Source organism: Cheilinus undulatus, unplaced genomic scaffold, assembly GCF_018320785.1.
Source record: "Cheilinus undulatus unplaced genomic scaffold, ASM1832078v1 Contig1, whole genome shotgun sequence".
NCBI classification, from domain to species: Eukaryota; Metazoa; Chordata; class Actinopteri; order Labriformes; family Labridae; genus Cheilinus; species Cheilinus undulatus.
In genome coordinates this window covers 27112-171290 of record NW_024571676.1, presented here as the reverse complement: position 1 = coordinate 171290, position 144179 = coordinate 27112, and the positions used below count along the sequence as shown (strand labels likewise).

At 38.8% G+C, this 144179-nt stretch overlaps 4 protein-coding genes and 1 long non-coding RNA gene across 7 annotated transcripts in view; 2 read left to right on the top strand and 3 right to left on the bottom strand.

Annotated features, from left to right (window-relative positions):
* The window catches only part of ndufv3 (NADH:ubiquinone oxidoreductase subunit V3), a 17751-nt gene extending 8479 nt beyond the window's left edge, over nt 1-9272 (bottom strand). The window contains exons 1-3 of one of the 2 annotated variants that reach the window (XM_041782405.1): nt 9202-9272; nt 1211-1325; nt 1-746 (exon numbers count right to left, since the gene is read on the bottom strand). The exon at nt 1-746 is cut by the window's left edge and continues 925 nt beyond it. In XM_041782405.1, coding sequence (XP_041638339.1) covers nt 1-746; nt 1211-1325; nt 9202-9246 — 906 coding nt within the window. In that variant the 5' untranslated portion in view covers nt 9247-9272. The remainder of the gene's footprint in view (nt 747-1210; nt 1326-9201) is intronic. The other variant, XM_041782406.1, reaches the window with a different exon arrangement.
* A 13382-nt stretch (nt 9273-22654) lies between these two features.
* On the top strand, nt 22655-24613 carry cxcr4b (chemokine (C-X-C motif), receptor 4b). The gene is made up of 2 exons (XM_041782403.1): nt 22655-22741; nt 23031-24613. Exons 1-2 carry the CDS (start codon nt 22736-22738, stop codon nt 24150-24152), a joined length of 1128 nt encoding a protein of 375 aa, XP_041638337.1. The 5' UTR covers nt 22655-22735; the 3' UTR covers nt 24153-24613.
* A 26762-nt stretch (nt 24614-51375) lies between these two features.
* Nucleotides 51376-102582, top strand: dars1 (aspartyl-tRNA synthetase 1). The gene is made up of 16 exons (XM_041782401.1): nt 51376-51399; nt 55666-55723; nt 57221-57313; nt 58482-58584; nt 65086-65188; nt 68960-69040; nt 76385-76444; nt 82056-82167; nt 88197-88331; nt 91356-91503; nt 98302-98448; nt 98675-98717; nt 98846-98926; nt 99764-99875; nt 101850-101921; nt 102055-102582. Exons 2-16 carry the CDS (start codon nt 55699-55701, stop codon nt 102144-102146), a joined length of 1407 nt encoding a protein of 468 aa, XP_041638335.1. The 5' UTR covers nt 51376-51399; nt 55666-55698; the 3' UTR covers nt 102147-102582.
* Nucleotides 102583-102954: 372 nt separating this feature from the next.
* On the bottom strand, nt 102955-116669 carry LOC121506601 (protein lifeguard 3-like). Its single transcript, XM_041782409.1, has 11 exons — nt 116393-116669; nt 116222-116289; nt 115977-116041; nt 115818-115871; nt 115615-115665; nt 115437-115476; nt 115191-115228; nt 114987-115074; nt 114734-114829; nt 114590-114643; nt 102955-103121 (listed from the first exon to the last, which is right to left on the bottom strand). Exons 1-11 carry the CDS (start codon nt 116667-116669, stop codon nt 102972-102974), a joined length of 981 nt encoding a protein of 326 aa, XP_041638343.1. The 3' UTR covers nt 102955-102971.
* Nucleotides 116670-142638: 25969 nt separating this feature from the next.
* Nucleotides 142639-143990, bottom strand: LOC121506603. Of its 2 annotated transcripts, none has more exons than XR_005991681.1 (4): nt 143866-143990; nt 143528-143731; nt 143259-143351; nt 142639-142987 (listed from the first exon to the last, which is right to left on the bottom strand). It is a non-coding gene; the product is annotated as an uncharacterized LOC121506603 (long non-coding RNA). The 2 variants fall into 2 exon arrangements; XR_005991682.1 differs by having other exon boundaries at nt 143528-143748; nt 143866-143984.
* Between the last annotated feature and the right edge of the window lie 189 nt (nt 143991-144179).

Sequence of the window (144179 nt, the reverse complement as noted above, 5' to 3'; positions counted from 1 at the left end):
TTCTGACTTCTCATCCTCAGAGTCTGAGTCTGAGTCCGAGTCTGAGTCACTGGATGACGATGAGGATGCATCAGCTGTAACATCACTAGGTTCAGATGAGGCTGCAGTAGTTGGGACTTCATCTTGAGTAGTGCAGGCAGCAGCTGTAGTGTCTTCAGGGACTGAGATTTGAGTGTTTGCATCAGCGAGGGACTCAGCAGCTGCAGGAATGGCGTCAACTACAGGAGGTGCTGCATCAACTACAGGAGGAGCGGCATCAATGACAGGTGGAGCAGTGTCAACTACAGGAGGAGCTGAATCCACTAGCTCAGTAGCTAGAGCCTCTTCGGCAGCCACAGGCTCAACTGCAACTGGTTCACTGACAGCAGCTTCAGGAGCAGTCGCAGCTTCGGGTACTACAGCTTCAGGAGCAGCTGCAGCTTCTGGTGCTACAGACTCAGGAGCAGCTGCAGCTTCAGGTGCTGCAGCTTCAGGAGCAGCTGCAGCTTCGGGTGCCGCAGCTTCAGGAGCAGCTGCAGCTTCAGGAGCAGCTGCAGCTTCGGGTGCCGCAGCTTCAGGAGCAGCTGCAGCTTCAGGTGCTGCAGCTGTTGCAGCTGAGATAGTTTCTGCAGTAGCTTGGCTGGATTCTGTCTCAACTGCAGCCACAGATGGAGCTGTGAAAACAACAGGCTCTGAAAGTCTAACTGGGAAGGCAACTGTGGTCTTGTAGGCTAGCAAAGTCGCTCTCTCATCCGGAGCGTCCGCTGCTGAGGAAGATGATGATGGTAAAAAAAACAAGGGTTAAATCATGAAGTAAAGCAGTAATCCCATATATGCATTTCTGGAATTTTCCATGTTTAACTTTTCCAAAAACTGCTAAATAGAAGAAACAGAATAACCTGAACACAACAGTAAGCATTAAAAGCATTAAAGTACTATACATTAAAGTGCATTAAGACAACTCACCATTACCCATTAAAAAGTATCATTATTAAAAATGAGTTAATCAGCAACACCTATTTCTTATTTTAAGGAAAACTGAAGAATCCTTGGGAGAAAAAGACATTTTAGATGTTTGGCATGTTTCATGCACGGTAAGGAAAAAGTGTGATTTATTAAGAATGGGTGATTCTCCAGTGTGACATCATTATATAAAATAGTGAACATCCATTAAAACATTTAACTGTAAACATAGAGCTTGAGAGAGGCAACAAAACCATAATATCCTTACTCTTTGTTGCTGTCTTGGCTTTTTTGGCTGCTGATTTTCGGGGCTCTTCAGCCTGGGTGCAGAATGGGGCAGCTGTGCGACCCCTCAGCATGCCCCGGCTCTCCAACCGGAGACACTACATGAGAGGGAAAAACATCCGTTATTATGAGCATCCAAACTGACCTCAAAACAGCTGAAATCAGCACTGGTCATGGAAAAGACACAGAGGACACATAAGAGGTAAAAATGATATAAAAAAGGAGGAACCATTAGGTTTGAGCGCTGCTATAGCTATATTTTTGTAGTGGGGGACATAGTGTGGATCATCATCTTCCTTTTTATATTCTATGATATCTAACTGGTCTTCTAAAGACGGTTGAGTCTAGGGGTGAACAATATTATCAGCATGATATCAGTATTAGCAGGTATTAGCTTGTAAAGTTAATCATGGTATTGTCAACAGATTTACTTCAGCTAGTCTTTTTTCTTTGTTCCTCAGAATATTGGACACGAGCAAAAATCCAATTTCTTGCATCCTTAGCTGAGTCATTAGATGTTTGTGACAGCAAAAGTTCAGGAAAATTGATGCAACATTTTAGTGTATTGGTAATTGCTGGATAGAAATAAGGCAGTTCTGCTTTGTGTAAGTATTCATTCAATATATATGATGATTAAGAAATAATAAATAAGTAATAGAATAAAGAAACCATTAAACTCTCCTAGAAAGTACCCTGTATTGTTTTCCATGGCTCAAGGCACGAATGATACAATCATATTAGGATAAAAATTCAGCCAGTGTTTCACACTGTTTCACTTTTTTTCTGTCAAGGCACCCATTAAAATGTGTAAATATCCCAGGTCACCCCATTCAAAAAATACTAAAATTATGACATTTTACATCCCTACGACAGCTAATGGATTAATGCAGTAATAGAATAAATGAGATAAATATCTAAAGAGACAATTAAATACCTTGGATGAAATGCATAGTGGTCTTATGGACCTTAAAACACATTTAATGCATTTCTCACTCAATAAACACCTGTGGAACTGAGAAAAACCGCATGACCCTGCACTGATGGGCTTCAGGAGCATATGAAACAATATTGATTCTTTATTTTGGGATAACCAATGATCTGATTATTCATGGTAATTCTTGGTTAAATAATAAGCACCCTGGCGTGCCTCTGATGATACCAGAGAAAGGCTGCTTAAAGGCGCTGCTGAGAAAGGCTAGTTGATGGGGCTCTTCCATTACATGGAGCAGCTCAGCTCTACTTGGTTGGACTCAGAAGCCCCGTGCTGCAGGGGATTTGCTTTTCCACCACAACCGAGCTAACCATTTGAGGGCGTGTCTAGTGCCGATGATGGTTTTAGTCCTCGTTGATGTCATCCACTGCCTGATATCTACACTGTCTGATCTGATTGACTTTAGTTCATTTTAAAGCAAAAAAATCAAACTGTGGACTGACAGCACCGCACACCGCTCTTTTCCCATTCTCTCCCCCTCTCCCTCTTTCTCTCTGCGATCATTCAACAATAATTCACACTTATCTTCAAAAAGAGAGAATTTTTCTCCAAAGAAGTTAAAGAGCAGTCTGATTGATTTATGGGTCTTTGGGACAGCAGAAAATGAACACAATCATATTTTTGGATTGGGCAATAAGAACTGTATGCTTTACTAGTGCCAGTTAATAGTTCAGTAATTGTTACTCGTAAGTTGTTACATAGGAAAGACTGTCTCTATCATGGGCTAAATGTTTAAAATAGGGGTGCACCGATCCCAATCCTGGTATCAGGTATTAGCCCGATCCAGCCCCTTAAAGCTGGATCAAGTATCGGTGGGAAAGGGCCGATCCGTGGTGCTGATCTAGGCAACCAGCTCTAAGCCTTTTTTACAAGGTTGTTTGCACTGTTTTCTCACAGAATTGTCACTTTTTTTACAGTATGTGGTTAAAAACACTTGTGTAATACAGTTTTGTACTGGAATGTTACCTCTGATGCACTTTCTTTGTTTTTTGCTGCATTACCAGTCTACAGGGTATAAAAGTTTACAATTGAATAGTAATTTCTCTAAGTTCTGAAGCATTGTTTTTACCAAACTGCTGGTAAATATTTTAACACTTTATAGTTTAACTTAAATAAATATCAACCTCAGTAGTCTATATGTACTCATTTTTTGCCTTTTAACCAAAACAATTACCAGTCTTATCTTAAAGTAGGGCATGCAGGTTTTCTTTTAACACTGGTATCGGATCAGTATCGGTCGATACCCAAAGCCCAGGTATCGGAATCGGTATCGGGACCAGAAAAGGTGGATCGGTGCATCCCTAGTTTAAAATATCTCTAGGATTAAAATTTTAAAAAGCTTAGAATCTATTTGTTTTTAAGAAAGGGAAATAGTTCAACTTTTGTAATTAGTAGGCATGGACAAAGTTGTTATCCTGGTGCTGCGCCTGGTCCGTCTTGATTTCACTCGTCAGTGTGAGAACTCAAGCCGCATGCAACCATCAGACCGCAGTATGAGCACATGAATCTGGGGTTTTGGTCTTGTCATACACGTATCAGTCACACAGTGATACTAAGATTAGACCACCACCACTGTGGAGGAGTTGCAGGGCTGTACAGTGCGACATATATGTTGCAAATGCAAAGAAAATATCGCAAAGAAAATTGGTCTGTGCTAAGAGGTTTTCACTCCTCATCGCACAGGTGCAATGACAAAGTGAGAGAGGTGTGTCAATGCCATTCGACTTTAGGTTTTACTTGTTGCTACAAAAAAACCTCATCCCACTTTGATTTGAGATTCATGCCCAGTCGATCTATTTTATATTTCAGGCACATTTTAAGTTCAAGCGGAATGTTATTTCCTCTTGTTATACGTAATCCTGATACAATGGTGAGAAAGTGGCCTGCAGCAGCTCAAATGAGGAAGGCTCAGGGAATACACAGCACAGGTGACAATTTCTAATAATGTTAGAAATATTTTTCTTATCACTGAGTATCAGTAAATATATATGGGGTGTCCAAACTATGGGCCGTGGGCCAACTGTACACTATGTCTTTTTGAATAAGCCTGCAAGAAATCCATTAGGAAGGCCCACATAAGAACTAAAAACATGTACTTTACTCTATTTCTTAGTTTGACTAGAAATGCACAATATTGGGAGTTTATACAATATGGAGATATATAAATTAAATTTAGACCACATTAAAGTTTAAGTAATTAGGATGAACCAGAAAAGATTTCAGCTGTCTGTTGGTCCTGCCTAACGTTAAAAAAATGAATACAAACAAAAGGATTATAGCAGCAAATGGCAGCATAAATGGAGCTCATTTGCTCCTCTGTCTGATCTCAAAATCTGATTTCCAAATCATACTGCTCTAATCACCTACAAGCACCAACACTGCTATAGAATTAGTCAGCCTCCTGCAGTTTGCTCTTGTTTTGTGCCTGAATGTGGAGATGAATCGTCAGCATCTCTCTTCTCTGCTGCACCCCAAAATTCTTAACAATGATTGGCTGTTTGCTTAGCTAGACATTAATTGAGATCTATAATCTAGGCTGTTTTGGTTTTGTATTTTAAGTACATTCATTTACTAAGCATATATTTTGGTTACATGTTGGTTTTAGAGATGTAACAAACATTGAGCTACAGGTTTTGTGTTCTGTGCTACAAGATTGTCAACCTCTGTAGCACCAGCGCTATAGGCAGGAATAAAACATCTCCCAGTGGGATGAAAATGTATCATCACAGGGGGTGATATTAGAAGCACAATGGGGGCGAAATCCTACTGGCAAACAACACCCTGTGAACCACTTTACCATCAGCGTACTTGGAGGTGGGGCTGGCTCGCTTCGGCCCTGCTCTAGAGCAGGACCACCCTCAGCCAGGCTGGGCACAACTCTGTGCTGCCAAACTGGTAATGGAAAAGTAAATCACCGCAGCTTGGTTTGGCTCACAAAATGTCATGGTGGAAAAGCCTCGTAGACATACATTTGTTTTAAGGATGCACAATATTACTGGCTTGATAACAGTATCAGCAGATAGTAGCTCATAAGTCAATTATCTGTATTGGCAGATATTAGATTAGAAAGTTGCATACTGGTATCAGCAGATGTGAAAATCTCTGCTAGTCTTTCCAGCTGATATAATGCTGCTGCTAGTAAAAATCATATATCAGCTAGGGATGCACTACATTTGATTTTTGCAGATATCTGATATGCAGATTTTTTCCTTATCTGCTGGCACTGATATTTCACTTTTTAAGCTAATATCTGTGGATACCTATATCATGCCAATAATATTGTGTATAATTAATAATGGTCTAATATTGGTAAAATATATGACTGTACTATTAGATATAGGTGGTTGCCTACGACACTACACACATTTTGAATAAAGCCTAAAACTTAAACCAACTACCAGACTGTCTGCCTCTCCGCTCCTCTCTCAGCTCTGCTTGACTCAGCTCTCTTTGCTCTGGAGACACTTGATGTTTTAACGCTAAAACAGGTCTATATCAGGGATTCTTGATATTGGCTTTTTGCCAATATTCATTATGCTGTTATTTCCAGTCTCATTTTTACACACCTTTTTCATTGTTAAAAAAACACCAAGTGTAATATGTACAAAGAGAGGCTGAGTCAAGTGGGGCTGAGAGAGCTGCAGGGAAGTAGACAGTCTGGTGGTTATTTTAAGGATGCAGGATATTATCTTTGTGAAATCAGTAGAAGCAGATATTAGCTTAAAAATTAAATTCTTCATACTGGCACTTTCTGCTGACATTTTGGCCATAAAAATCCTGCCAATTTCAACTTTAATTTTTTACAAACCAAGAAGTTTTAAGCCAAACCAACAGACCTATGACAGCTGAAGCCTTTTTCTTTATTTATCATCATTCCTTACACTTTTAAGAGTGCATGAAGAAAAGGGCATTTTTCATTTAGACTTTAGCTAAATTGTGTTTTTAAGGACTGAGGTTTTAGGTCAGACCTAAAATGTCAGTTGACTTTAATTAAATTGAATTAAATTGTAAATATCAACACATCAATTATTGGCAAAAATCAAATAACCTGCATCCCTACATTTTCATTAATTCATTAGTATTTTATACATTATTTATATATTCAATTTTTAACACTCATTAATATTTAATGATTGTCTGTTTTTCAATGAGTTATGTGTGTTTTAGCTTGATAATTCATGTGATAAAGATTTAGTAAAATCAACAAGTAATCTTTTCTAATAGTCCTGATTCCAGCATCAATCACAAATATAGTGACTATGGTTTTTCCTATGATTGAGAACTCCTAAGGTCTGTATATATATATATATATATATTGATAGCAGCTAAAATGATTTTGGGTAAATCTGCATATTGAATATCATCAAAAATCTAATATGGTGCATCCCTGAAACACATCTTATTATTGTAAAGAAAAAGCAGTGTACAATATTATCGGCACAATATGTATTGACCGGTATTAACTTATTAAGTACATTATTGTATTAACAGATATAAGATTTTTTTGTAGACATAGGTTAGATTTTAACTAGGGCTGGACAATTAATTGAATTTTAATCGTGATTAATTTTGTCTTCTCATGATCATAAAAACATTATAATCAAAGAAAAACGATTAATGTGTGCTTCAGAGAGTATTTTTAGGTTGTGTTTTTGGCTGTGTTATTAGTGTTTTTTGCATGTTGCAAATTTTGCCAGTTTTACAGGAGTGCATGTAGATTGGATATTTATTTTTATTTATTGTTTTTTTTATTACTATTATTTAATATATTGTTATATTTTACTTGTTACTAATTTATTTTTGATTGCTCTTTTAAGTTGTGGTTCAATAAATACTGGAATTTTGAAATCAATGAATAATCAGTTTTATTAGGTTAATCGTGATTTCAATATCAATCAAAATAATCGTGATTATTATTTTTGCTATAATCGTCTAGCCCTAATTTCAAATTTGACTATATCAGCGGTAAATATTGGCCATTTGAACAAATAACTTAGTGGAGTTTCAGTCTGGACCAACAGACCATAATCAGCTAGTCTTTTTCTTTGTTTACTGTTGTTCCTTAACACAAATTTTAACTAAATTTGGTCCTTAAAATAGACTTTAATTTGTCCATCCTTAAACTTTAAATGTTGTGTTTTTTAAGGACTACAGTTTAAGGTTAGAGCTGCATTTGAACAATGACATCAGTGTCACTATTGACTGAAATTAGTTGTTAATATCAGATATTGGCAAAAATTCCAATATTGTGAATCCTTTACTTTTTTTTCATCGATTATATATATTTTAACACTCATTAATTTTCATTGATTGTTTTCAGGATGTTAAGGTGTTTAAGTTTCATAACTCATTTGAAACAGATGCAGTCAAATCAACAAGTAATAATCATCCTGATCTCAGTATCAATCAAAATAATTGTGATTATGTTTTTTTGCCATTATCAAGCAGTTGTGTATAAATGTTGGTAGTGGCTAAAATGAGTTTGGGTAAATAGCCATTAATTTTTTTAGTCTGGCATACTGAATATTGGCAAAAATCCAATATCATGTATTCCTAATGCACATCTTTTGTACTGCAAAATACAACAAGTGTCTTTAGTGCAAGAGCTTAGGGGAGGGCGGGGGAGAGGACAGTTGTCTGACATTTGTGTCTTTTTGCAAAATATTTAGGGGTTACAATGAGCCTCGTTGAGCATGTGTGGCCCTAGAAAGCCACTTTTATCTGATGGTACAGTTGTTCATTTTAGGGATGGACAGATGACAATACCAGTAATGCTTATTAGTGCCAACACCAAACCTAAGTTCTCACACTCATAAACCACTGCAGATACTGTACTCGGTATCAGCATGATGATGCTAGCCTTGTTATGCGAGTAGTTTTTGTGGTCAAAGTTGGAGCCATGTCTGCAGTTTAGTGATATTCTAACATAAATGAGGAAAAAATATGAACTGATAAATTCGAGGAGGGATGAAGACCATGGACTTTTAAAATATTTTTGAGAACAGTCATGGAATTTTTGAGTATTTATATTTACTTGGTATCAGCAAATATGAAAATGCAAGTACTTGTACTCGTACTTGCTCTATAGAAAAAGGGGTATCTGTGCAGGACTAGCTTATTTAGCTAATATTTAAAGCTGATATAATTAATGCAGACAATATATATCCGTTGTAAATATCAGCAGAAATGTTCATATCTGCAGATACCAATATTTAAGTTTTTAAGCTATAACTGGCTGATTCAGATATCATGCTGATATTATCCTGTATCACTAGTTTAAATGTACACATTGTGGGTGAGAAAGCACTCGGTTGCTTCGGCTAAATACTGATCTGTAAAACTATTGAGATACATTTAGACTTTTGCCATGTGTCAAATTGTGAATGCCTCTGTTGCCCTAATGATTATAATGGGATTTATAAGCCTAGGTGTGACAACGAAAACTATAGACATATATGGCTGTAAGTCACCAGTTACCACAGTCACCGTTTACACCGTAACACCTTACTTCTTCGTAAGACAAACTACCTCTTCTTAATATCTTGTTTAACACATTCAATAACAATGTTAACAACTTCGTAGAACTCACACAGTAGTATGCAGACTCAAAAAGTCAAAAATCAGATATTTTCATACACAATCTGATCTGTTCATCCGACTTTGAGAGGCGTTCGAGTCAACATTCACGGCATGAAACTAATTTACCAATCACTTCACAGTAGCTGGATTTACTGAAACATTTGTCAATTATTTTAAATCCAGTATATGTTGACGTAGAAGCTCGCAGGTGAGTCTGGTGTAGATAAGGAGAGAGAACGGCTCTATATGTCCTTTTCGGTGGTGCGTTCATTGTCAGCAATGTAAAGTTATGAGCAAAATGTTGACGTTTTTAAATTTCAATTTCCTCTACAAATGCTGGGATAATCTTTAGAAAGTTCTGGTCTCGAAAAATAACCATAACGAAGAATTTAAGGTAATGTTACCTTGAGGGAACAGAGTCGCCCTAACCGCAGCAAGGAGGTCGCCATTTCGTACTCTCGGTTTTATGCTCCGGCGGAAAACTTGAAGCAAAGACAAAGGTTCCACAACATTAACTACAGAATGCAATTGCTGAAGAAATTGTGCTGTGAAAGGGGAAAAGTGAGAGAGCCTGAGATTATTTTGGCAAAAAAGATGTAGGAAAGGCTGTTAGTGATAATGCGTGGCAAGTCATAATATCCAACACTGGTTGGGCTTCAAGAGATATAAGGAGTAAATTTACTCACTATTAAATTATATATAGGTACTATTATACTTCATTAAAGTTATTTAGGATTAGTCTGATACAAGAGAGAAAATGTTGGAAATGTAAGGAGGAACTCGGAACATGTATACACACTATTTGGGAGTGCCTTGTACTTCTTCCCTTTTGGAAGGAGGTGCTGGGAAAACTTGAAATGATAGAAAAGCCTCTACCACTAACCCCTCAACTGTATCTTCTGGGAGATGAATCAGTTCTACCTCTAAGGGTCAAAAGAGTTTGAGTAACTGGTTGCAGCATGAATAGTGTTAAAAATCTGGAAAATTTCAAAAACCCCAGTACTTGCTGAATGGATCAACATAATGACAGAAAATGCCTCCTTTGAAAAGCCATTGGCTAGAATTAATGATAAAAAAGGAAGCTGTAAACATGCCTGTAAATATCTGAAATATAAATGGGTTTTTGTTGGAATTTTTAGGCTTTATATTAAAGTTTCACATTTTGGCAATGCTTGACGAAATGTTGGGGTAACATTTAAAAGATATATTTAAGAATTTTCACAGAAATTATAGGTAATTTGTGTGGATTTTGGAAATTAAAAAATTCGATAAATACAGGACTTGAAGTGGAAATTTTGTTGATGCTTGACCGTACCAAGTCATTGTGGTCCATCATCAACATAACTACCCCATCCCTTTCTGACTGACCCCATTTCTTCCAGACTGAAGACCCCCCAAAAACTGCTCTAAAACTGATCCAGGTCTGTATTTTCTGCAGAAACATGACCTTATGGAGATTCATGGACTTAGATTTGGAAAGTCCTGTTATAACACAATGCTGAGGTTTTAAACCTATGAGATCCTAAAATAAAGATAAAATCGGATTGTTTTAAAGATAAATAAAAGATGGTTTATCAGGTGAAGAAACAAAAAATACAGGGTGGTATAAGCTTATACCTTAAAGAAACACATTGATAACTGTGAGACAATTTCCTCATCAAACTAAACATAAAAACCTGTTGCCGTTTGGGGTGATTTCTGTTTTTAATATTGGTGTTAGTATTCACTTACAGTCTAAACATTTGAACTGTATTAATAATTATATGTAAGTTAATTCGGGGCCTTCTGCTCTCCGTAATTCCGCACTGTTAGATTTATAACCTCCTCATGACTACGCGTGCGACTGTAGAGGTTTAATTCCGTGGTTACATCAATCCTTTGTTGCTGGATCTCAATCCCAACGGTCCACGGACCAGGGCTTCGAACTACGGGCGCTGTCCTCTGCTTTTTGTCCCATATACTCCCTTGTACTGCGGTTGGTACAAATCAATCAGTATTATCGGAGGTAAGTATTGGGTATTAATTTCCACTAGTTTCGATAACAAACACATATTGATGATTTATGTTACTAGAAAGTAAGCCTTGCTTAGCAACCTCTTCCCTAAGATGAGCATATCGTTAATAAAATACACATTTTACCTGTCATTTGTGTTAGCTGAAGTTTTATTGTTACAGTGAGACGGACGCCTCCCTTGTTAAAGACAGAACATCTCGATCGCCCCCTGCTGGCTGGCTCTGATCTAGCTCTGACTTCCACCCAAGAGAAAGTCACTTGTTGCACAGGAAGAAGCTCTGCTTTTTCGCATGTATTTCTGGAAATGAAGTCCAAAATGATCCCAAACTTGGAGTGGACTTTCACAGACATTTTTCTTACCATAAGGCGCCATTTTTATCGGTATTGTCAGTTTTTTACGCACTTAAACACACAATGTTTAATCAAAGATTCAAAAGGACATAAGTCTTTGTAAAAGTAAGGACTTCAGTCCTCACAACATGCCATATACATTTACTTAAAACTGTGATCTTATAGAACAAAACAAAACAAAACAGAGCATGGTTTTTCATTTCACTTGTCTACTGAGTTCCAGTGATTTTACAGCAAGAATGTAATATGACAAGTAATTACCATGACCAGGGTACATCACATTAGGTCATTTTGCAATTAAGTCCTGTGATTTTACAGTGTTGGTGTGGTTAGGTTACTTTTAAATTACAGCTGTGTACTGAATTGAAAGGAAAATTTCCAAGAAATGTAAAACTTTTAGTGTAAATTTCAAAATAAACCCAAATTGGCTCCACCAGACTCTCTCAATAACTGACACCATTTTACTAACTGAAGACTCCCAAAAACCGACACACAGCCAAAACAGATGCACTTAAACTTCAGCAGTACTGTACTTTCTTCAGAAAGGGTTAGGGTTATTTAGGACCTTCAGGAGATTTGTGGACATCATTTTTGTTGAAAATTTCTCCCTGTTCAAAGACAAGCCTGAGCTTCTAAACTTATTAGGTCCTACTGATCCCAAATATGTGGGAGAAACTAAAAATGCATTCAAAGCAAAAGCTCAGGTCTCAGGAGGTTAAAGATGATCCACACATTTAAAAAATTAAACAATGCAAGAGTGTTATATTTGTGTGATCAATTCAATTAAATTCAATAAGCTTTTTTGGCATGGGACAACATCCGTTTCCATTGCCAAAGCAGTTAGAACAAAAATAATAACAGGAAAAAAATGATTGTTAATTATATATGTATTAACAATGGGGTTTAACTTAAAAATTACAGTTAAAAATGTAGAAATTCTGTTAAATATACAGGACTGAAAATTAATACCCATGGATTTCATCTGTGACAGGTAGTGCAGTGACTCCCACTATCCTCCTTGGCAGGCTGAGCTTATCAGTGACACATCCTGTGCTTTACCTGGGCTCAGCTGTTAGTGTTTGTGAACACTGTTACAGGTGATCATTGCAAGGAAGATGTTTTGCAAATAGAGGGGTCAATTTCCCACTAAACTTGTTCTGACTTTATATTAGACAACAAACTTTGTTGGTCAATCTGTGTTTTCTCCTGTTTGTATGAGGAAAGAAATTGTTTAAAATTGCAGGTAGTGTTTATTTGGCTTGATCACGTAATTTCTTAGCATGCCACAGTCAATCTTAATCTTACAAAACATTATTTTCAACAAGAAAATTTTGACTATTAAAAATGCAGAGAGGATAATAACTTTGGATAAATTCAAGCCACAGTAGCTGGTGAGCAAAAAGTTCATGTTAAGCCCTGCATAGACCACTGAATGTGATGAAATATCTTTGAGGCCCTTCACAGTGATCCTTTTTCAGGAACCTACCTCCATTCCAAACTAACTGAATAGCCCTGTCTATCTTTTTTTATAAGGCAGGCAAGCTCCAGTGAGAAATACATAAACTAAGATAGACGGCACAAGATTCACAAGAGGATGAACCAGAACGACTTTATCTGCACTTTATTATCCAACCCAGCCGAAGAGAAAATATGTTCTACAAGAATACACAGATGAAGAAGCAAAGAAAATAAGAAAAAGGTTTTTGTCATTTCTCCTTAAAGCCAAAGAAGTTATTTTCAAAATTCTAAATGACATTTACCCATCTAATCACTTCCTGATGGTAAATAGCTTGATGTTGTTGGGAAAACATTTTATTCACAGATGCAAATACGTTCAGATCAAACCCAATACTGAAGGATGGAAAAAATGAACTTAAACAGTTTGCAAAGTCTCTTCAATGCATTCAGGAGAAGAATGCTCAAAGACTCGCTGGCTTGCTGGACTTATATTTGTTACTGGAATAAGACTCTCACAATGCGTAATGTTTCTGTTTTGTATTTGACTATGTATCAGCACCTGATATTGGCATTTTCAAAAGAATTTTTGCCTTGATGTTTCTACTGAAATATTGTCAATAAAATGTAAAAACAAAACTGTGGTGACGCTAGCCACTCCTCGATTTGTCATATTGTGTGTTTCATGTAGGCAATTCGACAAAAAGTAGCCTATGTAAGACAGTGGATTTGTGCAGTCACCTAACTAAAACCTCTGGTGTCATCTTTCGTTTCATTCTGATCTGATTTATTTCTTGTCATGCACACATTTGACAAAAGCAAACCTATTGACAGTTTATTTCTCATTGTTAGATACTTGACAATCAAAATAGTTTTTTTTTTTTTGTGTACAAATTGTTTGTACTGTGAAATGTTCTGTAAAGCTTGTCCTAAAAATGGTTTTGTTTTGGAAAAACATCGAGAAACTGGCAGAGGGCGCTAGTGGACAGAGTGACATGTTTTACAGCTTTTGGTGAACAGATACATTAATGAGGAAGAGAATCACAGTGCATGTCTCACATGTTATTTGATACCGGTAAAAAATACCTCATCTTTGGCAACGAGGATGGCAAATTCTGCACCTTTACCTGCATCATTTATGCCCTGCCCAGGCAAAATGCCTTTCCTGCTGTGATGAAGATGTTTGAACACATCTTAGCTATTGCGGCTGCAGGGAAGGGAAATATGAGAGAAGGGGCGATGAATAAGTAAGCTTATGAAAGTGTATGTGATTAGAAATATTGAGAAAAAAATGCAAGTGAAATAAATTTTAGCTTGTGAAAAGGTTTGAGAAGTGATAATTCACAAATTAAATCATCATTTTTTATCACTGAAAACATGTTTTCAGGAATTAACTGAGTTTTATCATTTAATGTAATTTTTGTTACTTCCCTGACCATAGTTAGAGCAGCCCATTCTTCATGTTTTTATTGCATCTGGCTGATATCATGACAGACCATGATCCTTTGACTGAGATTTTTTTTCTGTTTAATGTTTTAAAGTACAGTAAATTTGAGTAAGGTTCTGTGTTAATTAAAACAGATATGAAATCCAATTACAAGGATATACACTCTCCTCCGAAAGTATTGGAACAGTGAGGCCAATTGGGTTTGACACTTTAAAAGGTGAATATGAGACAAGAGATCAACATTTTAGCTTTTATTTCCAGGTATTTACATCTGGTTCTGATATACAACTAAGGAGATAACTTTATTTGTAACAGAACACCACAATTCTAGGTGATCAAAAATATTGGAATGGATCGACTCAGATAAGATTACAGTAAATAACACTGAATATTTAGTTGTAAATCCTTTGCTTGCAGTAACTGTATCAAGGCTCTGACCCAGTGATATCACTGATCTTTTACATTCTTCTTTTGTGATACTTTTCCAGGCGTTAACCACAGCCTCTTTTAGTTGTTTGGGGTTTAATCCCTTCAGTCTCCTCTTTAGAAGGTTAAATGGATGCTCTATAGGGTTTAAGCTAAGGGATTGACCAGGCCAGTCTAACACCGTCCACTTTTTGCTCCTGATGAACTCCTTTCTTGTTTTGCCAGTGTGTTTTGGGTCATTATGGGGTCATGAGCAGATCCTTTCTTTCTCCAAATGTTAGCCTTTCCATCACTTTGGTAAAGGTTCATCTTTGTCTATTCAGTCCATAAAACTTTGTCCCAGAGTGTTTGGACTCGTCTCTGTACTTGTTGGCAAATTCCAGCCTGTCCTTCCTGTTCTTCTTAGTAATGAGTGGTTTGCATCTTCTTGGGAAGCCTCTGTACTTTTATTCATAAAGTCTTCTGTAAACAGTAGATGGTGATACCTTCACTCCTGTCCTCTGGAGGTTGTTGCTGATGTCACTAACAGTAGATGGTGTTACCTTCACTCCTGTCCTCTGGAGGTTGTTTCTGATGTCACTAACAGTAGATGGTGATACCTTCACTCCTGTCCTCTGGAGGTTGTTGCTGATGTCACTAACAGTAGATGGTGATACCTTCACTCCTGTCCTCTGGAGGTTGTTGCTGATGTCACTAACAGTAGATGGTGATACCTTCACTCCTGTCCTCTGGAGGTTGTTGCTGATGTCACTAACAGTAGATGGTGATACCTTCACTCCTGTCCTCTGGAGGTTGTTGCTGATGTCACTAACAGTAGATGGTGACAACATCAACATCTGTTACTGAGTACACCAGTGGTTTCTTTCTTCTTCATGACATCCAAATGGTTGTACTGGCTATGTCCAATGTTTGTGCAATGGCTCTGATTAGTTTTCCATCTCCTCTCTGCTTCACAATCGCTTGTTTTCCACCCATAGACAGCTTTCTGGTTTCTAATGCTGGTTACACCTCAAGCTTTAAATGTAGTATGCACAGGCAAAACCCAAATCTGAAACTTAGCGTAGACATTCAGCGCTATTTATTGTTTGAATAATCAATTTAAAAGGACACACCTGGGCAACAAAACACATCTGTCAGTCACATGTTCCAGTACTTTTGCTCACATGAACAATGGCTGGTTTTAAACAAAAGGTGCTATCACCTTACTTGTGTATCAAATCCAGATGTAAACACCTGGAAATAAAACCTGAAATATTGATCTATTGTCTCATATTCATCTTTTGATGTCAAACCCTAATGTTTTCAGTCTACAGCATAAATAAAGGTATTGGCCTCACCGTTCCAATACTTTTAGAGCTGAGTGTAAATAGGGGCACACATTTAGAGACACGTGATCTTGACAGGAATGAGCACCAGTGCTGAGAGCTCTGAGAGCTCACTTGTGATTGGTTTGGACTCATTATAATTCCAGGTTGGAACAAACAAAACAGGGGCTCGTCCATGCACAGTATTCAGGTTTCTTGTTGTCCTGGCATTTTTGTCTATACAGTGAATCATCACAGTAATCCTTACAGATTTAAAGTGTGCTGGGATAGGGAAGTTTAAAAAAAAATTACCTTTGGAGAAATCTACAGCCTCAATCAACTACAAGAAAAGACTGTATCTCACAGAGAGTGACTGTAGGCTAAATAGGGACATTTTTTACATTTTTATCAGTAGGGGTTAAGAGCATAAAAACAATTTTCATTTCATTATACATTATAATAGCAATGATTTTTCACTTTCCCTTTTCTCTTCCCCGCTGAAAGAGCCATTCAAAACCAAACTTTTTAAGTAGTTATTGTGGATATGTGGATGGTGTCATATTTCAAGCAATGAGGCCCCCAAGGGGTGGCGAAGTGTCCACCGCCGAAAGATGCTCCTCCACTGGTGCTACATTCCTGTCTGATAGTGGACACTCTTGCCCACCTTACACAAGACCAAAGGCCGATGTCATTTTTCTAGGTAAAGCTCTAATGATCAATGATCATTCTTCTAGTTAGCTTTGGCAAGCTATTTTGTGTTTTTTATTAGTCTTTAGCCTATGCTCTTGTATTGTCATTTACTTTAAAATGAAAGAATGCTTGAACATTTTGACAGAAAGGTAACACTCTAGTGTTACCATGCTAATTTTACTCAGAATAAGGACAACAAGATGATGAGTAACAAAATAATTGGAGCTTTCTGCTCATGTGTACCAAAGCATTGACTTATTGGATTTCAGATTCAGTCATCAGGCATATCAAACATTTGTGTTTAGTGTGTGAATGAAGCAGGTTTAAGAACAATTTTCATCAAAATATAATGATGGTATGAAAATAAAATCAAGCAATCTTTCTGGACAGATTGAAGGTCCTCCTTCTCTACTGTGGTCCCCTCACTCCTATCATTTGGCCTTTTGTCCCTGTTATCTGAGATGGTCAGGCCTGAGCTGAGCCTCTATTTGTATATTAGTCTCCTTGACCATCTGGATAGGCCAGATGGAGGGCCTTCACCTGCAGAGAAGCTGAAAGAACCCCTCTCTGTGATCATCTGTCATATACAAATGCAGCACAGTGTGTGGAGGGAAGTGTAACTTTTGAGGAATTAAAGCAGAAAATCATTTAAGTTCCTCCTACTCCATAAGGTGCTAGAAAACTACATGTCTGTGTCCCTCGTTTTTGATAGAACCTGAAAAAAGGCCAGGTTGTGCAAACACACCCACACAGACACACACCTACCAACGCACACCTATATACATATGTTCACATTAGGGCCATCAAGTTTAATTGCATTAATCATGATTAAAATAGCTAATATTGATTAGTCCAATATAATAAACTACCATTAGTCCACTATTTTCTTTTAATTCTGCTTGATCACAGGCTTTATTGTTCCTTCCAACACAGTTCAGCATCACTCTGCAGCCATAGTGATGTAAATAAGTCCACCACTGCTCCTTCATCTCTCATTTCACTTCGGAAAAAAAAAAATCAATGACAGCTCAGTGGACAAGTTAGAAATCATCTGCACTTTGCGGTATCAAACAGTTACCTTTTTACTGTTCAGGCATTTCCTTTTAATCCATACCAAATTCCCTTTTCCATTGTTAAGTACATGTAGAAGTCTTTAATCTACCAATAAAATCTGGTCTGTTTCCAAAACTGTAACTTTAATACCCTTAATTTAAGACTGCTGAAAAATACAAAAATGACACAAAACAGTTTTAAATGCAGAAAAATGGAATTTAAGAATGAATTAAAAAATGGTGCAAGAAATTGCAATTTAACAACAGAAATCCTGAGGTTAGTTGCAATTAAAAATTGCAATCTTTTGACAGTCCTAATATTTATGTATATACAGTGGTGAAAAAGTATTTGCCCCCTTTCTTTTTCCTGATTTTTTATTTTTATGTATTTATTTATTTTGCATATTTATCACACTTAAATGTTTCAGATCATCAAACCATTTTTTATATTTCACAAAGACAACCCAAGCAAATACAAAATGCAGCTTCTAAATGATGATTTTATTTATTAAGGGGAAAAAATCCAAACCTATCTGGCCCTGTGTGAAAAAGTAATTGTCCCCTGAACCCAATAACCGGTTGTTCCACCCTTGGCAGCAATAACTAAATTCAAGCATTTTTGATATCTGGTGATGAGTCTTTCACATCGCTGTGGAGGAATCTTGGCCCATTTTTCTTCACAGAATTGTTTTAACTCAGCCATATTGGAGGGTTTCCAGTATGAACTGCCTGTTTAAGGTCACACCACAGCATCTTAATTGGATTTAAGTCCAGACTTTGACTGGGCCACTTCAAAACCTTAATTTTGTTTCTTTGAGCCATTCAAAGGTGAGCTTGCTGGTATGTTTTGGGTCATATATATCTCAAATGTATCATTTAAAGTAATGGTTTGCCTTGTTGAGAGTTTTAGGGGTGCTGGAACTAAATAGCAGTTGTTGACAGAGCATCATTACTCATTCTTGTCTTTATCTCACTGGCATTCCTCTCCCCTATTACAATAGCTATTCTTCACACAAGCACCTCCTTTCTCTAGCCTTTACACTTGTAGGGATTTGAATTCAAAGTAGCTCATAAACCTTTTGTATTCCAGGTCAGTAGCACTCATACATGACAGTGGGGGCTGCAGACTCTCTGACAAAGGCAAAAAGCTCTTTAGAAAAAAAAACTCCAATCACACTCAGACCTTTGGTTGAAGTTCTAAAGCTATCATTTATTTTAGCACAGAAACTCAATTTTGTCAAAAAGTAAATCAAGACAGGTAAATGCAAGGCAGGAAGTACGTACCATAGCCACAAGATGCTCATGTTGCTATAAACTTGTTCAGGAGAATTCTGTAACACATTCATTTATGTAAAATGAGTCTTTTAAATCTCTAAAATGACTACTGAAAATGCAAGAGATTGATAGGAATCTGGAACATAGAAGTGTTTCTGATATCTTTCTTTTCCTATTAAAGAAAACAATTGTGTTGCTTAATGATCAATCATGTTTCACTGGCGTGTTTGTCTTAAAGACTCAGCAACTTAAGATATGCAATCATGGAACAATTTAGCAAACTTCTGAGTTTCAAAGCTTATGACTGCCGAAGAACAATAACACTCCAGTCAAAAACTCAAAGGCTGTGTCAGTGAAACTCTCATCTATAGTCACTCTCTACTCTAACTAATTTAACACAGAGAATAAACCCAGACATCCTGCTTTAAGGAAAAAAAGAGCAACCATATGTGTCTGAAGTTGATAACACTAGCATATAAATACAGTGGGCACTTTTTAGCTGCAAACTGCCCCTGTTTCTCTCTCCAGGGGTCTAACAGGGTTCAAGGATGACAACATGCAGCATAAGTCTACTGTTGCTCTCCAAAGCTCTCATCTCTAGTTTGTTTGTTATAACTTTGCATCATTTAATTCATTGTATTTTTTTTTTTTTTTTTGTTAAAAATGACGTTCTGAATGAACTTTCTGTTAATTCAGTAATTACTGATAAGAGATTGTATTTGAAACCGGAACTTACAGCTTCTTTGGAGTTAAGAATTATAGTAGGGATAACTTTGCAGTTAACTTCTTTGAATCTAGCTGAATGCAAAATCAAAGTGTGTTTTGAAATCTACTGCAGTCATGTGACACTCATGGGTCAAAAGACATGAAAGCCTTGATAAAAACATAGATTCAGGCTGTAACTACTAAAACTTATTGGACAAAGTTTTAATATGGTAATGCAAGAGGAAAATGAGGCTATGATAATTCTCTGGAAGATGAAGATGGACCTCTAACTTCGTTCTAAGGTCAGTTGATAACACTTGGCCAGGGACCACAGCTGTAAATTAGCCTCATAGAAAACTCTGCCTCTGCATTTGGGTTGTTCACAACCCCTGCCAAAAAATGTAACTAAGATATATTTAGCTTATGTTTTATTATTTTCTGAAAATGTTATTCTGTTGGCTAACTGCAGCTTCCAACAACTTTACTGGATGTAGACGACATCAGAGATTTTACTTAGAAGGCAAGGCAAGGCAAGTTTATTTATATAGCACCTTTCAGACACAAGGCAACTCAAAGTGCTTTACAGGTGCACAAGGGCTAAAATAAACACGTATTTACATATGTGCATGAAATAACGATTAAAATGGTGTTTAAAGGGATGATAAAATAATTACATTTAATTAGGAAGTAGGCTAATAGTTACACCTTCATTTAGTCTACTGTTAACTTTCAGGTTTAATGACAGTGGTTTGATTGATTGAATTCTTAGCCTGACAGAGTGTAACTCACAGTATATCTGGTTTGTCTGTTCAGGAGTGTGTTTGATATTAAGCAGTAACCGAGCTATTTATAATCCCTAGACCCCAATAGATTACCTTTCTCTTAGTCCGATTGCATTCAAACCCCCTCTAAAACGTAAGGAACTCTAACTAGCAACAGAGCCATATAATATAACAAGGAATCCATTTCAGTTAGTTCAAACAGGATCCTGGCTTCATTAACCCTTTGGGCTCCCCCTGGAAGAAAGCACACTTAGGACCCTTGGAACCAAAAAAGGTCCCTCCAGAAAAGGTGCTACAAAAGTCATATAAATTAATATTTTCTCCACTTTCAAAGCTTACATCATTTGATCAGCTTCAGTCCTAATTATAACTATAAAGTTTTATTCATGTTTATATATATATTAATATTTTTATGCATTTTTTTCCCCGTAATACCACCACCACCATAGGCGTCAGTTTTGTTTTTTTTTGGGGGGGGGGGTTATCCTCCCCACTTTTTGCCAAGGGTCATTTTGTCCCCACCACACACAAATACGTCATGTGTAAGCCATTGTAACCCCGGTTATTTTCAATAGTGTAGAAAATTCCGACGCTCCTGAACGCACCATCCGCAAGCTACCGACTCAGTAGAACCTTTGCTATTAATTCAATTACCTAATGCCATATCTCAGGCTGTATATATGCCAGTTGTCTATTCCTCAATGTTGGAGTTTGTTGTAAATCTGGCTTTGTTGACAGCCAGCGCACAGCTGCTCTTGTACGAGATATGAGAATAATACTGTGTCTATGCTTGCTGTACAATCCTGCGCTGTCAGCATGTTTTGTTGTTGTTTCAGTACTGATAGTAAAAAAAAAAAACAGTGATATTTCACTTAAAACATGAAATAAGCCTAAGCCGCAGATGCATTTTATATTACCTAAAGTAAAACCAATTATAGTCATCACCCACAGCACTACTCAAAAGTCACTTTTGCTAATAGTTATTGCCCCCCCCCCACACTTTTCAAAACAAACTGACGCCCTTGACCACCACCTATCATAACGAGAAGGACAAAAATATAAAATGTGACTTGCAAAGTGGAATGTTTGAGGTGAAGCTATTAGAGCTTTGTATATGTCACAAGACTGTAACAACGCAGATTTTTTTGCATTGTTATTTTTTGAGCAGTACAGGTGTAAATCAAAAAACACACAGACTTTGGACCCTTGGGACACAGCCGGGTCCCTGCAGACAAAGTGATGTGTTTTTCTCCACTTCCAAAGCTTAAATCTTTTAATTATCTTCAGTCCCAATCAGAACTATAAAATGTGTTTTTATTTTTTATTCTTATTTTACTTTTACAGCATTTTTTCATAATGCCACCCCCTGCCATAACAAGAAAACCACAAAATATCAAATATTTTCCCAAATATGAATTGCAGAGTGGAATATTTGGGGTGAGGTTATTAGAGCCTTGTATATGTCAATAAATTATAACAACACTGATTGTGTTGCTTGATTTTTTTTTTTTTTTTTTGAGCAGTACAAGTTTATATCAAAAACTCACCCAATGGCTTCCTGGAGAAAAAGTGCTCTGAGAATTGTATAAATTAATGTTTTTTTCCACTTCAAAGCTTAAATATTTTGTTAGCTTCAGCCCAGACAGAACTATTACATTAACATCAACTTTTTTGAATAAAGTTACGAATAAACACAACTTACATTTAGACCCTTACGTTAGCTCTACTGCCAACTAGTGGTTAAATATGTAATCTCATTTAAAAAAATGTCCAAAAACTAAATTTTCAACCCAAAGGCTCAGATTGAAAAGTGAGTCACAGGTAGCCTCTTGTGTGACGGCTTAAATAAAAGTACATCCAACAAATGTGGTTTGAATGGCCGTCACTGGGTACCGTTTGGGCCAAGAGTCCTGTGTGAGCTGTGTTCGTGTTTAAACTGTGAAGGTGTGATGAGAAGAGAGGTTGTCAATTTTCACCTTGATCCACACTTTGCTGGTCTTTTGGAAGTAATCAAACCATTAGCGTTAACACAGGCAGAAATAGGGACTATTAAAAAATTAAAAGCGGCGAAAAGGACCCCAGAGGATTAAATAATGCCACAGAGGTCAAACAATTTATCTGAACGTAACCCTCAGATTGACGAGCGTTCACTATTCTCTCATTCATTCAAACTGGACAAAAAAGTGTTATTAGTGCACAAAGCTGTTACAAGTTTGCTGTTGCAATTTGGTATAACTGTTGTTTCACAAGATGACTATCGCAATCCAAGCAGAATAGAGAAGTGCATGCTGCTGCTCCGCCTCGAGGGGAGGAGGGGTGGCGGGGGGAGGGTTATAAGCACAGCCGCATTTAGCATGTTTGCCCTCATATAGAGGCCACTGATCATCCAGCCTCTCACTGGAACACACACTGGCGCGAACGTTAGAGGACCATAAACATGGAGGTAAATATGTTCATTCAGTACTGCTGGGTCTGTTTCGCTGATAGCTTCAGTAAATCAGGGCATGTTCATTATTTTGATCTGAGTTTATAATGTTACAACTCCCCATAGATATTGGTTACAAATATGTGCAGTTAATAATTAAATTTACAGCTGTGTTTAAAGTAGAAAGTGATATAACAGAAAATGGCTGTAAAATGTCATCAGAATGTACTTTTTAAATAATAATTTAAAGTCATCCGTATCAGAGCTGATCTTTTGTTTTAACCTGTTTAATCTCTCTGTCTTGCAGTTTATTTCATTTGATATGTTTGACAACAATACCGACAATACCTCTGAGGAGTCTGGAGACTTTGACATCGACTTCCAGGAGCCATGTGTCGGTGCACAAAGCAACACCTTTAACAGGATCTTCCTGCCCACAGTTTATGGAATTATCTTTATCCTGGGTATCGTTGGAAACGGATTAGTTGTTGTTGTTATTGGCTTCCAGAAAAAGGTGAAAACAATGACAGACAAGTACCGGCTCCATCTCTCTGTTGCTGATCTGATGTTCGTCCTCACGCTTCCTTTCTGGGCTGTTGATGCAGCGAGCGCCTGGTACTTCAGAGGTTTTCTCTGTGTCTTTGTTCACTTGATCTACACAGTCAACCTGTACAGCAGCGTGTTGATTCTGGCCTTTATCAGTCTAGACAGGTACCTGGCAGTTGTTAAAGCCACCAACAGCCAACCCACAAGAAAGCTGCTTGCAAGCAGAGTGATCTATGTGGGTGTCTGGCTGCCTGCAGCTGTGCTGACTGTTCCTGACCTGGTGTTTGCAAGAGTTCGAGACACAGGGTCTTCAAACTTCCTCTTCACAGATGAAAGCATGCAGACCTCAGACTCTAGGATCATTTGCCAACGCATCTACCCACAAGAAAGCAGTCTGATATGGACTGTTGTTTTTCGTTTTCAGCACATTCTAGTTGGCTTCATACTTCCTGGCCTGGTCATCCTCATCTGTTACTGCATCATCATTGCCAAGCTATCGGAGGGAACCAAGGGCCACGCCCTGAAGAAGAAAGCATTAAAGACCACAGTCATCTTGATTTTGTGTTTCTTCTCTTGCTGGCTTCCTTACTGTATCGGCATCTTTTTGGACACCCTCATAATGCTAAACGTGGTCTCTTCTTCATGTGAACTGCAACAAGCTGTGGACAAGTGGATATCTATTACAGAGGCACTGGCATATTTCCATTGCTGCCTAAACCCAATCCTCTATGCTTTCTTGGGAGTAAAGTTCAAGAAGTCAGCAAGGAGTGCACTAACAGTGAGCAGCAGGTCCAGTCAGAGAGTGACTCTCATGACAAAAAAAAGAGGACCAATTTCATCTGTGTCAACTGAGTCTGAGTCCTCAAGTGTTTTGTCAAGTTAGAAAAATACAGAACACATGACTTTGTCCTCTTGGTAAATAAATGTAAAGAAATGCTTTGAAAGAAATTGCATTGATTTTCTTATACAAAAAGAAAAGAAAAATACATAAGAATAGTGTACATTTTTATTTTTGCCCCATACCGTATTTATTTGATAAGTGGGTTTTTGTGTTTTTCTTATGAACGTGTATATTTCATGTTTCCTTTTCATCTTTGGAATCTATATAGCTTTATGAAAGCTCATGCATACAAATTTCCTTTTCTGTTTTCAGGGAAGGTAGCTGCTCTTGGAAACCTTTTAACAGTTTTATCACAATTTTACCTTTGCACTTAAATTGTATAATTATCAGGTTTTTATTTATTTGCATTTTTTGTATTACATTTACACTGGAAGCTTGAAAAAATCTTGCTGCTTTTTTGAAAACCATTTTAATTTCTTCTAATTAATTTCTGTACAAATAAAAAAAATGTTCACAATGACTGTGGTGTGCATTTTTGCGATTACTAGCTCCACTTTCCCTTAGGGTGTGTGTGTGTGTGTGTGTGGGGGGGGGGTGGGGGTGGGGGGGGGGCAGTGGGGTGTCACCCAACAAATGTCTCCTCCTAATCTAGCTAAATGGCAGAAGGACAACTGAAGACGCAGCTCTTGTAATTGCTAGAACATCTGCTCACTTTTACAACTTAAGCTGCCACTCCACAATTCAACAAGACCATACATGGTCCTTAAAGAAACCCTTAAAGAATCCCTCAATTATTTTGATTTTAATTTGTTCTTAGTTGATGCATCTTTCTAAAACTCTGCAACATACATGCCCAAGAGCCCTGCGTGAATATAGCTGATATATTCCAAAGATTCAAATTGTTAAAATATTGAATAAACAATAAGTCCCATAAATATGTTGGAATTACAGTTGCAGACATACAAATAACAGATTTCAAACGAACACAATCCAACCAAACTTTTTCTGGCCAAGAAATACATGAAAATTTATAGTGGGTAAAGTGGTAATGAAGTATTGTTCAAGGTAGAGGCCATTGTGATTACACAACAGATATCCTGGAGACTTAACTGGTCATATGCAATGCAAGGTAGTTGATCGCATGGACTGTAGTTGCTCCATTCAAGACTACAGTGAAGACACATCTCCATATTTTTACATGTGAAACAAAGGTGTGAGGTGACCCCATCTAGCCATGAGAGTGACAGACATTTTAGGGCTTTGGTCTTTTGAGTGAAATAGGATAGAACAAGAGCTGCCTTTCAGTTGGAAATGTTTAATCCTTTTCAGGATTAGCATAAAAGTGATGTTGCACTCAGTAAGTAGAGACTACAGCACCCTGATTTCTTCTTTATCTGCTTTTTAATCTGTAAACAAATATTTGGAGTCCACACCTGATGTCATATCACCATCATAAAAAGAGATTTACAGATGATGTACACATCTGTTCCATAAATTTTACTTACCACTAGACTACCATGGTTGCATTTCATACCATATACTGTGTTTAACCGTTATCAACACAAAAACATATCATGGCATGCAAATTGTTCTCAGTATCAATATGAGTGCATAAAATGTTCTCTTGCCCTCTTGTGAATTAGTCCTTTTGTGTGTCACACACTACAGGACACCAGTAGTCCAACGTTTTTTTTTTTGTTTTTTTTTTGGTTTTGTTGCACAGGGTGCCAAGCAATGGACTCATTTCAACCCTCTTGTATGTATGGGTCAAAATTAAGTACACCACTTTAAGCTGTGGTTAGAGCACAATCTGTTATACCAAAATGCAACAGTAAAATTGGAAGAAAGGAATAAAAACACCACAGGCTTCTTCTGGGCAGCACTACAGCAGTGGTCACACTGAACTGATCTGGTTGAGAAGGTAAGCAGCAGGGACACTGTTTTGCAGCTTCTGTTGCACATAGTCAGAAGCTATACCAACCTATCTATCTATCTATCTATCTATCTATTTGATAAATGTTTAAGAGTCCATCAGATAATTTTAAATGTATTCGTTATGAAATATTTTAATCAAAAATGGAAATCATGTTTTCACCCAAAGGAAAACATCATTTAAAGATACCATTGTTCAAAAATTACATAACATGGTGTCAGGATAAAGGGTAAAAATGCCCTTTCGAAATATTCCAACACATATATTGGTCTATTGTCTGAAATACAAAAATAACAACAACACAAAATATAAATAAGATATCCTCAATTTTAATCAGGGAATCTTAATAATCAGGATATCTTTGTCTTTTCTTTGTTTTTTCTTTTGTTTTCCTCCACAGAGGAACGCAGTCATGGTTTTATTCGAACATCCCTCCTTCCATAATTAAAATAACCTCTGAAGTTTACAGCGTCACGTAATCACGAGGAATGCTGCTCACCATTAAGCCAATAGTATCTCAGCCATATGCTGTCCTGTAAGTATAAGAACAGCCCAATTTCGTCAAACTTACAGTGAAGTGAAAACCTCTAACTTAAACTACTGCCTACCGAAGTGAGCGAGTCGGATCTAGTTGCGAAACTTTGTTTCTAGACGGACGCTTATGGCGTTCTGTGTCTCGTCCAAATAGATCCTTCCTGTGCATGTCCATGCTGTGAACAGCTGATCCGGTCCGTGTCTAGTAGAAAGCGGTGAAAGATTGTTCCTCATTTACCAAGAAAATTGGCCGATATGACTAATGAGACCGTCCAAGGGTAAGAAATGTTTGAAAAATCCAAGTATAACAGAATCGTCCGTGTAGCGCTTTTCTTTTCTACACGGACGGATCAGGGATATCTCCGATAGCTACTCGCTAGCATCATCAGAACATGCGGAAGATTGCATCATCCAACAGTTTTAGAAAGCATTTCTGAAAGATTGCCACCCATTTTCCAAAGAAAAGTTTGACAACGATATAAATTCTTGTAGAATCTTTGCTCACCTGAATATTTATTGCACTCATATCGCAGTTAGACTTTATGAAAACTGTATCCAAAATGGTAAATTTGACGTCATATGCGATTGGCAAAACCAAAAAAGTGGATGATAAGTTTTAAACGTTTTGTTGTCGAAGATTTTGGCTCTATACTATCTATTACGAAAACCCTATAATCCACACCTGCCCACTTTGTCCTAAATGTACCTATGTCCATGGTCATTTATGTTAATCGATGATTCAGATTGTGATTTATAATGACATTCTGAACTTGTGAGTGTCACTACAGGACCACTGATTAAACCCACGTCATTATTGCTAAATCTCGCGAGAGGAATAAGCGACCAGGTCTTTTTAAACAAGCCTAAGAAAAGCGTCGTGATTCATCCAATACAAAGGCTTGAAATTGGTAATCACTAACTAACTACAACGACAATGGCTGTGTGGATTTCAGAGTTATTGCGTTTACCTTTTAATTGCATGCCTTATTTATTTCCTTTCATAACACTTTTGTTAAGCCATTGCAATGACTCCCTACAACCACTGTGATGTATAACAAGTACACCACTGCTCCTTAATGTCTCGTTTTACTCTTAAAAACTCGCAGAAAGCTCAGTTGACAAGGTAATGGTGATCTGCACCTTTGTCATCAGACGTTTTCTTTTTCACTGTCCCCTTAATTCCCTTTCAAACCATAACAAGTTCCCTTTTCTTAAACATTTTCTTAATACTAGGCTACTTGAAGTTCCTTGTTTCTTTCAAAATATAAGCAGGTGCATATCCAAACAGTTTAGTATTAGCATTGTCTTCATTTTTTTATTGCATTACCATCCATCCATTTTATATACCGCTTATCCCGGTGGGGGTCCCGGGGGTTGCTGGAGCCTATCCCAGCTGTCCTAGATACAGTCGGCATAAAGAGGAACACCCACAAAATGTCACATCTGGTTTGCGCCGAGGGGGAAAACAAACCGCTTTCCACAATGCAGAGGAACTGTTGTGTACCCTTTTGCACAAAAAAACAAGTTAAAAAATCCAAATCTGAAGTTTTATATTTTACCAACTCGAAGCACAGAGCCGAGGAGAAGAACGCGGTGGCTTCAAGCGATCCAGCGGTAGTTTGGCTACCTGTGGGATCCAAAATCCAAAGATGTGCACTGTAGTCAGCACTTCATTACAGGTATGAAAACATAATGTTTACCTTATTTAAACAGTGGTAGATTTTTCGTAGTTAACATTAATGTTTAATTACTAGTTTTAAGAGAAACTAACTAAACGTTATGCAGGCTACCTTGCCTCGTTACAAAAACTAATGAGTATACAGTGTAATTAGTGTGTGATGAAGCACATCTCCGACAAAGCCACTTGTAAAAACGTTATGTGTCTCCACGAACAGATAGTTTTTGAGGCTGTTGTGTGTGTAAATCCCTGCATGATATACCGAATCGTCAATAACCAATATACAGCTCATGATGGCTGTTGTGCAACCATTGTGTGGTGCACAAATTCACTAAAATGTGCTAATTTCCTTGTCAGACATTTAAATTATGTGAGGTTTAATTCATCAGTAAATGTGATTTTACTTTTTACTGGGTGATTCAACCAGGTAGCAGAAGATGTCAGAGAATGAAACATCAGCCATTGTCCATTCGTCCACTCTTTAAAAAGATACTGACAAGAATTGTATCCTATTAAAGTAATTTTTTAATGTATCTATCTCCGTCAATTGGCTGTAAGAAATCAATGTATGACATTTTAACGGTTAGCATATATATCAGAATCTAAAATCCGTGGGCTGACAGTGCTGCGGATGAGGAGAAAAGGATTGTTTTCCCCCTTGAAATTACCCGCTCCCATCTATGACGCAACTGAGACGCAACGCCGACTGTATCTGTTGGGTAAGTGGCGGGGTACACCCTGGATGGGAAGCAGGGACCTTCTTGCTATGAGGCAACAGCACTAACCCCTGCACCACCATGCAGCCCTGATGTATTACCACAGTATATTATTTTCATGCAGGACTTCTTGCAAACCCCATGTGCCATGTCCATGTTGTTTGTGCACTGCTCACATTCACAGTGTCTTTTCCCTGGTGTCCTTTCCCTATTGTACTAATGCTGCGTTCCATCTACCTCGGAAGTTGGATGTTGGAACTGGGAATTATGTTACATTCATCTGAAAAAAAAAAACGGATTTCCTAGTTCTTTACATTCCATATGCAGGGGTTTTCCTGCATATCAAATTACGAGGCAGCCACCTCCAGCATGTTTTGTGCCGCCTCCAGCTCTCAAAGCTCTGACATCATGAAAACTGTATTTCTGGACGAGCATTACAGCAGGTAGAGGACATTTTAACTGAAATTATGGTATTACACCAATTGGACGGTGCCGTATCAGCAACACCAGGAGTCGCTCCCAAAACTGTGAAGAAAAAAAAAAAGAACCGCAAGTTTCTAAATTTCCTAGATTTTTTTTACCAACAGCGGAATGCATTGGCTGAATGCAGCGCAGACGAATGCTGCGCCCTTTGTGTGTGTGTGTGTGAGAGAGCTACAGACATACAAACTAGAGGAGACTATTGGCTTTAAGGATAAACACAGGGCTTTATCATCTCTGCATTCCTCCCTCCATTTAATGCTATAGGATAGGTGTATAGCAGCGTGCTGTCCCTATATATGCGTGCACTTCCACTGTTTCTGTCACATGCATAGACTGGTTACCGTACATTTATATGTCAGTAATGTCCTTTAATTTAAATGATTAAACCCCAGTGTGTCATTACTAAGACTGAGCATCAATCAGACGTATCACTGAACAGGAAATACGGATTGGTATTGATAATTACCCGATTGAAAACATGATCAAATTTTGTAGAATTGTAGAATTAAGCTGTGGTATTTTATATTTTACCTGAATAATAACCACTCTTATCAAAGAAACAAATTTTAATTAATTTGTGTAGTAAGTAGCCCTCTTAAAAATGTAAATCCTTTTGTTACACACGGAATTAAAATACGTTAAAATAGCTAAAATTGGTTAATAATGGCAAAAAATGGTGGGAGAGGTGGTGAAATTAGATTTTTAAAGTAGCAGAAATGGGTTACAAATGGCCAAAAAATAACCAAAAATTGGCGAAAATGGGTGTAAGTGGTAACAATGGGAATATTGAGTGGTAAAAAGGGATTCAAAAGTGCCTGAAATGGCATTAAAGTGGCAAAAAAAGGGTAGAAATTTCGTGAAATGGGATGGAAATTGATATAAACTGGCAAAAAACGGTTAGCTGAGGCAGAAAAAGCCAGAAACTGGCAAAAATAGGCTTTTCAGATTGTGAAATGTGGCTTTAAAAGTGGTCAAGGGGTTACTAGTGGCAATAATGTGTCAACAGAGCCAACAGAAGTGGAAAAGAAGTGGTTGAAAGGTTTTAAAATTGACAAAAAATAGGTTTTAAGTTGGAAAAATGTGTTAAAATGGGCAAAATTGGTGAGGGAAAAGTTATAATAATGGGTTAAAATTAGGTAATCCTCTTGAACTCTCTCCCACCGGACATCCGAAACATTGACACATTGAGTATTTTTTAATCTCACCTCAAAACCCACCTGTTCAAACAAGCATACTCACCCTGACTGACACTATGCAGATTTCCCCTCTTTTTAACTGTTACTTGTTTTTAACTTTTTTTTTTCACTGTTTGTTTTTATATTTTTTGTACGGTGTCCTTGGGTGTTTTGAAAGGCGCCTATAAATAAAATGTATTATTATTATTGATTATTAAAATTGGTAAAAAGTGGCAACAGTGTCATTCAAAAATGTTCATAGTTTTTTTAAGGCATCTGGAGACCCCCTCTCAGTGTCTTGTGACCCCAAATGGGGTCCTGACCCCAATGTTGAGAACCCCTGACTTATTGTATTTATTTGTTAGATATTTTACATTTGCACCAGGCAGTAGCGGCAGCTGCAGTAAAAATTTCAGTTCCTTTAATTTTATTTATCAAAAATATATCTTAAGTAAAGAAGAATTAACAGAATATTGATTCTTGTAGAATGTGAACGTAATCCAGAAATTACATTACATATGATTTATATTATTCACATATTATTATAGCTAATTTATTATAATAGATGTTAATAAACTTTAGACTTAAAAACAATCCCAGCATAAAGAAGGGGATGAAGGTAAAATGAAATAAAAGGTCTGACAATTTTATGAGGGAAATTAGTTTCAGTTGAAATTAGAGATGGTCATGCAGGTCACATGACTTCTTTAAGCAGACAAAAGTCAGTCAGTGTTTTATTATGGACATAAAATTGAACATCCATTAAAGAAACACTAAAATAAGCTTATATATATATATATATATATATATATATATATATATATATATATGCGAGTAGGCCTGACATGACTGCCCTTCACCATCAGGCCTGTTTGCACTGGTGTCGGCAACATGTGCACTGGAACCTGAACATGTGGAGGAATGTTATGTTTAGTGATGAGTCCAGATTCTGCCAATGGCAGTTGGATCGTAGGGTCAAGGTGTGTGACCAGGCTGGTGACCAGCATGAGGAGGAGGTACCGGGCTGTTGTGGCTGTGTTTGGTTCTTCCACACTAGGGATAGGCGATATGAGCTAAAAATTTTCTCATGGTATTTTGCTGTATTTATTGCGATAACGATATAAATCATGATAAAAAATAGCACCATTCAACACAACCTTTTTGGCTAGGTAAAATGTACCAAATGGGCTGCTTAACTACACAAGCTACATATGTATATAGACATATAATCATAGACATATAATAAATATATATCTATGTTTATATAAATATCTAAATAGATATCGATTCATGTAGGGGTACTTTAGTAAAAAATGTTTAATGTTTATCTGTCCCTCCACCATACACTTCTGTCTGTCTGTCTGTCTGCTGTCTGTGAGGTGTCTACTATAGACACTTGTGCACCTAAAAGAACCCAAAGCGCTGATAAAAAGAAACATGCATTATGCTATCTATTATATTATGTACATTTTATGTTGTTGTAAATGTAGATGGAAAATCTACATGAGATGAGAGTTTATTACTCATATCTTTCTAAATATTAGACTAAGCGCTCCATCATTTTTTATAGGTGCAACCCCCATACTCAGCTCTGCTGGTCATCCCACAAGTGCATGTTCCTTACACATGTGGCATTATTTAAAAGGGAAATAAACAGGCTTTCCAACGGTATAAGATTTATTGCCAAGAAGCATTGTTACAACAAAGAAAAAATCTACCAAACACAAATTGCCCTTACTGTTTCAGTCCGTACACAGCCCTTAACTGCCTCATTTGTAGGAGGAAGAGAGAATTGGCAGATTCCAATGAACCGTATCAGTTGGATAGTGAGACATACATAAACCAGCCAGCGAACATTTTCATGAATCTCCTTTACAATGTCTGGGTTTAGTGTAGGTTCACAGTAAAACGTGGTAGCAGTGGGACTCCTATAATGTTCTACTTTTTAGTAATAAATGCTGAGGTTATGGTTTTTCAGAGTGGTCATTATGCAGAACCATTTACATAAACTGTATGTCTTAAGTCCTTGTTTCCCACAAATCTAGAATATATCCAAAGTCTATTCATAATAGTAAGCAGAATACTTTGACTTATTGTCAACTACACTTTTACCTGCAGTCCTCAGAATTTTTTTAATCTATGACACTAAGTTCTGTTGAGACAAGTGTAAAGTTCAGACTCACTATAATATTAAACTTAGTACCACCTGTTTTATTGCAGCGTTATCTTATGCAGCCTGTTAGTCTTTAACTTATCATACTGTCTTACCACCTATTTTTCAGCCACAGATTTTGATGTAGGTAAGCATGCATCCCTTCTTTTTCTAAGATAGAACTTTTTGATAATAAATAGGCTATTATTGTCCAAAGTCAGATATTAGATTTGAAATTATGCTTAGTGTAAAACCATCTGAATGTTTGTAAATGTTTAGTCTGCACTGATGGCAGCCTGGCACTTTGCATGTAAGAGGAAATTGGGAATAACTGAGGTCAATGTACGTGGGGAAGGGTTTAAGTTACCTAAGGTAGTTTGAGTGGTCAGAAAACTAAAATAAGTGCTATTTAAATGCAGCAGTTATTGATTTTAAAATGCTATGCTTGCACCATTTAACCGTACATTATCAGCAGGATTTATATGTTACTTTCCTGTTCAGTTCCATGGCCAATATGTGGTATCGTGACCTCATTATTTATCATTTATAATTTCTTATGCGTTGTTGACGGTATAATATATACTTTATTTGTTATAATTTATTGTGTTGGTGATGGTATAATGTAGACTTTATTTGTTATAATTTATTGTGTTGTTGATGGTATAATGTAGACTTTATTTGTTATAATTTATTGTGTTGTTGATGGTATAATGTAGACTTTATTTGTTATAATTTATTGTGTTGTTGATGGTATAATGTAGACTTTATTTGTTCTAATTTATTATGTGTTGTTGATGGTATAATGTAGACTGTATTTGTTCTAATTTATTATGTGTTGTTGATGGTATAATGTAGACTGTATTTATTCTAATTTATTATGTGTTGTTGATGGTATAATGTAGACTGTATTTATTCTAATTTATTATGTGTTGTTGATGGTATAATGTAGACTGTATTTGTTCTAATTTATTATGTGTTGTTGCTGGTATAATGTAGACTTTATTTGTTATTATTTATTATGTGTTAATTATGTGTGGGTCTAATCATTCTGAGGCAAGAGCCAGAGCTTAAACTCTGCATCACTAATTCACCTATAGAGCAAGTAAAGGAAATTAAACTCTTGGGTGTTACCTTAGACAACAAATTATCCTGGTCAAAACATATAGAATCTATTGTCAGTAAAATGGGAAGGTCCTTGGCTGTAGTAAGGAGAAGCAGAAAATTTCTCACTCCTGAATTAACTAAACTTGTACTGAATACTCTTGTTCTCTCACAGCTGGACTATTGTCAACTAATATGGTTGAATGCGACAAAAAAAGAGTATACTGCAGCTGATACAAAACAAGGCAGCACGCCTGGCTCTACAATGTCCATATGACACTAACATCAACAGCATGCACCGAAGTCTGGGCTGGCTAAAGGTGGAGGACAAGATGACTGCTTCATTACTACTGGCAACATGGAAACATTTGCAATTTAAAACACCTATTTATCAGTATAGGAAACTAAAACTGAATTTAGAATCATATAGATACAACACTAGACAGGCGACAAATCAACAGTTTTCACTACCAAAAGGAAACACTAACTTCCTAAAACATAGGGTAGAGTACAGAGCAATGAAGGCATGGAATTCCTTACCTCTATTAACTGACTAAATTAACACAAAAATTTATTTTTAAAAGTCGTATTAAAAAACACCTTGGCACATCATATTTGTAGGACACTAGCCATAGACAGAGTGATTGTAGTTCTCTTAACCTAACTTTGGTATTAATGTTTTGTGGGTGACATTTGTTTTATCTTTGACAGACATTATTGTATAATTTCAATGGACATTTTAAGTTTCTGGATTTCTGTGAACTTCAATTTTAATTCTCTTTCCTATATGTGATGGTTTGCACAGACTGTGCTGCTTTCTTGTAAAGTTAAATGTATATATGATATGCCCGTAAATGTTTGTTTTTAGCCTGGACCCCAGGGAGACTAGCTGTGCTCCAGGGTACAGCTAATGGGGATCCAAATTAAATAAACAAATAAACAAATGTGTTGTTGATGGTATTATGTAGACTTTATTTGTTATAATTTATCATGTGTTGTTGATGGTATTATGTAGACTTTATTTGTTATAATTTATCATGTGTTGTTGATGGTATTATGTAGACTTTATTTGTTATAATTTATTATGTGTTGTTGATGGTATTATGTAGACTTTATTTGTTCTAATTTATTATGTGTTGTTGATGGTATTATGTAGACTTTATTTGTTATAATTTATTATGTGTTGTTGATTGTATAATGTAGACTTTATTTGTAGATATCAGCTCCAGGGTGAAGCTCATCAGTTTTATCAAAGTGTTATGCTTTTTGCTGTGGTGTTAGCAAGTGAAGACACCTTAACTCTGATAGGAGAGTTTTTAAGATATTCCTTTATTAGTCCCACAAGGGGAATTTCCAGATTTTAATTTATAATTGCATATTGTTTTTCTACACAAATTCAATAGGAGAGCATGATCAGATGCTTAGGCTACTGAATTTTTTAAGCTGTCTTGTTTAGCTGGCTAATCTTACTTCCTGGCATCTCCTGTTTTCTGTTCTCCAGGTGACCATCACTCCATTCACAGAGGCCAGCTTTAAACAAATCAGCTGTTAATTTTAAAATGTAATTAAAAAGAATGCAGTTAATTTTGATTCACTACAGAAATTCAGAGATTAATCGCAATTGAAATTTTTAATCTTTTTACATCCCTAAATTTAGGATATGAAAGAAGGGCTTGGTTAGACTTGTACTCTGCTTTGTGGCCATTAACTACTGTATAAACAAACATATTCCAAGTACTGCCTTGAAACCTATATGTTTCAGCTTCAGTCTTCTTCAGAGCATACTTTCACCAGGTGTCTATTTCAGCTCTCAGTCTCAAACATACCTAAATGTTGGATGAACCAAGATGGTGCTATGGATGGCAGCCTAAGTACTTTGCTTTCTACCACTGCCTGTGTATTTGTGTTTTTTCTGCTCCCTCTCTGGCCACATTTACCAGAGACATTGAACATTGAAAAAGCTCTGCGGGAGCTTTTTCTCTGGTTTTGAGCGAACTGAAAAGTTTATCTTAGATTCTTTGCCGGCGGGGCAGCAGCTTCTATGGGATTTGTTGGAGGTGCAGACGGGGCAAGCAAGCAGAAGCAGTTGTGAAGCTGAGGCAGCCGGATGGATGAATTTCTGCTTGTCAACATAAAAAACAGACCTTCACACACACACACACACACCCACACACACACACTGCCTTGTGTTTCACTAAAACCTGGCTCAGTGGACACATCCCGGACAGTGCCCTTTGGCTAACAGGATTCCAGCTCTTCCACATAGACTGTAACACAGAACTCTCAGGGAGGACAAAGGGAGGCAGAACATGCTTCTGTGTGAACGATGGTTGGTGTGCAGATGTCACAGTGTTGAAGAAATTGTGAAGCCCTCACTTAGACATTTTTTTTTCATCAACTGTAAGCCGTTTGAACAGTTTTCCTTGTTTGTTCTGGTCAGTGTTTACATCCCCTTTAGGCGTGCGTAACGGAGGTGCTACAGCACCTGACCAACCAGATAACAGACGTTGAGAAAATACACCAAAACTCCTTGCTTGTCATTCTCGGGGATTTGAACTGAGTAAATCTCACTCAGGAACTACCAAAATGTAGACAGCATGTTTAGTGTCCCACCAGGGACATTAACACACTGAGCCACTGTTCCACTGTTTTAAAGGATCCATACCACTCTGTCTCCTTTGCAGCTTCGGGGGTCTGATCACTGTCTGCTCCATCTCATCCTGACTTATAGGCAGAATTTAAAAAACATCTAAGCCTATAGTGGGCCAAAGCTGGAGCTTTTGACGGCACTGATTAGAGTGTTGAAGCAGCAGTCCCCGGCATGAGTGACCTGACTGACACTGTGTCATCGTACATCAGCTTTTGTGAAGACATTCAGACCAAAGGGAACCCTGGCTTACACAAAAGCTGAGGAAAATGTGTCAGCTAACAAAGGAAATCAGAGTGGCTAAGGGGAGCTACATTGGGAAGTAAATTAAAAAAACAGCTTTGCAGCCAATGACCCTGCATCTGTTTGAAGAAGCCTATTGGTCACCAGCTACAAAAGACCAACCCCCATACTGCAAAAGACCTGAACAGCTTCTTCATCTGGTTAGAAAAGGACTTTTTTAGTTTGGTATGGCACTTTGTGCATTTTTAACGTTTCCATTGAAAGTTGGAAAGGGTCCGGGACTACCATTTGCACCTGGCATGGAGTAGACGCAAGCCTGACACGCTCTGCATAGTTTTTGCCTATTAACTTCAGTAGTTCACAATATTTAATTTTTTTTCTGGTAGGGCTTTGCAGATGGTAAGGAACATTACCGTAATTTAGAGACAATGGCTAATACGGCACAGAAAAAAGTGACCAGAGCTGCAACGCAAAGTCTGACTAGCCCTGCTCTCAAGCAAACGCTAATGGCTAATGCTTGCTTTGCTGTACGCCCAGCGGGCCTGCCATCACCCACACCACGACCCGAAGACATCTCTCTTCTTCAGCTTGTAAAAGACGAGATGGGCACTTAACACTGGCTTTTGAGTGATATAATCAAACAGGAGATGGCTAGTTTTCTTGCTGAAATTAAACAAGATCTAGAGTCTCTCCGTCAAGACACCAAAGCCGACATCGCTTCGCGGAAAACGGAATTTTGAGTTGAGCTAGCATCCCTGAACTCAGCAAATTCGGAGACGGCCACCACTGTTCATGAGATAGAGGGGGCACTCAACTGCCATGACTCCAGCATTACCGCGTTGGAGGACACCATAACAGAGCTAAAGTAGGCTATCGAGAAATTGAAGGACCGGAGTGATGATTTAGAAAACAGGAGCCAACGCCAGAATCTTAGGATTGTTGGGATTCCCGAAGGCTCTGAAAATGGAAAACCTACAGCATTCATGGCTTCCTTCTTCACTGAAATATTGGGGGATGATGTCATGGACTGGCTGGTGCTGGACCGAGCTCATAGGTTCCTGGCTCCTAAGCCAAAACCCAGTGACTGCCCCAGACCCCTGATAGTGCAGTTGCACTACTACTCTGATAAGGAGAAGATCCTGCAAATATCCAGAAATAAAGGAGAGCTGAAATTTCGCCTGTGCCTCACCTGTGATGGTGTTTCACACTCATTCAAGGCACCTGCAGTAGTGGAGGATATCCTCTCCAAACAGAATCGTTCCTCTCCAGAGACGTGAATATTGCAAGGGGCAGCACCGATCTTTCTCAAACATCAATTAGCCATTTATATAAGGACGCATATTGATATGAATCTCAATATTTTTGGGAGCTCTTTCTCTGTTTTTATTTGGACTCAGAGATTGTTTTTCTTTCTATTCTTGGACACAAGTATGTATACAGTATATATATATATATATATATATAAAACAAATGTAATCTTGGCGGGGCTTGTACTGAGAGACAAATAGTCTGTCACCTTCGTGGGGCAGACTTCATCTCCGAGGAGGCGAGGTACCAAATCCATGCATGCATATATTCTTTTTTTCTCTTTTTCATGATGGCGTCGTTGGATCTTCTGTGGGTTTACCATATAATTTATGGTTCTCTCTCTCTTTTATATGCATTTTCTATTAGCCATTGATTAATAGACTATTAGAGGCAGCTATTTAGTATAGCTTTGTTTGTCGTAATGCTTGTTCAAACTGTGACTACTGAAACTTATAGCACTATTAGGAGCAGTTTTTGGTGAGTGGTTTCTTTGTGTATGGCAGCGCGAGGTAAAACTACCAAGAGTGTTCAAGTGTGGTCTGTTGCCACTCAGTTGGGGAGAGGCAACTTGTTGGAGGGGTGGGGCCAGTGTGTTTTTCATGTTTTATCCTATGATTTGGAAATTTTCGTCAGTGTGTGTGTGGTACCACAGGCTATATTATCCTGCTGTTACATTAACATAAGGATGTTCTGATATGGCTACGTCTGACTCACCCATAAATAGGAGAAATGAATGCAACATCAGGGTAAACTTTGTAAGTTGGAACATTAAAGGGGTTAATCACATTATCAAATGTAACAGAGTTCTTTCCCATCTAAGAGCAATGAATATTAATATAGCCTTTCTTAAAGAGACCCACCCGAAGAATTCTAAGCATAATAAACTTAAAACAAGAAGTAAGGAAATTTGTGTTTGGTAGATTATTTCTTTTTTTTTTTAAAGATTTATTTTTGGCCTTTTTGCCTTTATTGGATAGGACAGAGGATAGAGTTGGAAACGGGGAAGAGAGTGGGGAGAGACATGCAGGAAATAGTGCCACGGGCCGGATTCGAACCCGGGTCGCCTGTGTATATGGCATGCGCCTTAACCACTCGACTACCGGCACGCCGGTAGATTATTTTTTTGTTGTAACAATGCTTCTTGACAATAAATCTTTACCATTGGAAAGCCTGTTTATTACCCGTTTAAATAGTGCCACATTTGTGAGGAACATGCATTTGTTGGATGAGTAGCAAAGCTAAGTATGTGGGTTGCACCCATGAAAAATGTGCCAGAGCTTCTCTGCCAATGCCAAACAGCTGATTCTGCCGTTGACTCTTGTTTGTTGTTTGGTGGATTGGATGATTGAAGTTTGAAGAAACAAGACATATTGACAATTTAAAAATGTATTCATTTAACAAACAGGCGCCTCAGTAGTGTGTGGAAGAACCATACACAGCCACAACAGCCTGGCTCCTCCTCCTCATGCTGGCCACCAGCCTGGTCACACACTGCTGTGGGATGGCATCCCATTCTTCAACCAGCATTTGTCGCAAGTCAGCAAACGTGGTAATGTTGGTCACTCTGGCATGAACAGCACGCCCAAGTTAATCCCACAAGTGTTCAGTGGGGTTAAGATCAAGACTGCTGGCAGGCCATTCCATCCTCTCCACTCCCAAATTCTGGAGGTAGTCTCTAATAAACCCCAATCTGTGGGGGCGAGTGTTGTCATCTTGGAGGATAGAGTTCTTGCTGACAGGGTGAGAAAACAGTATTCTTGTGGTGTTGTCTTCCTGGGACGCCCACTTCGCAGCCTGTCTCTGACATCCCCCGTTATCTGGAACTTGGCCTTCAGTTTGGAGATGGTACTAGGGTTCACTCCAAACAATGCCGCAACTTGGTTTTGCGGAACACCAGCTGGAAGTTTCCCAACCGACGGACCCTATCCAGATCAGTCAAATGTGGCATGCCGATTTTTGAAGCAGACATCTACTGAGCACTGCAGCAGGGCCAATGCTCACAGGTGCTGCCAATCAAGTGCTTGATTGGCAGCACCTGGGGGTACCAGAAGCTCAAAACAAGAGTCAATAGCAACAGCAAAATAAGCTGTTTGGCATTGGCACAGAAGATTTGGCACATTTTTCAAGGGCGCCACTCACATACTTAGCTCTGCTGCTCATCCCACAAATGCATGTTCCTCACAAATGTGGCACCATTTACAAGGGAAATAAACAGGATTTCCAACAGTATAAGACTTATTGCCAAGAAGCATTGTTACAACAAAGAAATAATCTACCAAACAAAAATTTCCTTACTTCTTGTTTTAAGTTTATTATGCTCAGAATTCTTCGGGTGGGTCTCTTTAAGAAAGACTATATTAACATTCATTGTTTCATCGAAATAATAACCTATAATTATGTAACATTACGACACATGAAGCAAATACTCGGAACTATTTCTTGAGTGAACCACTGGGCGGAGTGACACAGTGCAGCAGCCTTTGCATTTAACTTTAAAACATTTCCGTCTTGTAATGTTCCATGATTATTTCATAGCGTGGTGAATGTGCATGTCACAACTTGTCCACGAGAGCGTTTTGGAGTTGTTGGATTGTGTATTTGATGAGTTTGATGAGGGAAAGCAAAAATTCCATCTGCTAAAATAGCATTCGCGGGGCAGCTGGTTTAACGGTCCCCCCAGATCTAGAAACAGCTTGCACAGACAACTAAAGGAAACGGACCTATTACTAAGACTAAAGGAATTATGCCAATGGGCGAATTTGCCAGAATGTTGAAGTATCCCTTTCATCATATCAATACAGAAACTGACATTTTCTGGTCTATAAATGATACACCAGATACAAGTAGATCCATTCTCTGGGAATCCCTTAAAGCCATGTTAAGGAGAGAAATTATTTCTTATGCATCTTGGGAGAGCAGGACTAGAAAATCCTGTCTAAAACAGCTTTCTGAACAAATAGCAAAAATAGATTGTAAGTATTCAACTACATTGTCCCCTGAACTTCCTAAAAAAAAAAGGTCAGCTCTGCAGACGGAGTATGACTTGATGACTACAGGTCATATGGAACAGCTACTTTTGCAGTTTTGTTCTAACCTATATGAGCATTCTGACAAAGCATGAAAGGTTTTGGCCCAGCAGATTAGGCAATCTACTACATCCACTTTAACTCATTGAGTGCCATTGACATATATTTACATCATTTAAAAACCAACGCTTGAGTGCCATTTACGTATATATAGGTCAAAGTGTTTTTTCGGCGGCTGGCAAAAGGGGGTGCTCTCATGCTCCCTGTGAGTAATTTTGGGGCTTCTGGGATACGTAGTCAGAACACTACAGTCAGAAGTGACAGTAGATCAGACATCAGAGGTGGAGACCCTGGGGTCAAAGAGCAGAGCGATCGTTACGGAGGTAATCTAGGCTAAAAGTTCTAACTTAGATGCTGGAAGAAACTTTAAACTTTTGCCTGAGAAATTGCTTACTCACTGAAACGACACTGAACTTAACAACAGTGAATCCAGGGATCGGCGCTTTCATTGATCTGCCTCGGCCGGCCAAGAGGCTAAAGAATGCCGCAAGATCTCCCCAGTGCGTCGGAGAAATAAGGCAGCCTCTCGCCAGCTGGATGCATACAGCAACAAGCAGGAGAGGACGTGGGCGTAAAGGAGGATCCTGTGGAGGCCATCCAGTTCCAGAGTGTGAATGGCATGACAGTGACTGGAAGCATTGTTATTTATTTTACAATAAAATAACATTTGTAATACAATTTTCAGATGTCTTTTATGTTATTGAAGGCAAAATTATAACATTCAAATCACTGTTCTGCTTGACAGACTCTCTTTCACAAAAATGCATTCTCCTCAGCTTTCTAGAAAAAAAGTGGTCTTTTTGGTGAAACTAGACTCTATTCAACTTAAGATAAATCAAGAACGAACATGCTACAAACAAACATTTTTTTCCATGATGATATAGAGAGTTTCTTCTTTCATTTGAGCTATTTGGTGTTTTCAGAATCATAGTACAAAATATTCTGTGGGTCTTGAAAGATGACTCAAAATGGCCAAAAGCGCTGGCACAAGCCACTTTCCATTTTATAAAAGGGCTGGCACTCAATGAGTTAATAACAAGTATTTGTACACATGATGGTCAGATCTCGTCTAATGAGCAGGAGATTAATGATGAGTTTAAAAGATTTGGTAACACTTTATTTGAAGTTTTATTCATAAGACTGACATCATGCTGTCATAATCATGACATGACACCTGTCATTAACATGAATAGGGCTTCGTGAATGTTGCCATTAAGTGTCATTCGCTAAATTATGACACCTTTACTGCAAATGTCAAATGATCATGATTATGCCTTCTGAAAATATGTCAATTTTGCAGTAAAGGTGTCATAATTTAGCGAATGACACTTAATGACACTTAATGGCAACATTCATGAAGCCCTATTCATATTAATGACAGGTGTCATGTCATGATTATGACAGCATAAAGTCAGTCTTATGAATAAAACTTCAAATAAAGTGTTACCAAAGATTTTATTCTACTCTTTATACTTCTGAGGTACAGCATAACCCTAAAGGACTTGATTCATTTTTTCAAAGCATAAATTTACCCTGCTTGGGTGAAGCATTTGTAAAACAACTGGAAGAACCACTTTCTTTGGTAGAAATTAGAACAGCCCTCTATTAGGTCATTTCCACCGAGTGGTCCGGCTCAGTTCGGTGCGGTACGGCACGCTTTTTTGGCGTTGCCATAGAGAAAAGGTCCCAAAAAAACGACCCGTACCGTCCCACTTTTTGGCACCCTTCCATAGGGGTGCCAGTCTTACCTAACCGTACCAAAAAGGTGGAGCTACACACACAACATACAACAATAGGGGCTGCACTGACGTCACGTTAGCATGCGACTCAGCTGCTTGCCTCCGGGCTTCAAACACAGAAGTCTGCGATGTGAGAAGCAGGTAAAAATGGAGAAAAATGGACAAATATCTGCCTAAATTGGAAATATTTGGACTTGACAGAGATCCAAACTGTTTCCTAGTCTGTGGATATTGGTATCTGGCCACAAATCAAGTTTCCTGACGTTTATCTGGATGATTTTAAGAACACAAAGCAGAGCCAAAAGGCTCACATCAGCCTGATCCATCAGCAATGGATGAGGAACTAAATTAATGCTTAAGTTTTGTGAATATGAAGCCTTTGAGTAGTTCATTCTCATCTGTAACTAATTATTAATCTACTTCTTATGTTAGGTAACCTGTGAAAACATCGCTCTGTGGTTGTTGAACATGCTCGTAAAACTTCAGGCTGCAGACTATTTTAAAACGAGATCAGCGCACCCAGGATTTCTGACTTAATCTAGCTTGATTTTAACACCAGCTGAACTTTTACTTTATTTTTAATGTGGTGAATTCTCACAGTACAGCTCTAAACTTTCATATTTTGTCGTATAAACTGACTCAAACCGTCTCTGTACACGTATTCCATCAGCAGAGGATCTGTACTGACAGCGGTTAACATCATTAAGATGTAGTTATTTTTTTAAAAAGCACTTGCAGCTGAAATAAAGCAGTTTACTGCTTATTCCCGACTGATTTCTGTCACTCATCCTTTTCTGTAACTCTGCTGCTGGAACAGCTGACTCGCGCTGTCTGTGACTTTACATGCATGCTTTTACAGCCCTGCCCACCAAGTGAGAGCATGGGTGTCTGTGGAAACGAAAACTATTTTGGGGTTTAGCGTACAAACCATAACAAACTGAACTGAATCAAACCGGACCCCCTGATGGAAACACGGCTTAAGATATGCAGAATTCAAAGGCATCAGATCCTGATGGATTTAGTTTAGAATTTTTTAAGAAGTTTGGAGAGAAGTTACTTCCGATTTTACTGTCTGTTTTTGAACATTTTCTTATTCAAGGCCACCTACCACCTTCTTTATGTCAGGCTGCTATATCTGTTATACTTAAGAAGGATAAGGATCCTTTAAATTGTGGATCATACTAGCCTATTACCTTACTTAATGTGGATTGTAAACTATTGGCTAAGGTCCTAGCTCATCGCCTGGAATCCACCTTGCCATCTAATATCTCTCCAGGCCAGACTGGGTTTATTAAAAAATGGCTTTCATTTTTTGATGTCCGGCGACTTTTAAATATTATACATTACCCTGAATCGGATCTAAGAGTACCTGAAGTGGTTATCTCTCTGGACGCTGAAAGGGTGTTCGACAGAGTCGAATAGGACTACCTTTTTCAGAGTCCAGAGAGATTTGGATTCGGCCCCAAATTCATAGCATGGGTACAATTGTTATACAACTCTCTGTTGTCCACTGTTCGTACCAATAACACTAGTTCTCCTTATTTTCCGCTGCAGCGTGGCACAAGACAGGGCTGCCCTATCTGTCCCCTCCTGTTTGCTATAGCAGTGGAGCCTCTTGCAGTTGTATTACAATCTTCACCTGACATACATGGCATAAGAAGAGGTGGGATAGAGCATAAACTTTCATTTGCCTTGTGTTATGATATTGCTTCAGAAATTTAGTAAAATCACGGGCTATAAGATAAATATTTCAAAGAGTAAGCTCTTTCCATTAACTTCACTGCACAGTCTTATCCATTTGACTCTTACCCCTTTAAAGTAACTCAAGCTTGCTTTACTTATTTGGGTGTCGTGATAGCTAGAAGGATTTATGATCTTTTTAAGCTTAATTTTGCTCCTCTTCTGGAACACACCAAAATGGCCTTTGATAGATGGTCATTGCTCCCTCTTTCATTAGCTGGCAGAATAAATTTGATAAAAATAAACATTTACCCAAATTCTTATATCTTTATCAAACTGTACCTATTTTTATTAAAAACTCTTACTTTTCACATCTTTATAAGATTATCTCTGATTTTATTTGGAATAAGAAGCCACCTCGTATTCGTAAGGATTTTTTACAGAGACCTAGAGCACTAGGGGGTATGGCATTACCACATTTCCAACTTTATAAGTATTTGTACATAGCAAATATTTTTGCCTCATTTGACCAGCTTAGAGCAAAATTTAATCTACTAAATTCTCATTTACATACTAAGAGAAAAAATTCAAAGATGGCTGCAGTAGCCTGAACGTCTGTACAAGGTCTCAGTCTGCTTTCATAAATGTGGGCCTCCTATAGCTCATTTTCTCACCTGATTTACACCTATCCTGCTTTTTTTTTTAAAATCATACTTTTTGCACAGATAGTTGATCTTTTCTATCAAGTGCTGTTCTCCGTGTTAAAAATGACTCAGATTCACACAATGGAGCCACACCGAGATCTCCCTCCAAAAAATTTGGGACGCCATTTAAGGGTTTAAAGTTGAACTATTGGCTCAATTCGACACAAAAGTCAGATCCCTTCAAACCAGTCTCAACAATATACAAGGGTCTTTATCAACACTCCCCAACCTCTACATCCAGCTCCAGGGGCCTCATTTATAAAACTGTGCTTAGGAAAGATCACTACAGGTGGCGTACGCCAGAAACACAGGAAATGCATGCGCGCAACAACTTTGAGATTTATAACAGAGTGCGCATGCAAGTCCTACGCCTGTTTCAATTTATAAATCACAATCAACTCTAAAGTTGTCGCATGTGAGGGAACTCTTTGCCCCGCCCATATGGTGCCTATAAAAGGTCAGGTGAACACCCTTGATGAATATTCAATGATATCAGTTTCACGATGGACCAAGACGGAAAACGAGCGAAAAATAAGAAATTCCACTCAATGTGAGGTCGTGATATTAATAGGAGAGGTGGACACACGCAGAGTCTTATTTGGTGGGCACAGTTTGGGCATCACTACTGCCAGAAAGGCAAAAGAGTGGAAGCATGTGGCTGATGTTGTAAATAATGTTGCCTCAGAGGGTTGGACTGTGGCTGAAGTAAAAAAGAAATGGTCCGACATAAAAGTGGAGGTGAAAAGGTGCATCGCTCTCCATAGAAAGAGTGTCTGTGTGACAGGTGGGGGAAAGGGCACACCGGAGCTCATCCCCACAGACGACAAGCTGGCGGGGATCATTGGGAAATCTCTCCTGAGTGGTGTGGTGATGGAGGTGGAGGGGGACACGGATGCACCAAATGCACCATGATCCTGCCATTGATAATGTCATTTTAATTAAAATTATTATAAATGTAAAACTGTATTTGTATGGCACATTTTGGGAGCATGTTTACTGTACGCCTTATTGTTTATGTGAATGGATGTCATAAAAACATGTAGGGTGTGTTTCACAATGACAGAACATGATCGATTCAATAATAAAAGCTATGTGTGTGGGCGCACGCGTGCGTTCACACACTCCCTCGGGCATCAATGTAAATTCTTTTTTTCATTTTTTCAAATATTTCCTTCATATATGTTATGTGTTGTGAAATGTGTAATGTTTGATTATTTCGCACAAATGTATCAATTTCACATTAGTCTTAATTTCATCCTTCTACTGTTGAGGTCAGTTTCCCGTTTATCCAGATTTTGTGCGTACGGCAGGGTCAGAGCTGCCGTGGAGATGTGCACATTTTCCCGTCAAGTTTGTTTTTTTCTAAAGCCCAAACTTACTTACAAGTGACGTACGCTCTCTTTTGTGCGTACGCAGCGTTTATAAATGAGGCCCCTGGTCTGCTCCTTGTCCCATCCTGGTCAAGTTACTTCATTTCCAGGATAAGGTGAAGGTTTTATGCCTGGCCAGAGAGAAAAAGGCACTCCTCTACATGGGAGCTAGGGTTCATGTATATCCTGACTTCAGGATGCTTTCACCCAGAAACGCCACCAGTTCGATGAAGTCAAAAAGAAACTCCGAGCTTCAAATACTCTCTGCTGTACCCCTGTACTTTGAGGGTGATGTTGGAGGGGAAAGCCAAGCTATTTTGGTCTCCTGAAGAAGCCAAAACTTTCCTCCTAGACCTCTCGCTCTCCTCTCCATGACTGCTTCGTGAGTAGTTCATCCTACTAGTTTCACCTGTTTGACTAACTTTGATTTATCTGTCACCAAGTTACCGGAACATTGGTTATATTATGCTAGGCAAACTCTGCTCATGTTCTTTTTTGTTCTTTATAAGATTATTTATCAAACTACTCTTCTGCCTGCCTGCGATGTCACACTGATGCATGACTTTGTTTGCAGTAAACTGCGGGTGACGTCATCTGTTGTAAAGATTCAACGCAGGCATTTGTTGTAAATCATATACCGACATGTTTTCATTTATGAACTAAAAAAGTGGCATATTCTCTTTGTTGTATTTCCTCTTAGTTACTACTGTGAACTTTTTTGCCATATACTTTGTTTGACAACATTGGACTGATCTGATTAATTGATATATTTTCTCTAAACTAATGGTGGTCTTCAGATATCTATTGAATGCCCCTAATAAGGGGGGCCCCGTTACCCTTTATTATTATTAGAACCTATTTTGCAGCATGAGACTATGGCTCTTGTCCTCTCTGGTGATACTGCCACCTTTTTTTTTAAAATTATTTCTATGTGTTTGTGTGTTTGTTTATTTTTTGTTTTGTCAGTTATTGTTGCTCTCCCCTCTTTCTCCCTACCACCCCCCTCAAGTCTCTTATTTTTTCCCAAACCTTTTACTTCTATAAATTACAGTTAACTCAACAAAGGGTCTACAGGTCATACACCTTAATATAAGGAGCCTTGCCCCTAAAATTGATCTCCTCAGAGCCTGGGTTACTCTCCAACCAAACATTATTACTTTCTCTGAAACCAGGTTACATGAAATGATAAAAGATAATAAAATTAACATTGATAATGATGTGCTCTATAGAGTTGAGAGAGGCTCTAGAGGAGGTGGTGTTGCAGCATATGTGGCATCTTATTTTGTTTCAAAACGTATTATTCCAACTGTAGAGCATGTTAATTTTGAATGCCTTTTATCATGAAAACAAACATCTAACTATTGGGAACATATATAGGCCTCCCTCTGCTTCAGCTGACTCTATAAATAGTATTTTATCAACTATTAATTCCCTTGAGAGGCATAATGAACTAATTATTTTGGGTGATTTCAATATTAACTGGTTCAGCCATTTATCCACCAATGTAAAGCACCTATTTAATAGCATTAAACTTACTAAGTTAATAAAAGAACCCACAAGAGTTGATCAGCGCTTTGCCTCACTACTGGACTGGATACTTGTTACGAATCCTGAAAGAATAATCAATTCTGGTGTTTTGTCTGACTGTCTAAGTGATCACTGTGTTGTTTTTTGTGTCTGGAAAATTAAAATTCCCAGATCTCCCCCTAAATATATTAAATTTAGGCAAAACAAAAAGTTAAATTTAGACCATTTTATTCAGGATTTAATTGACATTAACTGGGATCGTTTTCAGCAAATTCCTCATGTGAATGAAGCTTGGGACTTTTTTTTATTCTGAGGTATCTAATGTAATAGACAAACATGCTCCCATGAAAACAATGAGAGTAAAAGGGACACATCTCCCTTGGATCAGTTCTGATCTCATCGGCCTTTTTCAACAGAGACACTGCTTGGTGGTGAGTGTGCTGATAAAGTGGCTGAGTGGTAGAATCCCGGACTTTCAATCATGTGGTCTGAGGTTCGATTCTTGCAATAATCTGAATTTTTTTTTGTTATTGTTACCTGGCCAGGAAACGTATAGGATTTGAAAATTTGCTTCAATGTGTGATCAAAACAACCGGCCTTAAGAAATATTAATTTCAGTCTATTACAGTTCGCACTGAACAGTCATTGTCATATTTTGATTATTTGCTCTGACATCACGCCGATTGTTCCGTCAGTTGCCCTTAAAATAGAAAATCACTCTGCAGTCCCATGTGCAAAGGAATCCCAACAGAAAAACGTAATTGATTGCTAAAGTTCTGCTGTGGCTACCACAAAAACTCTGAAATTAGAGACCTCAGAGTCAGCTGGCTCTGCCCAATGTGGTGCTGATCCTGCATCTGCAGCACAAACGGTGCCAGCATGATGACTCTTTGTCCACTGGTGAAGGCTCCCTCTACCTGTCATCTAAGTACAAATCATGCGCGGTACAAGTGTTGCAGAAGTCACATGAGTATGACAGCTAATTGAGAGGCCGATTCTGAACCAAAATTAACTAAGTCCACAATTACAAATTGGTCTACATATTTGCAGATTAGTGCATGCATTTGTGGATCTTTGTACAAATTAGCAAAACTTTGCACACATTTGCTAATCTTTACATGGATTTGCAGATCTGTACATGCATTTGTGGATTTGTGCACGCATTTGTGGATTTGTGTGCAGATCTTTGTACGCATTTGCAAATACTTTTGCAACAATAATAGCTCCATACTCAGACATTTGAATTATCCCTTCTTCACCATTCCCAGAATTCATAAAGAAATTGGTCGTAGGTCATTTAGTCATAAAGCTCCATCTGACTGGAATAATCTCCCCCCTCTCTCAAGTCCATCACATCTTTCCACAGTTTTAGGTTTAATCTGTTGTCTTATCTAAAACAAGATGCTCCTGTTTCTGAGTTATTTATTTATGTATTAATGGGTGTACAAAATCATATACGTTATCATATGCTTGTGTGTGGAAATCTACATGTACGATTACATGTGTCTGTATGTCTGTGTGTGTGAGTATGTAGATACATTATGTTATGTTTATGTACGTATATGTATGTGTGTATATCTACATGTTTATGTATGAGTGTGTATGCATGTGTGTGTATACACAGTATATGTATATTAACAGTATGTATATCTGTATATATTTGCACATATGTATGTATACGTATGTATGTATGTATCTGGGAGCTGGAGATGGGGGGAAGGGGCTGGGGAAGTGGGAGAGCTGTCTGTATTTGTCGTTTTTTGTTTGTGTTTGTTATGTATTGTAGTTTGTATTGTTCTATGTGTTTGTGTTGGGACCCCCTTGAAAACGAGATGCTGCATCTCAAGAGGCTACCCTTCAATAAATTTAAATTCATTTCCCAAGATATTTGCAGGGTCAGGAATGGGTTCGCAATCATACCAGATCATTTCCAATAATTCCTGAGCAGCAGCCTTTATACACTTTGTTCCCATCTGATCCATCCTCAAGGGGCACCATATCTGTCTTGTTATAATTAAAGCTCTCATCCTATCAAACGGCGCATGCAACGTTTTTTTTTTTAACTTGTTTTTTAATTGTGTCTGTTTATCGATTGATAATTATTGTTATAAAGTTTAGCTTAGTTTTTTAAAAATTATTTTCTAAAGCCCTTTGTGTTAGATGTTTTTGCTGTACTATAAATATTATGAGTATTATTATTTATTTATTTTTCATTTGCTGTTAATCTGTCTGCCTTTTTTGGAGCTGGCAGGGGACTTTAGGATGTGATTAAAGGAAACTTTACTTTTGTAAGGAAAATGTTTTTGTTTTGTAATTATGAAAAGCTATAAATAAAGTTGTGGGGAAAAAAATTGGAAAGGGTCCCTCAAAACTGACCTGTAACGTCTGACTTTTTTTTGGCACCCTTCCACTTACATCTATTTTTAATGAGACAAATTCACAAGGTACAGCTCTCAACTTTTGTCTTTTATTGGATTGCTGGGTGATTATGGAAAAAAATCAAAACCGTGATTAATCAGACTTTACCTTGATTATGATTAATGAATGATGATTCCACCCCCAACTGTCTTTGTTTGTTCTATAAATATTGGTATAAATTTCAAAACAAATAACTGAAAGGAACATATGCAGATTAATAATTTATGGTTATTTATTGAAACAATTGAATTCCAAACACAAATCAGCTGAAATGTAAAATACTACCTTCATGGCTGTTGCAGAAAATATTTTAATTTCCTCTTTTAAAGGTGCAGTGTTGAAATATTTGCAAAATCTAATGAGCAGATTCTAAATAGCAAAGCTCACTTCTGATGGCAACTGTGCTACCAGTGGAATTAAAGAACTCTGTCATTTGGTTCCTCTGTGGTACTGTAGAAACAAACAAGAAAGATAGCTAAGTCCATGGAGGTGATCCTCCCTATAAAAGGCTTATCCCAAGTTAATGAAAATGTAACATTCCTAGACATTAAGGTGGTTAAACATTTTCAAACATGGGACTTCTTAATATTGTGTTTCAATTTTACCTAGTTTGTTACACTATCTTTAAGGCTAAATATTACACAGTGCACCTTTAAAAACTATATATTTTTTTGCCATTTTCTGTTCATATTCAACTGAAAGTACTCCTGTCATTCCATGGCTGTTTTCAAAATGTTTAAACACAATCCTTCTTTTTTCTTTCAGACGGCTGAACAACAAAGCACAGAGGAAAATGTAAGTGTCTCATGTGGGTCACAGTTCTTATCTTCCAGTTCCCTCCCTTCTTTTGTTTTCAGCTGAGTTTCCACAAAGGGGTTTGGTCTGGTTCGCTACAGTCTGCTACTGTTTGGTACTGCAAACCCTGATCTTGCTTATGTTTCCAATGCCACCCATACCCTTACTTTGTGGGCTGCAGTGTAACTGGGTGATAAGTCACCAACCATCATCCTAATCAGGCTTGCTATTGAATTCAGTGAAGAACAGTGCATCACAGTAAACAAAGGGCTGGGGGGTAGAGATCCAGCATTTTATTTTTCCTCTAGGGATGTGGCTATTTGTTACAAAGAAATGACAAGCAGGAAATGCTAATTCTTTGACTAATCAGTGGACTGTAGTCTGCCTGCTGTGTGTAGCTCCACCCTTTTTAGGTTGGATAGGTTCTCCTACAAAAGGGTACCAGAAAAGTAGGACAGTATGGGTCAGTTACTTTGGGACCCTTTCCAACTTTTGATAATGGAAATGCAAATACATGCATGCTGTACCAAACCAAACCAGTTTCCACTGTAGGTGGAAATGCACCATCAAACCCCTTCTCACACATGCACTTCTTTTTAGAAAATTCCTAAAAAAAAAAAACTGAAAATGTCCTTTCACACGTTCCTTTTCACTAGAGCCCTTTTCACACATGTAACCCTTAAGTAGAGTAGACCAGCCCGAAAGTTTCCTGACTGTCTTGTTCACACTTGTCCCTCACAGCAGGAGGTTTTTTTATAGTTCACCTGTCAGGCAAGGGAGGATGGGGAAAGGGAAAATAGTAGGGGGCTAGCAGGGAAAATTCAGGGTAAAGTCTGTGAAAATTTCAGCAGTCTGAGTTTACACATGCAGCTCACCTGGGCAAATTCAGGAAATTTTTAATTTGAGGGATTCCTGATTTTATCAGCATGATAGTAGTATTGGCAGAAATAAGTGCAAAAAAAATAAGTCATTTATATTGGCAGATATGAAAATTAGACCAGACAGGACTAACAGACCGATGTCCCCTGAAGTCTTTTTTCTTCATCCTAGGGGTTGTCCCAATCAGCATTTTTGGCCTCCGATCCCGATCCGATTTTTTTATATATCGAATATCTGCCGATACCGAGTCCCCATCCAATACTCATAATTTCATGGATTAACGTTTCAGTTGTTACTACTAGATATTTCAGACTTATTCCATTTAACACTGTACAGCCAATATTGTTGTAAAAACATAAAATCACATTTCTGCTCAGAATGGTGAAATAGCTCTGTTTCACTTTAATTATCTGTCAAAAAATAAATTTACATATTCACTTAGTGTTCAATCAGACAATCAAAATCCACTTCAAGTGGTCAGCTGATTGAGTAGTCAAAAAAGTGAACTCAAATAACCTCAGTTTCACTTAGAGTTGGTGTAACAGCTGGATTTGTTTACAACGGAGACACTCAGACAACTCTGCAGGGATGGACTTGCTATCTGGCATACCGGGCATTTCCCGGTGTGCCGACGCACTTATGGGCCAGTATGATTTATACATTTATTTAGGCTATTATATCTGCCATGAACTGGCACCACAGCTGTGCTATTGACTGTTGACTGGTCCGATCTCGTCTTGTTTACCCCCCCCCCCATCCCCACGCAGCTCCTGCTTGAAAGTGAAAGTATTCGGAAAAAACGAAACTTACTGAAACGATCGACTGGAACTGTAAATAAACGCCAAATTTAGATAACAGTCAATCAAGATGCTGCAAAACTGTCAAAGACTCTGCAGTCCCTGTAGGGGATTGTCTGATGCATGGTGAATGTACAGCTGCATCATGAGGAGGAGGAGGAGACAGAGCAGCAGAGGCTGGTGTGTGACAGGGGAGCAGAGGTTAGTGAATGAGCTCTGTAGAGTATCATAAGCTGAAAGCATTATTAGACTGTGGGTCTCCTTTATTTAGGAAGAAAAAAATGGTTTTAGATTAAATCCGTAGCTCTTCTATGATCTGAAGAATGAAGAGACGGTTAAGTCCTCTTAGTACACCTTAAAAGTTCTCCACTGAGACTTCTTTTACTTTGTGTGTTCATGAGTTTTGAAAAGAGGCTTCACATGTGTGTTTATTGACATCATTCCAATAAATCAACTGGATTGATGACAGTCATTTCTTACTGTCAGCATTTATTTTACATTTCGACTACATTTTTTAGTTTGAAAGTAAAAATATGATAAATAATAGCAGACATTTTTAAGTAATTACTTGCTTTTTCTCTTGAGCAGGGCAGATGTGTCCATCTTACTCACATCAGAACAGTGAAACACCATTAGCTGTGTCTGTGTCTTACTGCTGAGCTCTCAGCAGAGAATTGACTTCCTATATCCATGTGTGATGATGAGATCTGTTGTTTGGTGTTCAGCTGCTGAGAACAGAGGAGTTAACTTCTATAAGTCTAAAGTTTGAATCTAAATTGTGGTATTATTCAGTAATGTTACATTAAGGTCAGTATCTCCATCTGTTGTGGCTTGTTGGGCTTGAGTTTACCATGATATGCTCTCATATTTTTGGAGCGTTCAGTATCTCTGAGCTCAGACTAGAGAATTTTCTGGACTTTATCTGTTGCTGTTTTGGGTTGTTGACATGAACAAATATTTGCATAAAGAAAGCATTTTTGTCCACTTGTGTTGATAAGGGTATTTAAATCTTGAGAAATAGTACTGTAAGGTACATTTAGAACAGACAAAAAAAGTGTGATTAATTTGTGATTAATCACGAGTTAACCATGGAATTTGTGAGATTAATTGCGATTAAAAATTTTAATCTATTGACAGCCCTAGTCACAACAAAAACTGAACTCAAAAAATGAACTCAAAACATCCTAACTCCTCTTTAAAGTGGTGTGAACAGTTTAACTTGTATAGGATCAAAAACATGAATCATACAGATTCAAAACAACAATCCTTATTAAAATGTAGCAGCTTAATCAGAGACATGAAGCAAAACATGGGGGGTGACATGGGGCAAAGTTAGAGTTAAAAGCAGCTCTGCTGCTACCACCTCGTGAAACTGTCATGTTATAGATGAGGCAAGTGGCCGTTGGACTGTTTTCGCCTTCACGTTTGAAGTATTTCCACACCGCTGACATTTTTAACACATGAAAGCTAATGTTGCTACTGCTGCTTTGTTGTGTTACTGGCGCATTTACAGCCTGTCATAAATTGTGCTTCATTTACGGCAACTGACGTAAATGATTGGCTGGGCTGATAAGATCAAATTGCCGATCGCCAATTAAAAATCAATTAAAAATGCTTAGTATCGGCTCCGATCCGATACATCGGATTGGGATATCCCTGCTTCATCCTCATTCCTTTAATTTTGAAGCAGCGAAGGACTGATGGAAAGAAGTTTTGGATCTGAACTCCATTTACATATAGGCTCAATAGTTGTATTGGCTAAAGTTAATTTGTCAGTATTGCTAAATCTGAATATTTTTATTGTACAGCCCTTGTTCAACTTTTATGAAATCAATATGGCTGCTTTTGAGAACAATGGAAAGTTGATCAGGTTTCCTGCAAATCTTTACAAGGTCTTGAAGTCTGTTATTGGACTTTTAAAACTTAAGGCCATAAAAATCTTAAAAAGTCTTAAAAGGTCTTATTTTCACTTGTGGGAGGTCTTAAATTTTAGATGGCACTTGGCTAAGGTATGCCTTAAGATTTTTTATCATTCTCTTTTGCATTTCTGTTCATCCATGTTACTGCAGTGCTATAAATGCGATAATAAATGTGTACAGCCTACCCTTACTATTGCTTTTATTATTCTTATTTTTGTGACAGGTTTTCCATAACAAAGAGCATTTTTGTCCTTTTAGTGATGAATCTTCATAATCAGCTTAGCACACCTTCTAAAATATGTTATGATGATAAATATTTCTTACATGTGCCAGAAATCATCAAATTTGGGCATTTATGACCAAAAAATGTCTCTGTAGAGTACCATTTGACATTTGATAAATATTGTATTAAATCAGAAAATTCGGACCTTGTACTGATTGTTCCAGTATACCGATAACTAAATCTTATCTGCTGCTCCTTTTTGATTGTTTGCTGCACAAAAAGTGGTATTAATGCTTCTCAGTTCAGGTCTTGAAAAGGTCTTTAAAAAATCTTAAATTTGATTTTTTTTTAAGTGTGTAGGAACCTTGGTTGATGTTCAGGTACCAGATGTTTTATTTAACCAATAAAATAACCGATACTTGATTGCATTTGCCTTTGATTCTTTCAGGACTTTGCTAAGGACCGTTATGGTGTATCAGCAATGGTCCAGTCCCAACAAAAACTGGGTTAGTATGGAAATTACTTCTCTTGCTCTTCACACAGTGGATTGGACTGAAGCTACTGCTGTGAGGACACAGCCTCATTTTACAGGAATACAAGCCACCTGTTAAGCTGTGGTACTCCTGTTTGCTCCCATTTGGTTATCCAGCACAGTTTGAAATAGTTTAGTTTGACAGAGTATTTTCACTCCAACCTCTCACATTGATTGTTTTTAAATGCATGTTTTTAAACATGTTTCAGTAATATGCACAATGTCAGCATAGATAAAGGTATGAAATATTTCAGAATAAGATTTCTCCAGTACACATAATACACCTTTAAAACTTGCACTACCTGGTTTGAACTGGACACGTCTTTATCAGTCCAAGATAACAGTAATCTATGATTTTTTAGGCAGTTTCTTCATTTTCATTTAATGCCCGTGTGGTTTTGTTTCATCACATTTTTTTTTGTGATTTCTTAAGCTGAAATGAGTTTTCCCTGTCAGTTTTTAGTGTTAAGAATGATCGCAAACAAGGCAAGTGTAGGAAAGTTTGGTTCAGGGTTTGGCACTACTACTGACCCTGCACTACTTCCACTAACATGGGTAAAAGAAATTACAATCACTGAAATGTTTGATCTGCATATGCAATATATGGATTTTTTTAAGCAATGCATATATCAGCTAATGTAGGTTGGTTGGTTATTTCATGCAAAATGTTCATTGACGTACTGACCTTTTAACATTTACATGTAGCTGAGGAAACGAAAAACACATCCTTAAACAGAAGTTAACGCAGCTGTGATATGAGATCCCATCACGATTGAGAACCTCTCAGATTATGTTACTCTGACAAAGTTTCACAGCTATTCTATTACTGATAAACAGCATGAAAAGTTCTCTTGAAATATCTTTAGGTGAAGGAGAAGTGAAGAATGCAATGACTAATAGTATGCTATACCTTTCAAACGTACTAGATAACAGAGGGACTTATTGAGGCCATCCATCTTACTAGTTACATTTTTAGCTTGAATGGCAGAAAACAAAGTGGGCCCCCTCACCTGAATGCCAAGTCCCAGTCATTATGACTCTAAAGGTGGAGGGTTGATGGCTTGAAGACTTTCATGTGGGCTGATTTAGAGTTCTCAGTTGAAGGGTGGCTCTGTTTTCTCATGTGTCTGTTTTTTTGCTGCTAATAACGAGAAAGCAGAGCAGGAGTGACACAGGTGAAACTAGAGTCAATTAGTCATATAACCCGCGAGAATGGTTGAGGTAGACAGCTTTTCAGCAGGCCCCTTGTTACCTGTTATTTGTTAGAAACATTTGTAATATGAGCAGTTTTATTGTGTGTGCATCTTCAAACACAAACGTATGCTTACTCACATTTCTGTCTGCCCTTGAGCGCTCAAAGGGGGAGTATACGGGGAGTGAGATGTTTGCCCAGGGGTGGGAAAAGTGATCCATTAAGTCCTTTGAAGTAATCCTTTTTTGTGTGGGTGTGGGTGTGTGTTTTGCAAGCCAGACAGGAAACTGGTACGTGTCCAAGACCTTACTCCTGAGATGGCTGATCAACTAATTTGGATACGGGCCCGAGTACATACCAGCAGAGCAAAAGGTGAGACATTCCCCAGCCCCCTTTACAAGTTCACCCTTTTTTTTTTTGGCAACTTTCTTTTGTGGAAAAAAAGTTGAGATAATAGGATCACTGTTAATGCTTAGTGGATAGAGTCAAAGGATCTAAAGCACCTGCCCTTGGGCCAGTTTTCCTACTCATTCCCATCCCTTGAAGAAAAACAGAAACTCAGGTTGCCTTGACTGGCTTTTTGATTTCCAATGACCTAAAAATAATCAGCTTATTTCTGTGAAACTACTTAAATTTGAAGGTAATAAAAAGAAAATGGTGTTATTGTAAATATGTAAACTGGACTGTACCCCTCTATAAATGGATAATTTGTCAAGGATTTGGCCTCTCATAACCTCTGCATGTTTGCTTCCACCAGCTGGTAGCTAAAAAGTGTGCCATTTTGAATTCATTACCCCTCCTTGGCTCAGCCAGGCTGTGACATTTAAAAAGAAATGCCTATGCCCCTGTGCTTATCCTGGGATAACAATTTATTAATATCCCTGTGATTATTCTCGTAACTTTTTTCTTTAATGAATAATTTCACATTATCCTTTTTACACATAAACCCCACCTTGACATCTTAAAGGTGAATTACACAACAGTGAAATACTGGAGTCCCAGTGTGGGATTTTACAGAGCATAACTGTGATGCAAAACTTTAAAAGGATCACATGTTAATGACAGTACAAGTCTTACATTTACACACATGTTGCTGTTATATCTGGCCAGCTCTGCGACTTCCTCCGATGCTGGGATGTCTGTCATTGCAAAAACATTTGTTCTAGGATGAAATCCTGTGGTGGGGTTTTTGAATTGCTTTTATCCCCATTACCTGCCCCTGTCCCACAGGCAAAGACGTTGAAGTACCCAGGTGGTCCAACTGTCTGCTGCCTTTGTTTTAACTTGCTAGATGTATGTGTGTGTGTGTTTGTGTGAAGGGAAACTCCCAACCTTTCTACCTACCCTGATTTTTTTCAAATTATAGGCTCATTTCACAAATTTCTGAAACATAACCTGACATGTCAAGGAAGATTCTATCGCACTTATGGAAGCCTTCTTTACCCTGAGTTACACATACATTTTTCTTCAGTGTTCTTTTGTTCTGTAAAGGAAATTTCTAAACCTGACTCTGCCTATTGTTGTTGTTTTTGTTTTTAAGGGAAACAGTGCTTCTTGGTCCTGCGTCAACAGCAGTTTAACGTGCAGGCTCTGGTCGCAGTGGGAGGTCATGCCAGCAAGCAGATGGTCAAGTTTGCAGCAAAGTGAGTTTCAATAATGCTCTTCCTGTTAGAGAGGGCAGAAACAATGGTGGGAAAATCCTTGGCCCTTATCGTCTGCAAATCCATTTTCACACATTCTAAGTAAGGTGGGGGCTGGAGGAATCATTCATTTTTCACTTAACAACACAAGCTGGCTGTCAGAGGGGTGGGATACAGCAGTGTTCTAAATGGCCAGTTCCGGTTGTGATGACGGAGGCTTGAAACGGAATACTTAAAGCCAGGCATTGTTGTATCAGATCAAAAGCAAAATTATATAAAAAAACACTTTGGTAGTTTATGAATTAAAGTTTTTGCATAGAAATTAAAGACTGACAATTACAGCAGACATAGATGAGCAACCACATAGATCCATTAAAGGTTACAGTATAGCAGACATAAACATTGAAATGTGAAATAACAACTTAGAACAAACAGAAAAAGAAATACAGTATGATAGCTTAAAAAAAATGCTGCTTAGTGTTCGCAGATTTACGTTGTTCTGTTGCCATTGTTTTACCTTAATATGGACAAAGTTATAATAGTTTTGGATTTTTCAATAGTCTTTATTTTTATTTTGTTTTCAGTTTTTTCAATTTCAGTTTAGTTTTAATCAGTTTTTACTGCTGGTTTGTTTAGTTTTTATTAGTTTTAGTGTTAGTTTGCACAGATAGAGGATGTGTGAATCCTCTTGATCGCTACTTCCCATATTTCTTTTGGTATTCCCTTACCCAACTCCTCTTCCCACCTAGAATTGATGTTAACCAATGAGATTGACTTTAAAGAACAAATTTTTCTGTAAAATATTGTCACAGCACCTTTCAGAGTAGGGAGTGAAGTGAGAAAAATATCAAACTGTGTTTCACTTGGGAGAGCTGGAAATCTGGAGTCCATGCTGCGAACATAGCTCCGAATCTGTAGATATCTAAAAAAGTGATGTCTTGGAAGACTAAATTTTGTTACAAGAGCTTCAAATGTGGCAAATGTTTTATTTATATATAAATCTTTCAATGTTCTTAATCCAAGATCAAACCAAATTTGAAAAGCACTATCATCCATAGATGGTTTAAAGGCTGGATTCAAAGTCACCAAGGCAGAGAAAGGGGTAATCTGAAATCCAAAATGGCGTCTAAACTAATTTAAAATCCTCTATGTTGATATGGTCATACATTTTTAAAAACATTTTCAAACAGGCTACTCTTCACTTTTCATTTTATTTGTTGAGAAATGATGTTTGAATACAACTCCAGGCATGAAAATACCACTGTATGAAGTCTTAACCAATGCTGACGGCTCAAAACTTCCAATTAATTTAGACTCGGATGTCTGCGATATAGTCATTTTATCCATCGTGTGTGGCAAAAGCCGAGATGCATCGAGTGTACTTGATGTATCGCCTACAGTAGTGTATTTTGCTTCACAGAAAAATACACTACTGGCTCATTATGCATGGCCCTTGAGAGTTTACATTGTGGGAAATGACAGAGCACTCAGATACATGGGATCTCTAATTATTCACACAAGGGAGAGAAATAAAATCAGGACCTGCTGTAGCTTTTCCATCACGTTTTTAACTGCAACATCATACAAGTTTCTATTAATCAATGATTAGGGTTCTGTTACTTAATTAAGCAACAAATACGTGTCTGTGTTAGGGCTGTGTTAGGAATATATTCGAACATCACGTTGTCATATTCTAAATTCGTTCGAAGTTGTTTTTTATAAAAAGTGACAGCCCTAGTCTGTGTATATCACGCATTCTGTGTGGTAGAGAGAGAGACAGCAGTGTGTGATGGATAACGTGTTAGTTTGTAAAAAGTGAAGATTGTAGCACCATGCTATCTGTAAACATGCATTGTGGGGAGTTATTTTAGTGAAGAACTAACCATTACTACTTCTATGAATACATTGTAAGCATTAGTTAGGCCCCAGTGTAATTCTAAATTACAGATATACTCAGCAATGTTTGTTTATGCATCTAATTACCAATTTTTTCTTGTTATTCATTCAAACACAGAGACTTCACTTGGGCATGTCCTAAGAGACTTGAGGCTTAAGTTTGACTTGCAAGTAATAACTTGCTTTTTTAAAGCTCCTCTCTGTCCTCTCTTTTAATGCATTTTTAAAATTATTTACCATACATATTTATTGTGAGTGGATGTAAAAGAAGGTAGAAACTCAAACTTTAAATACAATTCACTGAATCAGTGAGAAACAGAGCCTGATGGATTAGAGTCTAACTAAATACTGAGGAGTCAAGGCGAATAAATCTGAATAAAGTTAGTTTCTGTTTATATGATTGGATTTATTCCAGTAATACTAAAAAAAGATAAAATAGATGTGAGAGATGGGAGAGCTCATATTTGCTAGGTTGATGAGGGAAATGGAACATTTGTTTTACCCTTTATCAAACTTAGACTATTTAGCATATAAAATGTAATTTCACCACAAAATTTAGGGCTAGTGGAAATGTTGAGTAGCAAAAAACTGTGCAAAACTGCAAGCCACAGCAGCCAGTGAGGAAATAATCATGCCAAGCCCTGAGCAAGGCCTTAAGCAAGACATGCTACGTGGAATAGTATTAGTTTGAGGTCAATTTTCAAAGCACACCTCAATATTTTTGATAATATGCTCGGTTGTAAGGTTTCTTGTACTGTTTCCAAGTGTAGTTCTCTGATGGTCTTGTTCATGTTGGAGCAAAAGAGGTCTTGTGACTTAAATATCCCTCAGTGAATTGATATCAAATTGAATCATGAATAAAAACTGAACTTGGACCTTTTGAATTTGTCATGAATTGATTCAGGCAATACGTGGTGATACCCAGTCCTAGTATTGACAAGCCTGGGCAATGGGCAAATAAGATTGGATATTTCTACCCAATGCTTCTCTGTTTGTGTTCTTTCAGTTTAATACTGATTTAAAGAAGAGCTTTTTTATTTATGCAGATTATGTCCGTCTGTTCAACAACCCCTCATCTGTTTTTATGGTCAAACATGAAATAAAATGTTGGCACTGTAGTTCTTACACCACAAGTAGTAATGAAAAACACTTCATCAGATAAATTATCTAAAAAATTTCTCAATCGGCACGTCTGTTTTACAGTACTGCTATGGGTATCATTATCATGGCACTTAAATGATACTCCTTAGGTACTGGTGTATAGAGAAAAACCCTTCCATAATTGATATTTGCAAAACAAAAATGGCAGCAATGATGATGGATAATAAGGAACTAAAGCAATTAAGAGATTGTTGCAGCATTTAAAACAATCCTTCTCTTAAGCAACAGTATAATAGTCTCAGAGCCTCAGAAATAACTGTCATTAAGGCTGAAGAAAGAGTGTTTGTGCTGGTTCAGACTCCCAGAGAATTTTATAAAATTCAAGTGAGGCAGATTGACACTCCATACCAAACATCTATGTGCATACGGTAACTAATTCTTTTTCTCAATCACTTGTATACACTGCTGGCACAGTGACTTACCATACAGCTTTACTCTGTTTTAGTGCAGTATGTAGCTTATGAAATGACACTAAACAGCAGAAAAAGTAGGAAAGGACAATGATTTCATATCACATTTTGTATGAACTTCTGTAGATGTGAGATAGTGTGTCTTGTAATGTATTTTACTTCCATTGTCGTTTTTTTTTCTTTTATTTAAATGCAGCATTTTCCAATCGTGTTTTGGTTTGGCAGTTTTACCCCCATGCAGTGCCATCTTTTAACTCTAATATTGTTATGATCCACACAAAACGTTTTTGTGCATTTTTGTAGAGTTGTTGAAAAAACAGTAACTGCAATTACAAAAACATTTAAACCCCCCCCCCAAACCCTTTTACATCTGAGCCTCTGGACTATTTTTCTTATTTTAACCATAAAAGGCGCATAAAATGTCCTGTGAGTGAGTGCTTGTGCCTATTTTCCCACAGTACATAGAACTTTCAGTATCTGGCAATTAACTACATGTTACTGCATGATCAGACAAGTTCATCTTGTTGGATAGATATTTGTATCCCTCGTATGTATATTGAACTTAAAACCTCACTAGATACCTTCATTTTGAGTAATTTGAGTTTATAAACTCACCAGGAGGCCGCCATGTATTGGTCCATGCTGGCGGTGTGATGTCACAGTGCCGCAGTGCTCCCGTCTGAACCGTTTGGGCCCAGTTAGACGAGGGGCAGTGCTTTCAGGCGCGGCAGAGTTGTGACGTAAGCAAGCAGCAACAAGAGACCGGTGCAATTATGGTGGAAGACATTAGCGTGGATGCTGCTAAAGCACCTGTTTTATCAGAAATTGACAACATTTCTTTGTTAAAAGAAGAACAGAGAACAGCAGTGAGTTTTTTTTTTTTTTTTTTTCAAAAACGATTAAAGTCATGTACTAACATGTCTGCAGTCACTATGATTCATGTTATGCAGTTCTACATGGAGTTTATTTCTCGGTAGCTGCACACACACACCTCGGTAGCGGCGACGATGTCACGTGTTTTGTTGCTCTGATTGGCAGTGAGTTGTTTTTTTTTTGTTTTTTTTTTTTTTCAAAAACGATTAAAGTCGTGTACTGACATGTCTGCAGTCACCATGATTCACGTTATGCAGTTATACATAAAGTTTATTTCTCGGTAGCTGCACACACACACCTCCAAAATCCCCTGCCCTTTCCCAAATGCTGTATATCGAAGGTTTTCCAGATGGATATGAGACACACATCCATCTGGCGTGTCAGGTAAACAGACAGTAGGCTGACCTTTACTCTATTAACGCAATGCCGTCACCAAACTCGTCATTAGATGCTCAATCCAGTAAGACTAATTTACACAGAAAGGGTTGTTTTTCCCAAAATACTGCTTAATGGCTCGGCATCTCCGTGCATCAGTAAACATTTGTGGTGATTGGCCTACAGCATAATAAAAGGAGTATTAAAGCTATGCCTCTTGAATTATTGACAATGTTTTAGTGCACACACTTTGTTGTGGAGCTTTAACAAAGCATCACACTGTTTGGCTGCACCGACACATATACAATAGAGGTGGGAATCTTTGGGCAGCTCACGATTCCCTTCGATTATGATTCATAGGGCTACGATTCAATTCTTTATCAATTATTGGTGCATTTTGCTGCATTTGTTTTTTTTTGCTTTTTTTTTTTTTTTTTTGCATTTCTGTTGTTCTCACTGTGTCAGACATGATAAAAACATTACATTTGTATTTAGAAAAATAGAGATAAATTAAATGTCCACTATCCTCTAATGGAAGATGTGTGTAAACTGGATATTTACAATTGCACCAAATCACAGGTAGCAGCATCTGTCCTTGTAACATTTAGTAAATTACAGACATAAAAATGTCCTTTTCACAGATGAACAACTGGTAATCTAATTCTTGCTGTTGCACACTGCGTGTCAGAGTCCCACCTTTTTGTTCCTGCTATTCCACAGTATTAAATATTAAAATTACTAACGACTATCAATTATTAGACATTAATAAATCAATTCAGAATCTTCCACCTCCACATCACGATGCATCTAAGAATCGATTATTTCTCCCACCTCTAATATACAAACACGTTTACGCAGCAATGACAACTACAACTGAAAAATAACAGTAAATAAACCCTAACCCTAACACCAATTTGTGACACATCTCCTGTGTTATTTTGTTTAATCTGAATGTAGAGAAGTGCTTTAAAGAGAGCGAACTTCAATCACGGATCATGGAGTAGGTGTATCATGACATACAGGCATGCCAACACTTTTGCCTTGTGAGCGTGTTTTTTCCTGTCATTTTCTTTTTTAGTTATAAAGAAAAACCAGACTCATGAGCCCCATGTAGTTTCCATCTTTTGGCATGATTTTGAGAGCAAAGGCCATCTCCTCTTTAGCATTGTGACAGAATAAATAATATGCACCATTATGGTGCATTCTGTTTAATCTTGGAACTTGGAAATTCCAAGCTGCCAGTTGGATATATTATGGACAATGCACCCTTAACTCAGAATTCCGATTCAGAAAGTCAGAGCAAACCCCAGTACCCCCAATCACGAACTCCCTAGCAAATGGAAGGCCCTTAACTTTGTTGCAACGTCATTCCTAGCTGCGACATCCGAGGGAAATGGAACACAGCATGAGCATATTTGTTGGACAGGGAGAATGACAGGAGGGCGAGGAGGGGGGCAAACTGAAGCGAAAGGCGCAACAATTTTGGATTTTATAGAAAATCAATTCAAATTGCAAGATCTCAGCAATCCAGTATTTTTTGGCCTTGTCCCCTGTGTACACGGATTTCTACAGATTCACAGACTTTTTTTAAATGATATTGGATCCTGAAGATAATGAAATCTCGAAAGTCTTTGCAATTTTATATGAAAAGCGGCCTTCAAGTTTTTCAATACTTGCATGCACAGTTTTTTCCACAGAGAGACGTCAAAAAGAATTTTGCCCCCACAGGAATTTTTTTTTCTTATATTTTATGTTTTGTAAGATCCATATTCCTTACTGTCTCCACCAGCATTACCAAGGAGAGCATCATAGATGTGGAGGCATCAGTGAGGAGAGTGGAGCAGAAGATTGAGAGCTGTTCCCAGCAGGATGTGGAGCTCCACATTGAGAGGGTGGGTATACTTGTCTTGTAGGGGTGTTGTGATTCTCTATGTACACAAAGAAATTTACAATCTTTAGTTTAAAGTGATAGGTTTGATTTTGAAATTTTTGAGGTTCCTATCAGTATTAAGTGTACAATATATACAACTCAGCTACACAACTTTTTGAAAAAGCTGTGGATAAAGTGTGGATGAAAGTCAGCTTTGTGCCTACTTGAAAAAACTGTCAAGCATACAGTTACAAACACATGCAAGTATATAGTAAATGGAGGATAACTCGGCTGTTCATCTGTTTGAAGAAGCTGACAAACGTAACATCACAGAAACATAGCTATTTACCTCTGTGTATGGGTACGAAAACACTATAGCACATATTGTGCATGTACAGGTGCATCTCAGTATGTGAGAATATCATCAAAAAGTGGATTTATTTCAGTAATTATATTCAAAAAGTGAAACTTATGTATAGATTCATGCACCATATCTGGTTCTTCTTATTGGTCTTCAGGCTCACCACAGGGGTGTGTTCTGTCACCATTAGTTTATATTTTGTACACAAATTTGCAAAAACGAATATGAGAACAGGTGTATTAAAAAGTTTGCTTATGATTTACTTATCATGAGTTTGTCGCACAATGATGAGTCCAGCCATGGTGCCATTGTGGATGAGTTTGTTACCTGGTGTGATGATTCTTACTTGGAGCTTAATATTTCCAAGACAGGAAATGATCATAGATTTCAGAGCCTGTTCTCAAAGTCATGAGCCTACAATGATCAAAAACCAGGCTTTTGAATGTGTGAAGAACTATAAATGTCTTAGAACAATTATTGACTTATAGGTGCATCTAAAAAATGTGAAAATCATGTTAAAGTTCATTTTTTTGCTGTGATTAAATTGAAAAAGTTTAACTTCTATATAGTCTGGATTCATCTCATACAAAGTTAAATATTTAAAGATTTTTTTTGTTTTAATCTTGATGATTATGGGTTACAGCTTACAAAAATCAATCATATACCATCTCAAAATATTAGAATATCCAAAAACACCGATTAAAAAAAAGATTTATGATACAGAAATTTCTGCCTTATGGAAAATTATCTTCATTTTTGACATCAGTAGTTGGTTGATGCTGCTTTAGCTCAAATAACTGCAACAATGTAACACAGCATGGAGGCAGTCAGCCTGCTGAGGAATTCTGATGCCAAGATTGCCCTGGTGGCGGCCTTCAACTCCTCTATATTCTTGAGTCTGGTGTCTCTCATCGTCCTCTTCACAATACCCCATAGATTCTCTATGGGGTTCAGGTCAAGCAAGTGGCTGGCAGTGTGTTCTCACAGTGTGAAAATCTGAATTTCAGTGTTTAAGGTCCTTGCACATTTTTTTGTGCAAATAATTTGCACAAAGTATTTATCTTTTGAACCTATAGAAAGTCAATGCAAGCTTCCACACAGCAACATAATTTGGCAGCACGAAATTGTGACAGATATGTTTATCGAATTTTGGTCAATTTATTTTAATTCATCTTTTTCAGAGTTTCGTTCCAACAAGCGCACATCAAAACACTCAATGGTGCCGAGCAGACAGAGGAACAAAAACATCCTCTCTAACACCACATGATGTTTTTCCTCTCCTCATATCTGTCTGTATCAGTGCCTGTGGTTTTTGCCTCATGTAGCCTGGTAGAGAGGGAGACAGGCAGCAGGCAGCACGACATGTCCATGTGAGCGTAAAAGCGCTACGCGCACAGATGGAGCTGTTTCCAAGCTAACGGGACTTTAGTCCAATGAAATATTTAACAACACAGTCCCCTCTGACCTCAGACACATGACTTATAAATGCTCCGGATCAATCAGCCAACTGGCATTACTCCTCTGACCAGTCTGGAACACAAACAGGTGAGCCAATCAGTGCACTGTGGGGGAAGTTAACTCCTCACACAGGGAAACCTCAGCAGAGCCCTTGTTATTATCATTGATCATATTTAACATAAAATGAATGAAAAATTATGCCCTCCTCTTAGCAAACTTGGCTGGCACAGTGAATGAAACAGTGAAACAACACAGCACTGACTTCCTGGCTCTGCACAAAAGTGCCATGACGTACGGGGTGGAGGAGAGAGGGAGAAACCTCATTTTGTCTTCCGCTCCCATGTACAGTACATCACTGTTTATCAGAGGACAGGAGAAAACACCGCAGACTTTTGCAGGGCAAATGTTTTTTATAATGTGCATAATATATTTGCAAAATCTTGTTGCTCCTGATGTCCATAGAAAGGCGCTGTTTTTTAAATAGCCTACATTTATTTTAGAATCTCATGCCCCCTTGGAGTGCCTTCACATACCCTAAGGGGTACGGATACCCCTATTTAAGAAACCACTGCCTTAGAGTAACAGCTAAAGACTTAAAGGAATCATATGAACAGTGCAGATGAGATCACATTTATTGACCATTTACAGCAGAAAACTAGATAATTTCAAAGGATTCACATACTTTTTCTAGCCACTGTAAACTCGCACTGTGTTCCTTCTGATGGAATCAGCAATCTCTAATGATGTTTGAAGTTACATTAAGCTGACATGACCAGTCCCATGAGTGCAACTTATGGTTCAACAAAAGCTCACAGGGTTAAGCTGTTTTGCTTGTCACAAAGGAAAGGGCAGAGGCTTTGAAAAAATTCTCGAAGGGTGATTGGATAGACATTCTATCTGTTACATCTTTACGGGCCAATCAGAGCAACAAAACACGTAACGTAGCCGCTATCGAGGAATAAATCCATATAGAGCTGCATAACACGAACCATGGTGACTGTAGACATGTCAGTACACAACTTTTGTCATTTTTGAAAAGAAAACAACTCATTCCTGTTCTTTGTTCTTCTTTTAACAAATGTTGTCAAGTTCTGATCAAAGTGGCGCTTTAGCAGCATCTACGCTAATCTCTTCCGCCATATCTGCACCAGCCTCTTGTTGCTGCTTGCTCATGTCACGACTCCGCTGCACCCAAAAGCACTGCCTCTTGATGCTGATTGGTCCTGTCACTTTCTAACCGGGCCCAAACTGTTCAGACGGGAGCTCTGCAAGATGGATTCTTCAGTGAGAAACACGTAAACGGGTGTATCCATCTGCTTTGCAAGGTTAATTAATATCCCTATTGAATTTAAAAATATCAAGAGATTATTTTTGATTCATATCGCCCAGCACCAGTACTAGTCCCACAATAAACACCTGTGAATCTCACAATCCATTTACCTTCACTCATGAACGAGACCTAAAGATCCTTGGACACCTTCACTTGTTGTAAAGACTGACTCCACAAATAACCAGTTTTTGGCAGAAAACTTGGAGGTGCTGGATCTCAAAACTGCCTCAGTGTCTGCTGGAGGTACCAGTTTGGAGAAGACAACAAATCACCAGCATCTGCAAAAAGCAGAGCCTCGATTTTGAGTTTTCCGAAATGGAAACCCTTCTTAACAGGCTGGGCCTTGAGTCCTGTGCATGAAACATCACAAACATTGTTGCAGACAAAGGAGGCAAGCACTCATGGGAACATGTCTGACTTGATGCCCAGGTTGTAGACACAAGTTATACAGGGACCAGATCATAGCATAGCAACAGCCCTGAAACCCAGTTTTCTGTAGCAGTTTCTACATGTGCAGCTTTTTATTCCTTCACTTTTGAAGTCTGTATTTCGACCCCTGGTGCTTTCTGTGTCTAAGCTTTTAATAAAAAAGATCTTCATTATAATTCTCTGAATTATAATGTTTTGTTTCTTTCTGTTCTCAGATTTATGTCATCAGCCAGGCAGAGCCTCGTCTGCCTCTTCAGTTGGAAGATGCAGTCAGGCCTGATGGAGAAGGCGAGGAGGTGAGGACAAACAAGGGGAAGTATCAAAAGGCATACAGAGCATGATACACCCAAGCTACTGAATTATCAGATTCAACAGCGATGTTTTTGGCAATGTTGAATCCATCAGTAATGTCCGTTAGTATTTAAACTGTGATAAACTATTATCACTTTGCTTCTGTTTACCAACACAATGGATTTGGAATAAAACAACCAATGAAGTGTAGACTTTGGGCTTTACTTTAAGGGGTTTCACAGAATATGGAATTTTAATGTGAGCGTCCCTGGATGTCTGTCTCTACATGACCTCTCACCCAATGACAGCTGGAATAGGCTCCAGCCCCCCGCGACCCCCAAAGGGATAAAAAGTATAGAAAATGGATGGATAGATGGAAATCCTTTGTAGTCAGTTACTGCCTGCAGTCTGGAACCCATATCAGTACATTCTAAGTTTCCTTTCTAGAGTTGCTTTTCCAGGCCTTTTCTGCAGCAATCCTCAGTTGCTGCTTGTGTGTGGGTCTTTCTGATTTTAGTTTTGTAACTACAGCTTTCAAATTTCATCAAACAACACAATAGTGGCAGCATGACCTGCTTCAGGTCATGTGACTAACAGTTTCTGCAATATAAGTAGTAAGTAAGTAAAATTTATTTGTATAGCACCTTTCACAGAACGTCACAAAGTGCTTCACAACAGTTAAAATGAAAATACAACAAGTAAACAACAGCAAAGCATCAAAAATATGAAAAACCATGAAACAATTGCATACATCCAAATCAATGTTATAGATGTTCAAAAGCCAATCTGAAAAGATGTGTCTTAAGCTCCTTTTTAACCTCTGCCGAAGCAGATGAGCGCAACTGGAGTGGAAGAGAGTTCCAGAGAGTAGGCGCCACATATTCAAAAGCAGGGTAGCCTTTAGTTTTTAAATGCACTCAGGGAACAACAAGTAAACCCTGGTCAGAAGACCTGAGAGAACAGCTAGGGATGTAGGGATGGAGCAGGTCTAGAATGTAGTTGGGCGCCTGCCCATGAAGGGCTTTATATACAAAAACAAGGATTTTAAAATGAATTCGGGAATTAATTAGGAGCCAATGTAAGGAAAATAAAACTGGAGTGATGTGAGCTGTTCTATTGGACTGAGTCAGTAATCTTGCAGCGGCATTTTGAACCATCTGTAACCGATTAAGGGATGATTTATTCAAGCAGGTGAAAAGGGAGTTACAATAGTCAAGTCGGGAGGATATAAAAGCATGAATCAGCATTTCTAACTCAGCACAACAGATTTCAATTTAGAGATGTTTCTTAAATGAAAGAAACAGGAACGGGTCAGTGACTTGACGTGTTCATCAAAAAGCATTAAATTATCAAGTGTTACCCCGAGATTTTTACACTTTTTTTTTAAGGAGGAGGAAAGAGATCCAAAACATTTCTCAGCTTGAGAAGAGATGCTCTCTGAGGCAATGATGAGAATCTCAGTTTTATCAGTGTTTAGCTGAAGAAAGTTATTACTCATCCAATCCTTAATGGCGGACAGACACTCAGGCAACATATTCATTTTATCAGTGTCAGTGGGTCTGAAAGACATATACAGTTTGATGTCATCAGCGTACAAGTGGTATGACACTCCTTTGAATCTACTGATGATGGTGCTCAGAGGAAACATATAAAGAGTAAACAGAAAAGGCCCCAAGACAGATCCTTGGGGCACACCACAGGACAAATAGGTCGTTTCCACCGAGCGGTCTGGCTCAGTTCGGTGCGGTACGGCATGCTTTTTTGGTGTTTCCATAGAGAAAGGGTCCCAAAAAACCGACCCGTACCGTCCCACTTTTTGGCACCCTTCCATAGGGGTGCCAGTCTTACCTGACTGTACCAAAAAGGTGGAGCTACACACACAACAATAGGGGCTGCACTGATGTCACGTCAGCACGCGACTCAGCTGCTCACTTCGGGCTTCAAACAAGGAAGTCTTCGATGTGAGAAGCGGGCGAAAACGGGAGGAAAACGGACCAATATCTGCCTAAATGGAAAATATTTGGACTCGATGGAGATCCAAACTGTTTCCTAGTCTGTAGATATTGGTATCTGGCCACAAATCAAGTTTCCTGATGTTTATCTGGATGATTTTAAGTACACAAAGCAGAGCCCAAAGGCTCACATCAGCCTGATCCATCCGCGATGGATGAAAAAACTGAATTAATGCAGAAGTTTTGTGAATACGAAGCCTTAGAACAGTTCATTCTCATCTGTAACTAGTTATTAATCAACTTCTTACATTAGATAACCTGTGAAAACATAGCTCTGTGGTTGTTGAATGGGCTCGTAAAACTTCAGGCTGCAGACTGTTTTACAATGAGATCAGCGCACCCCGGATTTCTGACTTAATCTAGCTTGATTTTAACACCAGCTGAACTTTTACTTTATTTTTAATGCGGCGAGTTCTTATAGTATAGCTCTTTACTTTCATATTTTGTCGTATAAACTGTTCTAGACTAGATATATTCACATATTAACGTAGTGTTACGACTCAAACCGTCTCTCTACACGTATTCCATCAGCTGAGGATCTGTACTGACAGCGGTTAACATCATTAAGATGTAGTTATTTTTTTAAAAAGGACTTTCAGCTGAAATAAAGCAGTTTACTGCTTATTTCCTACTGATTTCTGTCACTCATCCTTTCTATAACTCTGCTGCTGCAACAGCTGACTCGCGCTGTCTGTGACTTTACATGCATGCTTTTACAGCCCCGCCCACCCAAGTTAGAGCACGGGTGTCTGTGGAAACGCACACTATACTCAAAGGCAATGAAAACGCAACACTCTAAATTTTGGTTTATTTTTGCTCAGGACCTGAGAAGTCCAATATGAGTTCTTAAGTGACCATTGGGGTCACGATGTGTACCTCGTTACACATGAATGATCATCATGTTACTCAACAGTGTGAGTTGTACTCTCATCAATCCATATTGAGTACAACATATGGGATTAGGAGTTGTGCAAGTGCAAGGGTTGAAATGAAGGAGTGGTTGTCTTCCCTATATAAAGGCATGATAAAAGCCACACAAAAAACATTTTTAAGTTTCATAATGCCACGTCTGTCGACTGAACAACGGAACAGGGCCCTGGGTATGCTAGAGGCGGGAGTAAGAGTCCGGCAAGTGGCTCACCGTTTTGGGTGTAGTCGGTCCAGCATCACCAGACTGATACAGTGGCAGCATGAAACAGGTTCTGTTAATGACCGACCACGTCCAGGACGTGAAAGAGTGACAACTCCTCATTAGGATCGCCATATTGTCCTTCAGCATCTGCGTGATCATTTCAGGACTGCTACTCAAACAGCTGCAGAGACACCAGGCAGACGACAGCCATGTATCAGCAGCAGAACAGTACGGAGAAGACTGATAGATCAGCAGTTGCATGCTTGAAGGCCATACGTGAGGCCAGTGCTGATGGAACATCACCGTGAAAATCGCTTGGCATGGGCCACTCAACACTGTCGTTGGTTGCTGATGCAGTGGAACAGTGTCTTATTCACAGATGAATCCCGATTCGGCCTCCATGCCGCTGATGGCCGTGTTCGTGTATGGCGTCGCCGTGGGGAGCGTCATGCTCCATGCTGCATCAGACAGAATGATCGTTGGGGTGGTGCCAGTATGATGGTGTGGGCTGGGATTACTGCCAATCACAGAACACCTCTGGTCTTCATCAATGGCAACTTAACAGCTCAGCGGTACACTGATGAAGTCTTGGACCCTGTCGTGGTCCCATTCCTGAGGAATCACAATGATGTGACCATCTTCCCGCAGGATAACGCCAGACCCCACACTGCTCTTGTCACAGCTACTTTCCTGGCACAACATGGTGTTAACTGTCTGCCATGGCCTGCGTGCTCACCAGATTTATTGCCCATCGAGCATGTCTGGGACCAAGTGGGACAAGCTCTTTCATCCCCAAGCTTCCCCAAGACAACCTAAGACGCTTAGTCACAGTACAACGTACTGACACATGTCAGTACGTTGTACTGCCTGTGTGGATGTTCGTGGGGGTCACATCCGATACTGACTGTTCTTTTGAGTTCATTTTTAAATGTGTGTTCCGTTCAGTCTTGTTGGGATTTTTCATTTTCAACTCGTGCTCGTTATGTTTAATGCATCTGTTTATTATTGTCCAAATCGGCCCATTGGCACATTTAATTCATCAAAGTCAACCCACCCAACATATTTGAGTTGTTAAAATAAGAAAATAAATTTGAGTCACAAAAATATTTGAATCCAAACTGGTGTTGCATTTTCATTGCCTCTGAGTGTATTTGGGGGTTAAGCGTACTAAACCATACCAGACCGAACTGAATCAAACTGGACCCCCTGATGGAAACACGGCTATAGTAGCACATTTGGAAACATATGGACCAACTGACACAGAAAAAGTCCTATTAAACAGGTAGCTGCAGAACCAGTCAAGGGCACTCCCTGTGACACCAACCCACTGGCTGAGTCTGTCTATTAAAATGCTATGGTTCACAGTATCAAACGCAGCGCTCAGATCAAGGAGAACCAAGACAGAGCATTTACCTGCGTCTAAAGACATACTAATCATTAGAGACTGTGAGAAGAGCCGTCTCAGTTGAATGCTTTGGTCTGAAACCTGACTGGAAAGTGTCCAAAATCCTGTGGGCAGTTAAAACAGACATTAGCTGATTAGCTATGACTTTTTCTAAAATCTTTGAAATAAAAGGCAGCTTTGAAATTGGCCTGTAGTTGTTATGGACAGATGGATCTAGGTTGCTCTTTTTCAGAAGAGGCTCAACAGCAACAGATTTAAAATAAGATGGGACTTGACCTTATTGCAGGGAGCTGTTAATTATGGAGAGTAGACAAGGACCAGTTGTTGGAAGCACAGATTTAAATAAAGATGTTTGGAAGATATCTACCAGTCTAGAGGATGACCTCATACTGTTGACCAGATCATTTAAGTCATGAAGAGTGATGGGGCTGAAACTAGCCAGAATTGATGGCTTATGTGGCAACAGAGTACATGGCGCAAAAGAAGGAGAGATGCTGGATCTTACATTATTTATCTTTTCCACAAAGAAGGATAGGAAGTCATTACAGTCTTTGTTAGAAAAGACAGGGACATCAGGGGGAGCAGGAGTAACAATATTATTAATGGTGTCAAACAAAACCTTAGGGTTTCGCTTACTATTTGCTATCAGGTTTGCAAAATATGATGTCCTAGCATCTTTAACCATGTTATTATATTCAATTAAAAGTTCTTTGTAGTATAAACGGTGGACATCCAGCTTGGTGGACTTCCAGAGTTGTTCCATCCTCCGACATTTGCACCGGAAACAGCGAATGCTTTCATTTAACCAGGGGGTAGAATTAACATAAGGAACAAGACTGGTTTTCAGAGGGGCCACTTTATCTAAAACTGAGGAACAGTGAGAATTAAAATTATTAACAAGACTATCAACATCTGTGTGAGAGGACAAAGCCTGTCCAGTATCAAAAGCTGCAGAGAACTTTTCTGCTGAGAGCGGATTCAAAACTCGAAACTGACAAGCATATTTTGAGGGAGGTGAGTCTAAAGTAAAGGACAGATTAAATAAAACACAGCTGTGATCAGAGACATGCAAATCATCTGAGCAAACAGAGTCAACATTTAAGCCAAGGCAATGTGACCTGTAAAACCAATGTTTGCCTGTAAAACAATAGTGTTCAGCCCTACTCCAGAGTATTCTTGATTTGACAAGATGTTGTAAAGGGGCTTTTCTTCAATAAGGAACAGATTCTGGAATAATCTACGTAAGTTGTTTTCTTTGGTCTTTCAAGCTGTTTGATGTTTCTCAGTCTGCCAGTGAGAACTAAATTGTCTATGTTGTCACTCCTGGAGTCTTTGCACTCTCCTAAAATGATATATTTTGGGGTATTTCAGTCTTTTATCGCCTCCTTCACATGGATACTTCCTTGGACTTTATAATGATGACTTCAGTAGGAATGAGCAGTAGTATGGCAGTAGTGTATCCCAGGGTATTTAAATATATTTACTGTATCGCTTTTATTACAGTCATTAAAATGGTGCTGTGTAATGAGCACATTTTTAAAATAAATGCCTTTAGAAAGTTAGTCTTTTTCTAACAATAGCATCACTGCCTGTGTGTGCAGATGGCGTAAAAATGAAGACAGAACTTCTTCTAATAATGTCTAGGTAATTTGTCAAGCAATGGTCCAGGACTAGCCTAGATAAACTTGTGTGTCACACGCTACGGAACAGTGCTATATGTCCTCTTTAAAAAGAACTGTTTAACGTAAACTGCTAGTTGTAATTTGATCCATGGCGATGCAAGATTAAAAACATGTTAATTCCTCTTTCTGGGGGCAAGACAGTGATGAGAAATAATCAGATGTTCATTGTGTGCTACATGCTGCAGCAGCAACAACAGGTGCAATTAAAACAAACATAGGATAGCCAGTAATTTCCTACTCCTGATGGCCGATAACCAATAAGAACTGATCTGGGGTTTTTTTCAATTGTTGATTTAAAAAAAGAAGTTCATTTGATGTATTTTTTGGGGGTAAGAAAGGGTAAATATATAGAGGGCAAACTGACATCACTCTTGTTTTTTGTGGCAACACAAAAATGGTGCAAATTTTTGACTGGCAGAAGGAGGTAAGTAATGATATCGATGCATGGATGTATTAAGGACCAATGTGTGATTATTCTAGTGAAGTCTGGTGATGATTGAAGTAAACACTAAGAAATAATAACGTATATATGTAACATTACGACACATGAGCAAATACTCTGAACGATTTCTTGAGTGAACCACTGGGCAGAGGGACACAGTGCAGCAGCCATGTCTGGAGTGTAGTTCCAGCTTTGCATTTAAACTTTAAAACATCTCCGTCTCATAATGTTCCATGATTATTTCATGGCGTGGTGAATGTACAGGTCACAACTTGTCCACGAGAGCATTTTGGAGTTGTTGGATTGTGTATTTGATGAGTTTGATGAGGGACAGCAAAAATTCCGTCTGCTAACATAGGGTAAGCAGTGCAGCTGGTTTAATGGCCCCTCCCAGATCTAGAAACAGCTTGCACCAACAACTAAAGGAAACGAACCTATTACTAAGACTAAAGGAATTATGGCGATGGGCGAATTTGCAAAAATGTTGGAAGTATCCTTTTCAGGCCCCCAAAACAGACCTCAAAGAGGTGAAAAACAAGCAAAGCAAATACAACAGGACTCTTGCCCAGCCCTTGGTTGGATGCTCAAGCCCTAAAAAGGATAAGAGCCGCATATTTGAATATTATCAAACTTGCAGGTTCTTTGCTGATGTAATAATGCTTTTGTTTGGTTTCAGGAAGGCAGGGCCACTGTCAACCAGGACACCAAGCTGGACAATAGGGTGATTGATCTCAGGGTAAGTTATTATTATAGCTGAGGAAAACGAAGGGGGAACTTCCTGGATAACACAAACAACACTGGATGGGGTTTAAAGAAGACGGGTGTGCTTGACAGAGAACACTCTTCCTTAAAGACGACAGGTGGAGGGGAGCAGAGTCTGTTTCGTGACAGTAGGGTTACCTCCAGTTTCCGCATACAGCAACTGTGTCGCAGTCCGCCAATGAATTACACTGCGGCGCACATCGCTCTCTCTCTGGCCTATCAGAGCATTTCCGCAGCTGATGCTCCAGTCCAACAGCAGCGCATGCCTGGAGCACCGCTCCGCTTCGTTTGAGATACGCTGCAGGTCTATTTTCAGCACTGGCAGCTGCCAAACCACTTCAGTACCCGTTGACAAGAAAGCTCCAAAAAAGGAGTCACAAGTGTAGAACATCCGGTTCTTTCAAAATACAACACAATGCACGGACTCCCGGTCACAAATCATCACTATTATCAACTATACCCGTCGATAAGAAAGCTCCAAAAAAGGAGTCACAAATGTAGAATATCCGGTTCTTTCAAAATACAACACAATGCACGGACTCCTGGTCGCAAATAATCACTATATCAACATTACGTCTCATACTGCATCAAGAGCAAAGGGTCACAGAGCTACAACGGCACCACTGATGAGGAAAAGTTCATTTTTGAGGACATTTACCCAAAAAATTTGGCAAAAAAACCACACATCCTTTAAACAAACATTAACCTTTTAACTTCCTAATGTGTTACCCAGTGGCAGAAGCAATAATGTCATGGGCTTATACCAGAAAGGATGATAAATTAACCCCACAGGTAAAATCATCCACTGTTGACATACTACTCCTTCATGATTTTGAAGTTTTCCTGTGATCTTTGCCCACTGATCAGGGCTGCTTGGTGCGGTGCGGTGCAGCGCAGCGCTCTGAACACGCTTTCAGTAGGTGAGGTCCCTCGCCATAGGTCGGAGCAAACCTGCCGTGTTTCGGTGCGTGGCGCGGTCGTCCTTTGTGGAAATTACCGGTAAGAGCGAAACTACCATATTAAAGCTACCCATAACACAAAAAACAGCAATGCAACCACACAGAACCTGCAGAAACAAAAGTTTAACCATCACACTGGATTGTTTAAACTTTTTTAAACTTCGGGAGATCCATTTCAAAAACAGACAGCGGCTTATCCCCCAGGCGACATACAGTCTGTATTTTAAAATAAATGATGCTAACAGCATTAGCGCTTCATTGTGCTGATCTGATACTGGTACACTTATGGTGCAGCAGGCAAGTAGGCATTATCACTCATATCACAGTACTAGGTTGAATACCTCAATAGAAGTTTCTGTAACTCTATACTCTCCAAGCATGTGCTCTGAGTCTGTTTGGATTTTAGAGCTCATATAAGATTCCAGACCTGTAGAAATGCCTTAAACAGTTATTTAAAAGTTAATGTGCCTTAACCTCTTTTTGCTTAACTTGTCTCATCAGTGTCTTTTGCTGAACATTTTTTAACCCAAGGGGAGAATGGTGTTGGGTTACCCTTGAACATGATACTACCTTTTGTCTGGCCAGACAAATGCAGAGAAGCTTGACATTTTATACTCAGATTTCTGACTGCAGTTGCATGGGGTAAATGCCGCACAGTGAAGATACAGACACTTAAGACTTTTAAGTGTGTGTGTATTGACTATGTAATTTTGTCTGTTTTTCACCATAAAAAAAGGGGACCTAGTCAGCTTTGTAGTTTTATTATTTCACTGGCAAAACACAGAAGTGAAAGTTTTTTAATTCATGCAGTCTTTTCAGTTTGTAATCAACCTCATCTTTGCAGCTGGAGCAGCTGTCCTCTTCTGTTTGCAGTGGAACTACATCAATACTTTTTTTTTTTAAAATGTGACTTTTAGGCTTTCAAAAGGGAATTGAGCTCTTAGTTTATTTGTATATACAGTTGAAACCAGAAGTTTACATACACTATATAAAAAGGCACATAAACTTTTTTTTCTCAGCATCTGACATTAAATCAGATTAAACTTTTCCTGTTTTTGGTCAATTAGGATTACCAAAATTATTTCTATTTGCTAAATGCCAGAATAATGAGGGAGATAATTTTTTAGACATTTTTTTTTATTATTTTCTTGAGAGTCAGAAGTTTACATACATTAAGATTACTATGCCTTTAAACAATTTGGGAAAGTCCAGATGATGATGTCATGTCTTTGGAAGCCTCTGATAGGTTTATTGACAACATTTGAGTTAATTCGAGGCACACCTGTGGATGTATTTTAAGGCACACCTGAAAAACACTGCTTCTTTGTGTAACATCATGGGAAAATCAAAAGAAATCAGCCAAGATATCAGGAAGAGAATTGTGGACTTGCACAAGTCTGGTTCATCCTTGGGTGCAATTTCCAGATGCCTGAAGGTGCCACGTTCATCTGTTCAAACAATTATACGCAAGTATAAACACCATGGGAATGTCCAGCCATCATACCGCTCAGGAAGGAGACGGGTTCTGTGTCCCAGAGATGAACGTGCTTTGGTCCGAAAAGTGCATCTCAACCCAAGAACAAAAGCAAAAGACCTTGTGAAGATGCTGGCTGAAGCTGGTGAGAGTGTGTCATTATCAACAGTCAAACAAGTCCTGTACCGACATGGGCTGAAAGGCCACTGTCCCAGGAAGAAGCCATTACGCCAAAAGAAACATAAAAAAGCCAGATTACAGTTTGCAAATGCACACAGGGACAAAGACCTTAATTTATGGAGACATGTTCAGTGGTCTGACGAATCTAAAATTGAACTTTTTGGCCATAATGACCATCGTTACATTTGGAGAAAAAAGGGGGAAGCTTGCAAGCCTGAGAACACCATCCCAACTGTGAAACATAGGGGTGGCAGCATCATGTTGTGGGGTTGTTTTGCTGCAGGAGGGACTGGTGCACTTCACAAAATAGATGGCATCATGAGGAAAGAACATTATGTGGAAATACTGAAGCAACATCTCAAGACATCAGCCAGGAAGTTAAAGCTTGGGCGCAAATGGGTTTTCCAAATGGACAATGACCCTAAGCACACTGTCAAACTGGTTACAAAGTGGCTTAAGGATAACAAAGTCAATGTTTTGGAGTGGCCATCACAAAGCCCTGATCTCAATCCCATTGAAAATTTATGGGCAGAGCTGAAAAGGCATGTGCGAGCAAGGCGCCCTACAAACTTGGCTCAGTTACACCAGTTCTGCCAGGAGGAATGGGCCAAAATTCCTGCAAACTATTGTGAGAGGCTTGTGGAAGCATATCCAAAACATTTGCCCCAAGTCATACAATTTAAAGGCATAGCTACCAAATGCTAATGAAATGTATGTAAACTTCTGACTCTCAAGAAAATAATAAAAGAAATGTCTAAAAAATGATCTCTCTCATTAATCTGGCATTTAGCAAATAGAAATAATTTTGGTAATCCTAATTGACCAAAAACAGGAAAAGTTTCATCTGATTTAATGTTAGACGGTGAGAAAAAAAAGTGCATGTGCCTTTTTATATAGTGTATGTAAACTTCTGGTTTCAACTGTAGAACAGTCAGGTAAGATCCAGTAAGAAGTGGACCCTGGAGATGCACGTAGATCCCCAAGTGTAAATTCTTGTGCCCAGACCTGCCCACTTGTTTAGGGATGGGTATCGTTTGGGTTCTTCCTGATACTGGTGCTAAATTGATATTTTTTACGTGGTGCCGGTGCCTAAAATGTGCCTGAATACTTTTGAGAGAAATAAAGTGTGGTGAAAGTCAGTGGGGGAATAACAGCTGCCTGGGTATCATAAATAATCCTGGAAATAACTTCAAAAGATGCCAGTCAAACATGGAATAAGAGGGGTGGCCGGGTATTAAAATGAAGTATTGATGTTGTAATTGGTCCAGTAGGTACTGAATGTGTCTGTATCAGGGTTCGATATTCATCCCTACACTTATGTTATCACCCAAGAGGCATGTTAATGCCAGGTCAGATCAACCATGCTGCTATTTTACGCTGGGAAACTTATATATATATAAGCAGACCAGCTTTGCGATAGCAAAGAAGCATGGCGTGTAAATAATCAGCACAATAATCATGCTCACAGTGCTGTTCCCTCTTGTTTCCTGTTTACATTTTTATGTTTATTTTTTTACCTTTTTACTGTACATATATATAAAAATGTCTCCTTTTGTACAAACTAGTACAGAGGTGAAATAAAAGCTGAATGTTCACACCTGGAACAGGCTGTATAAAAGGAGTTGTCTGCTCACCAGTGACATTGCATACTTAAGATATAAAGTGTTTTGAGGATGAACATTTTTACTTTTAACTCCAGGTTACTTTGTCTGGTGAATCACTGTATTAGAAGTGGATGGACCTGTTTCAGCCACACAGCCCTGAAGCATTAGCTGCACAGTAATTAGCTTATCAATTTTTAGCGTTTTTCTTTTCTATTTAGCTGTTAGTCCGAAAAGTCACTTTCATGCTTTGGCAGCAACTAGTGATGAAAAGAAGGAAATGATTCAGATCTGGAGTTTAAAGTGAGGCAAGCTTGATTATAAGTCTGATTGAATGTATTTTTTTGCTGTTGTTTGGACATGACTGTGTTTTTGATTTTGCTAGTCTGTCCTCTGCTAGCTAATGCATATTAAAGACCTCCATATGGGGCTTTTCCATTACATGGCGCGGCTGGTTTCAGTTTGACTCGACACGGCAGGGGATTTGCTTTTCCACCACACCCGAGTTACCTGTATGAGGGTGCTTCTAGAGGTCATGACACAGTGTTTTGAGCCCTCCTCAATCTCTCTTTCCGTGTCCAATAAACAATTCATGCCTACTCATCATCAAAAGGAGAGAATTTTCCTGCATATAAGTTAAAGAAGAGGCTACTGATTATTGATTTATGGGTCTCTAGAGAGTAGAAAATGAACGCAATCATATTTTTGGATTTGGCAATGGGAACGGCATGCTTTACTAGCGCCAGTTAATAAATTCAAGACTGTCATGGGCTAAATGTTTTGAACATCTCCAGCATTTTTTTTTTTTTAAGTCTAGAATTTATCTGTCTATCAGAAGGGGAAAGGGTCAAACTTTTATTATCAGCAGGTGCAGAAAAGTTTAAATCCTGGATCAATGCCTGGTCTTTCCTGATCTCACTCGTCAGTGTGAGAAGCTATGTGCAACTTTCGGGCTGTAGTAACATAAATGTCAAGTTTTGGTCTTGTGTCATAAATGTTTAAGTCAGACAGTGATTGCTGACATTAGACCACCACTGTAACAGAGTTATAGACAGCTGGAGCAGAGGCAGGGATACAACGTGTCTCCCTGTTTCCCTATGAGGTGAAAAAAATTATCATGGAGGGGGTAAATCCCCCTGACAAATCGAACCCTGCAAACCACTACGACTTCAGCGCAGCACGCTCGGAGGTGGGGCTGGCTCTAATGGCCCCGCTCATGAGTAGGGCCATTTGAGCGCAGCTCAACTTGGTTTGGCTCGGCCCGGCCAAAAGCCGTAGTGGAAAAGCCCTGTATGTTGATCAGAACGTCATGCAAAGAAAATAGCACTCTTCTTTTCACACTGACCAATGTTTTGCTGATGTTTGTTAAAGACTACCACCAGCCAGGCTATCTTTCGCCTGCAGTCTGGAGTGTGCCAGCTCTTCAGAGACACCCTCACCAAAAAGGGCTTTGTGGAGATCCAGACTCCTAAAATCATATCAGGTACAAACACACATCTGCACATATCACGTTGAGCTTTACCCAAGACCGTTTTGATTTACATGTATTGAGTCAGTTGTGGTCACAACCGTATCAAGACTCCCAGGTGTTCAGTGAGTTGTCTTTTGACAGTTGTCTTCCTGTCTCTGTTGCCCCACCCCTTGATTTTTTGAGATCTATCATTTAAAACACATTGTTTGCATTGGTTTGATCAAGGCTTAAAAATCAGTTACAATAAGTAATATAGAGCCATGCACAGCTGTGATGCTCACAACAGACAAAATGTTTGATTATTTTCAACTATATTAAGTCATATACAGCCTTTCTGATCTTTAATGCAGCCTTCCTAAAACTATATCCTTTTAATGCTTACTATATTTCTTTTAAACCACTCTCTAAATTCCTTCTCTTTTTTAAAACAAAAAGCATTGACATAGGTTGGTAATTATAGATTCATAACTGCTGTGCCTTTAATCCTGAAGGCACTTGCACATGAGTGCTGTGGGTTTTTTGCAAAAAAAAAAATATCTTCCTGCCTGCCAACACCCATTGTGCATGCAATGAGCAGTTTTGCTGTGTGAAACCCCACCCTTTTGATGTCAGAATCTATGTATGGCCTTTTTTAAAGGGAAACACAGATGTGTCTATAAATCTTGGCTTTTTTTTGTAGAGGACTGTTTTCTAAGATATACTGGGCAACTCTATACCTTTTTAAATAATGAATATTTGAAATGCATTACTTTCTCTTAGTTTTGTTCAACAATTTGTATGATAAAAGTCTCTGGCACAGTTTTGTTTCTCTTAAGTATTTTCTTGTGGCTGGTGTAACCCCTTAGAAATGTGGGTAAGATTAGTCAAAAATGACTATCCAGTCATATACCCAAAATGAATGGAATACTATGTTTGAACCATTTGGAGTGCCAGCACATAACAAGTTTTTCTTTTGAAAGGTAACACTGTAACTCAACAGGTAACTCCATGTAAATTTAGGTGCTACTGGCATTGAGTAATAGAATAAAGAACAAAATATTTTGGCCCATCCGAATTTTTATTGTGAAACAGAGGCCTGTAGATGATTACAGCCACAGGTTATTTGCTGGAAAACTCAACTGGACCACAGTGTTAAGCCTTACCCAGTTCAGGTTCAAAGATGATGACGATAATAGGAAAGATGATAAGCATTTTACACAGGTTTTTCTGAGGAAAAGTCCGTTCTCAATCTAGAGACTCCAAAAAAGGGACAATAAAAGGTTGCTCTCTTGAATGCTGTTACAACTTGGCTTGTGGGGAAAAAAGGGAATTACAAAACCAGATTGAATTGGTTAAAGTAAAATTTGTTTAATTTCAAAAGAGGTAAAATTGTTTTACAAAACATCAAAGACAAGAGGTAACTGAAAGAATTGGTGGATGCTGATCCTAACCTATAAAGGAGTGTTAAAGGGAGGACTATAACCAAAGTTTAGCAGTGAGCCAACTAGTTTATAAAAAAGTTAAACAAAACCTAACTGTCTACTCTATCTATCCAAACCTAAAAGGAACAGCAGCCTTGATCCCAGTGAGACTAAACAAAAGAGTAAAACTGAGGTGTACGTGTGTGAACTAAAACTAAACTTTATTCCTGGCCCAATCTTAAGTGAATGAGTACCTCTTAAACAATCACCAGTTCTAACTAGAAAAGAACTCGGAGAGCGCAGACCTCCGCCATTAGCCCTATCTCCCAATAGTAAAGGATCCTTTACAAAATTCCTGGATCCAGACTCGGATAACTCCCAAAATCTAATCAGTTTTTCCTCATGTCATTTGTGACATTTCCTAAAAATTTCATCAAAATCCGTCCATAAATTTTTGAGTTATGTTGCTAACAAACAAACTAACAAACCCTACCGATCACATAACTTCTGAGGCTGAGGTAATTATTAACAATTGACTTAGATACCCACCCATAGTCAACAAGACAAACACCCAAGTTCTAGTTAGAACAATTCAAAGTTAACAATAGCAGCTATCTGGAGGAGAGGCATGAGGGCGAGATGATTCTGAACCAAGCTGTTGCAGACTGGTGTTAATGGGAGCTTTTGTTAGGTGCAGGTTGTCTGTGCAGCAGTGAACTCGGCCCTGCATGGTTCAACATACAGGTATCACCTTGGACTCTCTGGAAAGGTGGACACTGAGAGAATCCTCCCATAGTCCAGAATCCCTATCAGTATTACTTGCACAGAAAAAGAGGAATCAATTAAGTAATGTTCATTTTTACAGCACTACGCATAAATATGGTGCTTGGAAAAATAACAAATAATAAAACAAGTGTTAAGGTGGAGTAATAGAATATGTAAATATAATACTACTTATATTTCCTTTACTAGATATATTATTTACAGATTTTACTATTTTCATATCACATACATTACTTTTAAAAAACCAAGGTTTACAATGTGCTTTGACATGTGAAGAAGCAAGAACAAAGCAACAAAACCCACCTGACAGAAGAAATGATTCCCAGCAAAATCAACAGAACCCAAACAGTTCAAGAACCCGAACATAAAACACGGTCAAGATGATAAACTAACAACATCATTAGACACCAGAACCCAAATGTCACAAGATACCAAGCAAACCATGACATCATAGACATCATTAGAATGCAGACATAAGACACCATGCAAACTAAGACATAAAAGACATCAGTAGAGAACAGACATCACATGACATCATAGTTACCATAAAAACAATAATGACAATAGGAACCCAGCTACACAGGTTGAGACCAAGAGGACCAAGATGTAAGAAGAAGTGAGCAGTTAAAAAACATTAAGAGGGAAAAATCAACTAGAGCAATAAAAGGTAAAAGTAGTTAGATACGTAGACAAATGGAACAAGAGTCAGTAAATAATAATAATAATAATAATAATAATAATAATAAATTTTATTTGTAATGCACTTTACATTCGGCAAACAAATCCCAAAGTGCTACAATAAAAAACGTCTAAAAACAGTAAAATATCAATGAAGGGGAGAAATCCATGTCAAATCAAGCTCTACAAATATAAAGGTATTAAAATGACTACATTTAATAGCAAAAGTAGAAAGAAGGACACCAAGAAAAGAGACGCAAGCATTGAAGGGATGAGGGTAAAAAATAAAATTAATAATTCTGTTAAAAGATCAAAACCAAATAAAAAAACAACAAGATCATATAAAAGCAAGTCTCTAAAAAAAGAGTTATAAAAGAAGTGACTGATTCTGCATGCCTCATCTCCTCAGGTAGCTCGTTCCAAAGGCAAGTAGCCCTGAAGGAAAACGCTCGATCACCTTTAGTTGTAAGTCTGGACTTTGAAACGACCAGAAAGTTTCCACCTGAGGATTTAAGGCTGCGGGCTGGCACATAGGGGGTTAGAAGTTCAATTATATAGTTTGGAACCAGACCCTTTAGTGCCTTAAAAGTAAGGAGTCAAATCTTAAAATTGATTCTCAAAATAACAGGAAAACAATGTAAAGATGCTAATATCGGGGTGATGTGATGTACTACTGTCCAAACTTTCTAGATTTTAACTTTCCAATTAGGCTTCACAGAGGTTTGACTCTCTCAAAGAGAGAGAGGAATGTGTCAGTCAATGGGCTAAAATTCACATTCCTCTCAAACAGCATCGGGATACCCCAAGGATCAGTTCTTGGTCCGCTGCTCTTTAGCATGTATATCAATGAGCTACCTGAGATTTGTTTTGCTGTTAATTGCCAAATGTATGCTGATGATACAGTCCTATACACACCAGCTAGATCAGCAAGGAAAGTCACTGAGCAGTTCAATGATTTGTTGCACTCTGAATCACAATGGCTTGAGTCTTCTCATTTAACATGGAATATTAAATAAACTGTCTCAATATGTTTCTCTACATGTAAACAACATGAAAAAGAATCATTCTTGATTTAGATCAATAATGAGCCCACTAATGTGGTCGAAGATGTTAAGTACTTAGGAATCATACTAGACTCAAGCCTGTGGTTTGAAAAACAAGGGAATTATGTTTGTGAAACAGTTGAATCCAACTAAAACAGTTTTAGGATCATCAGCCAGGCTCTACATGCATACTGGGATGTTTTTACATCTGTCATACTGCCTAACTTCTTGGTCCCAAGCCTCACAAACAACTTTAAAACCAATCACATCCGTATATAACCAGACAATAAAATTCATGGACAGAAAACCTGTCCAATGGCACCGCTGTCTTGTATAGGAGAAACACAATATGCTTAGCTTTGAAAGCTTCATCAACTCCTGTAAATCAAAATGTTTTTAAATGTTTACATGGTCTAGTTCCATCTATGTTTGGTGAATTTGTTAGCAGATATCAGGACTCTAATCGAGCCAACACACAGGCCTCTGTAAATGGTAACTGTTGAATTCCAATGCGCAAAATGTCCTTTGGACAATCAGCCTTCTCTGTTACAGGAGCAAAACTCTGGCATAATCTACCTACTGAGCTGAAAATACATCATAACTTTAAAGGTTTAAACAAAGGTATTAAATCATGGCTGAAGGAGCAACAATACTGTTCCCACACAAAATAAATGCTCGTATACCTGTTCATCAGAAGGAACCATCTCCAATACAGCTATTTTTTTATTGCACCTGTATTTTATCTGTCTTGGATATTTTAACTCTGATGTATTTGCTAATGTACGGTGTTTTAGGTATCTATGTTATTTTCTAACGGCTCCCTTAGTTCCAACTTTAATCTCTAAAAGCCTCGCATGGTCAAGTGTTGAAAATCAGCACTCTGCTATAAACACTTACAGAAGTACATCTGGGACCTGTGCATGATTAAATGTCACAGCATCAATGTTACCATGTGCCCATGTCAAATAAATGCTAAATAAATAAAAAGCTGTCTTTGTATCTCTAACTTCCTTTTGATAGCCTTTCATAGCGTCTTCCCAAATATCGTAAAACTTTGCAAACAGGTTCTTCTTTACTTTCTTTCTTTTCTTCTACAGTCTCTTTTAAATTCATTAGTGGAGTCTGTTAGCCATGGCTGTGGAGCTCTGTTTGATTTCTTATCGTTAAAAGGGGCAACAGAGTCCTGGACAGATTTACTAGTCTGATTAACAAGAGAGATCAGCTCTTCTGCGTTAAAATTTGGATTAAAGGCGGTTAAAGACACAGAATAAAAAAATCTCCCTAAACCTGCCAGCAGCTTCCATATTAAAAATCCTTCTGCATACAGGCACAATTTCTTTAACAAAATGCTGAGATAAAAAAAAAAAAACATTTTAAATAAAATCAGTTTATGATCTGACAAACAGATATCCTTATATGAAATTATCAGGACTAAGGCCATTGTATAAAACTAAATCAATGATGTGGCCTGTTGAGTGATGGGCTACTGGATTAAATTAACTGGGTAAAGTTAAAAGACTCCAAATTGTCCATAAATTCAATAGTAAGAGACTGGCAGGGACAACAGATATGTATGTTAAAATTACCTAAAAACAGTGATGTTATTATGTTTAGGAATAAAATGTGATAAAAACTCACGAATAAAAAAACTGCCTGATCCAGGAGGTCTGTAGATGATTAAAATTAAAACAGGATGTTTTGATTAGTAATAAAACTAAAATATTCAAAAGAGGTGAAATCAGTGAGATGATGGAGGTGAGTGAAGTCAGGGGGCGTGGCATCTATAAGTAACACACAGTCCGAGTCCAGATGATTGTGATTTATAAAGTCCTGACAGATAAAAGACTTATCATTCAGTGTTCTAATGTTTAAAAGTCCAGCTCCAAGGGGAGCTTACATGGGGTAGTTGGTAATGAGGTAAAACAGGTGAGGGGATTTGGCTTCGGGGTGTGTGGCAAATGCATACAGTAATTTGCATTTCCAGCAGGCCCTATGATTTAAAGTAAGAGACCAAAGTTTTCTACAAAGTGGTCACTGTATTATGTGTCTGTCAAATATGTAGTGTCTGATTGCTTTACGCTTTGAGACAGTTAAACACCTCATTGATTTTCTGAAAGTAGTCTATGTGCCCTTCCAGCTGCCAGTGAAGGTGGAGCAAATGTCTTCACGGTGTCCTACTTCAAAACCAGCGCCTACCTGGCCCAGTCTCCCCAGCTCTACAAGCAAATGTGCATCTGTGCAGATTTTGACAAGGTTTTCTGTGTTGGCCCAGGTAATTCTGCATCCCACCTGTTCCCTCTTACATTTTCATTTTCTGTTTTAAAACAATTAGATATCAGCAGTGTGTCATGAGAAGTGTACAGCCTATTGGAATATTATTACAGATGCTCTCTGTTGCTTCAATCGTGAACAAAGCTGCTTAAATGCTTAACGTGTAAGTGGAGTTGTTATGACTGATGCTGTACAAGGTTTAGGAGACCAACCAACCAATTTTTTGGGGGCACACTCACAGTGGAAAATCTGTAATCGTACTGTGCTAAAGCCATTTGACTCTCTCCCCAGTCACCTTTTTGGCCTGCACTCACACTGCTCAATGTATCCTGGCCTGAGCATAGATACATCACACACTGATGTCATACACACTATATTGCCAAAAGTATTTGCTCACCTGCCTTGACTCACATATGAACTTAAGTGACATCCCATTCTTAATCCATAGGGTTTAATATAACGTCAGTCCACCCTTTGCAGCTATAACATCTTCAACTCTTTTCACGAGGTTTAGGAGTGTGTTTATGGGAATTTTTGACCATTCTTCCAGAAGCGCATTTGTGAGGTCACACACTGATGTTGGATGAGAAGGTCTGGCTCTCAGTCTCCACTCTAATTCATCTCAAAGGTGTTCTATGGGGTTGAGGTCAGGATTCTGTGCAGGCAAGTCAGTTCATCCACACCAAACTCTCTCATCCATGTCTTTATAGACCTTGCTTTGTGCACTGGTGCACGGTCATGTTGGAACAGGAAGGGGCCATCCTCAAACTGTTCCCATAAAGTTGGGAGCATGGAATTGTCCAAAATCTCTTGGTATGCTGAAGCAGTCAGTTCCTTTCACTGGAAGCTCCTGAAAAACAACCCGCCTCCATAATCCCCCCCTCCACCAAACTTTACACTTGGCTCAACGCAATCAGACAAGCACCGTTCTCCTGGCAACCGCCAAACTCGTCCATCAGATTGCCAGATGGAGAAGCGTGATTCGTCACTCCAGAGAAGGTGTCTCCACTGCTCTAGAGTCCAGTGGCGGCATGCTTTACACCACTGCATCTGACACTTTGCATTGCACTTGGTGATGTATGGCTTGGATGCAGCTGTTACCATGGAAACCCAGCTCTCTACGCACTGTTCATGAGCTAATCTGAAGGTCACATAAAGTTTGGAGGTCTGTAGCAATTGACTCTGTGCACTATGCGCCTCAGCATCTGCTGACCCCGCTCCATCATTTTACGTGGCCTACCACTTGGTGGCTGAGTTGCTGTCGTTACCAGTGGCTTCCACTTTGTTATAATACCACTGACAGTTGACTGTGGAATATTTAGGAGTGAGGAAATTTCACCACTGAACTTGTTGCACAGGTGGCATCCTGTCAGTACCACGCTGGGATTCACTGAGCTCCTGAGAGCAACCCATTCTTTCACAAATGTTTGCAGAAACAGTCTGTATGCCTAGTTGCTTGATTTTATACACCTGTGGCCATGGAAATGATTGGAACACCTGATTTCAATTATTTGGATGGGTGAGTGAATACTTTTGGCAATATAGTGTACATGTACATAATAGCTGTGAAAATTATGTATAATTTTTTTAAAATGGTAAGTCACATTTCTATATTTCCTTTTTTTGTATTTATTCATTGTCCTAATTGCATTTTCTTCTTACTCTATTTATTTTTCTATGTGTCTAATTGCGTGCTCTGTTTACACCAGTGTTGCTGCTATAAATTTTGAATTTCCCCTTGTGGGACTAATAAAGGCTTGGCGATATCCAATTATAAAGCTGAGGAACAAGCTTAACTCATAACTCGCATAACTCTTACAGATTCACCACTGGTCAGTTTTGAATTGTCCTATCAATAAGTTAAATGACATGGCAAATAAATTGTTTTCTTTACAGATTTAAAGTCAGAAGCTAAACTGGATACTGAAGAAATTGACACAGTTCATTCATAGATAAGACATTTGTATGTTGATATGTGGGAACACTCACATGTATACTCATCAGAATATAGACAAGGATTTTCATGGAGTTACAAACTCAACAGCATCCCCAAATACAACATAATCAACCCAACATACAGTATTTTGAGATCAAAGGAATAGTCCCTCTCTACAGGGTGTCAGGTAGTCTTGGTCCAATAATCTCATTAGTTAACATTTCATGATCAGAGAAAAGTCTGAAGGTGTCTTTGTGAAGCTGATTACCATTTGTTTTATGGGTTTTAATGCTTTCTGAGCCCATCTTTGCACCTGGTTTATATTTTGTAAGACAGCTTTATGATGACCAAAGTGTCCTCTTCCTCCCTGTTCCTGGAGGAGTTTGTTTATAAGGCGTGACATTTGTTGAGATGTGTTGTGAAATCCTTTCTCTAATATGACACTGGAATGTCCAAGTGAAAGGGGAGGCCTAGGGGGAAGGTTCGAAGTCAAACAGGAGAGTCTGGGAGGTGATTTTATTGGCTACACTCTTGAGGTTTACAACTGATTGTCGATTTGAAGCCAGTATTTCACCTGTGAATACTGGCCTTTGTCGGCTTGTACACCTGAATCTAATAACTAACTTAAATCACTCGCTGTTAAATGCCTCACCTCATATGCACACTGCATTAATTAATCTATTAACTATAACTTAAATGACTGCTGTAATATGCTTCACTTCTTATGCACTTTTGCACTCATCACCTATCTTTAATTGTACTATCTCCCTTATGTAAATCTGCCAACATTCCTGCATTCTTTATACTTCTGATCATATCCAGCCAGCATTCTTGAACTATTTGCACATCTCAGAACCATACTGTCAATGCACACAGACTTGTATACACTAGAAAATACTAACAAGAGCTTGTAAATCTATCTGTAAATGTGCACAAATTAGATTGTGGAGTTTTAGGCAGGACCCATACATCTATATCATCTGAGGTCATTTCCTTTTTAGATACAGTATGTTTTAAACTTCTGTATATTTCCCTTTCTTCTGTCCATGTTTTTCATACATTGATAACATAACACATATATTCCTACAGTTTTTAGGGCTGAGGACTCCAACACCCATCGTCACTTGACTGAGTTTGTGGGCCTGGATATTGAAATGGCTTTCAACTACCATTATCACGAGGTGATTGACTCAATCACTGACACCATGGTGCAGATCTTCAAAGGCCTGAGAGACAAGTGAGATCTCGATCTTTACCGCAAGTTTCAAATATTATATGCATATTTGTAGTGATGAAACATATAATGTTATGTGTGTGTGAATATGTATGTATGTGCAGTAGCTAGAAAAAGTATGTGAACCCTTTGAGATTTCTTGGATTTCTGCTTAAATTGGTCATCAAATGTGTTCTCATCTTCATCTAATTCACAACAATAGACAAACACAGTCTGCTTAAACTAATACTGCACAAAAATGATATTTTTTCATGATTTATTGAACAAAACATGTAAACATTCACAGTGCAGGGTGGAAAAGGTATGTGAACCCCCAGGCTAATGAGTGGTTGACCCTCCTTTGGCAGCAATAACCTCAACCAAATGTTTCCTGTAGTTGCAGATCAGACCTGCACAACGGTCAGGAGGAATTTTGGACCATTCCTCTTTACAAAACTGTTTCAGTTCAGCAATATTCTTGGGATGTCTGGTGTGCATTGCTTTCTTGAGGTCATGCCACAGCATCTCAATCAAGTTGAGGTCAGGACTCTGACCGGGCCTCTCCAGAAGGAATATTTTCTTTTGTTGAAGCCATTCTGTTGATGATTTACTTCTATGCTTTGGATTGTTGTCCTGTTGCATCACCCATCCTCTGTTGAGCTTCAGTTGGTGGACAGATGGTCTTAAGTTTTCCTGCAAAATGTCTTGATAAAATTGGGAATTCATTTTTCCATCAATGACAGCAATCCGTCCAGACCCTGAGGCAGCAAAGCAGCCCCAAACCATGATGGCCCCTTCACCATATTTCACAGTTGGGATGAGGTTTTAATGTTGGTGTGCTGTGCCTTTTTTTCTCCACACATAGCATTGTGTGTTCCTTCCAAACAACTCAATTTTGGTTTCATCTATGGACAGAATATTTTGCCAGTAGTGCTGTGGAACATCCAGGTGCTCTTTTGTAAACTTCAAATGTGCAGCAATGTGTTTTTTGGACAGCAGTGGCTTCCTCTGTGGTGTCCTCCCATGAACTCCATTCTTGTTTAATGTTTTACTTATTGTAGATTTCTCAACACAAATTTTGGCATGTGCCAGAGATTTCTGTAAGTCTTTAGCTGATACTCTAGGAGTCTTCTTCACCTCATTGAGCATTATGCGCTGTGTTCTTGCAGTCATCTTTACAGGACGACCACGCCTAGGGAGAGTAGCAACAGTGCTGAACTTTCTCCATTTGTAGACAGTCTGTCTTACCGTGGACACATGAACATCAAGGCTTTTAGAGATACTTTTGTAACCCTTTCCAACTTCGTGCAAGTCAACAATTGTTGATCGTAGGTCTTCTGAGAGCTCTTTTGTGCCAGGCATGGTTAACATCAGGCAATGCTTCTTGAGAACAGCAAATTCAACACTGGTGTGTGTTTTTTTATAGAGCAGGGCAGCTTTAACCAACACATCCAATCTCATCACATTGATTGGACTTGAGGTTGGCTGACTCCTGGCTCCAATTAGCTCTTGGAGAAGTCATTAGCCTAGGGGTTCACATACTTTTTCCACCCTGCACTGTGAATGTTTAAATGGTTTGTTCAATAAAAACATGAAAACGTATCATTTTTTGCACAGTATTAGTTTAAGCATTTGTCTATTGTTGTGACTTAGATGAAGATCAGAACACATTTTATGACCAATTTATGCAGAAATCCAAGAAATCTCAAAGGGTTCACATATTTTTTCTAGCATCTGTATATATATGTATATATATATATATATATATATATATACATATATATATATATATATATATATGTATATATACAGTTGAAACCAGAAGTTTACATACACTATATAAAAAGGCACATTAACTGTTTTTTTTTCTCACCCTCTAACATTAAATCAGATGAAACTTTTCCTGTTTTTGGTCAATTAGGATTACCAAAATTATTTCTATTTGCTAAATGCCAGAATAATGAGAAAATGATTTTTTTAGACATTTTTTTATTATTTTCTTGAGAGTCAGAAGTTCACATACACCAAGATTACTATGCCTTCAAACAATTTGGGAAAGCCCAGATGATGATGTCATGTCTTTAGAAGCCTCTGATAGGTTTATTGACAACATTTGAGTTAATTAGAGGCACACCTGTGGATGTATTTTAAGGCACACCTGAAACACACTGCTTCTTTGTGTAACATCATGGGAAAATCAAAAGAAATCAGCCAAGATATCAGGAAGAGAATTGTGGACTTTCACAAGTCTGGTTCATCCTTGGGTGCAATTTCCAGATGCCTGAAGGTGCCACGTTCATCTGTTCAAACAATTATACGCAAGTATAAACACCATGGGAATGTCCAGCCATCATACCGCTCAGGACGGAGACGGGTTCTGTGTCCCAGAGATGAACGTGCTTTGGTCCGAAAAGTGCATCTCAACCCAAGAACAAAAGCAAAAGACCTTGTGAAGATGCTGGCTGAAGCTGGTGAGAGTGTGTCATTATCAACAGTCAAACGAGTCCTGTACCGACATGGGCTGAAAGGCCACTGTCCCAGGAAGGAGCCATTACTCCAAAAGAAACATAAAAACGCCAGATTACAGTTTGCAAATGCACACAGGGACAAAGACCTTAATTTTTGGAGACATGTTCAGTGGTCTGACGAATCTAAAATTGAACTTTTTGGCCATAATGACGATCGTTACATTTGGAGAAAAAAGGGGGAAGCTTGCAAGCCTGAGAACACCATCCCAACTGTGAAACATGGGGGTGGCAGCATCATGTTGTGGGGTTGTTTTGCTGCAGGAGGGACTGGTGCACTTCACAAAATAGATGGCATCATGAGGAAAGAACATTATGTGGAAATACTGAAGCAACATCTCAAGACATCAGCCAGGAAGTTAAAGCTTGGGCGCAAATGGGTTTTCCAAATGGACAATGACCCTAAGTACACCGCCAAACTGGTTACAAAGTGGCTTAAGGATAACAAAGTCAATGTTTTGGAGTGGCCATCACAAAGTCCTCATCTCAATCCCATTGAAAATTTATGGGCAGAGCTGAAAAGGCATGTGCGAGCAAGGCGCCCTACAAACTTGGCTCAGTTACACCAGTTCTGCCAGGAGGACTGGGCCAAAATTCCTGCAAACTATTGTGAGAAGCTTGTGGAAGCATATCCAAAACGTTTGACCCAAGTCATACAGTTTAAAGGCAATGCTACCAAATGCTAATGAAATGTATGTAAACTTCTGACTCTCAACAAAATAACAAAAAATTGTCTAAAAAATGATCTCTCTCATTATTCTGGCATTTAGCAAATATTTAGCAAATAATTTTGGTAATCCTAATTGACCAAAAACAGGAAAAGTTTCATCTGATTTAATGTTAGAGGGTGAGAAAAAACAGTTAATGTGCCTTTTTATATAGTGTATGTAAACTTCTGGTTTCAACTGTATATATATATATATATGTGTGTATATATATATATATATATATATATATATATATTGTATATATGTATATGTCAATATATATGTGTATATACAGTCATGGATGAAAATATTGGCACCCCTGGAATTTTTCCAGAAAATACACTCCCAGAAATTGTTGCAATTACAAATGTTTTTGGTATACACACGTTTATTTCCTTTATGTGCATTGGAAAAACACAAAAAAATCAGAAGAAAAAAGACAAAATCACCACAATTTTACACAAAACTCAAAAAATGGGCCGGACAAAATTATCGGCACCCTTTTAAAACTGTGGGTAAATCACTTTATTTTAAGCATGTGATGCTCATTTAAACTCACCTGTGGCAGTAACAGGTGCTGGCAATCTAGAAATCACACCTGAAGCCAGTTAGAATGTATAAAAGGTGACTCAACCTTTGTGTTGTGTGCCTGTGGGTGTCACACTAAGCATGGAGAAGAGAAAGAAGAGCTGAGAATTGTCTGAGGACTTAAGAAGCAAAATTGTGGAAAAATATGAACAATCTCAAGGTTTCAAGACCATTTCCAGAGATCCTGAAATTCCTTTGTCCACTGTGTGTGAAATAATCAAGAAGTTTATAACCCATGGAACTGTGGATAATCTCCCTGGACGTGGATGGAAGAGAAAAATTGACAAATGAATGCAACATAGTTAGTTGATAAGATAGTTGGAATGGTGAATAAACATCCTCAGTCACCTTCCACACAAATTCAGGCTGTCCTGCAGACTCAGGGTGCAAAAGTGTCAGCTCAGACCATACATCGTAATCTGAATGAGATGAAGTGCTATGGCAGGAGACCAAGGGGAACCCCACTGCTGACAAAGAGACATAAAAAAGCCAGACTGGAGTTTGCAAAAATGTACCTGAGTAAGCCTCAATCCTTCTGGGAGAACATTTTGTGGACAGATGAGACTAAGGTAGAGCTTTTTGGAAAAAAACGTCATTCTACTGTTTACAGAAAACAGAATGAGGCCTACAAAGAAAAGAACACAGTACCTACAGTCAAACATGGTGGAGTTTCAAGGATGTTTTGGGGTTATTTTGCTGCCTCTGGCACTGGGTGCCTTGACTGTGTGCAAGGAATCATGAAATCTGGAGACTATCAAAAAGTTTTGGGCTGCAATGTAGGGCATAATGTCAGAAAGCTGGGTCTGCATCAGAGGTCATGGGTGTTCCAGCAGGACAATGACCTAAAACATACTCAAAAAGCACCAAGAAATGGTTGGAGACAAAGAGCTGGAGAGTTCTGAAGTGGCCAGCAATGAGTCCGGATCTAAATCCCATTGAACACCTATGAAGAGATCTCAAAACTGCTGTTGCAAGAAGCACCCTCCAAATCTGAGAGACCTGGAGCAGTTTGCAAAAGAAGAGTGGTCCAAAATTCCATTTGAGAGGTGTAAGAAGCTTGTTGATGGTTACAGGAAGCGATTGGTTTCAGTTTTTTTTTTCCGAGGTTGTGCAACCAAATATTAAATTGAGGGTGCCAACAATTTTGTCTGGCATATTTTTTGAGTTTTGTGTAAAATTATGTCAATTTTGTATTTTCATTTTCTGTGAGCTCTCCACGTTTTGCCATTTTTAACAGAAATGAGGGATTTCAAACTGAATTCACCCAAATTTGAGCTGGCTCACTGGGCTTCTCTGAGAAGTCAGAAATGAATCAAGCATAACATTCAACCACTAAAATTCATTTTTTCTGTTCATAAGTTCAAGTAAATAACTATAATTTGACATATTAACCAAGAAATTTTAATGTGCTTTACCATTTTTTCAGTTTTTTTGTAAATTTGAAAATTCATGGATAACGATAATAATTATATTTTAGCATTAAAAATTTCATTTCGGTTAAAGAGCTTCTACATATTGGTGTATTAACCATTGCAGAAAGATGAGAAGTGATTTTGGTACTTACCGGTGCTTTTAATTTAGGGAAACTGTAGCATAAACCTTACTTTGGTTAGGGTTACGGTGGTCTAATAAATTTGTTAAGCACTGTATATATAAATCTGCTTGCAAAAATTCATACCCCTTGAACTTTTCTTACATTTCTTCACATTACAACCACAAACAAATATATTTTATTAGGGTTTCATATGATAGATCAGCATATAGTGGTGCATAATTGTGAAGTGAGGGGAAAAGGATACATGGCTTTCAAAATCTTTAACAAATAAAAATCTAAAAAGTGTGGTGTGCAAAAGTTCTCATCCCCCTGGAGTCAATACTTTGTAGAGCCACCTTTAAAATTGCAATTACAGCTGCAAGTCTTTTGGGGTATGTCTCTACCAACCTGCACATCTAGAGACTGATATTGTCCCATTCCTCTTTGCAAAATAGCTCAAGCTCAGTCAAATTTGATGGAGAGCATTTGTGAACAGCAGTTTTCAAGTCTGGCCACAGATTCTCACTGAGATTTAGGTCTGGACTCTGACTGGGCCATTCTAACACATGAATATGCTTCAGTCTAAACCATTCCATTGTAGCTGTGGCTGTGTGTTTAGGGTCATTAGCCTGCTGGAAGGTGAACCTCCGCCCCAGTCTTGAGTCTTTTGCTGATTCTAACAGGTTTCCCTCCAAGATTGCCCTGTATTTGGCTCCATCCATTTTGCCATCAACTGTGACCAGCTTCCCTGTTTCAGCTTTGTTGCTTCTCTGATCAATGCTCTCCTTGCCCGGCCTCTAAGTTTAGGTAGACGACCATTTCTCTGTAGGCTTGAAGTTGTGCCATGCTCTCTCCATTTTGAAATAATTGATTGAACAGAGCTCCGTGAGATGTTCAAAGCTTAGGATGTCTTTTTATAACCTAACCCTGCTTTAAACTTCTCCACAACTTTATCCCTGACCTGTCTGGTGTGTTCCTTGGTCTTCATGGTGCTGTTTGTTCACTGATGATCTCTAACATACATCTGAGGCCTTCACAGAACAGCTGTATTTACACTGAGATCAGATTACACACAAGTGGACTCGATTTACTAATTAGGGGACTTCTGAAGGCGATTGGTTTATTTTATTCATGGGTATCAGACTCCAGGGGGCTAAATACTTTAGCTCACCACACTTTTCAGATTTTCATTTGTAAAAAATTTTAAAGCCATGTATAATTTTCCTTCCACTTCATAATTATGTGCTACTTTGTGTTTGTCGAACATGCAAAATCCCAATAAAATATATATTTATGTTTGTGGTTGTAACGTGAAGAAATGTGGAAAAGTTCAAGGGGTATGAAACCTTTAGCAAGCCAGTGCGTGTGTGTGTATGTGTGTATATATATATAAGTAAATAAATTTATATAGATTCATTTAAGTGCTTGTTTTTTAATGCTGTTTTTTGATGTCTCTACATGCTTTCAGCTTTCAGACAGAGATCCAGACGGTGAACAAGCAATTTCCAAGTGAGTCTTTCAAATTCCTGGAGCCAACTCTAAGGTTAGAGTACACAGAGGCCTTGGCCATGCTTCGTGAGGCAGGGGTAGAGATGGGCGACGAGGACGACCTCAGGTGTGCAAACTTTAACCATTTTTTGAAAAACCTAGCTTTAGCACAGGTAGGGCCTTAAAGGATTATGATCTGGTACATCGCTGTCTCAGTCCCTGTTAGGGGTATGATGCACTGAGCAGAAAGGACAATAACAGCAGGAAAGCTCAAGTATGAGGAAAACGTAATTGTTCGATAGAGCTATTTTTCTTTTTTCATTTTTTTTTTCGTTTGTGTTTTTTTCATTTAGTACACCCAATGAAAAGCTGCTTGGTCGGCTTGTCAAAGAAAAGGTATGTCAACATATTAAGTGAATCAAGCGTTAAGTATGAAGAGATAAAGGAAATATAATTGTTTCTGGTGCACCTAGAAAATCACCATTTATACTGACCATGTTCTTTTTACAATACTTTATTTTTAGTATGACACTGATTTTTATGTGCTGGACAAGTACCCACTGGCTGTAAGACCCTTCTACACAATGCCTGATCCCAACAACCCTGTAAGTCTTTCATTTACTTATATAAACAAACAGTAAACACAGTTTTGGCATAATTGAAACAGTCACCCTTTTACAAATATGTATAAATTTTAAGGAAAGGTTTTATTGTCCTAGGGGTAAGCTTGCATTGAACCCAGTAAAAAACTCTGTTTATTGCAGGATAAAAAAGGCAAATTAAGACCTTATCGAATTTTATGAGGAAGGATTCACACCAAGAAAAACAAAATTACTAGGTTTTTACAGCATCATAAGAAACATGCTCTGCTGATTGTTTTTGTTTTTACTTCTGTTTTTGAAATAATTTATCCTCGAACACTGAAGTGACATTAATATTAGAAAAAAAATTAATTGCAACGGATCAGAAACTTGTAGATTTCTCAGCTGAAGATGGGATTTGCAAAAATAAATGACATGCAATTTTCCTTAGTCTGGTGGATGCATTAACAGCATACAGTTGTCTCATTACTACTATATTTACAGTATATTTGCTCTTGGTGTGTGCCTCAGTAGTGGTCTTGGTCAGATGAGGACAGAGCACAGCCAAGCACCAATTGAACCTTTTTGCTTTTTGGTTTCAACATATGTTAAATTTCTTTTATCTACTACAGATAAAATTGCAGTGTTAGTAGTTATGGTCATTCCAACAGGAAAACAAGTTGATGTGCTTTCTACAACCACTTTTCTGCATTTTGTAGATATGTAATGGCGTAGTCTAGGGCTCACTATTGTTAAAATGGAAACCAGCATTTTTTCTGACTTCCCATTCCATAAGTCTTCATTTACTACCTTGTCATACTCTTAAATCTGAGGTTTTACCTTTGTTTTGATTTGGTTTAGAAATACTCCAACTCATATGACATGTTCATGAGGGGTGAGGAGATCCTTTCTGGAGCTCAGAGAATTCATGACGCTCAGCTGCTGACTGAAAGGGCAATCCATCATCAGATTGGTAAGAGTTTACTTTGTTATTGGTGAATCAACCCTCTGGACCTCATAGCTCCCCAGAAGGGCCTGTTTTTTATTTCACCGTCTTTCTCTTTTATCATATTGAAAATAAACACAAATTCTTGTCAAGTCTTGGTGTGCCGTGGGAATATGTACAACCATAAGTAATTACTACAACTATACAATAACTTAAGTTCAGTTAGGACCACTTTGTCAAGAAACACATATGATGTGTGGTTATTGTTTTTCTTTAGTAGCAGTTATGACACTGATAAAGTCAGAAGCAGAATAAAGGAGGAGCTAGGGGGGAAGAGGGCTGCAAAAACAGGCTTGCAGAGGAAGCAGCGAAGTGTTGCCAGGCCAGAGCAGTTTAAATATAGTAGCATGAGTGTGACTGGCCAATAGCCTGCTTAGAATTGATTAGCTTGCAGTCAGTTGATGAGGGCTTTTGTCACATTAGCTCATCTCAGTTATATGGCAACGCTTGATTCCACTACTGAAACCACTGCTCTAGATTATTGAATTTACATCATCAAGAAGTTGACCATTTACAGAATCATAATTGACGGCAACTGTTGGTGTTGAAATCTCATGATCCATTTATTGACTTTCAAGATAATGATACTTCTGTTCTTAACAATGATAAATAAACAGTAAAAAGCAAGTAGCACTCATTTGCTTTGCTCGAGGTCCGTTTAACAAAGTTTCCAGTTTGAGGGTTGCCATTACTGCATACAAAACCAACACCTTTTTTGGATGTTGTATGTTTTTTTTTTCTCTTCAATGCATCGATTGGCGCTATGATTTTCACAAAAGCAGGTGAAATTAAAGCCAGATATATATGATTTTGAAATAAACAATAAACAATGCCAGTGTCCCTAAAATGAATGAATAACCATAACTGATAACTTTCCCGATAATATTTTTTCCCTTTTTAATGATTAAAAATGGCTCTCCAGCTAAGTGTTCATTTATTAATCAGCTTACGGAGTCGCTAATAGTGTGACAAAGAGGCAGAAATGATGAAGTCATAGTAGCATTTTATTTTTTACTACAGAATATCTGATAAAATGTTGTTTATATTTGTGTCTTAATAATTAATTGTAGGTTGAATTTTGGTCTCACAAATCCTTTGGAATCAAACACAAATAAATTGGTTGGATCAAGTGTTCTTATAAATGGATTTGTTAGTTAATAACGAATGCATTTATTTATTTTTTTTTATTAAAAGTTTGCTTTTAAGGTGGTGTTTTTTTGCACTGATTTTTCCTGTGATTGTTATAACATAAGAGAAGGGGTTCTTAATGAAGCATTCCTAACTGCTGAATTATTTAATAAATTGCATGCTCGTACAAGCTGTGTTAATTTTGACAGCTATTTTTGATTTTGTTATCTGTCGTAATCTTTAGATTAAACCCTTTTTAGTTTTAGTCACATTTTGGTAATTTCTACCCGTTTAAGTCTAGTTTTAGTCCATAAAAAGTCCTCACACTTAAATATTTACTTTTACTCCAATCATTTATTCTCTTGCCTGAATCTGGTACCAAATCATGGTAAATCATATTCTGTGCACTCTGCCAAATTCTGCTTTCTACAGCAGAAGTGATACAGATGCACTGTATTTTGACAGATTTACTCACGGTGGAGAAATATCATGGATTTTGATAGTCTAATGGAAACTAAATTTACATTTTAGTCTAGTTTTAGTCATCTTGACAAAAACTAAACTTACTTTTTGTCAGTTTTGTCATCAAAGATCTATTTTGGTAAGTCTTAATCTAGACTTTCTCATTATTTAGTCATAGTTTTACTCGACGATAAACACTGCGTACAAGTGAGGGATTATTGTAAGCGGCAGCAATAGACAGAATTCTACAGAGTAACCTAGAAGGTGTAAAATGTGATATATTGTCTCCCTCTAGTGGTGACCATGCTAAATTACATCTACTAAGCTGTTTTTTTTTTTCTTGAACTACAGATCTGGAGAAGATCAAGGCATACATTGACTCCTTCAGGTATGGAGCTCCCCCACATGGAGGTGGAGGCATTGGTAAGGAATGGCTGTTTATTGGCTCCCCATGGAGCAAGAAAAGCCATATTTATGTAATCTGGCTCTACATGCCTGAAAGTTTTAATAATCAAAATTCACATTTTGTAAGTGACTGCATTTTCATTCCTCCCAGGCCTGGAGAGAGTTTGCATGCTTTACCTGGGTCTCCACAACGTGCGCCAAACATCCATGTTCCCAAGGGATCCTAAGCGCCTTACACCCTGAACTTTGAAACACATGAACTAACCTTCTACTCATCAGATTAAAAAACAAATGCAGGTGATGGTAAACATACACAATACGATGAATGACAGGGAAAAGGAGCTTTGAATATGATGTTCCACTTGATTTACCATCAAGACTAGGGAATGAGGCAGAATTAGCAGAACAGTTTATTTTGATAATTGGTCTACATGGTTGTCTTACTACAATAAATGATATTTACATGCAGTGATGATTTTCTGTAAAGCTGCAGACATGCTTTAATCAAACGTTTATCAAAGTTCTTTTCTGTTGGGACGTTACATAGCTCAGTCCACCATATTTTCAGCACAGAGAGGGGACTTTAAATAGTGGGCTCCAACTGTACGCCTGTAACAGCATATGTTTTGTAAGTAATCTGAGATCCTAACAGAATAAAGTAACTTCTAAAACCTTAAAATGACATGTTTTTCTTTTAAAATAGTTGCATATTCAGTAATAGTTGCATATTCAAGCAGCTAGCTCACAGACTAATACAGTGGTCAATCATGTTTAATGCCTCTTTAAAAACCTCGTTAATGCTCATTACTACAGCAAGTATACACGATCAACTAAAACAATTAAAAACAAAAACTAAGACTTAATGTTATTATATAGCAACCATAAAGAACAATAGTCTTAGTTTTCACACATTCACAGGAAACAAAGTTAATTCAACATCTTGCTCATTTAAATATGTGCAGTCTGTCATTATGTCAACACTTATATCTGGTAATGAACCCCTCTGTATCAGATATGTACCTGTAGCATCATGTGCAATAACAAACAATATCTTGCAAATTGAAAGCTCTAGCCAGTGACTGCTCCGCTCACTTGTAGAATGAAGAGAAATATATCAACAACATTGATGTACAGAGAGAGAGCTCCATTGATGTATTCCTCTGGGCTGACAGTCAACTCCCGATTTCCAATAAGCAGCTGGGTGTTGTATACTAAGAACTAAGACCGTTAAAGTGACAATGGGACAACAGAGTGATAAAAAGAAAGAAAACATAGGTTAATTTTCTTCCTTAGAATTTTAGAGCACCATGGACATAAACATGACAATTTTTGCAACTGTTATATACAGATGCTTCTCTAAACAAATAAAATATAGAAATTTTCATTTTTTCTTGTAATTAAATTCAAAAAGTAAATCTTCCATAAATTCTAGATTCAACTCATACAAAGAGAAATATTTCTAGACTTTTTTTTTTATCTCGATAACAGCCTATAGCTCATGAAATCAACTAAATGTATAGTTGATGTATAAATGTCACTATATATAGTGACTATAAAGAACCAGAGGCTTTATGTCTACCCATGCTCACTTTCATACTGAAAGTTTTCATATGAAAACAGGACCTTTGACCACTGATCACAGTCCATTTCTTTTTCTCCTTAGCCCAGGTGAGACACTTACGAATGACACTGTCTTTGGTCCAGGAGTGGCTCAACACAAAGAGCACGACACTTGTAGCCCATTTTCTGGACCTGTCTGTGTGGTGACTCCTAATCCACTGACTCCAGCCTCAGTCCACTCCTTGTAAAGCTCTCCTAAGATCTTGAGTCTGTTTTGTTTGGCAGTCTTCTGGAGGCTATGGTCACCCCTGTTGTTTGTGTACATTTTCTTAGCACACTTTTTCCTTCAGTCAACTTTCAGTGAATAAGCTTTGATACAGCCTCACAGAACAGCCTGCCCTTTCAGCAACAACCTTCTTTGGCTACCCTCCTAATTGTCCTCTAGACAACTATCAAGTCAGCAGTTCACCATGATTGTGATCCTATGTGCTGTGCCAGAATATGAGAATAAAGGCTCACAAACTTTTGCAAATGGGGCTTTTCCACAATATTCTGATAATTTGAGATAGTGGATTTTTTATTTGCATAGGGCAAAAGAAGGCTGCACGGTGGCGCAGGAGTTAGTGTTCTTGCCTTAGAGCCTGGTTAGCTTCCTAGTCAAGGCCTTTCTGTGTGGAGTTTACATGTTGTCCCCATGTACGCATTCTCTTCGGGTACTCCGACTTTTTCCCACCACCAAAGACATGCTCGTTAAGTTAACTGGTGACTCTAAATTGGCTTTATGTGTGAGTGTGCCTGGTTGTCTGTCTTTATTACTCAGCCCTGCAGTTTACTGGTGACCAGGCCAGGGTGGACCCTGCTTCTCACCCAATAGCAGCTGGGGTAGGCTCCAGCCCCCGGCGTCCCAAACAGGATAAGCAGTAAACAAATCAGCTGAACCATTTCATGATGTTCAATTTTATGAGATGCACCTGTACTAGTTTCTGATTTTGTCAAAAAATAGATTTTAAAAGCATCAGCCACTTTTAAAGAAAATATATTTTTTAGATATTTGATCAATCAATCAATCTTGTTTGTATAGCGCCAATTCATAACCATAGTTATCTCAAGGCACTCTAAGAAGAGTGGTGACATAAACCTTCCGTTTAACATGCAGGACTGTCGAGCAGACCAGGCTGATATTGATCCCTCTCTGCCAAAGCCGTTCTGGGGTTGGAAAGAGCTACTATAATGTATCTACAAAGAACTATAAGCTTTTGTCTCATTTGGTCTTTGAACTGGGATAGGATATCTCCATAACATTCAATACTGCTGTCTGAATCAAGCCCTATATAATCCTTTGCTTTTTTGATAGACTGTTTTTGACCTGCCTCCACAGATAAAACTACAGTTGAAACCAGAAGTTTACATACACTATATAAAAAGGCACATAAACTTTTTTTTTTCTCACCGTCTTACATTAAATCAGATGAAACTTTTCCTGCTTTTGGTCAATTAGGATTACCAAAATTATTTCTACTTGCTAACTGCCAGAATAATGAGAAAAGGATTTTTTTTAGACAATTTTTATTACGTTCTTTAAAGTCAGAAGTTTACATACACTAAGATTACTATGCCTTCAAACAATTTGGGAAAGCCCAGATGATGATGTCATGTCTTTGGAAGCCTCTGATAGGCTTATTGACAACATTTGAGTTAATTAGAGGCACACCTGTGGATGTATTTTAAGGCACACCTGAAACACACTGCTTCTTTGTGTAACATCATGGGAAAATCAAAAGAAATCAGCCAAGATATCAGGAAGAGAATTGTGGACTTGCACAAGTCTGGTTCATCCTTGGGTGCAATTTCCAGATGCCTGAAGGTGCCACGTTCATCTGTTCAAACAATTATACACAAGTATAAACACCATGGGAATGTCCAGCCATCATACCGCTCAGGACGGAGACGGGTTCTGTGTCCCAGAGATGAACGTGCTTTGGTCCGAAAAGTGCATCTCAACCCAAGAACAAAAGCAAAAGACCTTGTGAAGATGCTGGCTGAAGCTGGTGAGAGTGTGTCATTATCAACAGTCAAACAAGTCCTGTACCGACATGGGCTGAAAGGCCACTGTCCCAGGAAGAAGCCATTACGCCAAAAGAAACATAAAAAAGCCAGATTACAGTTTGCAAATGCACACAGGGACAAAGACCTTAATTTATGGAGACATGTTCAGTGGTCTGACGAATCTAAAATTGAACTTTTTGGCCATAATGACCATCGTTACATTTGGAGAAAAAAGGGGGAAGCTTGCAAGCCTGAGAACACCATCCCAACTGTGAAACATAGGGGTGGCAGCATCATGTTGTGGGGTTGTTTTGCTGCAGGAGGGACTGGTGCACTTCACAAAATAGATGGCATCATGAGGAAAGAACATTATGTGGAAATACTGAAGCAACATCTCAAGACATCAGCCAGGAAGTTAAAGCTTGGGCGCAAATGGGTTTTCCAAATGGACAATGACCCTAAGCACACTGCCAAACTGGTTACAAAGTGGCTTAAGGATAACAAAGTCAATGTTTTGGAGTGGCCATCACAAAGTCCTCATCTCAATCCCATTGAAAATTTATGGGCAGAGCTGAAAAGGCATGTGCGAGCAAGGCGGCCTACAAATTTGGCTCAGTTACACCAGTTCTGCCAGGAGGAATGAGCCAAAATTCCTGTAAACTATTGTGAGAAGCTTGTGGAAGCATATCCAAAACGTTTGACCCAAGTCATACAGTTTAAAGGCATAGCTACCAAATACTAATGAAATGTATGTAAACTTCTGACTCTCAACAAAATAATAAAAATTGTCTAAAAAAATGATCTCTCTCATTAATCTGGCATTTAGCAAATAGAAATAATTTTGGTAATCCTAATTGACCAAAAACAGGAAAGGTTTCATCTGATTTAATGTTAGAGGGTGAGAAAAAACAGTTAATGTGCCTTTTTATATAGTGTATGTAAACTTCTGGTTTCAACTGTATATAGCCCCTTTACACAGCCTGTTCATAGTGGGAAGGCTGTGCCTTTATTATGCCTGTCCTTTCTGTAAAAAAAAGTTTACCAAGGCTACCAAAACGCTTGTATTGAGCTAAAAACACTGGCCATTAGCAATCCATGGCATTATTTTACTAAAATGGTAGTGTTTTACTAAATGAAAAAGGTTAATGGACAAACATGGGGTATAAGAATGTATATTTTACATATGCCATTCCAACTGTTCTCCATTTTCATTTATCCATATGCCTTTCACACATTGCCCTATGCATGGGTATTTTATTTTAAAAAAAAGTGAAATTGAATTGAAAATATAATCTTTACTTCTGTACTTTTTGCTTACAGTTCTCCCTTTACCTTATGTACATTTTAATACCCAAGTGGTTTTATATTTGTTACATTTCTTTTGTTTTTCCTACCCTTGCTGTTTGTGTAATGGAACAGCTTTAACTTAAATTTACCTTGGAATTAATGACGTAAGTTAATCCAATCTAATTTGTGAACTCGAGGGAAAGCACAAAAAACACCTGCAACATATCACAACACCTGGAAATCTCTGCATGCAAGGAGCAAGGCAGAATCTGGTTTGACCTAAAGTAGAAAAGTTATGCTGTGGTCCATCCGTCCGTCCGTCCTTCCTTCCTTCCTTCCTTCCTTCCTTCCTTCTGTAGTGAAAATCCAGGATGATATCAGAGGAATCGCCTTCACAGAGAGGACAGACAGTCCTCTGAGTTATGACACCTTTTGCCCTAGGACTGTCCAGGTTTAAAAACTGTTTGACAGACATTATGGTGCCGAAACTGATACTTTCGAAATCAGGGACACTTCTCCTGCTAAAGGCCTTTCTAACTCCAAAGCACAAGACCAGATGCAGATCATATATCATTCTCTGACAGACTGAACATGTATGGAGTGAAAGTATCATAACTACCTGAAACATCATGTTTTTCAACAGGAAATGTCGATATTCTTCTGTGTCTGTTCATAAGTAACACAATGATGTTTTTCTCGTCTTTCTGTGATTCAGTTTATGGAGGATTAATTGATTGACTTTTACTTATGAGGTCCCTCAGGCTGAAAATCTCACATGGAACCACAGCAACCTCTCCTTGCCATTTTGGTTACTACGGCATCGGCCACAGCCATTGTAGCTGTAAAGAGATCTTCTGGGTGTTTACTCAGTGTTAATAACCAATTAGCTATGTTCCTCATGTTTGTTGTGTGATAGTTTATTGATGTTGTTATTCTAAAAATGTTATAACCGTCTAGGCTATACTTGCTCTGATTAATTTAATAATCTGATGAAGAGTGGATTTGATTCTTGGGAGGGCTTAGCAACCGAGACCCCTCCCCTCTCATTTTAAGAGTGAACATTAGAACTAACGCGGGTCAGAAGAGTTGAGCTGCAGAGAGCAGTCCAGTGCAGGGATGGAGTGGTTTTCAGCCTTTTAATCCACTCCTTTGTCTTAGAACCTGTTGTTCCCGGAGTCTTCCTTATCTAGTAGAAGAGAGTTTTTGTTAAGTTTGAGCCGAGTCATCTTGAGACTTGAAAAAGGGTTTCTCTCCGTGAAACACGTTTTCCTCTTCAAGCTGTGCCGGATCCAATCAGCCAAACTGGATCATGAAACAATTTTTATCCGGCCCAAAATTTCTTTAATCGTTTATAGCCTTTGCGCTAACTTTTTCTGTAAGCAGAGTTTTGTTTCCTTCCTTTGGCGCGTCCATCACTGTGAGCCTACAGTCAATGTGATGTTGAGAATCTGCGGACATTAATTTGAAATCAATTGAACGAATTAATTACTGCTTTGGAACGAGAGACCATCCCAGAGTCCTTGGACAAGAAAACAACTTGCTGTGTTCACCAGGCAGAAAGATCCGCCTGACACGTTACAGACCAAACCAAACCGGATCAGAAAGATTCGGCCCGCTGAGATCGACGGCAGTCCGGGTGCTCTGTTCCAGGCGGTTCCTCTCCTCGCCGACCTTCTTCAACGGCAACATAGTAGGCTCTCTTCAACTCTCTGAACGGGTGTGGCATCTCCAAAAGTTCCAATAAAATTAGTTCAGATCTATTTTTCTTTCCAAATTTACACTCAAAATTTAACGTCGTTAGTTAATTTTTCCGTTATAATTCTCAAATAATCCACTCTTCACCAAAACTAGTTAGCATCCTTTCTTTCTTACCATATTTAGTAATGTTCTGTTTGTTCATTCACATTATATTCATATAACCCCGTGATTTATGCCTGTCATTTTATGATTTGATAAATCTTCAAAATTCAGTTGTTGTTCAGGAAATCAATTTTTTTTTTATTAAGCTGAGAGAAATGGAGTCACTGTTACGAGGACTCATCCCCTTTAGAAATGAGATTGATTTACAGTTAATGGTTTGTTAATTAATTAATTAAAAGCTTCGATTAATTAATAATTACAATATTTTGTTGGTTATTAAATAACCAATCCGCATAAGCGGTGGTGCCCTATTCTTCTACGAGGTCTATTGATAATATTAATTTATCATCACTCTTTAACGCTACACTTCTTTCCTCCTTCCTTTTGTCCCCCCTCCCTCATCTGGGGCTGGGTCATGGTGGCAGCAGGCTAAGCATGTAAGTCCAGACATCCCTCTTCCCAGGAACATTTTCCACCTTTTCCTGGGGGATTCTGAGGCAGTCCCATACCACCCCGTAAATTGAAAGCTTTGCCTTCCGGCTCAGCTTCGCCTTTACCACAATGGCCTGGTACAACATCTGCACTACTGCTGATGCTGCATCAATCCATCTGTCAACTTATGGTCCATTCTACCGTCACTTGTGAATAAGACCCCGAGATCCTGACCACTTCGGATTAAGCTACAAATTGGCCCAATGCCTGCTGGAGGTCACATCACATCATCCGCAAAAAACAGAGATGAAATTCTGAGGTCACCAAACCAGAAACCTTCCTCGCCCTGGCTGCACCTCGATCCTGTCCAAAACATCGCAAACAGAATCAGTGATAAGGGGCAGCCCTGGCAGAGACTAACACACACTGGGGAGATGTCTGACTTGCCTAGGATGTGGACACATATCTTCCCTCTTGGATGACTCATAGCAACAACACCGGTACCCCATATTCCCACTGTACCCTCTCACATGACCCCTGTGGGACAAAGTCATAAGCCTTCTCCAACTCCACAATACACATGTTGAGTGGATGAGCAAACCCCCATGCTCTTTCAAGAAGCCAGGCAAGGGAAAAGAGCTGATCCACCTTTCCTACTAACTTTGGTGAGAATTTACTTAAGTAGAAGTAAAAGTACTAGTCTAAAAATCTACTAATGTAAAAGAAAAGAGAAAATTAAAAGTTTACTCAAAGTACTGTGCACTGAATAGTTTGTACAATGAAATATGATACTGTTTTTTTATAACATGACTTAACCAACAGTAAATTGTCGCACCCTCTTTGGGTTGAAATATGGAATTAATCTGTCTTTCTCTCACTGTTGATTTATTTACTACTTTGGGTAATGAACTTTAACTAGGCATGGGATCAATTTTTCCTCTAGAATTAAATAGGTATACAACAGCACTGTAAAACCATACAAAACATTAACTATATACAGGTCTGCCCCTGCCTATACACAGACTTTGCATAGCCCATAGGGCCTCATCACCCTGGGAGGCCTCACTTTGTGCATATTTTCCTCTCTCTGTCTGCACATAAGTGCAGTTTTGGATGAAGGGGCCTCTTATCAGAGTCTGCTTAGGGCCGCACTTTGGCCAGGGGCGCCCCTGACTATATAAAATTCAAAATCAGTCACAACTTTCTTAGTACTTAGTCATCCAGGTCATGGTTATCCAAGGCTGGATTCAAGAGGCAACTGGACATGGTTAAGTTTCCTAAATACACTCAATGGCCTCTTTATTAGGTACAATTGCTTGTTAACACAAATAGCAAATCAGCCAATCACGTGGCAGCAGCTCAATGCATTTAGGTGTGTAACTGTGGTCAAATGACTTGTTGAAGTTCAAACTGAGCATTAGAATGCTGAAGAAAGGGGATTTAAGTCACTCTGAATGTAGCATGGCTGTTGGTGCTAGATGGGCTGGTCTGAGTATTTCAGAAACTGCTGATCTATACTGGGATTATCACACACAACCATCTCTAAGGTTGACAAAGAATGGTCTGAAAAAGGGAAAATGTCCAGTGAGTGGCAGTTGTGTGGATGAAAATGCCTTGTCAGGCAACAGTAACTCAAATAACTACTCATTACAACCAAGGTATGCAGAATATCATCTCTGAATCCACAACATGTGGAACCTTGAAGCAGATGGGAAACAACAGCAGGAGAACACACCGGGTACCACTCCTGTCAGCTAAGAACAGGAAACTGAAACTACAATTCACTCAGGATCACCAAAATTGGACAACAGAAGATTGGAAGAGCGTTGCCTTGTCTGATAGGTCTCGATTTCAGCTGAGACATTCAGATGGTAGGATCAGAATTTGTTGTAAACAACATGAAAACATAGATCCATCTGCCTTGTATCAGTGGTTCAGGCTGGTAGTCGGGGGTTTGGGGATATTTTCTTGGCACACCTTGGGCCCCTTCATACCAACTGAGCATCGTTGAAATGCCACGGCCTGCCTGAGTATTGTTGCTGACCATGTCCATTCCTTTATAACCACAGTGGACCTATCTCCTGATGGCTACTTCCAGCAGGATAACCCAGCAGGATAAGGTCACAAAGCTCAAATCATCTCAAACTGGTTTAACTTCACCATACTCCAATGGCCTCCACTGTCACCAGAACTCAATCCAGTAGAGCACCTTTGGGATGTGGTGGAACAGGCGCTTTGCATCACGCGGTACTGCATAATGCTATCATATCAATATGGACCAAAATCTCTTAGGAATGTTTTCAACACCTTGTTGAAACTTTGCCATGAAAAATTAAGACAGTTATGAAGGCAAAAGGGGTCGAACCAGGCACTAGCAGGGTGTACCTTATAACGTGTCCGGTGAGTGTATGTTTTGCCTCTTTTTCAAAAGGTTTCTTCAGTTCTAAAGCTATCTTTTAGAAGTGAATAGTCTTTTGGAAAAGAGGGGGAACAGTCTGGTCGGCCCACTGAAATCAAGCTTTGATAGACAAGATTGTCTTTCAAAGGGTTCTGCATCCATTATCTTATGACAGGAGTCCATTCCTGCGAATGTACTAAGTGGGTGTTATCAAATTCCTCAGTTGGGTCTTTAAAATTTTGAATCTATTATGATGTTCACTGAAAACAGAATGGATAATACCATCTCTTGGAAATCTTGAAGGAAGTGTTTTTATTTTGGCAGCTGTGACTGAAGAGTGCTACTCAAGCTCTTTTTTTTTTTTTTTTTTTTAATCTGGCCGCCAGCTTCTGTCTTACAATAAATGCTAGCCACACCTACACAAAAAGATTTAAGGCTTTGGCGGCTATTCACAGATGCTTCATTGATAATTGTTCTTGTTCCCTCATTTCTTGGCAAGTCAAATAAAATATTCAAAAATTAGCATGAAAAGCTAAAAAATGTAGCTCATAACTTACTGTTTGTGAGGTTTCACAACCCACTTCCTTCAAATACATTTTGTGAATATTTACATTATTAAGGTGTTTGAAAGAGAAATCCAGTAATCGCTTCTACTATTTTGCAGTTTCTTTTAGTAAGATTTAATTTTTGGCTGTGATGCCTTGATTAAGATGGGACAATAGATAAACTCAGAATCTAGGGAGGGAGATTGGGTGGAATGACACATGGAAAAGGAGCCACAGGTCAGACTCGAACCTGGGCTGTCCAGGGCCCTCTGTATAATTACAAATGTAATAGTTACCCAACTACTGTTTCTTCAAAAAAATATTTTAAAAAGTGCAGAATATCAATTAGGGCTTGTGTATAGTTATTACACAGATCTGCAAAGTTTAATCAATCAATATCATCGTCACACTTGAGGATTTTGACCACCTACACTAACAAAACACTTTGTGTAAGTCATCTGATTTATCTATAGACATAAATCTAAATTAAAGTTGTTGTTTTACTAATAAAATTCAAATAATAACGCAAAAGCATCAGAACCCTATGGGGAATTAAGCAATTTGTTAAGTTGTGCATAGGCTATGTATCCCTTTGAATTATATATTTTTTATTCCCACTTTATGGCTCTTTGCCTCTATTTATCATCAGGGCTGCAGCTGAAATACTGACAAAAATTCTCTGTCATGCAGAATTCAGAAAGTATTCAGACCCCTTCACTTTTCCAATTTTATTTTTAATGCCTGATCTCACTAATCAACAGTACAGAAATTTCTAAAAACAGAATTTTAGAAATTTTAGCAAACTTAAAAATTAAAAACTAATATCACATTTGCATTCAAACCCTTTGCAGACACTTGAAATTTAGCGTAGGTCCCTCCCATTTCTCTGTATCATTGCCGAGATATTTCCACACCTTGATTTGAGTCCAGGATTATTTCATAGCACAGGGCTATGAAAAAATGTTCTGCTATACTGAAGGTTCCCAAGAGCACAGTGGCCCTCATAATTCTCAAATGGAAGAAGTTTTGCACAGCCAGTACTCCTCTAAGAGCTGATCACTAACCCAAACTGAGCAACTGGGGGAGAAGGACCTTTGTTAAGGAGGTGACCAAGAACCTGATGGTCATTCTGACTGAGCTCCAGAGATCTTGTTTGAGATCAGGTTGATAACCAGCTTCAGTTTTATAACATAAAACTGACTGTAAACTGCTTAAAACTGGTGGTGAAGAACTTAGATCAAGGTATTCAAAAGAATAACAATTACATTTTTGGTCCCCGGTCAATAAGACAAAATAAAAAAAACCAAAGTTGTAAATTGCTCACACTTCACCAACATTATCCAGCATCTTGAGGGATATCATAGTAAAAATGACTGTGAGGAGTGGATTCATTCAGACAAAACTATTTGTCCTGACACAGCCAGGTTTCAGTTTTTAAAAACTAAGTACTTATGTGATGTCTCTTTTTCAGGTTATATGCATATGTGATATGCAAAAGATGGATGGAAAATGGACTTGAGCTTGTGCATTTCTAGTCAACTGACCAGTCAAAGCACTTTTATACCACAGGTCACACCTACCCATTCACACCCTTTAATGATGGCAGAGGTTGCTGTGGAGGGTTGACCATCAGTATTAGCTAATCCCATTCAAATACATCCATACCCATTTAAACGCCACCAACGAAGCAGTGGGAGCAAACTGGGGTGAAGTGCCTTGCCAAAGGACACATGCAGGTGACTGCAACAGCTGGGGATCAAACCCACAACCCTTGGGATTGCAAGACAACCAACTCTACCTACTGAGCAACAGTTGCAGGCTTGACAAGCCTTGGTAGAGTTGGCTATCGTAGGTTATATGATGCAGACACCGTCCCCTTCAAGTGTGTTCATTGAAACCTTGGGTTGATTTATCAGGTTGACAACCAGCTTCAGTTTTACAATAAATAAAATTGAATCTGAACTGTTTAAAACTGGGTGAGAAAAACTTGGAACAAGGCTTTCTAAAGAGTCTTCATTAAATTTTAACACGTGCATATGTGATATGCAGATTTTCTTCAGGGCTTGAACTACTGGACCTCCCAAAGTGACAAATAGAGGTTAAAATAGAAGGCCTTCCAGAAACGACATTTTGACATTTCACTTTAAATTTATATCATTGCATTTTACAGACTCCGTAAATGTTAGTTGCTTTTTAGACATTTTAAACCACCACAAATGTGGACCTCAATAGAAGTTACTGGGCAAGTAATCATTAAAATACAATTTCTGGTAACCTTGGATTTACAAAGCCTGTGTAAATCTACTGTATATACTAGATAGAATGGTACAAGACTTTGCTCTTCTTGAGATGAAGAAAAGCATTAACCCTGGCCAAATGACAGGAAATTGTGAATGTCTGTTTAAATTCCAAGACAATTATTTCAGTAACTTTTGAGATATGCAGTTATTGATTGGGTTGTGGTAAAGGTTGACTACCACACAACATGTCTATTGTTCAACTGTAATTTTTTAATTCATTGCCCAAAGCACTATCCATTCATGTTACAGCGGACTCACCAGAGTGTAAAGAATTGCTCCAAAAGATGCATAAAGCATATGTAGCCAGGGGACCTGGTGAGAGACACAAGTGTTAAGTCCTACTGAGCTACTACCCGTCATGCTAAGAAAGAATATTTTAACAATTTGACCATTGAGTCTCACATATTGAAGGGAGAGGATGATGGCTGAAACAATCCCAATGATTATTAGCAAAACAGCAAGAACACAAAAAAATCCCCTGCATGAGGTGAATTCCACCTGTGATAAAGACAAAATCATTATCACGATAAATGTTTCCAATATTTTAAGAGATTCATTGCCGCCATTGTAATGTGACACAATAGAGTGCTTTTGCAAAGACAACTCCAGTCTAGACACACACCAACAGAGAGATAAAGTTTATATCTCCATCTACCTTGGTTTGAAAGCAGAAGATTGTAACAGAGACACAAATTATTGCTGTTATTCCCATGGCAAGAAACACAGATTTTGTTTCATAATAACTGTAAAAGAGAAATAAAATAATCAAAACAAATAAAAAAAAAATGTCACAGGTTGTGACAAGTACACCATAGGCAAAAAATGTAATGCTTTGCCAAAGTTGTAACCAGAAGTGAACCTTGATAATGTCCCAGACATGAAAGACAAGGCCAAGGTCTGCAAGGAAAAGCATAATAGGAGTAATTCATAAATGGGTTTATGAGTTTCAAGAATGACTTTTTCAGATTATGTTCTTTGTCACTGGCTGATTTTTTTCTTTTTCAGTCTTCAGTTCAGGTTACATTTAATTACTTACAATATGCTCTTTGTCATGCAAAATGTTAATACATTAACATTGACTGTTATTCTATCAAACTGTACTTACAAATATTCCCAGCAGCAGAAGATTTGATGGAAATTGCCTCCTAAACATAAATTGTGTTCAATAATTAAAATGTTGTGATGGTTTTATTATAACTTGTTACATTTATCACAATAAGATATAGAATACGCCTGATCAAAATTATTTTCTAACATTTCTAAGAAGCCAAAACCATTCTTACCTGATTTTTTTGCCGCAGATGAGAATGCAGTAAACCAAAATATACACCACCCTATCGAGAGATAAATTTATATGATTATTCCATGTAACAGTATGTCATGAGAATAACAGAACTGGGACCATAGTACTGGATGCTTCTTACTACTTTTTTTCCTAATTTTATTTTCTATTCACTTGACTGCATTTCAGGAGAGCTTAACTCACAAAGATGCCCAGTAGATGCCAGGGTGTCTGATGACAAACAGCCTTACTGGGTCACTATCAAAGTACAGATAAAGGAATTACAGAGAGACTGTGTCTCACCCGCCATCAGGGGCTTTAAGCAATGCATTGAAACATGAAACCTTGACAAAGAACACTTACACAAATGTGAAGACAGCGACAACTGAACAGGTGATGGCTACTTGTGTTGCTAAAATAAAGTAAACCTGCCCACAAAAATGCAACAAAGCAATCATGTTGAGTGCACTGTAAAGCATTTTTTTTTTTGTTATGGTAAGATAGTTGGCATATGTCATGGTTTGTAAATGTCAGTAACATAGGCACAGGCTTAAAGACTTACTCTGGATGGTATTCCAAACAACAGGTAACATTGTAAAAACACTTACCTTTCTAATGAAGGCATGCCGAATTGAAGTGCTTTCCCCCAGAGTGCTCAGGTAATCCTCCATGTCTCCTGCAAAATTGTAACAAAAAATTATAAATGATATCCTTAAACTTGGAGTCTAATCTGAATATAATGCAAGATATGAATAAAAAAAATCCTGATTCCTCAGAACCTGGGTTGGATGTAAGCATTCCAGCTGACAGAGTTGGTATTGTGTTTGATGCCCTGGATGGAGGTAATCCGAGGACTTCCCACATCCCATCTTGTGGCTGGATCCCCCCATGACCCCAGTAGCAAGGCTGAACAGGACACATGCCAGAACTTGGGCTGTAAGACAGAGGTGGTGGAAGGGCAGAACAGTGTTGTGGCTGGCAGCTTGGGTAGTTTCCATGCTTTGGATGGTGCAGTGCAGCCTCGTAGGATGGAGGATTATCAGTATTAGATGTCATGATCATGAAGGACTACCTTGAAAAGACTATTGAGTGTGAGCGTAGATAAAATTTAATTGTATGCAAATAAAAGGAAAAGGCTGTGACACTGTAACTACATATGTAGTCAGTGTTATAACTAGATATCCAGTTATTTTTACTTTTACAATACATCAGAGACTTATAAATTAAATATTGTTAATCCATTACATCAGTGCAAATAAATCTAATCAAAAATATTTAATTAGAAAATTTAGGAGAAATATAACACAATAAGACAGAATTTTTATCTTAGTCTACTTTAGAAAAAACACACATTAACATAACAAAACAAACTCTCAATAGAATAAAAGAAATAAAGAAGTCGCTTGCCTGTGAATTTAAGCCAAGATGAAAGTGCAGTGCATTTCCATTCTGTTTCACCTTGGAGATTAGCAGGCATACTCTGCATGAGGATCCTTGTAATAGGATATGTCATCTGAAACTAATACTTGTCCATTGTATCTCAGAAGTAGGAGACTTCTTGGGCTCAGGTGACCACCTTCAATGTGTGACCTTTTCTATCTTGCTCTGTTGAGTCTTCATCCTCACTCACATTTCATATAGTGGAAAGGAGGCAGGATGAATGGAGCACTTGGTCTGGTTTATTCTGTAAACATGGGACAGCAGTTTTCTGACATAAAAGCATAATGTTCTCAGGCCAAAACTCCTTTTAGCATTGCAGAACCAAAAATCAAATCAATAGCACCATCTAGTGGTGAAAACATGCCACAGCAAACATGTATCAGAAATGCATTAAACTTTTGTCATTTTAAACAGCAAGTACAGTACAATATGATATAAACAGCTTGAACTAAACATACCTGTAAACATGGGACAGCACACACAACCACAGTTGTGAGAATTAACAGCAAGTTACTCAGACATCTGTTCCTGTTCAGACTACAAAGGAATGTAGAATGTTAAAAGACGTATCGGTCACACTTACTCTTCAGAGCCAGCGTTGGCTAGCTAACATTACTAACTCCAGAGGTGTTAAGTAACTAAGTACAAATAATTTGTTATCTTACTTAAGTAGGAATTTTGGGTATCTATACTTTACTGGAGTAATTATTTTTCAGCCTTCTTTTTACTTCTACTCTGCAATTATCTGTACGTTCTACTCCTTACATTTTAAAAATAGCCTTATTACTCCTATTTCATTTCAGCTTGTTTTCATTCCGGCTTGTCATTGTTCAAAAAAACACAAATAAAAAACCCAGGAACCTATCCAGATAAATCGCACCATCCTGATAGAGTGATATTGATTGTGGTTGGATGAGAAGTATAAACATAATACCATTCTGACACGCGATCCATCGCACCTTTGCATGACACAAATCACGTCACTCTCCAGCAAGGACATAACTGACGTATGTAGCCTGGGACGAAGATGTCCGTGGCAGAGACTCAAGGGAACTCGAGCGAAATGTCCCAACCAAGCACTAGTGAGGAGGTTGGTAGTACACATATATGGTTCTTGAATGTATTTGCATTGTACTAAAATGCATTCATTTTCAATGGGCATAAATGCGGCTGAAACAGGTGCATCCCAAATTTTTCAACATTAACATTTTGATATAACTTTATAGTCATTATGGCCTATAGAAAAATGTTTTTTGGGGAGGTGGGGTAGTGCACTATAGGACCCTGTGGCGCAGCCTAAGCTTTTGTCCTTAATGGCATTTTTCCCCCCTTACATTACTTTTACTTTTATATTTTAAGTAGTTTTGAAACCAGTACTTTTACACTTTTACTTGAGTAAAAAGCTTGAGTTGATACTTCAACTTCTACAGAAGTCTTTTTTAAACTCTAGTATCTATACTTCTACTTGAGTAATGAATGTAAATACTTTTGACACCTCTGTCTAGCTCTTACCTAGCAAAGCAACAAAGTTACTGTTTCTTCCAGCATTCCCTTAGATATTCATGTAAACAAGAATACTCATGGATTTAATGCTTTATATCCTCAGAATTTACATTTAAAGCAGAATTTATGTCTTAGTGAACAGAGTAGCAACTTACCCACAGCATAAGATCGTTTGCTACTGAGAGATGGATAAAGTGCACCGCATTTAGAGCAAAGCAAACTTCTGCTGTGGACTTTCAAAATACTTAAAAAAAAAAAAAACAACTTTAAAAACTGTAAAACTATAGTTGCAGTGCCGGTTTAACAGGAATTTAACAATAATTATATGCTAACTTTTTTTTACACTGTTATACATGCATATATTGTTAAATTCTGTCCCAAAGACTGGTTTTGAACATGTGGAAAACCTTTTTTTTTTTTTTTTTTTTTTTTTTTTTTAATAAACATTAGTCTGAGGTAGAAAAAAATGTTGCTAGGCTTATGTAAGCAGGTCTGAGAAATCATAGTCTGCTCCAAAATCGTATGAATTAAGTTAAATTGACTGAGATGGGCCAGTACCATTGATCAATACACAGAGGTATCAGCCATACTGTCAGAAATATCCAAGTTAAACTTACCAGGAATGGCATGAGCATCAAACAAAGATATATGCTTCTATAGAAGACAAAAGTTCATAAGACATCAACCTCCTTTTAAGTGAGCTTCAGTCTTGTTTCCTTTACACAGTGATGGTCACAATCCATATTTAACATCTCAGCTTTGCTGTAATGGTTTGTAAGTCAGAATGTCATAATTTTCTGAGCAATAATATATATAAACTGCAAATGACCCCAGCAGACAAACATCAGGCAACTTATGATGTAAACTGAATGATCAGGTGTGCTGTTACCTTGAGGTAGTCATGGTTGCTGACTGATGTCCAGTGGTCTCTTGTCAGTGTAATAAATGTAGCTCGGGCCAGCTGCTCCACTTCAGTTGCCTATTCGCTGCCATAATGTACAGTTCATGGATTGTGGTGACAGTAGTTTTTCTCGTAGGTGTTTAGGTGGTAGGTGGTATGGGTCTCTGAGGCGATCTGGATGATGTCTCGAATAGGTATGGGTATAAATTACTAGGGCCAGAGTGCCTATTTGTAATTCAAAGGATTCTCGTTTGATATTGTTATTATTATATTCCACATTTAATTGGAGATTTCAATACCTAAACATGTTTAAAAAGTCCTGAATTTTGGCATGTGCATCAGGCCGGGTGAAAAATTTGATATTTTATGGGAGTTCACAAAAGATTTTGGGACTTGCCCCAATAGCGCCCCCTAACAGTTTTGCAAGTTAAAGCCCCCTCCTTTGACTTTGTCCAATATCTTTAAAATTTTGTGTGCTGATGCAGCTTGGGGAACCAGGGGGGAGGACCGGTTGATGGCTTGAGGTTGATAGCGGCTACCACCCCACCTCTCCTCTGGTTGTTTTAATGAAAAGTGTACAACCAGAGTCGCGTAATACAAGTGTGTGTGCCAGCAGGGGCATGAAGTTTACATGTGTACCACAAGGGGCACAAGTATAAAACAGTACTTCCAGGGACACGAAGTCTAAAAGTGTCCTTCCAAGGGCATGAGACTCTAAATGCTGCGGCTGTGTCAGAATTTAGAACGGTTCTCGCTTGTTGCTGCTCAGTTGTTTTGAATTGGTACACTGTAAATTTACCTGAGTAAATTTTACTCAAATTAAATAAAATTTTACTCCGGAAGATATAACATTTGGTCCCAGTCTATTTGGAGCAAAATTGACTCTGCTTGCAGAGTAATGTTTTTAGAGTTGTTTTTACTCTAAAGTATTTTATTTCACTCTAAATGATGATTATGTGCTCCATTATGAACAAAATAAAAATAACTCTCCAGCAACTGTACTCACGACAGAATAATACAGACCTTAGTTTATTCATTTTTGAGCTTTTTTCTCAATATAAAGTGATATTTAGTCCTTTCAGAGCTGTTTTTCATTCCTTTTAGAAATATTCTCCACTCCTTACGGTACAATTTCTCCTGCATTTACATTTGGGTTTCCGCTTATGTAGAACTGAATCTTTTTCTAAATAGACTGATCTTACTCTTTATAAAGAGCTACATTTTCCACTTAACAGATAATTCTGCCTTTCCACCTATAAAGGGCATGACAACAAAAGAGGTGTTTTTGCTTATACATGTTAGACATAGTTCTAATATTACAGAAACAACTGGGATGAACATGACAAGGACCCAGGAGCAGAGAGCGAGGTGAGGTGGTAAGGTTAAAAAAGTTTATTTGACAACAAAAGAGCAAATGATGGTGAGCTGGCTGGTGGTTGGCAGATTCACTGGCAGTGAGATGGAGACACTGCAGAAAAAGAGGACAAAATAGAGTTAGAGCAAAAACTCACCTAAAATCACTACATTATCAAACGTTGAAGAGAAGCCACATTACCTGATTAGAAGCTGTAGTACACAGGTGTCTGAGAGTTCATCACCAGGTGAGGAGGTCTTGATGGCAAAGGATTAGCTAAAGCTGGGACAGCTTACAAGCTGCAGCTGTGACTGGCCATGAGCGACTCCAACTGTGCTGGAACTTAAAGTGGGTGTGGTTAAAGTTTTACTCCAGCAGAATTTACTCTGTGTTTGTACTCCAACTCTGGTGGTGGCTCGTAATAAATACACTCAAAAATGAGTACATTTTACTACATTTGAGTAAAACATTTTTTACTCTGGAAAAATAACTCCCCAGATTTTCCTGTGTAGTTTCACAAATTAAATTAACACCTCTTATGTTTATTTCTGGGCATTATGTAATTACTTTCTTTAAATTGATACTGAGGAGGACAATACAACACAAAGGGAGAGGATCAGCACCAGCAGGGCGCGGACAGCTCCGCTTTCACTCATTTACCATGCCTGGCTTACTGCCACCTTCCAATCTTCCACAATCTACTGAGCCTGAACTGGTGTACAGAGGACCTAAACCAACCATCCCAAAGTTCATTCATCCTGACCCCAGTGAATTTGCAAGGCTTCTCATTGCCCTAGAGAACCTGCTTCCCTCTAATGTGACTGAACTCTTAAAGTATCAAGTACTTGTTGACCATCTGAAGCTGGAGGAAGCTAAGCTTATAGCTGATGCCTACTTAAACTCCCCCACCAGATATTCTGACACTATGGCTGCCCTCTATGATAAATTTGGTCATCCTCATCAGCTTGCCTTGAAAAAGATAGCTAGTGTGTTAGAGTCTCCTGAAGTCAAACAAAGTGATGCTGCAGCATTCCAGAAGTTCTCCCTCCAGATACAATCATTAGTGGGCCTGCTAAAGACACTGGGACCTGAAGGAGAAATTGAACTCAACTGTGGCTCACATGTGGCACAGCTGCTTAGCAAGCTCCCTCCAGAACAGCGTGCAGACTTCCGTCGTCATCAGTTCAAACTGCATAGGGGAACCCACACCCTGCATGATCTGTCAGAGTGGCTCCGCTACAAGTCTTGGTGTCAGGGTTTTGACAGTCAGGCCACAGGGAAAACTGGCAGAGAGAGACCAAACATGAAGTCAGAAGGACAACTTGGGAAACAAACAGTAGCAATCCTACATGGTGCTAGAGAGCCCTCAGAGACACCCTCAGTGCTACCCAGGGAGAGTCCTCAGAAGAAGAAATCTAAGGGTAAAGCCTACTGTCCCTTCTGTGAGAGCACTGAGCACTACCTCAGTCAGTGTAGTGATGCCACCAAACTTACCAAAGATGAGCTCAAAGAGTGGATCCAGATCAATAAGCGGTGCTGGCGCTGTGCCCGATCACATCAAGCAGCTCAGTGCACATTAAAGAAGCTCTGCAACCTATGTCAGGGAAAGCACCTCCTTGTTCTCCACGAGATAAATGTGAGAAAAGAGAAGGTTACAGGAGAATCTGAAAGTAAGGAGGAGAGCTGTCTGACCACCTCTGCTTCCGATTCTCTCTACTCCAACAGGCCAAGGGCTGCAAATCGAGTCATGCTTAAGGTAGTCCCAATACAGGTGCACCATGGAAAGCAGACCTTGGACACCTATGCAATCCTTGGTGATGGGTCGGAGAGGATGATGTCGTTACCTGAGGCAGCTAAGGCTCTAGGAATCAAGGGCACACCTGAAGACCTTCCCCTATGTACCGTTCATCAGGATGTACAGGTACTCCATGGGCATGCTGTATCCTTCTTAGTCTCCTCAGCTGCCAACCCACAGACCCGTTACAAGATCAATGGTGCCTTTACTGCTAATCCACTCAGCTTAGCTCAACATACCTACCCTGTAGCCCAGCTGCAAAGAAAGTTTACACACCTGCGTGTTATTCCCATACCTCCTTTAAGAGAAGCTAAGCCAGTCCTCCTGATAGGTTCAGATCAATCACACCTCCTTGTACCTGTAGGACCAGTCAGACTTGGCCAACCAGGTGGCCCCACAGCTGTCCACACCAGACTGGGGGTGGACCCGTCAAGGCCCCGTCCAGGCCATGGGGCAGCCTGTACACACAGCACAGTGTTTGTTCACCTCATCTCCACCCTTAGCAGACGAGCTGTACAAGCATGAGGAGTGACTATTGAAAGCAGACACTGTACCCTACCGACCAGAGAAGGAGGTGACCCAGTCCAAGCAGGATCAGCTGGCTGTAACACTGCTCAAAGACAAAACCATTCGAATGGATGTAGATGGTACACTCAGGTATGCTACACCACTGTTGCACCTTGCAAACATGCCACCTTTAAACGCCCCTAAAGTCAGTTATGCCCCTGTTACACAGCAAAGAAAGACGTCTCCTGAAGAATCCCAAGCAAGAGGACTCTTACCAGGTTGAAATGCAAAAGCTTATTGGAGCAGGTGTTGTGAAAGAAGTCACTGAGGAGACCCCCACCAAAGAATGTTGGTACATCCCACATCATCTTGTTAGCCACAATGGAACGAGCCACCTGGTGTTTAACTGCTCTCATGAATATCAGGGGCAGTCCCTGAACCAGTACCTCTTACCTGGTCCAACCCTTAGTGCCTCTTTGCTGGGAGTCTTATTGAGATTTTGAGAGCATCTCACAGCTGTCAGCAGAGACATCAAGGGGATGTTTCATCAGGTACAGCTGCTCCCTGATGATTGCCCCCTGGTGAGGTTCCTGTGGCATGACCTGAAGTCAGAAGAACCCCCGAGAACCTTTGAGTGGCAGGTTCTGCCTTTTGGCACTGCATGTAGCTCGTGTTGTGCCACATACGCTCTACAGTGCCATGTTGTCAACCACACCCAACCTGATGACACCCTAAGATTCTTGGTGGAGAAATGCTTCTATGTTGACAATTGCCTTCAGATTGTGAGTACTCCAGGTGAAGCAAAGAGGCTAGTGGACCAGCTCAGAGACATTTTGGCATTGGCTGGGTTTGACCTACAGCAATGGGCTTGCAACGAGATGGACGTCCTAAGCCATCTACCTCAAGAACCCAGGTCTGCAAGTTTGGAGCTATGGTTAGCCCAAGATAAGGCTAACCCCCTTGAGTCAACACTAGGTCTCAGCTTGAACTGGCAGACAGACTCTCTGGGCTACAAACACAGGCCAGTAATCTATGAAGAGCCAACCCCAAGAAACATTTATAAAGTCTTAGCCTCCCAAAACGATCCTTTGGGCTATTTTCTGTGGCATTTGTGGGACAAACAGTGGGGTTGGGATGACTCTAACTTACCCTCTGAGCTGCTGCAGGCTTGGTCAACCTGGGAGTCTGAGTTAGTGTCCTTTCCCCTCGTTACCTTTTCTCGGCCATACCTACCATCAAGTGTCGACCATGAGGATGTAACCTATAAGGTACACATCTTTGTAGATGCCTCTGAGCAAGCCTATGGAGCTGTTGCTTACCTGAGGACTGAGGATCATGACGGCAAAGTATACCTCTCTTTCCTTCTGGCTTGTTCACGTGTGGCTCCAAAGCGCCTGAAGTCCATCCCTCGTTAAAGAGCCCTGTGCGGCTCTTGTGGCATCCCAGCTGGCTCATCTCCTAGAAAAGGAGCTCACCTTGAAGGTTTCTCACATAGTGTTGTGGTCAGATTCAACTACTGTGCTGGCCTGGCTGCAATCCCAGTCCTGGTGGTGTTTGTTGGGGCTAGAGTAGCAGAGATACAAGAACTGACAGAGAACTGCACCTGGTGCTACGTAGACTCTGCTAATAATCCTGCAGATGACCTCACTAGAGGGAAAACCCTGGAAGCCCTCATTGAACCTAACAGATGGTCACAAGGACCCCCCTTCCTTCTTGAACCTCCAGACACCTGGCCAGAGAGGCCCAGCCAAGAAACATCTGAGGACAGATCAGAGCTTTGGAAAACAGTGTTCTCAGGGCTAACTACAACTGCTCCTACCTCACTTAACCCAAACAGTCAGGAGTGTCACACCTGGCAGGAGCTTTTAGATGCTACTGCTGAACACCTCCATAGACAGACACCTACCAGCTCTCCACTTACTGCTGAAGAGTATCATCAAGCAGAGTTAGTTATCCTACAGCAAGCCCAACAACAGTCCTTTCCTGAGGACTACAAACTCCTCACAGCAGAGAAACCTGTGCCATCTGCAAGTCGCCTATTTACTTTAGCTCCTGAATTCAATCAGGCCACACACCTTATAAGGGTTGGTGGCCAGCTTCGACGTGTAGCTGGTCAAGATGACTCCGCTGTACATCCTGTTGTCCAAGACTGTTTTCCTCATGGGTGCTCTCCACACCGGGAGCTGTGTCTGGCCTGCCTGCAGGGGTGCCGTCCTAGGGGTTGTCCGGGCCTGGATGGTTGGGGGCCCTGCTCCAGGGCCATATGGCCGTGGTGTGGGCTCCTATCTGTCTGGGTTGGGATGGTCTCTGTGGTGGCTGCAGTCTGTAGTCGTGGGCTGGGACGTCTCCTGGTGTGGATGGCTCCCAAAGAATGAATGGTGTTTCCTCATCTGGTCCCTCAGTGCTCAGCCATATTTTATTTTATCTTTGGGTTGGGGTGGGCTGAGGTGTGGTGGGGTGTATGCCTGGGGTATGCATGTGTGTAGTATGCTGTATTTGTGTGTTCGTGCGGAGTGCGTGTGAGGGGGTGGGGGATTGGGGGTGTATGTCTTTTAATGTAAAGCACTTTGTGTTGCATTTCTTTTATGTATGAAAGGTGCTATATAAATAAAGTTTGATTTGATTTGATTAGACTCCTCCCACAAAGTCACACACCTACTGATCCAGAAGTATGATGGAGACTTACATCACCCCGGCCCTGAGGAGGTCTTTGCAGAGCTGCGGCGGTCCTTCTGCAGTGTGACGGTATCAACACTCCTGTGCTGAATGCCAGCGCTGGAGAGCCAGGCTGTCTGTCCCCAAAATGGCAGATCTGCCAGCTGCCTGCCTCCAGCTGCCTGCCTCTGCTTGCATAAACCTGCCTTCTATTCCACATGGATTGTTTTGGGCCCACATTGGTTAAGGTAGGCAGACGACATGAGAAGCGCTGGGGAATCATATTTAAGTACTTAACAACTAGGGCTGTGCACTTAAAGCTCCTCACTAGTATGGATGCTGTGATGTCCATGCCATCATGAGATGTTTGGTATTGTCAGCCTGAGTGTCTGTGTCTGTGAGTGCAGCTCCTTGATTGGAGTAATGTCAGACACCTGTGCTTAGAGTGAATAGGTTATTTAAGCTCCTGCAGTCACACAGTCTCTCTCTCTCTGACCTGGCCTCCATGCAGGTATACCACACTTGGGTTTAGTTATGTTAGATTAGGTTTAGGTTTAGTTCTGTTCGCATTTAGAACATTTACACACATAATCTCCACTCATGCACATCCTACACTACTGGCTCTACTGATTTACACACTTCATGCTGTAAATGTTTAATTTGATTTTATCCGAAGTAACTTTGAGTAATTTGGTTTAATTTGGTCTAATTTGGCAATTTTGACTCTTTAGTTTGGTTCAATTCAGTTTAATAGTAAACTGCCTAATTTGATTACTGATTTGAATGCTTAATTTGGTTTAATTTGGTTTGATTTGACAATAAAGACTTTCTTAAAAACTTTGCCATAGTATTGTCTCCCTCCTTTGTTGTGACCACCTGAGCCAGGTGATGACAATGCAGATGCTTACCTGATGGCTTTGAGGCGGTTCATTGCCAGAAGAGGAACACCAGCCAAGCTTTGGTCTGACCGAGGGACCAATTTTAAAGGAGGAGAAAGGGAGCTGAAAGAGGCTTTTAAAACCATGGCACCAGCCCTGCAGAAACATATTGCCCGTCAGAAAATCAAGTTCCATTACAATCCTCCAGCAGCCCCACACTTTGGAGGAGTGTGGGAACGCGAAGTCCGTTCTGTCAAATCTGCACTTTATGCCTGTGTGGGAGCCCAACCTGTCCATCAAGATGTCCTTCTCACGGTGCTCCTGGAAGTTGAGGCTGTGTTGAACTCAAATCCTCTAGGTTATGTTTCAGCTAACGTCACAGATCTGGACCCTGTGACACCTAATAGTCTGCTCATGGGGTGGTCAGATGGATCGCTCCCACAAGTAGTCTATCCAGAGGCAGAGGTTCTGAGTTGCAGCCTCTGGAGGCATTCACAGACTCTAGCTGATCAGTTCTATTCCAGATTCATAAAGGAATACCTTCCTGGCCTACAGACCAGACAGAAATGGCACTCCACCCCTCCTGAAGTCCAAGAAAAGGCAGTGGTCATGTTAGTGGATCCACAGTTACCTCGAGCGCTGTGGCCCATCGGTCACATTGCTAAGATCCACCGCAATGGATTCATCCGCTCAGCTGATGTGAACATTATGTATACATAATGTATACACCAGACCTGTTGCACAGTTGGTGATGTTACCAGCTCTTCCTGCCGGAGAAGATGACACTCAGGACTCCTCTAGATCTCCAAAATAAGCCTTTTAAGTGAAGCAAATGTACCCTGCACATTCAGGAGCGGCTGTATAAAAGGCTTGGATATTCAGGGGTAGCTACAGTTCACTGCTCATGCGCAGAATGTCACAGGCATGATGCAAGCAGCACCAGAACAAGCATGAAGAGCGCAGTTGTTGATGAAACTGTAGTCAGACCTATTTTCTAAGTTTAGTCAAATCCAGTTTATAGTTTACCTTTTGACATCTTTTGTCCTCATTGTGGTACTCCATTTCCAGTATTGAGTCAATGACGAGACACTGTACTGTAATGTACACTGAAAAAAGTGAAACCACTGTGTCATTTGTTTAATGTACATTTTTATATTGGTCTAAATGAAACTTTTGGTTTCTAGTAGAACCTTGTTTTTTTTAGTTTGACTCAAAGCAAATCACACTCCCCCTGGAATGAATTAATAGAATTACTTTAACTTAAATGGTCATTTTACTTCAAACCAGGGTTTTCATATCAGGGGACCTTATGTCGTCACATCCGGACACTCCCTATTGGTCCGTTACCTCCACCTTCTGCTGCTCAGGCTGCCGAGATATTTCTGTCGGCCATCTTAGAACGTGGCAACCACCTGGATTTCCAGATTTAAACAAGGTAAGAATTTGGAATTTTGCTGTTTGTATTGCAAGGTGTGTTTTAAGCTTTATTCATATTTATGGTTAGTGATAGGGTGGACAAAAAAATGTCCCGACTATCGTCGTATTTTTCCTGCCTGTAGCTAAGCCAGGTTGTTAGCATGAATTTGTCGTGCCAAGGTCTTTGCTTTCCTTGCCTCCGTTTGTCAAGTGCAACTTTTATACAGTATTGTTGCTTATATCATTTTTGCTGTTATGTAGACTAAGTATAAGGCTCGTTTTCCGTAGTGCTTAATAGCTGGCACGTTGGGGCCTGTCCTTCTCGGTGCCAAGCACGTTTTCGCGGGCAAGGGAATGCTAACCCGCAGCACACACACACAGCTAGCATTGGCCACAAGAGCAGAGAGCTGAGAGAAGATGGTAAAACTCCGTGGACACTTCTTATCGACTGAAATCCACGTTACTGTAAGCGGCATAAACCTCCTTAAACGAACGGTTTATTGAAGTTGGTGTTTAACGGACTGGTGTTGGTCTGCCTGCCTGTCATCCACTGCTGGTATTTTTACACAGCCACAGCTGGTCTGTTTGTAATATTTACCGTCGAGTCTACAGCCATTTCAGACATATACACAGGGTTTTTCCTGCAAATTAAATTACGAGTAGGGACTTTGGTGCCGCCTCCAGCTCTGTCTGGGGAACACAGTGCGGATTAACTCTCCGCGGTGTGTGCGTAAGCTAAAGAGACAGAGTGAGCGGAAGATGCGGAGGGGACTAAGTTTTAAGGATAAACACGGGGCTTTCTTTGCATCTATTCCCCCATTTAATACCGTAGGGTCGGCGTGTGAAAGCGTGCTGCACCTATATATACACGTACGTAGTGTGGTATGTTTAATTAAAAAATCGGTAATATCCTTTTCTTATGCGATGAAACTTCGGCATGTGCTTGGGATTACAGACACAGAGTCAATCAGACGTATCACTTAAAAGGGATATAGACCAGTGTTGATAATTAGTTGACTTAAAACATGATCAAGTCGTTGCACCCAAAATCCCCGTATAAAGAGGCAGAGAAGGAGAGAGGAGGTCAGGTAAATAATGTGAAGCAGCAGGTGAAATAAACAGTCAGTGATTGTAGTTATTTGTGAGATATTTTGTATTCCATCCAGCAACATCTGCAGGAAATTTCTCTATTTCATTTATTTTATTTTTAAACTGAACATAATCCTTCTAGAATGCGAAGTTAACCCAGGAATCAAAAACACACAACATTCAAGTAAGTGATTTTAAACAATAAAAAATTAATGGACACAAACTATGTAAAATTGTACTCAATATGTTAATGTTTTTCAATGCATTATTTGTCCAAAATGCACATATTTGTTTTTATTATGTTCAGTTTATTCATATTTGTTTAGTAAATATCAATTAATCAATTATTCTCACTTTTTATTGTGTAATTAAATTTGTGAATACAAAGTAAATGAATTGTTTGGCCTTTCAAATGTTTTTATTTTTTAACCAGAACTAGTAATACTGCTTTTATTCTTGTTTTTACTAGATCCTTTTGGATGGGCTGACATGGCAGAAAGAAGACCAGCGAAGCTGCGAGTTCTTCTAAGTCCCAATGACACCAGGAAGCTGGTTCTGCCTGATGGAATTCCAGAGACAATGGTGCAGCTCTTGGATGAAGTCAGGACAGTGTGTGGGTTAAATGGGAATTTCAGACTGCAGTACCAAGACAGAGATTTTGGAGATGCACTAGTAAACTTGACATCTACAGCTGAACTCGAGGATTTCGCAACTGTCAAGGTCATCCCAATAATTGATGATGCCAGCCAAGAAATTACTCTCACTTTCTGTGACGATGTTGTGTCTACACAAACAGATGACACAGAGCTCTTGTCCTCACCCTCCAGCTCTGGCTCTGCAAGAACTCAGATGTGACCAAGAGAGTTTCCCATCCCAACATTTGCCTATGACACTGAATTGCAGTTAGAAAAGGGAAATACGGTGTACAGGTCAAACATGACTAGGTTGACACTACGTCCAAAAGTGATGTCAGATATTCTGGAAAAGGTAGCTGAAGAGATCTACAAGTACAAAGGCTACCCAACAGATGCTGACTTCAGTGATGTTGCCGAAGCACTAATCAGGAAGCATCCATGCCTCTCTGAACCTGGTTCATACAATGGTTGCTACGGGTGGAAGCAGCGACTGAAGACAAAAATGGGCAACTACCGAACTCAGCTAAGGCTCATCGGGTGTTCTGAACTACTTGCAAATTCACTGAAGTCCAAAGCTCCAGGGGATGCTTTGCCAGCAAAAAACATTAAGCGACCTAGGAGGGGAGAGGCCAACCACATACCTGACCTTCCAACTGGAGAGACCCCAGACAAATTGGAAGATGAGAGACTGTCACTTTTAAGTGAAGTGCGGAAGCGAAACAATCACGCAGTGATAAAGGACAAAATGGACAAAACATTTTCACTGCGAAGGCAGGAAATTGTGGGAAAGGAAACTGGAGTGGAAGAGTTGAAGGCGAGATGGCCAGCGTTGTTCACTGTGGATGAAGTAAGTAATTTTTTTTTTTTAAATCAATGGCTAAATGTCTGTGGTGACCTGTAAAGTAGCCTAAATGTTAGTATCTCCTATCATAAGAAAACTGCAAAGAAATTGAGCCGTACCAATTCAAAAGGCACATTTTGGTCCCTAATGTTAAAAATAAGATCTTACCACACAGCTGTAATGTAATAACAATACTTGTGCTGTCTTCATTTTTAAAGATCGGTGCTGAATTCATGAGAATTACAACTGTTCCACTTCAACCGCGATTCCTGGCTTCCTTGGACAAGCAGCACAGCAAGCTGATTGAGATCTTCAGAGACAAGGGAGGAGCTGTCAGAGAGAAGACTCGGGACATACTGAAAGTTCTTGATCAGGTATGTACTTGCCCAATACATCAAAATTTACCTATCAGATACAGTATACAGCACTAATCAATGTAAATAGAAGCAATAGTGGTCATTTTGCCAACATATTTGTGTAATAGTAAGTGGACTTATTATATAGAGCTTCTCAACTCTGTTGATCTCTCAAAGTGCTTTGTAGGACTTGCCACATTCATCCATTCACACATATTCATGCATTTATGGCAGAGATCTAACCTGCTATTGGGAGCTACAGATACATCTTAAAAAATTAGAATATGAAAAAGTTCAATATTTTTTGTCACTTATTTCAGAAAGTGAAACCCATATATTATATAGACTCATTACATATAAAATGAAATATTTCAAGCCTTTATTTCTTGAAATGTTGATGATTATGGTTTACATATAATGAAAACCCAAAATTCAGTGTGTCAGAAAATTAGAATATTACATAAGATCAATAAAAAAGGATATTTTAAACAGAAATGTCAGGCTTATGAAAAGTATGTTCATTTCTATTTACTCAATACTATTGGGCCTCCTTTTGCATAAATTACTGCATCAATGCAGCGTGGCCTGTAGGCGATCAGCCTGTGGCACTGCTCAGGTGTAATGGAAGCCCAGGTTGTTTTGATAGTGGCCTTCAGGCCATCTGCATTGTTGGGTCTGGTGTCTCTCATCTTCCTCTTGACAATACCCCATAGATTCTCTATGGGGTTCAGGTCAGAATCAAGCACAGAAACACTAACCAAAAATGACGCACATGGGGCAATGTGAAACATCTGTCAACAGTGATGTCTAATGCATGACATGCATCTTTTTGCCCAAGAACTGTTAATTTTGCACAAGAGTTCAATTTATTTTGATACCCCCAGAGATCTAGGATCCAGAGACTAGTTTTATATTTATTATAAGGTTGTATCTTTTATAGGAAATGGGCAGTAGTACTGCATTCTAAATAAAGTTTATAGATTAAAGATCCAGAGAGCAGTTTGTTTTAACTGAGACATTTCCAATTTTAGCATGCTCTCCTCCCAAACACTTGATGTTTAACATTTTTAGCAATTCAAAAAGAAAATTTGCAGGAAGGAATCAATAAGGGAATCGATAAAGAATTGAATCAGTAATGGCATCCATATCGATAAAATCTTATCAATTCCCATCCTAAATTGGGGTTCAGTGTCTTTCCCAAGGACACTTTGACACGCGGACTGGAGGAGCAAGGGATCAGACCCCCAAACTTCTGATTAGTGGATGACCTGCTCTAGACTGAGCCACAATTACATTAATATAATAATAATTGTGTAGTTAGATTACATGTTGTGAGATGTGCTACATTTATCTTCTGAGTTTGACAGGCCTTTTAACTGGTTTGCTCAAAGCATTTGTAAATCACGATTACTGTAACTCCATGTGCCCATTTTTGCATCATGGAGTGTTTGAATCTTCAGTCAAGTTGTTAGATTGGACAGCTTAATTTTGCATTAAGTTTGTGTTTGTGCTCTCACCTATAGAGCCTCGAGGTGAATTTAAAACGAGAGTGTCTGCTCAAGGGCCTTACCATCTACCTTGGGGAAGATGTAGGCAAACTCTTCAAAGAGTATCTGGTAAGTAGCTTTGCACTGATCAGATAATTTTAGATAATAGATATTTTATATATAATTTTATTCATTTAATTTTTTTTGAGTATTTAAACTTGAAAGCTTATGGTCTTAGGTTCCATAAAACTACTTAGGGCTATGGTATATTCACGTACATTTTTTCTATGCCCATAATTACTGTGGTGTTCTCTGTTCTGCAGTGGTCGTTAATCAACAGTTTGTTTTTGTACAATCACAGTCTTAATGTTGGTTTATACTTAAAACACTGTTTTGTATCTATATGTAGCTGAAACACATAAAGATTTGATACAATATGAAATTTTTGTCCTTTTAGTGGGGCAGTGCAGGTGGAGCTGTGAAAGCCTGAACATAAAGTGGTTATTATGTCTAAATATTGCAGTGTGGAAAGTTTCAGCTGAAGCCTTTTGAAATGAGTGAAACTGAAATACATTATTATAATTTATATTGGGTTTTTTCCCCACGAAAAAGTCCAGTGAAATCTATTCCTTCTCCCTCATTACACATTCCAGAAAAAATAATTATGCAGTTTTTTTTTATTGGCTCCCAAACTATTTGTGATTTCACAATCATGCTTATAGGCCCACTCCTTAAAATTAGTGAGTGAGCTCAGAGAAACTTTTCACTTACAGCAGATCAGTGTGAAAACAGCCATGTCTGTAAAACTTTGCACATACATCATTCTGCACAGTGAAGCTCTAATGTCCAACTGCAGGAACAAAAACATTTTTGAGTGGAGGGGGATTTTGAAATCCTAGTGAACTGTAATTTAAGCATGCAGTGGCATCACAAAGTCTTTAACTTTTTCATTTTTAAGAACTTTGTTGTGTTATAGATAAAAAATTTTAAAAGTTGATATTTTTCTCATCAATCTACACACAATACATCATAACGACAAAGCAAAAACAGTTTTTTAGAAATTTTTGCAAATGTATTACAAAGTAAAAAACTTCGCAAGCGCACAAGTCTTACCGTCTTTACTCTGTATGCTGTTAGAGCATTTTTTGGAAGTTAGGCTGGAATAACTTCCAAAGGTGCTTTGACAGCATACTGAGTAAGGCTGTGAAACAAATGCAAATGTGATATTTGTGTTTTTTATTTCTTAAAATCTGCAAAGTATGGAAAAAAACAAAAGGGTCATAAGACATTGTACACTTTTGTATTGTACTGTTCATAGTTTTTTTTCACAGCAGATGTTTAATTTTTGGAATTCTTGTACCAATGCTTTTCTTGTGGCCACCAAAATTTTGCTATGAAAATAATATTTGAAGAAGCCACTGCTAACCATCAGCTGGACTTTGCATGTTAGTACATTTTCCCATTGTTAAAGCCCCAGATAAAGTTGTTGTTGTTGTTTTAATTGGGAGAAATGTTTGTGTAGATATTTTTTACATTGGTAACTCAGGCACTGCTTTCAACTGGATAACTTTCTAATGATTGTCATGTCTTGTCCTCGCCAGGTTGACGAAATGGATAAAGCGGAACAAGAGCTTGAGAGGTGTACCATGGCCGTGTTTGTCATCAGGGAGGAGAAGGATCCTCTCCAGCTACCACGTGACATTGGGATCATTATCGGCGCGTCAAAGTCCTCAGTGAGTTGCCATCACTCGCACATGGATGTGCCATGTTATTTGGCCTCATCTATGCTCTAAACTTGAGCTATCCAAAAGAGTTAAAACACACCTTTGATGCCCTGCAGAAAATATTCATGGAGATAGAACCAAAGAAAATGACACGCAGAGTGTACAGTCTGAGTGTCAACCTCTAAATATTGAATGGTGAAAGAGACATTTGGATACATCATGTTGTTTGTTCTGTTTTTATAGGTTGTATTCAGATATTTCGTTGGTAACAATGGCACAGCACTGAAAATGTGAACATTGTTAATTTTGCAATGACCAGGAGAATGCTGACATTTTTCTTTATCTGACTCATGCGCATAGTTCATAGATTGCACAGCCAGATATTGAACTTTTTATCTCCTTGGTTTAGCTTCATGGTCTCTTGATGTAACATTTGTAATGGTTCAAAATGCCAATGCCATCCATAAATTCTGTTTATTTTATGACATGATAGCTGCATTTTAAAATGGTTAGAAGCTCTGCTTTTAAAGTTATGGGCTATTAATGTACATTTCTCAAGTTTTAATCGAGTTTTATGACAAGTTTTACAAAAGTTCTGACTGTACAAAAAGGATAACAGAGGTTTACAAGTTAGGATTTATGTGGTAAATTTAACAAAACGGTTGCGTTTGGTTTTAAATAAAATACAAATTGAAAAGACCATAATTCCAGTTGACACATATATTTTTTTTTTTTCCTCAACTGTTGATGTGTAAAACACATGCTTTTACTGGCTGCAAAATTTATTTAATGTTATATATGTTCCTCTAAGAACATAAAGGTGGTGCGTATCTTTTAAGACATCACAATAAACAAGGTCTTTTGAATATAACTTTCTGTCTTTATTGATTATAAGTTAACTATACATTGACTGTAAAAATGGTTTTGGTTTTAGCTTAAGTGAAAATTATTTTTTTCTATTGCAATTTTAGCTTTTATTTGTGGTTAGGTAAGTTTAAAAAAAGAAGAACATGTGTATTATATTGACCTACATGAAGTGACATTTTGGCTTGTGATTAAAGAAAATATATTAAGGTATAATTAAAAAAATTAGTTTGTTGTGAGTCAGAAATTTAACTTGAGTTAAGTTAAAAAATTGCATGTAACAAATTACATCAATTTTTTTAAATTAGTCATAAGTTTGTTACATGCAGTTTTTTAATTTACCTCAAGTTAAAAAATTACATCCACTCAAAATAAAAAGTTGAGTTGGACTACCTTAAAAAATTGATGTAATTTGTTGTATGCAATTTTTTAACTTGCATCAAGTTAAAAAATTACATCCACTCAAAGTAAAACGTTAAATTGGACTAACTTAAAAAAACTGATGCAAATTGTATCATCAATTTTTTTAAGTTAGTCCAACTTAACTTTTTACTTTGAGTGAATGTAATTTTTCTAACTTGAGGTAAGTTAAAAAATTGCATGTAACAAATTACATCAATTTTTTTAAGTTAGTCCAAAGTATCATTTTTTTCAGTGTAAATAATACTGGATCTGAATTAAAAGGCATCTGCTGGACCTCAGGCAGTTAAATTACAATGTGGCTCCTTATCCTTTGTATTCTGACCAATACGCCATCCTGGTTAAAGTCAAAAATTCTTCCAAAGAACTTGCAATACCTTATCACCTCTCAAACATTGGTCCTCCATATGTGCCTGTCATGATCCCTGGACTAAAGCAAAGAATGAGCAGGACCCAAATGCAAAGACTCACAAGACAGAGTTTTTCAGAGAGGCAATAATCAGAGTTTTTATTCAGTCCGATGTCAGATAACCATAGATCAACACTCACTGGCAGAGGTACCAACAGACAACAGGCAGAGGCAGAGTTGAGGAAGGCAGGCAAGGTCGTGATCATATAAGCTAGACGAGTTTACAAGAGAGTTGGTACGTGGTCAGTGAGGAACAACGGACTAACAAAGGGGGTGAGTGTGCAGGTGAGTATTATACTATGGTTAATTAGTGATGCAGGGCAGGTGTGAGGAGCAGAGGAGGGAGGAGATGAGGTGAATAACACAAGAGGGACCGGGAGTCAGTGAGGGAAAAGCGGGGAGGAGTAGGCAGGGCGTGATCAATCTAAAACAGAGAAAAGAAATTAGAACATGCAGAAATGACACAGACATGAATGTGCAAAAAATAAAAGTGAAAAATAAACTTAACAGACAGGGATCGTGACAGTGCAGGGGTTAATCTCATGGCTGATTTAACCTCTCTTATCATAAAATTATAATGCCATACTGCACTGAATTAACTTACCTCTAATTCTATTTCATGTCACCAAGAAGTGAAATTGGGATCTTGATCGCTGACCTCTGGACAGAACACCGTTTATTACCTGATGTCCACTCTGCTTAGACCACTGCAGGGTTCTATCTAAGGAATTTAAATCCTGTACTGTATTATCACCATCAGTAGGGTGGGGTAAATCCTGTACTGTATTATCACCATCAGTAGGGTGGGGTAAATCCTGTACTGTATTATCACCATCAGTAGGGTGGGGTAAATCCTGTACTGTATTATCACCATCAGTAGGGACGTGTACACTTACACATGAACAGGTCTTGACATTAACTTGTTTCACACCAGCCACTGTGACTGATGGCTACACTGTTAACCCAAAAGTTGTTTGTGATCAAAATTATTTAAGTAAATATTACTTAAAAAAAAAAAAAAAAAAAAACGTTTTTTTGCATTACTTAAGTTATTTTGGTGTTATAATGTATAGAGTGTACTTGCTGTTTTGAATTAAATAAACTTAAAATTTCTATTTTTTTAACTTGAACTTTGGATTTACTTATAATATTAAATGCTTCAAGATGTTGAATTCTGATTAGCTGGTTGAATTCAAACTTGTCTTGGCTTGTTTGAAACAAAATTGCGCAATTTCTTTGTTCAAGCATCTAAGACAGAAGCTAAGAAGACCGGTTTCTCCCTCACTTGGTTCTAAACATCTTGCAAAAGTGTACATATAAACACAGTGTACAGGTTCAGCTATGACACTACTTATATTTTTGCTTGTCCACATAAAAACAACTTTCCATTTGTAGCCTATGAAGACATTTCTCCCTAAATATTTCCTATGCTGAGTGTGCTGTCAACAAACTTTACACCTCATCTGCTGGCCCTGATGCTGCAGCTGCGGGGCCTTATCTTCCAAGAGTCCAGATGGCCCTGCAACCTCTCCTCTCTGTCTCCTTTCTCCTCTCCTGCAAATACGTGGCTCTTGGTTTCTTTCATTTACTATACCGTACCTCATCTGAACAAAAACACGTAACTGTTGAGTAGTGAGGGGAAAATTAGCATGCCTTACAATGTTATGCTAACTCCGGCAGTGCTAACTATGGCGCTAACTTGGTAACAGATGGCAGAAAACGAGTGATAGATAGTTGTTTGTACAACTTACCAGGCAACCCGACCTCCTTACTCACTTTCCTCCAAGCGAGCTCCTTTTACTTCTGTGACTGTTTGACCAGCACAGTCATTGGAATAACCACTACTGTCTTGCCGCTTCCAGACACCATTTCTGTCCTGGGGCATGGGTCTAGATCTAGATCATTCTAGATCCACTGCCTGCTGCAGTGACGTCACATAAAGCCCCTCATGGGGATACAGTCGTGTGACTGGCTGTAAAGGAGCGAAACATCTGACTGGCTCCAGACAGGCCCCATGTAGAAAAAATGCATTTGTGAATCTGGTCACTGCTAGACGAGTCTCGAAACATCCACACACAAATGCAGGGAAGTTTACAAATAAAAAGCACGTTGTAAATGCGCGTTAGACAGTTCACTTATGTATTATATGAAACTAACAAATATCTTTACATGCATACATTTGTGAATTTTCGTTGCACATATTTAAAACAAGAAATATTTGTGTGTGCATCACAAAGATGTTTACAAATCTTACTTTTATGTGTAGATTTCTTTCTTACTTATATATGGATTGAAACACATTTTTGTGTGCATTGAAAATGTTTTTGTGTTTTGCATCACTCATATATATATATACATATATATATATATATATATATGTATGTATATATATATATATACATAAATCCCAAAATACATTTGTGGATCCTGTTTTGTGAATTTATTAATGTCTGTGTTCATTTATTCTTTTTGAGACTGTTCTAGCTCCATATTCTTCCAGTAACCATCCGGTGGAGCTAGAGGAATCATGGAACTGATGAAATTGATGCCAGGCAATTTGTTCATCTTCCCACTAAACATTGGACATCCTCAGGACGTGCAGATCTGGTCTTAATCGAGTCGGTCGGTCCAGGACCCAATCTGCACGTCATTCTGACCTCCAAATCAAGTAGGGGATCTGGACGTCAAAGTGCAACCTCTCCTGGATGTTGATATGCAGTTCAATATTTGAACGCTTGCGTACTCATTTTTTTCAATGTCTTATGGATGTGAACGTCAGGTGCAGAATATTGACATAAATGAAAAAGCGCATGAAATTGACATTATTCAATATACTGCTCACACCAGCATTTTTCTTCTTACACACATATAAATATATTTACTGAAAATAAAAAAAACATCTTTTCAGGCAACCTCAGCTATTAAGGTAACTGCTCACAAGCGGAGTGACAGAAGCTAATCTGCGCAAGTGTGAAACTCTTGGCAGGAAAAATGACTTTTGTTAAACTGTAAGCTTGCACCGCAAGCACAGCAGACACACAGACTTGGTTGGGCTGTTAAAGAAGTACAAGATTAAGTTAAAGGTAAGTATATTTGCCTGCAGGTTACCTTTTATGTTCTGTAATATCATTAACAGTTGTTGCAAACCAGTGTCCATCTTTTGCGATTTGTAGGGGTTAACAAAGATAGCGAACGCTAACAAGTACTAGCTCAGCCCAGCTAGTCAAATTTACAGTAAACTCAAACATCAATGGGGAATACTAAGTCATGAACGCCAGAGTGGTGAAATTCTCAGTTGGGAGACACGTTAACCTTATTTTTCTCAGAAAGCAGATTTTATACTGTAGTGTAACTAACACCATGCTGGGAGACACAGTTACACAAATGGGCGCATGCACACAGTCAGGAAACCGATCAAAATAAATGCCCTGCACTTTAACCTAGAAAACAACATAGATGATGAAGAGCAGGGATGTGATGGCAGAGTCTTTGGAAGCTCTGAGGAGAAAGGAGAAAGGAGATGCCGAGTGCATCTGTGTAAAAGTTGCTGTCAGTGAGTCCAACTTCATACCGAGTCTTCATCATACCTGCCCCTGCGGATCATGCACCTTTCCCCGGCCAGTGAGAGCGAGACGCCCCGCTAGACGTAAGTGTATGTGCTTAGCTGTGAACCAGCATTGTCGTACACAACAACAAATAACGGTCATATAAAACGTCTTTTGATGCTAAAGTTAATTTGTCAATATTGTAGGATGTCTTTGCAGGGATTTATGAAATTTAATTCATGGACATACACTGTCTGGCCAAAAAAAAAGTGGCCACCAAAAAAAGGTCACACACTCTAATATTTCGTTGGACCGCCTTTCGCTTTGATTACAGCACGCATTGTCTGTGGCATTGTTTCAATGACCTTCTGAAATGTCACAAGATTTATTTCCATCCAGTGTTGCATTAATTTTTCACCAAGATCTTGTGTTGATGATGGGAGTCTGACCACTGCGCAAAGCCTTCTCCAGCACATCCCAAAGATTCTTAATTGGGTTAAGGTCTGGACTCTGTGGTGGCCAATCCATGTGTGAAAATGATGTGTCATGCTCCCTGAACCACTCTTTCACAATTAGAGCCCGATGAATCCTGGCATTGTCATCTTGGAATATGCCCGTGGCATTAGGGAAGAAAAAATCCATTGATGGAATAACCTGGTCATTCAGTATATTCAGATAGTAAGCTGACCTCATTCTTTGGGCACATAATGTTGCTGAACCTAGACCTGACCAACGGCAGCAACCCCAAATCATAGCACTGCCCCCACAGGCTTGTACAGTAGGCACTAGGCATGATGGGTGCATCACTTCACCTGCCTCTCTTCTTACCCTGATGTGCCCATCACTCTGGAACAGGGTAAATCTGGACTCATCAGACCACATGACCTTCTTCCATTCCTCCAGAGTCCAATCTTTATGCTCCCTAGCAAACTGAAGCCTTTTTGCGTGCCAATGATTTGACCCTTCTTAAACAGACTAACATCTTTTCCACGACCACATGATGTGTCTTTCGATATGGTTGTTTAAGAAATGAGAAGTCACTGTGCGTACACACCAAGCGCGAACCATCACTTAATTCACGCGAGTTTACTCACTTGATATTTTTCAATTCACGCGAATGACATGCGAATAAACTTGCCTCGTTCGCGCGAACTTTCTACCAAAAGACGCGAGGAGGGAGGGGCTTTCTTCTCCACATCCGGCATCAGTCAGTTGTCAATGGCGGAGCTGGACCACACGCAAGAGACAGCTGCTTTCTCTGCTGTAGAAAGTCCATAACTGACGGACACTCGTCGTGGCTGGGTGCATCGGATCCCCGGGATACCCACACAGCTCGGAGAAGTCCACCACCACCTTCTCCAGAAGCTTCGTCTGGATGACGGCAGCCGGTGCTAGCCCGGGTAGCCCCTGTTAGCTTGAATCGGTGCCGTGATATCACTCCAGGATATCAACTACAGACAATATCCCAGCTGCACATACCTGTCCACCTGTCTTCTGTGAGTAATTATGCATGTTTTGTGGATTAGTTCATGTTTTAGTGGAAAATATTTTACAAAGTGCGACACATGAGAGGGGAGTCATAGCTGCAGAGCAGGCTGTCTGTATGTGGCTGTGGTCATTACAGAACTCCACTGAAAGGTCACTGATTATGTCTGTTGTATGAGGACATATTGAAGTTACAGAACTTGTCTTTGATCCATATCTCATCACAGCTCGCCACACTATATATATATATGTATACAGACACATGTGTGCTGTTGTATGTATGTTTAAAGCACATAAGAGCCCTAATGCAGTGATTTATCAATTAAAATCACATGTCAAGGGGTCGACTAGCTACCTTCATACACCTTTCTTTGTTTCATTCTCTTTGTAAAGTTCATCTGTATGACATAAAACTCTGAAAACCTCTTGAGCTGCTTTCTCCTATTGTCTGGTCATTCAGGTGGATATGACCATATGTAGTTTCATTAACCACATTAAAGTAAACAGAGGCAGGAAATTATCTCACCCAGATGAATGGAAAAATAAAAGTGACTCATTGATTTCACACACCACCATTACCAGTTTACAGCAGAAGACATGAGGACACTCATGTGCAGTCATGTACACATGTAATATTATAATGATCCTACTTCATGGTGACCTTCAGCTATAGTTTTTCTCTGCTACTCAGTTACATTAAATGTTTTTTTTTTATGTTATAGATATCCTGCCACTGATGACTCCTTCAGGACCATTGCTAGCGGCTTTTGGCTCAGTGTGCCCTCCATCTGCAAGATCATCCTGGATATAATCACTGCGATCTGAAAACCTCATGGCATCCTTCTCAGCAGGAGCAGTCCCATGGCAATTCACCATGTAGTGCAAAAAGCATCACAACAGCTCTTTAAAGAGACGGCCACGGCAACAAACTTAAGCAGTAGCAAACTTCCTGTACTTTTATATTTCATATAAATGCCATAATAAAATTGTGTCAGTGCTTTGATACCTGTCCTATTATTATTAGGAAATTCTGAATGCTAATAGAACTATTCAGTAACTAGATTTATTTCTTGTTTGAAAGATACATTTCCCTAGGCACCACACATAGGAAGTTATAATAACTGGTAGCCTATTCTTAACAGAGTGATGTCCACAGATCCAGAAATAGCTCATCTATAAAAGTCTTGATACCAATAACACACTTTATCTACTGGGAAAAAGGAGGTAGATTCTGTGCTTTAGAATGAGTAATTATTAACTTAATGACAGGTAGCTCTTTACTTTTGATAAAACTATTGTAATCTAGGTTTGACAAGACAGCAACATGGATCAGGACTGCTGAATCTGAATGATTTTGTGACTGAAATGTAGTACTTGTTCTTTTAATTACCTTGACAAGAGGCTAAATATATAAAATACAGCAATTTAAGATGCCTCCAATTAAGAAGTTTTTGACTGAAAGTTATTCCAGATTTACCAGCCAACCAAACATGAGCAATATTTAGACTTAAAATGATCATACAGTGCTGACACTGACATGAGTGTTAATGTTAATCAAATATCTACTCCATAATAATAGCAGAAACATGAGATTGTTACCTTAAAAAGTCCAACTATGATTGTTATTAAAAGACAATTTAATTTATAAAAAGGACAAACATTTAACATAACATTTAAACAAACTTAAATTAATTTATAACAGAAACATAAAGGAGCTTGCTTGGAGGAGTTTAATGGAAGAGAGAGGGATCAGACGGAGAGGAGACAGGAGATTAAAGTCTGGCTCATTCCCTGCAGAGATATTTACCTCAGTTTGTAGAAACCAAAACTATTCTGTAGGTTCCAATTGTTATAGATTAAGCAGAACAGTGCTATATTTATACATCAGTCTATGAATTTGAAGAGAAATTTGTTCATCTGAAGCGGCAATCTCTGCAGGGAATGAAGCAGACTTTCCATCCTCTCCACCTCCTGCTGCAGGTGGACTGGTCCTCAGGGCCTCCAACAACACCCTCTCCACCTCTGTCAGCTGCTGTCTGGAGTCACTCAGGGGTCTCCTCCTTGGGGTCTCTGTAATGGAAACAACATATTTAGTGATACTATTGTAATTTATCAATAGAATACTACTAAGGAAATACACAGAAAAAAATCAGGTTGTGACATGAGAAGCAGCACTAGCTCTACCAAAGATGAATATACATGCATGAATTACATTATAAAATATCTGGTCTAAATGAAGCTGTGATATATTACTTCCATCCTTCTTTAAAGTGCTCAGAATGATCAGTTTAATAACAAATCTGTCATTTGTTGATTGATGTGGCTCTATTCATTTACATACCTGTGGAAACAGCAGCTGGAGTGGATGGGCCAGGTGTTGGAGGAGCAGAAGCGGCAGCAGGTAGTAGTGTTTCAGACAGGAGTAGATGATGTTCTGATAAAATACAAAAGTGTACATATCAATACAATACACAGGTTCAGCTATGACACTATTTATATCCTTGTTTGTCCACAAAGTGGCAAAAGAAGACAACTTTCCATTTGTAGCCTATGAAGACATTTCTCCCTAAATATTTCCTATGCTGTGTGTGCTGTCAACAAACTTTATACCTCATCTGCTGGCCCTGATCTTCATGGAAGTCCTCTGCAGCCTGACTGTCCTCGACCCCCCTCTCCATGTTACTGCTCGTCCCCCTTTGGTGATGGAGGGTCCTGATGGCCCTGCCCCCGACCCACTCCTCCACTCTGTCTCCTTTCTCCTCTTCTGCAAATACGTGTCCCTCTGTTTCTTCCATTTCCTTCATCATAACCCACCTGAATAAAACACACAACTGTCCAGTAGTGAGGGGGAAATTAGCATGCCTGACGATGTTATGCTAACTCAGGCTGTGCTAACTTGGTCACAGATGGCAGAACACGAGTGATAGACGGATGTTTGTACACCTTACCAGACAATCCGACGTCCTCACTGATTTTCCTCCAAGCGATCTCCTTTTATTCCTGTGCCGGTGGAACAGGCACGTTGTGTGGTAGAGCTCGGGGCACACACAGAAACCGACAACCCCGGTCTCTGCTCCATTTTCGGGTTGAATGAGCTGCTTCCTCCAGGCCGGCCCTCCTTCGGTAACATCCGGTGACGTCGCTGGAGGATCTCCATGCTGGTTGGCCATCGCGGCGCGAAAATTCGCCGGAGTTCAGTTTTTTTTAACTCGGGCGTAGACGCGATGAAGTGAATTGGTGGCGCGAATTCGCCTCATTCGCG

What these genes read in the sequence shown, in the direction of transcription:
- dars1 (XM_041782401.1), top strand. Translation starts at nt 55,699, where the DNA reads ATGGTCCAGTCCCAACAAAAACTGG. An exon ending in TGGAGCTCCACATTGAGAGG is followed by an intron (nt 65,189 to 68,959) that starts GTGGGTATACTT and finishes TTCTGTTCTCAG; the next exon opens with ATTTATGTCATCAGCCAGGC. An exon ending in GGCGACGAGGACGACCTCAG is followed by an intron (nt 98,449 to 98,674) that starts GTGTGCAAACTT and finishes TTTTTCATTTAG; the next exon opens with TACACCCAATGAAAAGCTGC.
- LOC121506601 (XM_041782409.1), bottom strand. Translation starts at nt 116,669, where the DNA reads ATGACATCTAATACTGATAATCCTCCATCCTACGAGGCTGCACTGCAC. An exon ending in GGCATGCCTTCATTAGAAAG is followed by an intron (nt 116,042 to 116,221) that starts GTAAGTGTTTTT and finishes TTTTGTGGGCAG; the next exon opens with GTTTACTTTATTTTAGCAAC. An exon ending in TCTTCTGCTTTCAAACCAAG is followed by an intron (nt 114,830 to 114,986) that starts GTAGATGGAGAT and finishes TCTTTATCACAG; the next exon opens with GTGGAATTCACCTCATGCAG.